This window comes from Euleptes europaea, chromosome 6 (assembly GCF_029931775.1).
Source record: "Euleptes europaea isolate rEulEur1 chromosome 6, rEulEur1.hap1, whole genome shotgun sequence".
NCBI classification, from domain to species: Eukaryota; Metazoa; Chordata; class Lepidosauria; order Squamata; family Sphaerodactylidae; genus Euleptes; species Euleptes europaea.
In genome coordinates, this window is record NC_079317.1 from 23,975,889 (window position 1) to 24,120,067 (window position 144,179).

Genomic DNA, 144,179 nt, shown 5'->3' on the forward strand with positions numbered 1-144,179 from the left:
TAGGGGAAGAATAAACATAATCACCTCTCTCTGTAACCTTAGGAAGATAATTCGGTATGAATGTTGTCATGCATGGGGAATAGTTTCACCAGAATTAATCTCCTCCAGCTGCTGGTTGCCGCTCAAAAGAAATACTACTCTTGTATTTGTAATTTTATTATTATCGTTTTATTCTACGTTGTTGCCACCCTGAGGCTACCAATCTTAAAATATAATCGTAAATAAAATGAATTCATGACTTTCAAAGATATACAGGGAATTTAGCTGGTAATAGCTTATATCTGTTCATGCATAGAGAGGAAAAACAGTCATATCTGTAAAAGCAGAAATGACTACAAGGAGTTATGAAAAGAAGATGCAGGAGAGGCAGAAAGGGGGGGGCATAGGAAATGTAGTATGACCCACTTGGGGTTTTGCAGTTGGCAAATATGGGATTGGGGAGGGGAGAGCCTTTCGCATTTGCTCACGACTAAGAATGCAGGGAGGAGGGGGTCATGCGCTCAGGACCAGCCACATCATGTCGGGCCACGGACCACAGGGAAGTGAAATGAGAGGCAAATCCATGAGTGGCGAGGTTTACTGTATAGCTAGGAATTCTCTTTACAGAACTACACAATTCTGCTGCAACTAAGATCTAACTTTAACCTGCCGCCCTTGAATTGGGAGTTGGATGGAAGACTGGCAACTTTTTTTTTTTTAACAGGACCTGCTCCTCAGCCTTTAATATAATCCTCAGGCATTACTAGGGCACTTAACACATGCCAAATAATGCACTTTCGATGCACTTTAATGATCGTTTGCAAGTGGATTTTGCCTTTTCACGCAGTAAAATCCAGCTTCAAAGTGGATTGAAAGTGCGTTATTCAGCATGTGCAAAAGTGCCCTTGGTGTTAATGTTCCACTGGCTCTCTCACTTGCTGATTTCTGCCAGTCAAGCAGCTGTTGGGCAGCCAGAGACGCTTTTTGTTCAGTCAGTTGGCAACTATTGCTGGGGAGATCAGCCAGGTTAAGGTGCGGCTGGGGATCTTCCAGGCTAAGTGAAGTTGGAAGAAAACATTTTATGCAGTTGCAAATATTTGCTTCTCTGGCAAAAAGCTGAATCCAGTAATGCCCCCAACCCAAGACTCTTAACTGAGACAGAGAGTGCCAACTGGACCCTGTCAAAAGTAGGAAGCACAATTTCCTTCAGGAAATCTCAGCCTTCCCAACCAACGCTATCTCTGTCTTGTTGGGATTTTGTTTCAGCTTGTTTGCCCATAGCCAGGGCCAGATTTAGGTTTGATGAGGCCCTAAGCTATTGAAGGCAATGGGGCCCTTTATATGTCCAGCTGTCCTTTGTCAACAACAAATTGTCGCTGTTTTTTGTGTTGAATATATGCTATATGGTAATTTATGGACCTAATAGGTATCTAAAGCCATTTGCACATAACAAAATATGTATTTTATCAAAGTAATTGTTGAACTGAGATACAAATAAGAAGAAGTATATTAATAGTGAAATAATTATTATTTCCTTTAAATTGTTTTGGGGCCCCCAAGAGAGTGGGGCCCTAAGCTATAGCTTGTTTAGTTTATACGTAAATCCGGCACTGCCCATAGCCATTTAAACACAGCGGTCAGGAACTGGTTCAGGACCTCTACAGCATCACCGTGATCTGGATCAAGACATATAGAGTGTGGTGTAGTGTCATCAACATATTGGAATCATGTAGAACATATCAGGGGCAACTAGGGAAATGGCTAAGATCAGGGATGACATCAAATTACTCAGGATGGTGAAAAGCAAGATAGGTTGTGAAGAGCTCCGAGAGGAGCCCTCCAAATTGGTTGAGGGAGCAACAGCGGAGCAACTGATATTCCTGCATTACAATGCTGCTTGGTGGTATCTACTCACTACTCCCAACTCCAATTCCTTTATATACAATCCAAACAGCATCAAGCGTGAAGAAGATCTTTAGAGAGGCAAATCCATTGATGCTTACTCTCTACTGCTTCTCCTCATTTAAACAGTCTTCTGCTATGCAGTCAGACTAAAGGATTTTGACAGATACCAAGAATCAGCACTAGATGACACTAAAGGATCACCATTTCTCAGACCCCAACATCCACAATTGTTAAGGCTTTGAGCTGTTAATTTGGAATTCTAATCCCAGAATGTCAAACTTTTGATTCCGTCCCCTTCCATGAAATTTCATACCATTATAGGTGAAAGAAATCCCAAATTTCCTCTCACATTATCATAGGAAGTGCTACACATTGGGGCCAAAATACACGAGTCAGGACATGGGTCCCTGAATGGACTCATGTTTATATGTTCAAGCGGGGACTCACCTTTTAAAAGCTTTCTGTTTCTCCATTTGGCTGCAAACAAGATGTGGAGGAGGGAAGGCTTTGGGCTTCCCTCCCATGGTATTTTTGCCGCCAGGAACAGTGCTAGAGGGACCCTGTTTGCCCCTTCCTCTGGCATCTCATGTCCCTCCCAGGGCATGTAAAGCCAGAGGAAGAGGCACACAGAGGGAGGGCTGGTTGCATTTCCAACATGGTGTAGTGGTTAAGAGTGGTGTTTTGGAGCGGCGGACTCTGACCTGGAGAACCAGGTTTGATTCCCCACTCCTCCACATGAGCGGCGGAGGCTAATCTGGTGAACCGATTGGTTTCCCCACTCCTACACATTATGTAAGAAGCACTGTGCATTGCTCCGGGCCAACCTGTTATGATGTAGCCCTGTTTCCTTTATAAAAATCCTCCACTGAACAATTCTGCTTTAGTGAAATGCTTTAGTGAAATGCCAGGAGCTTGAAAGCCTTCCTGACCTCCTCAGGCAGGCCATTCTACAAGGTGGGGACCACTACAGATAAGACACATGTAAGTGCACGTTGATAACCAATACCTTGAGCTGAGCTCAGTAACTGATGGGAAGTCAATGGGGTGACTGCAGAATGGGTGTCATATACTGTACATGCTCCACCTCACTCCCAGTAATAGCCAAGCTGAGGCATTCTGCACTAACTGGAGTCTCAGAGTTGGTTTTAAGGGGAGACCTACACTGAATGCATTTCAGTAGACTAGTCTCAGTGTGACCATGGCATGGATCCAGGTGACCAGGGTGGTTGAGTCCAGATAGGGGGGCATTTTATTTAACAGCTCCTGAGGCTGTATGTGTGGGAAGGGACTGTGAGTGTGTACATTTCAAACTGGGCCCAGAAGAATGACGTGGAGACTCTAGATACAAGCACCTTTGTGAAAAAGAAGTGAGCTGTGGCTCACGAAAGCTCATACCCTACCAGAAAATATTTTTGTTAGTCTTTAAGGTGCTACTGGACTCTTGCCCTTTTTGACTACTGCAAAGTGCAAACAGACTAACACGGCTACCCACTGTGAAGCACCTTTGTGGTTAGCCAGGAAAAGCTTCCACCACCCAACAGGAAGATCTTGGATTAATGAGCACTAAGCACTGTATTTATCCTGTGATAAAAATAGCCAAAAGAAAATGTAATTGGGTGCCTGATTTATGATCCAGATAATAAGCTTGGCTGACTTCTTCAATTTATTACTCAAGAATACAACATTAGCTTCCTCTGCCATCTAGTAATTAATGAGATTAGGTCAACACACCAAGGACCCTCGCTGCATTCGAAAAGTGCTTTGTCAGAGTCTATTTTGAATTTAATAAAGCCCGCGGTACTTTTAAAATAATATGAGGTGTTTCACGGCTCTGTTTATTTGATAAGTCTCAACAGCTAATCCTCTGGAGTCAGGCTTCTGTGTGAGAGCGGAATAAAGGTTTTGAATTTCTCAGTTGGCAAGAGTCCTACATGAGGGTGTTAAGATTAGGGCAGAGGGTGGTGGGTTTCAGGGCACCAGTCTAAATTAAATGTGTGTGTGGGGATCTGTCACATTCCTGATCAGACCATTGGTCTATCTAGCTCTGTATTTCTTGGTCTATCTAGCTCTGTATTTCTTTGCCATTTCTTTAGTCTGCCATTTCTTTAGTCTAGCTCAGTATTTCTTTGGTCTGCCATTTCTTTAGTCTTCCATTGGTCTATCTAGCTCTGTATTTCTTTAGTCTGCCTCTCCAGGGTCCTTAGGCATAGAAAGAGCTTCCCCAGTGTCTGCTTACCTGGGATCCTTTTAACTGGAGCAGGGGTCCCCAATGTGGTGCCCACGGGTCCCATGGTAACCGCCAACACCTTTTCGGGCACCCCCAAGTGTTTTTAGAAAGTGGGTGGGGCCAGGTAGAGCTTTTGCCCAGCAAGGCTTCTGATTGACTATTGGAGATTTGATGGGCTGTGCAGATTTTTTTAAATATTGCTTTGGCAGTAGCTGCCACCACAGCACCAGGATCTACACTGCGTTACTGAAATTAAGCTGTGGCAACCATTTTGTGGCAGCCATTTTGTTGCTGTGCTCACCATGCTGTTGTCAGAATTCCAAAACGTTTGAGGACCCCTGAACTGGAGAATGCACCTGGGACTTTGTGCTTGCGAGCATGCGCCCTACCACTGACCCATGGCTCCTTCCCACCTGCTGCACAAACTGCTCCTGTTGCCATGTTGGTTCATGAATATGATTCTTCCATGCTTAGGGTTGCCAGGTCCCTCTTCAACATTGGCGGGAGATTTTGGGGCGGAGCCTGATGAGGGCGGGGTTTGGGGAGGGATTTCAATACCATAGAGTCCAATTGCCAAAGCAGCCATTTTCTCCAGGTGAACTGATCTCTATCGGCTGGAGATCAGTTGTAATAGCAGGAGATCTGCTATCACCTGGAGGTTGGCAACCCTATCCATGCTGTCTTGAGCTGTCCTGTCCATGGCCTCCAGGAAACTTTGGTTTTTGCATACCCGCACAATGTATGTGTATCTGCATGTAAACTGCACGAACTTAAACCCATACGAAAGAACACATATAAATTCCTTGAATCCCTCTTTACCCATTCTGGTGTATCTTCTTCATATGTGGAAGAACAACATGGTCTGTTCATGGCAAAACGATCATATGAATGCATTCAAGGCATCTCCTACAGTGGAATTATTTCTGTATAAAGAAATAACCCTCAGGGAGCTGGCTAGCCTAGGCCATCCTGGGCACTTTACATTACAGCTATTGACTAAGTTTACCATTTATTCACTTCCTGCCATATAAATTAGTGGAATTTATTAAGCATGCCACCTTGGGGTACACACGAGGCCATTGATATAACCACAAAGTAATCAGCTCTCTTGCTGTGGCATTTCTCAGTAATTTGGGGGGCATTGCCCTTGAACATCTGGGAGAGACTTCTTTTCATTTCGGCATTGAGGCAGTATTGATTTTTCCATTAGCAGAGCAGTTCTGTTCATTTCTAATTAGCACTGATTAAAATCAGACATTTTTCATAATCTAATACATGATGAAAGAATGGATGGCAGCTTGCATTCTAAATGAGAATGGATCATACTTCCATACTATGTATAGACTTGGTCTAACTCTTACGTTACCTTTCTATATCATGCTAGTTATAACATCATTCACATGACCCCCTACAGTTTTCCCCTTTCAAGTATTTTGAATTCAATATGGAACCCAACTACCTGGTAGGAGCAATGAATGAATATTCCTGTGTTCAAATTGTAATTCTATTCCAAATTAGAAGCAGCACCCTCTAACACGTGAAAACATGTTCAATTTTTTTATTGAGCACCAAAATTGTTCTAAATTGCACTGCAAACATTTTGTGTATGCATATTCTTGAATTGCTTTTCTGCAGTTGTCGCAGTCCCCGTCCCCCATCTGTTCTACACACGACAACATAAAAATATTGGCTTGAATCTTATGAACGTGTCTCTGCCATGGAGTGTGCTTCTTCTACCAAAACTTGTTTGTGCAAGATGAGTGGTTTTCAAGGGACCCTTGCTCAGATGGACATTTTAGTGGAAGAAGTATACTCCATGGTAGAAATGATATCACATATGTGGAAGTCATTCTTAGGATCCAAGCCATAAACTTTCAAAAGTGATGCTTTCCTGGGGTTGTGTTGAGCATGTTCATTTGAAATGTGTTGATGGAGGAGAGTTTTATGGATTCTGTGGACCGTCAAAAAGACAAATAAGTAGGTTCTAGATCAAATCAAGCCTGAACTCTCCCTAAAAGCTAAAAAAGACCAAACTGAGGCTATCATTTGTTGGTCCCATTTTGAGAAGACCAGGGTCACTGGAAAAGACAACAATGCTAGCAAAAGTAGAAGGCAGCAGGAAAAGAGGAAGACCCAACATGAGATGGATGTACTCAATCTAGGAAGCCATGACACTCAGTTTGCGAGACCTGAGCAAGGCTGTTAATGACAGGATGTTTTGGAGGTCATTAATTCATAGTGTCGCCATAAGTCAGAAGCAACTTGACATCACTACACACACACACACAGAGCATGTAGGGAGAGGGGAGCTGTGTGGCTTATCTTCCTAGCATGCTAGCATTTCGACTACCAAACTGATCATGTTCACTGAGTGTTCTAAACTGATCACAAATGCTTTGCACATTCCCACATTAAAACCTGAGAACTGAATGATCCAGTAAGTTCTCAGCATGAATCAATATGATGAATGCTGATGACTTATGAATACAGAGGACTAGAGTTGCCAGCTCCAGGTTGGCAAATTTTTGGAGATTTGGGGGTGGATCCTGGCAAGGATGCGGTTTGGGGAAGGGAGGGACCTCACTGGGGTATAATGCCATACAGTTCACATTCCAAAGGAGCCATTTTCTCCAGGGGAACTGATCTCTGTAATCTGAAGATCACTTGTAATTTTGGGAGATCTTAAGGCCTCACTTGGAGGTTGGAAACCCTACTTCTCAGGCACAAAAGGCACATATACTCAAACTGCAGCTGATTTTATTTATTGATTTAAAACATTTTAAAGCCACATTTCCACCCAACTGACAGTCTCCAAGGCTGCAAAACATTAAACAAGATTAAAACATATAAATCTATATTAAGCAATTAAAATAATTAAAACAACACATGGAGGAAGAGCCAATGAGAATCAGTGAGGAAATGCCAGACAAAACAGAAAAGTCTGTACTTGTTGGTGGAAGACAATGAAAGAAGGGGGCACATGGATCTCCCTGGGGAGGGAATTCCATAATTTTGGTGCCACAACTAAGAAGGCCCTTTCTCGGGTTACCACCTGTCTAGCCTCAAGTGGTATGGGCACCCAAAGCAGGGCCTTTAAAGATTGTAAACAATGTAAGATCTGCCCATGATAACCCTGGGGCAAAGTATCATCAGGAACCCAGGATTCTTAGGAGGAAGCTATAGCAGTTGAACTGGTAAGTGCATAGCGTATATATGAATAGAGACCTTCCATTGATTTGTGGGGGGGAACAGGTACAGCCCTACAGGGGTGTCTACAACAAACTTAAAGTACAGCAGGACTTTTGCCACTCAGCCTCACAGTGGGGTCAGGGGACCTTCACAAACAGCACAGGGAGGAAAGTGAGGGTCTGAGTGGGCAAATCAGTGAAAACTGCCCCCTATGTAAACCGTAGTCCCCTTCTTCTAGAGGAAAACGGCAACACAACATAGGGAAGGGAGATTCTTTTGTGGTAACAATACATAAATAAAGTTATCACTGTTGGTCAAAAGTTTCAAATTGCCGCAAATAATATTTTGGGAATGACTCATGTACTTTTGTAGCCCTAGAGGCACAGACTGTGCCTTTGTAAAAGAATTAATTTTGAGCAGCAAAGCAATTAAGGTTACATCATTTATTTTACAACAGCAAAAAAAGATGATTATATAAATAAAGTTTATGCAACAGACCCACCAAAGCCTCATTTCACAATTGTAGTTGGAAGACATACAAGCATATTGATGTAAACGTTAAATGAGACCTCAAACAAAGAAAACAGGGAATGAAGGCTAATTCCTCCTGCAATCCAAATGGCAGGGGTTATATGTCAAAGTATACCTCTACAATACCAAAAAAATAAAATCACAGCAGAGTTGACGAATGCCTTGAACATAACGAAGAGTTTCCTGATACTAAGTCAGACCAATGCCCCTATTCAGTACTGTCACTAGGGTCACCAACCTCCTGGGTTTGTCCTGGAATTACAACTGATCTCCAGACTATAGGGATCAGTTCCCCTGGAGAAAATGACAGCATCAGAGGGTGGACTCCAGGGCATCACCTCTCTGCTGAGCTCCCTTCTCTCCCCAAACTCTACTGTTCCCAGGCTCCAACCCTGAATTGCCTGGAATTTCCCAACTCTTGAGTAGGCAATCCTACCTGTCACCCTGTTTGATGGTGGCCCTCACTGTTAGCTCTCTAGGGCCTAGTTTATTAGTACTGGTTTATTACTACACCAGTGTGGTGTAGTGATTAAGAGCACTGGTTTGGAGCGGTGGACTCTGATCTGAAGAACCGGGTTTGATTCCCCGCACCTCCACATGAGCGGCGGACGTTAATCTGGGGAACTGGATTTGTTTCCCCGCTCCTATATGTGAAGCCAGCTGGGTGACCTTGGGCAAGCCATTCTCTCTCAGCCTCACCTACTTCACAGGGTGTCTGTTGTGGGGAGGGGAAGGGAAGGTGATTGTAAGCCGGTTTGATTCTCCCTTAAGTGGCAGAGAAAGTCGGCATATAAAAACCAACTCTTCTTCTTCATCATAGTGGATTTATTAATAGTAGAATCCCACCATTCCATGTACAGAAGGGGTAGCTCTCCTGTATTCCAGATGGAAGTTCAATGATGATGCAATGTGATGCTGGAGAAAGGATATCTGGTGACGCATGAGGGCACAACATCTGGTGATGTCAAAGGGGGCAGGGTGATGGCGTGGTGTGTTTTTTTAAAATTAATATATGAGGTATACCCATCAGGTACAGTGAGGTAGCTGAGGATGTGAACTATTCATGTTACTTCCAGTGAAGTAGAAGGGGCTGAGCGTGCGACCTACTCATGTCAATTCTGGTGACACGCTGCTGGTGGCATATAGAAAGATTAGTGCAGTTCTTCTACATGCTGATAAACCTATTTTGCCCCTGCAAAAATTCCAGATGTGTGAAAGATGCCAGTTATTGAGAGCCAGCGCAATGTAATGTTTAAAAGTGTTGGACTCTAATCTGGAGAACCTGGTTTGATTCCCCACTCCTCCACATGAGCCGCAGACTCTAATCTGGAGAATTGGATTTGATTCCCCACTCCTCCACATGAGCAGCGGACTTTAATCTGGAGAACCGGGTTTGATTTCCCACTCCTCCACAGGAAGCCTGTGGGGTGACCCTGAGCCAGTCACAGTTCTTTCAGAACTCTCTCAGGGCCACCTACCTCACAAGGCACCTGTTGTGTGTGTGAGGGGAAGGGAAGGTGATTGTAAGCCACTTTGAGACTCCTTAAAGGTAGAGAAATAGCAGGGAATAAAAACCAACACTTCTTATTATTACTGAAAATGAGAGGAGCTCTGGAATTGTAGGCTAAACATCTCCCTAGGCTGCCATTTTGTTTCCAATATTAATCAATGGGTTGCGATGGAAAACTGAAGTTTGTTCCCTGTTCCATACATAAATATGTCAGAAGAAGAAAAAAATAATAAATAAAAATATATCCTTAAAGAACAGCAGTTTGGCTCAGAATGTCACGCAAACTATTGTTTAATTAAACCTAAGGTTAGCATGGTCATCTGAATGTGGGTTAGGGTGAGAGTGCGTGACTGGCCCAAGGTCACCCAGCGAGTCACAGCAAAGCAGGGGTTTGAACCTGCATCTCTCAGATTCTAGTCTGGCACTCTAACCACCACACTAGGGTGGCTCTCTATTTATGCTTAGTTAGGATGTACAAAACCAGAATATGAAATCATGTTTTGATTTGAAGTTGATTCCTTAACCACAGAGTCTTAATTATGGTGTCACATGGTATAGGACCATGGACACCCTGGCTTATTCCCATATACCCTCCTAGCCACAATGCAGATTGGGATATCAGCTGAATCACTGTGATGGGTAGGATTGCCAACCTCCAGGTAGTGGATAGAGATCTCCCGTTATTTCAACTGATCTGCAGGTGACAAAGATCAGTTCACCTGGAGGAAATTGCCGCTTTGGAAGGAGAACTCTGCAGCATTGTATCCCACTGAAGTCCCTCCTTTCCCCAAACCCCACCCTCCTCAGGCTCCACACCTAAAATCTCCAGGTATTTCCCAACCCGGAACTGGCAACCCTACTGGGAGGAGGGGAATGAAGGTGATTAAACTGGCATTTGTCAATCAAGGCAAATCAAGCCAAATTCTGGTTTCACAAACTAACCGCTGTTGAACTATCATTGTGCTTTATGTCTGAGCTGAGACAGTACTGATATCATGGATAATTCCAACTTACAGTACATGTCTGTGCAAAGGAAATTAGCACAAAAGTAGCAAAATCTAGCACTGATAGGTTTGGCAATGTACTGAGATCCATCTGTGCTAAGCTGCACATAAAAGAAGGTAAAAATATTGCACATTTCCATGCAGTGTGGCACTTCAAAACATATGGTATTTTCCAAGGCATGGGTCTTAACTTGTCCCACCTTTCAGAACTTCCTTTTATCACTTGTCCTGAATCGTCATCACTTTTTGCTTTTGTGAGGTCGTTCCTTAAGACTGCAGGATGATGTTTCAAGTTCATCTGATTGCATAGTTTGCTGTCTGATAGCCTGTTTTCGCAGAATGAACTCCTGGTCATAGAAAGAGAAAGATTGCTTAATATTGCTAAGACTATGTTCTAATTAGTTTCTAAAATGCATAGAGCTGGAGGCAAAGAACCCAATAATTGCCTTGCAAGGTGACAATGAAAATTATATCTGACCGGCAGTCTATCTCTACCAGCAGCCAGCCAGAGGACTGTGGGAAGATTTGAAGAAGAAGAGTTGGTTTTTATACCCCGATTTTCTCTACCTTTAAGGAGTCTCGAACTGGCTTACAATTGCCTTCCTCTCCCCACAACAGACACCTTGTGAGGTAGGTGAGGCTGAGACAGTTCTGAGAATGTGACTAGCCCAAGGTCACCCAGCAGGCTTCATATGTAGGAGTGGGGAATCAAACCCTGTGCTCCAGTTTAGAGTCCACCACTCTTAACCACTAAACCATACTGGCTCTTAACCACTACACCATGTTGGTAGGGATCGCTCTTAAACGCTACACCACATTGGTAGGGATCGCTCTTTTGGTTGTATCCTGCCATCTAACAGCAGAAAGAACTGATGGTTGTGGATCTTCTTTCATGTTCCCCTTCCCACCGCAGTCCTATCTGACCCCAGGAAACTTGATTCTTGAGGCCCCAGGGTCCTGCATAGACTAGTAGCCACATGAATTGGAGGCTGCACTGTGAAGTGGGAAGGGGATGAAGCTATCTTTCCTGCCTCTTCCATCAATAGAACTGTACAGACAGAAGGAGAAAAGAGTGGTCTTGTCCCCTTCCACCTCCTCAGCGCAGACCCCAAATCTGTATAGCTATCAGTCTATAATTTATGTTCCTAGGGTTGAAAACAACTAGGGGATGGGAATACACAGTCCTTGTGCCCATGGATCACTGAATCCAACCCAGTGGCTTGGAGTCAGCAAAGTATAAGCAGAAATACAAACAAATTTAGCACAGTTCCACTTTCACAGGATTTTGTGCAACACCTAGCGTTTTCCCTCCCAATATACTATAGTGACCAGAAATTGGTTGCACAAGATCTTCCGGAAGCATGAGTGGGCATACAATGAGTCTTAGAGACTTAGAGCAAGCAGTTACCACTGTCTGTTTTTTCTTTTTCTTTTTGCATTTCTGCTTGCTCAAGAGCTCTAACGAAAGTGGAAATTTAGCACTGGCTCCAACCCTTTGATTCCAGCATCTTGTCATTAGAGATATACTGCCTCCGCCTCCAACCAGATTCCTGTGGCAACCCATACTGGCCTTTGAAATCTTGTGAGGTCGTCCTGACTTTGGGTGCCATTTTGAATTACCATAGCAACCTGGGTGGAGGCTGAGGTTTGCGGGCACTGTTGCGCTGTGGGGCCTATCCACAGAGTACAGTGCTCTCAGCCAAACACTGAGGGTACCCCAACCAACGCCTGATGCTTGTTTGAGGGCACTGTAGTGTGAGGCAAGGACCCAAGCCACAATAGGCTACATATAATGCAGGCTTGCTAAGGAAACCCAAAATGGTACCTGAAGTCTATAAAAGCTCTGAATGTTATTTTTGTTGCCTTTGCAACATACTGCAGGAGCCCTCTTTTGAAGGTGTTCCTCAGTTTGGGATTAAGGAAGAAAGTTACATTTTTCTGCATAGTTGGAGGTTCCTTCAGATATGCTGAATCCTCTCCATCCTTCATGCCTGGAACTGCTCAATGAACGTCTAGCTACATAAGGGCCAACACCTCAAAATTAGATTCAATTAAAAATGGTGGGGACATTGACGGGGTGGCAATGCCATGATATGACTTCCGGTAAGAACCCAGAAGTGATGGCAGCACATCAGCACAGTGCTCTAGGATTCTACCAATAAAGCCATAGAGTTTGGCTGGAATCCTAGAGCATCACACAAACATGCTGACCTCACTTCCAGATTTGCAGCAGAAGTGAACTTGAATGTCCCCGTCCGCCAAAACACCCACTGGTTGCCAGAACATGGCTGGCAACCCAAGGTTCTTGCAATAATAATAGATAAGAAGTTGTAATTCATCTTGGACAATTCTGATTTCAAGAAAATCCCATCCACCAGTATTTGAATTTACTTGGATCATGTCCAGCTTGGAGAGCAATGGCATTTCCTTCAAAGGGCCGTAATGCCACACGTAGCACTGCTCGGCTAGGCTAGAGATTGCTAACAACATCCTGCCTAGTTCTTCTTTCTGCAAAGATATAAAGAAATGAAAAGATGGGGCAATTTTTACAACCAGATGTATTTGATGTGATCAAAGAACTCAACTATTTTCAAAGGCTGAGAACAGGCAACACATTTAAAGAGTAGATACAGCAGGCTCTTCATTTTTGCCTTTCTTCTATCCTTGCAATCACCTTTTTTGTGTGCTGTCAAGTCACAGCTGACTTATAGTGATCCTGCAGAGTTTTCATGGCAAGAGACATTCAAAGGTGGTTTGCCATTGCCTGCTTCCACATCATGACCCTTGTGTTCCTTGGAGGTTGCCCATCCAAATACTAACCAGGGCCGACCCTGCTTCTGAAATCTGACGGGATCAGTCTAGCCTGGGGCTATCCAGGTCAGGGATACCATACTTATTTTTTATTTATTTGTTTACAAGATTTGTACATAATTTAAAAACATAACTGAACCATCAACAAGCAGTCATGTAGCAGCCTAGCAAGATTTAAAACCTTCAACGATAAAACCAGTACAATATTATAATAACCTACAAGAAAACCAAGGTAAAAACCAGACAAAATTCTGTTTTTACTCTAAAAGTAATTAACTTGTGGAGTTCACTGTGTATGTACAGTGAACACATGTACTTAACACATCAAAGCTCTGGATCGGCCATTTCTTTTCTTTTTTGCTTTCATGTTAATCTCACTTAAAAAATATAAGAAACATTTTAAATACAGTTCTCTACTGATAGAATGTAATGACATAACCATTAGCCAATTGGTACTGTGTAAATACACAGACTGATTCCCCCCCCCCACACACACACACACACACAACTCAGCCCTTCGGAGGAAAAGGTACATTTAGGCTGGATGTGATGAATGCCATTCCAAGCCAGGCCCTGTGTGGTGTAGTGATTAAGAGTGGTGGTTTGGAGCAGTGGAGTCTGATCTGGAGAACCGGGTTTGATTCCCCACTCCTCCACATGAGCAGCGGAGGCTAATCTGGTGAACTGGATTTGTTTCCCCACTCCTACACCCAAAGCCAGCTGGGTGACCTTGGGCAAGTCATTCTCTCTCAGCTTCACCTACCTCACAAGGTGTCTGTTGTGGGGAGTGGGAGGGAAGGTGATTGTAAGCCGGTTTGATTCTCCCTTAAGTGGCAGAGAAAGTTGGCATATAAAAACCAACTCTTCTTCTTCTTCTTCTCGCTAGGGTTGCCAGGTCTCTCCTGGCCACTGGTGGGGGGATGGGGGTAAGGTTGCCAGATCCAGGTTGGGAAACCTCTGGAGATTTGGGGATGGAGCCTGGGGAGGACAGGGACCTTAGTGAGGTACAATGGCATAGGGTTCACTCTCCAAAGCATCAGTTTTCTCCAGGAGAATGGATCTCTGTAGTATGGAGATGAGCTGTAATTCTGAGTGTAATTCCAGGTCCCACCTGAAACTGACATCCCTACTTCCCTCAAAGGTTCTGAGAACGGTGATTCTGCTATTTAGTGCAATCTACATACCTTTACTATTTCTTTTATCTTAACTAAACTTTTCTCTTTGCTTTCACAATGCATGCAAATTTTCTGCAGCTGTTAACATCTATAATGCTAAATTCCGCAGGCTTCAAAGATGGTCAAATGTCAAATGTAGCTATAGATCACCATGATTATGTTTTGAATGACATTAGAACATAAGAAGAGCCCTACTTCATCAGACCACTGGTTCATCTAGTCCACTGGTTCCCAACCAGGGGTCCGTGGACCCCCAGGGGTCCTCGAGAACTAAATTAAGGTCCGCGAAACAAAGTTATAAACCCATAATAAATTAATATTTTCAATTAAAAGTTCTCTATTATAAAAATATATATATTCAAATATTATTCTAAGTTTAATGTTTAACTAACAGTTATGATTAAAGTTTATTTTCAAATTCTTGGAATTTTTATTTTGAACCTTGGGGTCCCTGCACCGAACAAAAAAATCCTAGTGGTCCCTGGTCAAAAAAAGGTTGGGAACCACTGATCTAGTCCATCATTAACCATGTATTTCCTTTTATTATGTATCTGTGATATCCTTGACATGTTTGCAATGGCCTATGGCTAAATGCAAATAAAACCATTCATTCATCTAGTCCAGCAACATGTTTCACATAGTGGTCACAACCACTTGCCATGGAGGGCCAATAAACAGTACATAGAGGCCGAGGTCTCTCTTGATATTGCCTACTAGCATGGGGTTTCAGAGGTTTACTGCCTTTGGATGTGAAGGTTCCCTTGAGTCATCTTGGCTAGTAGGCACTGATGGATAGGATTGCCATCCTCCAGGTGAGGTCTGGAGATCTTCCAGTATTACAAGTGATCTCCAGACTACAGAGATCAATTCCCCTGGAGAAAATGGCTGCTTTGGAGAGTGGACTCTATGGTATCAGATCCTTGCTGAGCTCCCTCCTGCCCCCCAAACCATGGTCTCCCCAGGCTCCACCCCCAAATCTACAGGTATTTCCCAACCTTGAGTTGGCAACCTTGCTGATGGACCTACTTTCCATGAATCTGTGTAACTCCCTTTTAAAAACAACTAATCTAGTGACCATCACTATATCTTCTGGCAGTTTACTCCACAGGTTAAGTACTCTTTGAGTGAACAATTATTCAGTGAACTTTAATTGAGAGAACTATTATTGAGTGAACAACTATTTTTCTCTTAGTTTTATTGTAAGTTTTTATAATATTGTTGAGGATTTTAAATCTTGTTAGAGTTATACATTACTGCTTGTACTGCCTCAGTTCCGTTGTAAAATTGTGCGTAGCGGGTATTGCTTATTTTTTTATTGCTTATTTTTTATATTGTAAACTGCTTTCAGAACCCTGGGTTGAAAGTCATGGCTTTCATTCTGCTACAGGGGATGTGCAATTTAAGCAGTTGTCTCAGGTCCCAACCTACTAGACCCTAACAAGAAGCTCACTTCTTCAACTTCATTCCATCACTCTTAGCAGAAGTAAGATTCCTTTAACACTCCCACCATGAGATTTCTTTAAAAAGATATGCCTGTTTAATGTTCCAGAAAGAGAAAGTCTTAAAGGACTTTTCTTCAGAGGAAGAAAAACTGGCTTTTTCAGGCCACCTACACCAAATTACCCTGGACATAGGGAAAAGCTTGGAAATCTTGCTAATTAGAGTAATTCAGATCCTGTCAGGCATCTGCCAACCTTTTCTTTGTACCTTGGTAAGCATGGGCCAAAATAGGCTTTTAGGTGGGTGCAGATAAGCCATGACAACACCAGTTTCGGAAAAGGAAAAAATTAATTTGCATTCATTCATTGATTAAAAAAAAAAGGGAAAGACATACCCATGGAGCATATAAAGCTAGTGCTTTACCATCTGCACTGGCTCCAGCTGGAGGATCGCATCAGGTTCAAATAGGGTTGCCAACCTCCAGGTACTGCCTGGTGATCTCCTGCTTTTACAATGGATCTCCAGCCGACAGAGATCAGTTCACCTGGAGAAAATGGGCGCTTTGGCAATTGGACTCCATGGCATTGAAGTCCCTCCCCTCCCCAAACCCCGCCCTCCTCAGGTTCCGCCCCCAAAACCTCCCGCCAGTGGTGAAGAGGGACCTGGCAACCCTATTTAGTCAGAAGTAAAAGAAATGGCTGTTTGCATTTGCCTTTAACAAATGACAAGGAAAAGAAGGAAATTGATTTATAGAATATCCTTCCATAATTAAAGGAGGTTGTCGAAATGCCAAGGTCACATCTTTAAGTGGAAAGCATTATTTGTTCTCCGCTCCATTTTGATTGAGACTCTGCTGGAAGCAACTGGTGGGGGGTGGGGGGCAAACGCAAGTAGACACCTACCTGATTTCTGAAGTGGCCTTTTTTACGGCTAATGTACTGCTCCAGCTGCGTATTTTCCCCTTGTAATGCACTGCATTTTGTCTGAAGCTCTGAAAGTTTGCTAATCAGCATCTAAGTAAAAACATAAAAAGCAACATTTACAGAGGCTAGCCTTTGTGTTGGATTCTTCCCCCCACCCCACCCCACCCACACACACACAACCAACCCAATCACACATATAACTTTTTTAATAATTATATTTATTCAATAAAATTAACAACAGCAACAACAAAACAAAAAAAATAGAAAAACATATAGCAGTCTTCATAATTTAAAATACAATATATATATTATACAATATGTATGTTATACTATATATATATATATATATATATATATAACACACCCTGAATTTCTATATTACAGCTTCACGGTTTAGTCCTCTATAAAATAGCTAGACTGTCATCACAGAAAGTTGTCCTTTCCCACCCTTGATTATAAGATTTTCCATTTTATTTACAGTTCGTAACCATAGCTAGGTTCATTGTATCACCATTTTTCTGATATGTTGTTAACTTAATTAATACATATATTTCTTTTACTTTACCCAACCATTCCTCTATCTTTGGAGTCGTTTGTTTGTTTCCAATGTCTGGCAAAAGTCATTCGAGCAGCAGTTATCATGTGTAACCCCATACATTGTTTATCTTTAGTTAGGTTAGGGGCAAAATTTAACAAAAGTATCTCAGGTTTATATGGGATATTAATTTCCATTCCAGCAGACAGATATTTCACTATTTCAGTCTAGAACGTTATAGCTCTCTCACACTTCCACCACATATGAATGAAGTCTGCTTGTTTTTTATCGCAGTACCAGCAACTATCGTTCATTGATTTGTAGATTTTACTTATTCTACTTGGAGTTAAATGCCACATATATACCGTCTTAATTAGATTTTCCCTTATTTGCAAGCTAACTGAGAAATCCAATCCCTTTGAAAAAATATATTCCCATTCTTGATCGCTCAATGGTTTATCTAAATAAATGTTCCATTTGTCCCTATAGCCTAATGTTGAATTTAAATTTTCTTTTACTAAAATTGGATATATTTTGAAGTTGAAACTTTATTTTGAAGCATTAATTTCTCAAACTCAGATTTTTCTCTAATTTCAGTTAATTCTTTTTTTTTTTAATTATTCCAATACTTTTTCATTTGTAAAAATTCTATAAAGGTAATATTAAGTTATTTCTTATCCAAAAAAAATTCTAGAGGTTCTAAATTATTATTATTATTAATCCAATAATGATAATCATTCTGTTTACCTGTCTTTCTTCTGCGAGGGAGTTGGAATTCTGGATTCTCAGCTAAGATGTTCCAAAGGAAGGAAGACAGTGGGGAAATATCTGGGGCTAGTTTCTCTCTTAATACATCCCATTGTTTTAGAATGGTATTAATGCAGTTATTATCTTTATTATAAAAAAATTTCCTATCATTTTTTTTACCCATGGCCATCTATTTAGCAGAAATTTAACAAAATCTTGTTCAATTTTAATATAAGGTTACTTTTCATCGTTTACTACCCATGATTTTAACCACTTTACCCTAGCTACCTGATAATATACTAGTAAATTTGGCATTCCTATCCCACCTTTGCCTTTAAGCTCATATAGATTGCTATTTCTGAATCTGTTTTTTTTTTATTCTGCCAAATAAATCTATTACAGATCTTTTGCCATTCTTCAGTCATTTTTTTTGTATATCTACAAATAAGTTATTGAAAATAAAATTTATTTTTGGTAAGATTATCATTTTAATTACATTGACTCGACCTAGAAATGTGACATTTAGAGGAAGCCATTTTTGGACATATTCTTTTAGTTCTTTAGCTATTTTCCCGCAATTTAAATTTAAACATTTAGTTTAAATTTACATAGCCAGATACCTAGATATTTAACATTTTCTGCTTTTCTTAGATCTTGTGCCTATATTTGTTTCTCCTTTTTGTTGTCAAAGTTAAAAAAAATTACTTCTGATTTATTTGCATTTAATTTGTATCCAGATATTTTACTAAACTCTGTGATAACTTTTCTAATCTCAGTTCCAGATGTATCTGTTTCTGTTAGAAAGAGCACTATGTCATCTGCATAAAGGCTTAATTTAAATTCCTCGCCTTTAATCCGTATGCCTAATTTGATTATTATCTCTTATTGAGATTGCTAAAGGTTCTAGAGATAGAGCATATAATAGAGCACACAGAGGGCAGCCTTGCCTAACCCCTCGCATGATGTCAAAACTTTCTGTTATTTCCCCATTAATTCTTATTTTAGCTTGACATTTATTATATATGATGTTAATCCATTTGTAAAAAAATTCTCCGAAACCAAAACTAAGTATGGTTTCTTTCAAATATTGGTGTTCCACTCTATCAAACGCTTTTTCAGCATCTAAGAATAAAAAAGCGGCTTTATCTGTTGTCTTCTTTATATATTCCTGCAGGTTAAACATTTTCCGGATGTTCGATGCTAAATATATTTCAGGGATGAAACCTGTTTGGTCTGGATTAACATATTTGTTTATTATTTGTCTTAATCTATTTGCTAAAATTGAAGTTAAGATTTTATAGTCAATATTTAGAAGACTAATGGGTCTATAGGAGCTAGTTAGAATTGGGTCTTTTTCTGGTTTGGGAATAACTATAATGTTACTTTCTGCCCACATATTTGGTAATTTTCAGTTTCTAAAAATATCATTTAATGCTTTAAATAATGGAATTTTAATTATGTGACTTAATTTTTTATAAAATTCAGCTATATAGCCATCCGGACCTGGGGCTTTATTAACTTTCAAATTTTGAATAGCTGTTTCTATTTCTTGTATGGTAATATCTTTTTCCATAAACTCCTTATCATCTAAATTTAGATTAGGTATATTGGTTTTTTGTAAAAGCGTTTTGATATTATCTCTTTCTACAGAACCTGCCTTATATAATTCCTGGTAATATTCTATAAAGAACTTTTTAAATTTATTAATGTCGTTGCTAATTTCTCCATCTTTTGTTTTAATACCAATAATTAACTTTTTGCTTCTTTCTTTTTTGACTTTCTGGGCTAATAGTTTCCCTACTTTTATCTCCTTTTTCAAAATACCTTTGTTTAGTAAAAAGTAAGTTTTTATGTATGGAAATTGTATCTATTCTTTCTAAGGTCTCTCTCTCTCTATTTCAGCTCCTTTGTTATTTTTTTACACTGATTAAGTTTGGCTTGTTTTTCCAATTCTGCAATTTTTTTAAAACATATTTTCCTTTCCTTATCTCTGTTCCTTTCTAGGAACAATGATTCACTTAGAGCAATCCCTCTAAAAAAGGCTTTAGCTTTTTCCCAAACCACTATATCTGAGCTGGTAGAGTCACTAATTTTAAAAAAGGATTCAAGTTCCTTCTCTAACTTCTCCTTACTTTTATTATTATTTAACAGTACGATTATTAAGGACCCATAATTTACTCCTTTTACCTTTTGTGTTTAACCATAGGGAAATGGGAGCGTGATCAGTGTATATTAAATTCCCAATTTCTGTTTCACATCCCATATTTACCATTGATTTTGAAATTAAAAACATATCAATTCTAGATGCTGACTTATGTGCCTTTGAATAGAAGGAATAATCTATTTCTAAACTATGTTTCAGTCTCCAAACATCAACTAATTGAAATTTATTAATGGTCTTTTTCATCAAATAGTTTAACAAGGTGTGCTTATTATTGTATTTTTCTATCTCCTTTTCGCTTCTGTCTACTTTCAAATCCATGACAGTATTGAAGTCTCCACCTAAGATAAGATCTCCTTCTACTTTTTCAAGGATAACATTTAACTTATTATAAAAAGTTTTTTTTTGTTGGTTAGGGGCATATATGTTTCCTATTGTTACTTTCTTCCCTAATAAATCTCCAACTAATAATAAGAATCTTTCTTCCTCATCTACTATCTGCCGATTAACTGTAAATATTGGAGAGTTTACATATATGGCCACTCCTTTTATTTTATTGTTGCTAGGGGCATAATACAGCTTCCCCAGCCTCTGTCTCGCCATTAAGTGTTGCTGTTTTTCTAATATATGAGTTTCTTGTCCAATCACACATATAACTACACATCCCAAAGCACTTCACGAATGTGGTCTTGTGGTAAGAGAAGCGGACCATTTGCACACCTGAGACAGAAAAGCCAAATAATGCCTCCCTCATGCTGGTAAGAATATTATAATTGTAAGGTGTTTTAGGTTGTCCATTGGGAGCAAAGCAAAATAAAAATACTTAAATATATAAAAAAATAAACACTTCCCCAGTACTTCATAAATATAGGTTTTAAACTGCTTCCTTACACTGTAAAAATGATCAGACTGAAAGACAGACCTCTCCCCTCACTGCCATATGCTCTTTGAAGTCTTTTGAAATCAGTGGTGATGCTGTCAACTGGGCCAAACCCAGCCGGACTGTCACAGTGTATGTTTCGCTACATGCTGTTGACATAGGGTTGCCAGTTCCGGGCTGGGAAACACCTGGCGATATTGGGGGTGGAGGCTGAAAAGGGCTGGGTTTGGGAAAAGGAAAGACATTAATGGGGTATAATGCCACAGAGTCAGCTTTCCAAATCAGCCATTTTCTCTGGGTGAACGGATCTCTGTTGGCTGGAGATCAGTTGTAAACCCAGGAGATCTCCAGCCGCCACCTGGAGGCTGGCAACCCTATGTTGATGCTACCTAACGTGTTGTAATTTTTAGCAGATATAATTGACTCTATGTAAGGTTGGGGTCCCCACTGTGGTATCTGTGCCCACCGACACCTTTCCTGGTGCCCACCAAGTGTTGTTATAAAGTGGGTAGGGTCAGATGGAGCTTTTAGTCAGCAGGGTGTCTGATCAGCCATTGGAGATCTGATTGGCTGTGCAGATTTTTTCAAACTTGCTTTGGCAACAGCTGCCCCACAGCACAAGGACCCTCACTGTATGATGAAGGTAAGCGGTGCATATGCAAAAAAAAATGTTTAAACAATATGTTCATTTTAAAAGACATCCTGTGAAACAGAGCTTATGCCTGAAATGTTGAATAGTTACTATCAGAGTTATGCATAGCCTCACTCCCTGAGATTTTATGGTTGGCTCCATCTCCTGAGGCCGCCATTTTGCAGTTGCACCCACCATCCCATATCAGAAATCTAAAGATGCCCTGAGGACTGAAAAGTTTGTGGACCCCTGATCTAAGGTTTCAGTGAAGAACAAGAGTGCTCAGTGTAATGTACATTCAGACCCATGAGGTTGGATGCGAGCTTCATAAAGCTACATGCTTGGTATCATTACAACTTTCGCTGTGTCATGTTCCTCTTGCAAGGTCCCAATTTCATGTTGGGTTTTCTCAAGATTATGTAGCAGGGAGGACAAATTCTTTGTCAAGTTCTGGTTTGCGGTCACCAACGTCTCGTGTCTTTTAATGAGGGCTGTAATCAAAGAATCTTCCCCACATTCCAGATAGTCTGCAATAGGAAACAGGGAAGATAGTTAAACATGTAGAACAATTACGTATAGGGGTTAAGGGTGTTTTTTGTAATGGCTTGTATTTTTAATGACTTGCGTTTTATACTGTGTTTTTTAATCGTGCCTTGAGCAGGACTCTAAACAGATTTCAAAGAAATATTCTCACTACCTAAATAATATTAGCATTGGCCAAAATGTAGATATCAGGTTCACATTAGAGCAGCGGTTCCGAACCTTTTTGAGTCATGGAGCACTTTTCAGGACAGAAAATTCGTCACAGAGCACTTATTTTCAGCTAGCACCTATATACTAAACCGAATGACAGTAGTATTTTTCTTTCCAATTTCTTCACGGAGAACTAGGAGATGTTTCACAGAGCACCAAGTGCTCCGTGGAGCACAGTTCAGGAACCGCTGCATTAGAAGATACTTATTCATGTGGTCCTAAAGGTCAGTCTTGGAAAGACCTGATCTAGATGGGGCGCTAGGCAATGCCACTGAGAGGGAGGCACCGGGGACATCGAGGGCGCAAAGAACCAGACAGTTGAAGTAATTAGTTTTTCTTTGATGCTTGGATTGGGCTTGAGTGGTATAAGGACTCCCCAAACAGAATCTGTGTGTGTGCGGGGCGGGGGGGACAGGTAGCTCACAACAGCCCTGGTGCTAGGAACTGGCAGAGGAGGGGAGTTATCTCAAGAATCAAAAGACCCTTGACTGCTTTTAGTCCTGGGGGGGGGAGGGGAATAGGCACACTATGGTGTTCCCTCCCCTATAGCAGGACAAAATAGCCCAGAAGGTAATTTCCAATAAGGGTTGTATTATGGTGGTGATTTGGGTGACACTCCAGCTCTCTCAGTTCTGGTGGCAAGATCAATGTTACATCCATTTAACCAAGTTTTTTGGTGTGTGCTCCCAAGTACTGCTCTCCAGATGCTGGACTGTGAATATCTGGAGAGGAAGTATTTGAGGAACAAAAGATATCCTGCCATAAAATATAGACCAATCTCAGTAGCTACACTCAGGAAATCTTCCTTCTCTCCATACTCTTCTCCATCTTGCCACCACAAGGGCAGGACATGAATTTCTATCCATCCTAGCTATTAGATTAGATTAGAATCCTTTCTCTATCCTGTCTAGAATGGAACTCCTTACAATGAAAGACTAATAAGTTTTGCAAAGATAAAGAAGCTCCGTGTGTAACTTTTTGTTTCTCAGCACTCTGCTAACCTAATACTCCTTCATTCCCAACGTTTCTTAAAGCAGAGATAGCAGCCACCTGGGGGACCTATTCAGACTGGGGCTCCACGTGGGAAGAGGAGACTTCACTCTTCCATCCCTAGCATGGCTTCTCCTACTGAAATTAACAACCTCCCTGGGGTGTAGTTTGATTCTAAAGGGGGAAAGACAGGTGTCACTCTTTTTCCCTTCCAAGACTAATAGAAGCATGTATGGGTGTGTAGGTTTGTTTCGAATGAGAAACTGTGTAGGAGTAGAATAGTTAAAGTACCCCAATGTGGCCATAACCCAAATGGAAGCCTAGTGGCTACAATTTCTATTTTAAAAAGACTGGGAAGATCCAACCACAGACCTACAAGCATCATGTCTAGTTATACTCCTTCTTTATTTTTGCCCTACAACAGATTGCCAGGCGAATACATTGAGATTAATTTATTTTAAAAGGTTTGGGGAAGGCAAAATGATTAATCAGATACTTTTACACAGCAATCCTAAGCAGAGTTACACCCTTCAAAGCCCATTGATTTCGATGGACTTAGAAGGGCGCATCTCTGCTTAGGACTGTGTTGTTTGTCGTGGATAAAAAAAGGCATGATAATCTCCCTTGCTGCCTCTTTGGACATTTGTTTTATGTCTGTCTCATTCTTCGTTTGCTGATTTTTAATTGCATTGAAAATAGTTTGCGATGGGAATATATGCCATTTGTGGATCCTTTTTGAAAGGCAGGCTAGAAAATCTAAATAATTAAATAAAGATCTGAGAAGCAGTTGAGAACCAAAATGAAACGTGGGTGATTGTTTAATGACCATACTCACTGGCAGGCAATGCTTCAATCAGTTTCAGCAAGAAATCTTCATACACTTTACATTTGGCCACCTTTTTCTGTAACTTCTGTTGCCTGAAAAATATCAAAAAACAATGGTGCAATAGAAAACATAATAGTTTTATTCCGTAGTACTACTACTAGTGGGGTGACGTTTCAGTCTCCCAGGATGTTCTGTTGCTATCTTTAGTAACAAAAAAACCTTCAAAGGAAGACTCCAGAGTGAAATGGCTGAGCTAGAATTTATCAAGACATTTGATCATATTAATCTAGGTCTGAACCAAGTTCAAGGATTTCTGATCCAATGTGTCTGTGTGTGTGTGTGTGTTAAGTGCCATCAAGTTGCTTCTGACTCATGCCAACGCTATGAATCAATGTCCTCCAAAACATCCTATTGTTAACAGCCTTGCTCAGGTCTTGCAAACTGAGGGCTGTGGCTCCCTTGATTGAGTCAATCCATCTCATGTTGAGTCTTCCTCTTTTCTTGCTGCCTTCAACTTTTCCTAGCATGATTGTCTTTACCAGTGACTCTTGTCTTTTCATAATGTGACCAAAGTATGATAGCCTCAGTTTAGTCATTTTACCTTCTAGGGACAGTTCAGGATTGATTTGATGTAGAACCCACTTATTTGTCTGTTTGGCGGTCCATGGTATCCATAACACTCTCTTCCAACACCACATTCCAAAGGAATCAACTTTCTTCCTGTCGGCTTTCTTCACTGTCCAACTTTCACACCCATACATAGTAAAGGGGAATACTCTGACATGAATTGACTTGATCTTGGTTGCCAGCAACACATCCTTACACTTATTTTCATCACCTTTTGCCCCTGCTTTTTATATTTTTCTAAATATCCATGTCTATATGTCTGCCAACTGAGCAAGCCATGCAATCCGATAAAGTAGGCTCTAATCCACAAAAGCCACAACACATTTCTTATTGTTTAAGATGCCACAAACTCATTGTTCTAGCATTCAGGGACACCTTATCACAAAATGTAATACCAAAAATCGCTGAAAGCACATGTGCTGCAATAGCTAGTTGCACAGATACTAAAAACCTCCACTGCCACACAATGGCATTCTAACAAACTGATCCTGAACACACAACATTTTTTAGTCAGACTGTTGATCTATTAAGGTCAGTACTGTGTACTCTTACAAGCAGCATCTATCCATGGTCTTGGACAGGGATCTCTCACACTGCCTGCTACCTCATCCTTCTAATTGGATTTTAATTGGAGATGCCAGGAGTTGAACCTGGGAACTTCTGCATGCAAAGCAGATGTTCTACCACTGAGCCACAGCCTTGCTCCTATATATATTACTGATAAATAAGATTTATGCCCATTCATGGGACCTACTGCCAAGGGAGTGCATAACAGAATGTCAATCTTGTGCCGAAAGTGCCTTCTATTTTTGCCCTTTGGCTTTGTAGCAAAGTAAGTTTCCTGTGTGAAAATATTGCATAACCCTGTATAGTATAGGAATAATTACTGTAGCTGTCAGTTTCAAAAATAGAGAAATGTTCTGGGAAAAGAAGACAACAATCGTTTCCCACAGGATAATGGCATAGAATTAGATCCATAGAGCTCTTCTCACATCAGGGAGACGACGAAGAATCCTACAGGGCAGAAGAAGAGGTTTTGAAATGGGGAATCCAGTCCCTGAAACATGTGAACTTTAAAGGTTCAAAAAGGAGGTGTTTTTTCTTTTTCTTTTAAAGGATAGGGGAATCTTCAATATATTGTTAAATGCTCCCCACGTCTCCAACTAGCAAGAAGTAGCAGGAGAAGCATTACATGTTAGATACCTTTGATTGAGAGACCACTGGAAATGTATGGCGGTTTTGTAACATATGCTTAATTTATAAACATACTAGCAGAGCACCTCAGGAGGTAAAGGGCCACATCTACAGGGAAGCTAATATACTACTCAATAACAAATCCCCAGAAAAGGAAGGTTCCACCCCCTCTAGGTGCTTCAGCCAACTCCCGCAGGCTGTCCGCTTCTTTCTCTCTGGCCTTTTATGCATGGCTGTTTCCCTCGCAGTCACCCCTCCAACGACTTCACGTCTTTGTTGTGATTGTGCATGCCATTTCTGACCGTCAGAGGTTGCCTCGCTCTCCCCCTGCTTTTCCCCACATTTTGCCTGCGTTTTCAAATTCGAGATAAAACAGGTCCCTGAAAACATTCTAAGTGAAGTGGTATTTTGATTAGCCCAAGATGATTCTTTCTTGCCATGGCAAGGACCTGCCCTAGATTGAGATTAGCAACACTACATGCTGCTTGTAGAATAACATGCCCAAAGACTCATGACCCATTTTTTTTAAAGCCAGTCGCATACCTAACTCTGAGTTCTTTAAGTTCTTCTTTCAGTTTATGAATCTCATTCTTCTTTGTCTGATTGAGCTTCCGTTCGTTCTGGTATTTCTTCATCGCACGTTCCTTCTTCTGCTCACACTCTTTAAGATATCTGTCAAATTTAAGAGCTTGAGCCCTGCTCTGTCCAAAGAAGGAGAAAGAAAGCGAATTGAACAGACCAACTTTACTGAAACTATAGTAAGAACTAACAACTGTGGCAGGCATCTTCAGAGTAGTAACACTGAAGGACAGTGTCTCTCAGTGTCAAGGGTGTAGAAAGAGTAATATATAGTCAGAAAGGGGTTGGGTTTGAGCTGAGTATTGTCCTGCAAAAGTATTGTCCTGTAAGTATCAAGATAATGTGCTAATGAGGGTATGGTATGTTAATATGGAACCATTGTATCCTGAAGTGATCTGTTAATGTGTGTAATCCAAAACTAATCTGTATGGCTATTGTTGAATGTTGTCTTTGTCTGGAGGTTTTTCAGGGCAGGAAGCCAAGCCTTATTCATTCTTAAACTCTCCTCTTTTCTGTTAAAGTTGTGCTGATGTTTGTGAATTTCAATGGCTTCTCTGTGCAATCTGACAAAATAGTTGGTAGAATTCTAGAATTCATTATCTTGATACTTACAGGACAATACTTTTGCAGGACAATACTCAGCTCAAACCCAACCCCTTTCTGACTATATATTACTCTTTCTACACCCTTGACACTGAGAGACACTGTCCTTCAGTGTTACTACTCTGAAGATGCCTGCCACAGTTGCTGGCGAAACGTCAGGAAAGAAAATTCCAAGACCACGGTTACACAGCCCGGATAACCTACAAGAACCAATGAACTCTGACCGTGAAAGCCTTCGACAATATATAGTAAGAACTAACATTCATATCTTGAATATAACGGGTGTGAGAACTAACAATGAGAAAAAAAGTACTGGAAGCAAATAAACTGAGAGGACATGTTTCTTTGCTTCCAGTACTGTTTTGGTTCTTACACCCATCATATTCAAAATATGAATTTTTGTTTTGTTCATTTTTTGCCAAATCCGGCTTGGTAAATTCCTGGAGATTTGGATTAGGTACCTGGGAGGGGGGATTTTGGGGAGAGGGAGGAGCTCAGTGGGAATGAGACACCATAGTCTGCCCTCCAAAACTGCCATTTCCTCCAGGACAGGACAATAGCCAACTTGCAAGTGGGGCCTGAGGTTCTCCAGACTACAGAGATTGGTTCTCCTGGAGGAAATGACAGCTTCAGAGGATGGACTTTATAGCACCACATACCTCTGAGCTCACTCCCCTCCACATACTTCGCCCTCCCCAGCATTGCCACTCCAGGAATTTCCCAAGCTGGAGTTGGCAACCCTACTTACAGAGGAACTGCTCTCTATAATCTGGAGATCAGTTGAAATTCTGGCAGAATTTCAGGTCCCACGTTGTGGTGGTAATCCTACAAACATGGGAGTAATCTAAATTTACTTATTCTACCCAGCAGAAAAGACAGATCCAGATGTGGTTGGAAAACATAATACCAGGACATTGCCAAAAAGATAGTCACGCTTCATTTTCTATCTGTTCTTGTATGCACACTGAACATGGAGTTCACTTTGCCAAGATGGGAGGAGTCATGATGGCCAAAACATAATGTCCACGATCAGCTCTGCCAACATTTTAATACTAATCAAAAATCCAACTAGAATGGCAAAGCGATTCTGAAGGGGGAAGAGTTTTACTATTTTCCTGATTGAAATCACATCTCCTTGACACTCCCGATGGGATAGAGTTGCCAACCTCCAGGTATTAGCTGGAGATCTCCTGCTATTACAACTGATCTCCATCCGATAGAGATCAGTTCACCTGGACAAAATGGCTGCTTTGGCAATTGGACTCTATGGCGTTGAAGTCACTCCCCTCCCCAAACCCTGCCCTCCTCAGGCTCCACCCAAAAAATATCCAGGTATTTCCCAACATGGAGCTGGCAACCCTACAATAGAGCCAACAACAACTGTGCTGTAGGCAATTTAAATCAGGAAGACTGTGGGGAGGAGACAAGTCAAACACTCCTCATGTCATTCTTCTACTCTAATACGTAGCTATCTGTGGACATCTAAAAATTAAAATTGAAACATTGGGAAATCAGCTCCCCTGCATCTCTCTTGGCCTTAAGTCCATACTAGAATTGCCATTCTCAGAAATGTGATGTGATACTTACAGCCTCTTCTTTCAATGCAAATTCTGCTCTTCGTTCAGCCAGCATTTCCATCTGTTTTTTGAATTCTTGCCTCTTAGCAATCAGTTCTGCAGTAACTTGGTCATGTTCAACTTCTTTTTGCAAAAGCAAAGTCTTCTGTAGTGTTTTTCCATGATGCCGAAGAATCTTGCTCGGGGCCTACACAATAAACTTGGTTATATTATTAGGTCATTGAAGGCCCATGCTAAGCAGGGGGCACCATTTAGGGAAAGTGGAGCGGTGCATATAAGCACTTATGTTTCTGGTTAGTGTGAATTATAAAATAGTAACCGCAGTAAATTAAATTCAAATGCATTGCTTCTTCTTTTTTGCAAATTCAACCCAGTTTCATCCAAGAGCAAGACTGCCCTGTTTCTGTCATTGAAACCTCCTTGCTCCCCCACCCCCCATCACTGAAACTTGAAATCTGCCATTCAGTTTTCCCAAAATAGGCCAAGAATATCATTATTATTTCCCTGGGAAAACCTGGTAGTCATATCATGCTAGACTAGATGACCCTTGTGGTCCATTCCAACTCTATGATTCTGTGAATTTGTCCCATATATATGCAGATAAAAACAAAAGTCTTTCTTCTAACCTTACTGGAACTTTTTAAAAGTTAAGAATAACTGGAAATGTACTAAAATCAATAAATGGAACTAAAACAGTATTACAGCAGGTGACAGCTTGAAACGTCAGTCCTACATGTTATACTATTTGCTTCAGTTACTGAGTAAATAGTTGAGTAGAGAGAGATACAATAGGCATCCCACCACCCAGCAAGTCCAGCTCCCCAGGAGACTGCCTGGGTCACCTGCCCTTGAATTTAGCCCTGCCCACAAGGTATAACAAGTGCAGCTAACCTCATGAATGATAGGGATGCAATGGACATCTTCGTCCTCTTCTTCCCTGTAAAATACGATGGCAGAATTATTATCATGCACAGAAGAAACAGCAGTTTCCAGCATTCTGTCACACTCTAGCATGACCAAGAAATGAATACAGGAGGATGCCTGGCTGTGGAGGCAGAGGCAGTCTTGACTCAGCAGCACATAAAGTCCCCTGTTGGGGCAAATTATGCCCCCATGGCCATTTTGGGTTAGTGTGGGGAGTTGGTGAGAGGCTGAAGCTCCTTCTCCCCTCATGCTGCGGTCCTGATCTTAGGGTTGCCAGCTCCAGGTTGGGAAATACCTGGAGATTTTTGGGGCGGAGCCTGAGGAGGGCGGGGTTTGGGGAGGGGAGGGACTTCAATGCCTTAGAGTCCAATTGCCAAAGCAGCCATTTTCTGGAGATCAGTTGTAATAGCAGGAGATCTCCAGCTAGTACCTGGAGGCTGGCAACCCTACTTGATCTGAATTGGGCTGGGGCAGCACCTGGGAAATTAGTTCCCAGCAACTGTTGTCTGACTGAGGGGAATGAGAGGCAGTGTTGGGCCAATTCGTTAAACAAATGCAATGTCTAGTTTAGCCTTCAGTTGTAGAGTAAATAAGGTCAGGGAGCAGGTTATGCTCATGAACATGTAAATCAACCAGAAGCATTTTGGAACAAAGTGGTGTTGACTAGCAGTAGGAACCAAAGTGTTTGGTCTTGAATGACTATGAGGGGAGCAATTCTTGGAAACGCCATGTAAAGAATAGAAAGCAAATGCAACCACCACTTTAGATAATATTGTGGGGCTACAATCCTACATGGAATAGACATTCTGAACCAGACATAGCTGCACTTCAAGTTGTGTGTGTGTAAGTGCCGTCAAGTCGTTTCCGACTCATGACGACCCTATGAATCAATGTCCTCCAAAGTGTTTTAAGCACTTCAAGTTAGTACAGCTAATACTTGCTAAGGGGTAAGAGTTACTCATTTATTTTAAGTAAAATTCCTGCCTTGCACCTTCCGGTCTCTTGTTTATATGATCCGAAGCGGGGGAGTTTGGACTTCGGCACGTCCCAAATTTAAAAGGGACTAATTTTGCCGAACCCAAACTTTACCGAATTTTTTTTCCCAACAGCCCTAGGGGCAGCCTTTTCCCTAGCCCAACCCTTTGCCCTGTGGCCACAAAGCAGCCCCAAGTGAGTCCTTAGCCAAAATTTGTGGTCCTAAGGGCAGGAAGAGATGTCTGAGAGGGGAAAAGGGGGACACAGAAGCACACTGAGAACCAAGTGGAGTGAAATGGACCAGAGCTTTATTGATTACAGCTGATGGACATTGGCACGGCATAGGGCACGGATCCAGTCACAGGGTGACCCACTTGTCAACCGATGGAACCCTTCCCCAACCTGCGCGCTGAGGTAAACCTGGAATGGCAAGCCAGTGGACCAAAATGAGTGTAAGCCTCTGCACGGTTCCCTTGCCACCTGAGAGTGGAGCTGGGCAATAGCCCCTGACCTGGGCATGCCACTGCTGGGCCTGACTCACAAGATCCCTTAAGGGAGTCCCCACCCAGGGAAGATGGGCATGCAGGCACAGCCTCCCCCACAAATGGATTGTCCTAATGCCTGAAACTGCCACCAGATTCCAAAGCTTATACCCCGAAAAACTTCCGCTCTACATAAACACTCTCATGGTACTGTGAAATTTGAAAACCATGGAGGAAAAGCAGAGAAACTGTCACAGACTCTACCGTGCGGGTAGAGAACTCCCCCCCCCCCGGCATCACCAGCTACAAATTATGAGTACAGATGACCATCCAACCATACTGGAAAGGCGAGGAAGGTTTGCTGCTTGGCAAAGACCACTACCATTGTCACCCATAGGAATGCATGGCGGAAAAAGAATTAAGGTAGATGGCTCACTTTTTCTGAAATGGCTGGGTAGCCAGGGAAACCAAAGAAGGATACATTACAGAACACGAGAAAACAAGATATATATGGAAAATAGACATCGCCGAGGTTTAGGGAGAGATATGTCAAGTTTAACACTAAAGCATAGTTTGGCAGTCTGATGGATACCTTATAGATAGTTATTTAAACAGACGCCCACATATAGCAGCTGCACATAGTTTTTCAAATCTCTCCTAGTCCTTCCAGAGCTGACTCTACCAGCTGGAATTATATGCTTCCTATTTTGCATGGTGGATTTGTAGACAGACCTCATATGTTCTGCCGTAAGATCAGTGTTTCTGTCCACATGTTCTTCTGCTTTTGGCAAACCACACTCTATACTTTCTCACGAGCGAGCGCTTAAATGATGCCAACTGCCATTTGCGCAGTCCAACGTGAAGGCATTCCAGCACACAGCTAAGCTTCATAGCATGAAAACTTTCTCTCCCTACGCAGAGTAAAGGTCAAACCAGGGGAGAGGGGGCTAAGTGTGAGATTGGTTTTGTACGCCGTTGTGGTCTGACTCCTACACTGTGGAAAGCAGCAGAGATGAAATCATCTCTGGACACATTCTGATGGGATCCATCAGTGCTTGCCAGCAACAAATTTGATCCAAGACCGAATGCTCGTTGTATGATGTCAGAAGCCTGGGGGGGGGGCGCTCAATTTCAAGCCACCATTGCCCTTGGCTAGATTTGACAAAAGAACTGCAAAATGATGGAAACGCAACAAATTGGGTGGAAGATAAACCCTCTCAATGGTGTGTCATTCTTCATGCTAAGGGGAAACAGATTAAAAGAGAGTGGAGGCAGTGACATGTTGTCATGGTATAATTATGGTATTTTGTGTACATGTGCAGAATTAATTCCATGTAGAGCTTGAACACAACATACAAACTGAACCACAAACTGCAGAGGTTTGTGTAATGAAAAGCCTGGCAACAGCTTGCAAAATGCAAATGTCCTTAGAACAGGCTGACAGAATTCTCTCAAGGTCTGAATTCTTTCAAGAGCTAACTAACTTACCCTGGTCTTGTCCTTGAAAGGAGAAGAACAGAGTCATTCTTCACTATCTGCCAGAAAGGTGTATCTGAAATTACCCTTCCTGATTCAGCTGCCAGCTGTCAGCTGCTCATATCTCAAGAGCAGAAAAGTCCTGCTATCCTCAAACCTTGAGAAGGTCTACTCAAAGACCTCAAGGCTATAAGTGCAGTAAGCTTCTTGCTTTCTATAACCTTGCTGAAGGCTATGTTTCCTACTGACCAGATGGTTACATGTTACAATGTGAGCAATAATTGCGTTTTATGATTTATATAGTTATATATTGTATTGTAGATTTCTAAATAGTCTCATTTAATGCGTATTGTACTGAAGATGAGAACTGTATGAAAATTGAGTATATGGAGTGATCATGGAGCTCAGAAATGATTGTTAATACTTTAAGCAAAATAGACTGAAAGGTAAGGAAGCCCATATTTGGTCATGGGGAGAAGCTAATAACCTGAACAGCTGTAACTAAGATATTATTGCACTGCTCATGTTATCTGAAAGTGGGAAGGAAGATATCCCTCCTGATGGTAAAATCAACACTCTTAATGAGTCTGAAACAGTATAAATACAGCCACAGTAAGCCCAGAGAATCAGAACCTTCCAAAGGCTCTCAAGAAAAGGCTGACTGGTATGTATGGCTTAAATACCTTAAGATTTAAACTTTATGAATTAGATACTTTGAGCTGAATCAGAATAATTTGACTGTTATATTTTAGAAGTTGGATTTTGAAACTGAATAGTATGTAAGACTTGCTTGCTTTTACTTCATACATTGTAAATACCTACATTGTACTTTGACAAGAGTTTTTATAGAAGTGTTAAAGACTTGATAATCTGCATTTACACATATTTTACTAGAAGTATATCAATAAAAAGACTTGCTTTTTAAAAGTAGGTAAAGTTGTTGAGTCCTGCTTACTCGATGACTGGCTGAATAAGATCACTTCTCAGTAAGTGATACATTCTAAGAGCCTGTCATCTGAACAGCACGACCCGCTTCAATGTAAGGTTTGTGGAATGTTTGTTTTCCGAGGGTAACTGCAATTACATATGCAGTAAGTGTAAGTTGGTGGCTGTACTGGAGGAGTAAGTCAGGGGACTTGAGGCACGCTTGTCTACACTCCAGAGTATAAAAGAAGGGGAGGAGTTAATGGACCAAACTCTTGAAAACCTCTTGGGAGGGCAAGAGGAGGAGGGTCAAATAACTCAGTGTAAGGAGTGGGACCCATTTCAGGAGGAGAACATGTAGAAGAATGTTACCCTCAGAAATAGGAAAGTCAGGAGACATTCCGTTCCTCTGCTGCTTAACAATCGGTTTCAGAACCTCCCTAAGGATGCTGAGCCTGAATCATTGGAACAAAGGGCCAGCGCCCAGTCCTCTCTGGTCTTTCAGGTCCCTGTGGAGGACAGGACTTAAACTTCTGCTCCCCAATGTAGGAATAGACGAGTGTTGGTTATTGGGGATTCCCTACTGAGAGGGGTAGAGGGTAAAGTGTGTCGACTGGACTTGTTGTCTAGAGAGGTGTGTTGTCTGCCGGGAGCGCGCATCCAGGATGTGACGGAAAGTCTGGCTAGAATTGTTAGACCCACGGATCATTATCCCTTCCTTCTTATTCATGTGGGAACAAACGATACTGCCCGGCACAGCCCAGAAAGTATTAAAAGGGACTATACAGCTTTGGGTAAAAAGGTGAAGGAACTGGGAGCACAGGTTGTGTTTTCATCGGTTCTTCCTGTAGTAGGCCGCGGATTGGGAAGAGAACGAAAAATTCTGAAAATAAATGAGTGGCTGCGACAATGGCTTCGCCAGGAAAGGTTTGGTTTTTTGGACCGTGGCTTACACTACCTGGATAATGCTCTTCTGTCAGGAGATGGCTTGCACCTCACAAAGGTAGGTAAAAATGAGTTTGGCCACAGCCTTGCAAGCCTGATAAGGAGGGCTTTAAACTAAATCTTCCGGGGGAGCGAGATGTAAATTTAAAGCCTCAAGTGAGGACAATAACTGCAAATATAGATATGAACGATCTGCAGAGGGTAGCACATACGCAAGGAAAGACAGTTCAAAAACGTAACAATGGCAGGGAAACAATCTTAAATAGGCTGCCAAGAAGAAGGACCTGTGGTCTAAGGTGTCTCTACACTAATGCACAGAGCATGGGAAATAAGCAAGATGAACTAGAACTTTTAATAGCAAAAAGCAAATATGATATAATAGGCATTACGGAAACCTGGTGGGACGAGTCTCATGATTGGAATGTATTAATTGAAGGGTATAACCTATTTCAGAGAAATAGACCAAATCGGAAGGGGGGAGGAGTAGCATTATACGTTAGGGATGATTACACCTGCGAGGAGATCCAGGACTTAAATGCTGGAACCCAGCTTGAAACCATCTGGATAAAAATTAAGGGGGAGAAAAATAGTGATGTCATTGTGGGGGTATATTATAGACCCCCAAGCCAGACTGAAGAGTTAGATAATGCTTTTCTGGAACAGATGTCCCAACATTCAAAAAAGAAAGATGTAGTAGTAATGGGTGATTTCAATTATCCTGACATCTGTTGGAAGGCTAACTCTGCCAAAACAACTAGGTCCGACAAATTCCTCCCTTCCCTTGCAGACAACTTCATAATCCAAAAACGTGGAAGAAGCAACAAGGGGAACAGCCATTTTGGATCTGATCTTAACCAATAATGATGACTTGGTTTATGGGATAGAAAGAGTGGGATCTTTGGTTGGGAGTGACCATGTTCTCCTGGAGTTTGTTATACAGCAGAAAGGAGAAGCAAGAAATAGTCAAACATGTATTCTAGATAATTCACAGTGTATTCTAGAATGTATTCTAGACTGGAGGAGGGAAAATGTGGTCCCCATCTTTAAAAGGGGGGGGGGAAAGAAACCCCAAACAATTATCGCTTAGTCAGCCTGACTTCAATACCAGGTAAAATACTAGAGCAGATAATTAAATTATCTGTAAGCAATTAGAAAGAAATGCCGTGATCACTGACAGTCAACATGGGTTTCTCAAAAACAGGTCATGCCAAACTAATCTCATATCTTTTTTTGAAAGAGTGACAAGTAGGGTAGATGAAGGGAATGCTGTAGATGTAGTGTACCTTGATATCAGTAAAGCCTTTGATAAAGCAATTCTGGACTGAATCAATAGGAGTATTGTGTCTAGATCAAGGGAAGTAATACTACCACTGTATTATGCATTGGTCAGACCTCACTTGGAATACTGTGTCCAATTTTGGGCTCCACAATTTAAGAAGGATGTTGACAATTTGGAGCGTGTCCAGAGGAGGGCGACCAGAATGGTCAGAGGTCTGGAATCCATGCCCTATGAGGAGAGACTTAGGGAGTTGGGTCTGTTTAGTTTGGAGAAGAGAAGGTTGAGGGGAGACTGTCAAGAAGTTGAGGCCTCTCAATTTCTTGGAGTGTGTTATTTCTTTGGTTCACCACTGGTAGGAGATTTTGTGGGTGGAACCTGAGGAGGGCGGGGTGTGGGGACGGGAAGGACTTCAATGCCATAGAGTCCAATTGCCAAAGCAGCCATTTTCTCCAGGTGAACTGATCTCTATCAGCTGGAGATCAGGTGTAATAGCAGGAGATCTCCAGCTAGTAATTGGAAGTTGGCAACCCTACTGGCACCCCATCCTAGACTTTTGCCAGGGCCCAAGAATTGCTAAAACTGCTCCTGCTGCTGACGCAGAGCTTGGGAAAGATGGGGGATTTATTCGTTTTGCCAACTGTTAAAGGGGCAGACGCCTGGCCAAGAAAAACTGCCAACTTTATCTCCAACAACCATGAGTGTTTCGGTCCTTGGGTTCCTGTGGGGTTTCTCCCTCCATGCACACACAATTTTAAATTGCAGTCTGCTGTAGGAAAGTAATACTTTTCTGCAAATAGGCACCAAACAGGAATGCATAGGAAATGATGCAGAACCCAGAAAAACAGAGGGGGCAGGAGCTGGGGTGTGTCGTATCAATTAGGGAATTGCAACTGGAGGAAGAATTAACCCCCCTCTCCCCACATTTGTGGCCTCAATCCATTCCCCTCCCACTGGTGACCTTTTAAGGCTAAATTATATGTGGGGAGGGGTCTAATCCTGGAATCCCCAGGTCACATGTATTTTAGCCCTCAACAGCTGCAGAAACTGTTCTCACACCCATGTCCCTATGTAGCTTCTTCATCCCATGTCAGAATGCAAGCCCCCTCCCCAATCTGCTAGCATCTGCCACCTGATCGAACAGAGAGCTTTTGCTCTTTCCCTCTGGAGCCTAGAAGGCTTCATCTCCTGCCCCACCCCATCCCCACTGAAATAAAAAAAAAAATTGGCTGCCCCACCATCAGCTCGCCAACCCTTTCTCCCACATAAAAAGCAGGTCTTTCTCAGTCTCGAAGCTTTCATGATTGAAGAAGCCAGGATCTTGTGTTGCTACTAAATTTTTACCAAAAGCAAAACCAGAAACAAATTTGGAGGCTCTTACCTATGTGAGCAAACACCTAAGGAGTGTTCAGATTTCTTGGAAGACACTGATACAACTTCGGGTTGCCATAATTCACACGTTTATCCTCATTGCTCGGGTGTTCTCTGGCTATATGTAAACCTGCCATGTGTTACATCAGTTTGGCACTGACCCCAACATATCACAATTGTAGACAAGCCCTAACTCCCCAATTCTCCTTTTGGCATTCAGAGATATTCACAACAAAGATCAGTAGTGTTCACCTTACCTGTGCTCTCCTAGTTGGGTCACAAAGACGTTTTTCCTCCTGTTTTCCACCTGCAAAATGTATTTGGGGTCACTGTCACTTGCCATCATCAGAGGACTTAAAAAAGAACCAAAGCAACTTTTCCTGCCTCCCAAGAGGCGCGCTGTATCTGGAACAATTTCCCCTGCAGAAATAAGCTGGAGAAATTTTCTTTTGTAAATAAATAAATAAATCCCCAGCCTCACTGTGTTGTTTTAATGCTGCACAACGGAGCCATGCGCACGAGCAGCAGCGCACCCAGATCTCGTTGCAAACTTTGAAGCACAGGCTTCAGTGTGCGAGGTGAGTTTTCAGGGTTGCTACAGTTACCTTTCTGCATTGGTCTGCTTTCCCTGTTTCCCCTAGCAACCCCAGCACACAGAGTGTGGATCAAGGCTTCGGGCACATGTTCTCAGGGAGCCATTGCGGCAGCATAGTGATACACAAACTGTGCTGACACTACCAACAAAACACCTTTTAAAAAGAATAAAACAAAAAAGTTGTGGTGTGGAATGCCTGCTATTTCCTGGTTAGAAAGGTTGCAGAGCAAGTTTGTTTTTTTTAAAAAGCAGCCCGAGAAACATTTAAGCAAAAACGACGTTTAAGTATGTTTAAGTATGTTTTGGGGAGGTTGTGTCACCTTTTCCCCCCTTTCAGCATCTCTTCATAAAACTAATGTGAGCGCCAGTGTGGTGTACTAGTCATAATATCAGACTAGGATCTGAGAGGCCCAGGTTCGAATTTCCACTCTGCCATGGAATCTTCTTCGGTGACCTTAGGCTTGTCACGCACTCTCAGCCTAGGGTTGCTAGGCAGAGCCAGGGAGATCACAGTGTGTGTGTGTGTGTGGGGGGGGTTGCTGCCCACTCAATGACTGATGGAACTTCCAGGTAGGGTTGCCAGCTCTGGGTTGGGAAACACCTGGAGATTTTGGGGGTGGAGCCTAAGGAGGGCAGGGTTTGGAGAGGGGGGACTTCAATACCATAGAGTCCAATTGCCAAATTGGCCATTTTCTCCAGGGGAAGTAATTTCTATAGCCTGGATATCAGCTGTAATTGTGGGAGATCTCCTGCCACCACCTGGAGGTTGGCAACTCTACTTCCTAGGAATATCCGGAAGTGATGGTGCTAGCTGTACCATAGTTTCCAGCAACAGCAAGAACTACCACGCGTGAAAAGGATCCTGGGGTCTTAGTAGATCAAACACTGAACATGAGTCAGCAGTGTGATGCGGTAGCTAAAAAGGCAAATGCAATCTTGGGCTGCATCAACAGAAGTATAGTGTCCAGATCACGCAAAGTGATGGTATTGCTTTACTCTGCTCTGGTTAGACCTCACCTAGAGTATTGTGTTCAGTTTTGGGCACCACAATTTAAGAAAGATGTAGATAAGCTGGAAAGTGTCCAGAGGAGGGCAACAAAGATGGTGAAGGGTCTGGAGACCAAGTCCTATGAGGAAAGGTTGAAGGAGCTGGGTATGTTTAGCCTGAAAAGGAGAAGGCTGAGAGGTGATATCATAACCATCTTTAAGTATTTGAAGGGCTGTCATATAGAGGATGGTGCCAAGTTGTTTTCTGTTGCCCCAGAAGGTCGGAACAGAACCAATGGGTTAAAATTAAATCAGAAGAATTACCATCTAGACATTAGGAAGAATTTTCTAAAGTTAGAGCAGTTCCTCAGTGAAACAGGCTTCCCCGGAAGGTGGTAAGCTCTCCTTCCCTGAAGGTTTTTAAGCAGAGGCTAGATGGCCATCTGTCAGCAATGCTGATTCTATTAACTTGGGCAGTTGATGGGAGGGGGGCATCTTGGCTATCTTCTGGGCACTGGGTGTGTGTGGGGGAGGTAGTTGTGAGTTTCCTGCATTGTGCAGGGGGTTGGACTAGATGACCTTGGTGGTCCCTTCCAACTCTATGATTCTGTCACTTCCAGGTATTCCCCAGAAGTGACATTATCACACGGGCAACACTGTTAGTTTTATTAAATGTTTAATTTTTTAACTTATTTTAGCATCAGTGTGGAATGGAAACTCGGAGCAAGGGATTCCCCACCCAATCAGGGACCTGGCAGTCCTATTTCCACCTGACCTCATAGGGTTGTTGTGAGGATAAAACAGGAGAGGAGAATGATGTAAGCCACTTTGGGTTCCCATTGGGGGAAAAGGCAGGGTATGAATAAATAATAAAACATTTCAAGAAGAGCATTTCTTGTTTCTGATCATATATGCTTATTCCTTGAGATAGGGTTGTCATAACTTCAGACCGAGGGCCAAACAAGAAATGATGGAGTCCTCGGGGCTACCATGGGGATACTGCTGCCATTTTAAAATCATCAAAAATGCTGCAAGGGCATTATTTTGATGGCGCCTACAATGTGGCGCTCTTGTGCCCCTCCCGGTGCGCCTTTTCAAGGTCCAAGACAGCCCCAGGAAGGAGGTCGTTTCTGCACCTGATAAGGCACGGGGGGGGGGGGGGGGACAAGAGCGCCTCAGCCTGCTGTGATTCAGGCCTGATCAGGAAAGAACGCTCAAGGCATTTTCAGACGACTTTAAAATGGTGGCAGTGTCCTTGTGAAGGCCTGAAGGATGCCGTCACGTCTACTTTGGCTCTCAGTCTGCAGAAACCAGCAACTGAATCTTCTTAGCGAGGCTGAGCCAGTCTACATGGAAGTGAGTCCCATTTTATTCAGTGGGTAGAGTTGCCAGCTCCAGGTTGGGAAATACTTGGAGATTTTTGGGGTGGAGCCAGAGGAGGGCAGGGTTTGGGGAGGGGAGGGACTTCAATGCCATGGAGTCCAATTGCCAAAGCGGTCATTTTCTCCAGGTGGACTGAGCTCTATTAGCTGGAGATCAGTTGTAACAGTGGGAGATCTCCAGCTACTAACTGGAGGTTGGCAACCCTTTCAATGGGGCTTTTACTCCCATGAAAGCATTCTTAGCATTGCAACCCACCACTTGTGAAAATGGGAGCCAAATATCCTGGATAAGAATGAGAGTTGTCCCTACACAAAGAATGCCATTTTCCTTCTGGGCAATAATTTTTAATCATACACAAAAAAAACTATGCATGTTCAATCAGTGAAAAACTCTCATGAGATAAGAATTCATTAATTGTTTGACAGACCTACTGAAGAGGTATTTTGTGTTCTCTAGAGTGAAGCCATAACATATACCTCATAATGCCTGTCAACTAGGGTGGCCAACCTCCAGGTAGTAGCTGGAGATCTGCTATTACAACTGATCTCCAGCCAATAGAGATCAGTTCATCTGGAGAAAATGGCCACTTTGGCAACTGGACTCTATGGCATTGAAGTCCCTTACTTCCCCAAACCCTGCCCTCCTCAGACTCCGCCCCAAATACCTCCCGCCGGTGGCGAAGGGGGACCTGGCAACCCTACTGTCAACAGCAATAAGATAACCCTAACATCTCAAAGCAGCCAGCCTATTGGCCCAATCAGACATGGTAAATGTTTGGGCAGGATCAGAACTGCTACAGTGCTGAAATATTTGCAGAATAATCACATCATCACTGAAGCAGCCTACATTAAAGATGGTGTCCTAGCAACAGCCAATGTTGATGCCAGCAGAGAGAAAGAGTAGAGGAAAATGGGAAAGAGAAAGAATCGGGGATGATTTGCAGGCCAACCCAAAGAACTTCTCAGCTTTCCCAGAAGGTGCCAGTCCCTGTATGCCCTATTACAGTGACATGTCTTCTCCAACAAGCTAACTAAGAAGGAAAAGTGATACTCACACTGACTCTCTTAGCTGTGCCCATCTCTAGGGGCCCCTTACCAGCCACATTCCACCCATTTGGTAGGCCTCTTGCTCAAATGAGATTGCAATTTCCCTCTTAAGCTGCACCACAACACACATGCAAACTGTACACACTGCAGCCCACACTATGCCTGAGGTTCCCTCAACTCCGCTGCTCATTGGTATGTGTGGGACGACAGAGATGGGAGGAGACAGGAAGGATCCATTTTGGACAGGAACACCGCTCATGGTTCTTCAGATCCATCCCTTAAACTTTTTGTGTGTGTGTGTTAAGTGCCGTCAAGTCGCTTCCGACTCATGGCGACCCTATGAATGAAAGTCCTTAAACTTTTTGCTTGTCTATAATTGTCAGAGCTATACGATAGCTTCTACAACATTATGAGTTGTTAGTTAAATTTTCTTTAACCAATTTTCTTTTTACTATTTTTAATAGGTACCTGTCTTTTTCCCTACTGCAGCTCATGCCAGCTTTGGAAGGTATGTATGATTTCTGTAAAGGAAACAGTTGCATGGGGAGGTTAACCCCTGAAGCATTATAGCCCTGATAGAAAGTGGTACCTCACATCTGCTTTCAGTGGAAAACACTGAGAGATGCATTCACAGCCCTCCAACATTTAAGCTTCCATTATACCTTCCTTTTCTAAAACGTGTGCGGTGATCTTTTGATCTTGTTCTTATTTAAAATTACATATGTTTATGTAATGCTATAATTATAAATATGTGATCAGTAAAGAGAACTTTTCTCCGCTAATCTGCCCTTCTCCACTTATATTTCTATTATTGCTGTACAGTGTGTTTATCCTGCTGATAGATATAATCCAGGAACCTGCCATGTTTGTTAAATAAATGGCTATTTTTAACTGAGTTAAATGCTACACGCTTCTGGGGTATGTTGTACAAGAGATATCCTTTAGTGTCATCTGACATTTTGTCCAGACACTTGCGCTAAATTTAACTTCTCAAGAGGGAGATAGGACAAACGACTCAATGTCAGTTTTTCAAAACAAGCTTGTGGCATGAACATTCAACAAGAACTTTTTAAAAACTAGAAGTACTTACAAAGCTGTCTCATACCAAATCAGACAGTTCAGCTACATAGCTCTAAATTGTCCTGTGGTTCTCCAGTGGTCCAGGCAGAAAAGAGTATTTCCACCTGCTACTTGAGATCCTGTAATTGGAGAAACCAGGGACTGAACTCACCAGGGCATTCCAGGACCTGGGGACGAAAATTCATTTACCCCAGAAGCACCATCCCCACCAGCAGCTGAGGAGCTGCAATAGAGCCACCCCCCACCCCCATAGGGTTTCCAGATCCCTCTTCGCCACCGGCAGGAGGTTTTGGGGGCAGAGCCTGAGGGGGGCAGGGTTTGGGGAGGGGAGGGACTTCAATGCCATAGAGTCCAATTGCCAAAGCAGTCATTTTCAGCTAGAGATCAGTTGTAATAGCAGGAGATCTCCACCTATTACCTGGAGGTTGGCAACCCTAGCCTCACATGATTCTCCTAGGGGGCAGAAAACCCCTAGGAACACCATTTTGAAAGCGGGATGCGGAGGAGGGGAGGGAAGTGAGAACGCCCTGCAAGTGGAAATCCTTTCATTCATGGAAATGCTCTGGTGGATCTGGGCCCTAGCTCTGAAAGTTAGTTCAGCGATGGAGTCCTTTGGAACCAAAGCTGACGCTCTCTCCCGCATATGGTAGGAGGACAGAGCCATCTTCTTATTTACGCCTTTCCCCCTCCGTCAATCCTGCAAGCCTGCCGTTAAGCGGAGGTGCTTTTACCATATTTCTCAACATTCGAGAAGAGTGCTTTAATTAAAATTTCCACACAGTGAAACATGAATGCTGTTTGCAAAGCCAACAATAGCTAGAGAGTAGTTTTTTCCCCATCAAGGGACGTTGTGCTCGTTTATATTCACGTTGTTTTTTTAATTGAGGTTTCTTCCTTCGTTTGGAAACTGTGTACATGACCTTCTCGTGATATTTACACAGAGTGAGGCTGAGACTGTAATAACAGTGAGTTCCCTTAAGGTTTGACTCGCCAGCCTGAGTCAGCAAGCGACTAAAATGGTGCTGAGAAGCTCAGATAACTTTGTTGTTTTGCTGGCGGGGGGGCATGACTCTGACAACCATAGATGAGGGACTATTCAGGCGAGGAATATTTTCAGGCAGAAACTTTCCACTGATCGAAGGGGACGGGGAGTGATTTCCAGTGATTTCTCCCTCCTGCTGCAGACCTCCAACTCCCCCCATGCTGTTTTTGGGGGTCTCAAGGGGGGCATTTGGGGCTGCAGCAGGAAGAGGGAGGCAAGGGAGACCTACACTGTTGACAGACATTTCTTCCGTCAGTGGAGATGTATCATGGCATCCAAAGTATTAGCTCTGTGCAGAGTGGGGGGGAAAAGTACAAATAGAAGACAATGATTTTGTGAAGGTGTCTGGATTTATGTTGCCATGTGTATTCTCCACAGAATACAGCAAAGTTCAGCAAGAAATGGAAGTAATGCTCAGAAGATAACCCAAACGATAACAAGAGTTCAAATTAAGGTACCCAAGTAGGGTTGCTAGGCAACCAGCAGGAGATGGGGATGGGGACATGGGGGCACCAGCAGCAATGTCATGATGTCACTTCTGGGGGAAATCTGGAAGTGATGTCATTTCTCTCTAGAAATTGCTGGAAAGTCTATGGTAAATTCATAGAGTTTCCAGCAATTTCTCAAGAGGACTGACATAACTTCCAAGTTTTCCCCGGAAGTGACATCATGATGTCGAGCTGATGGCTATCTGTTTGTTTATTTCTCTCCTGGCACTGCTGCAAGTGGCAGTGGGAAACAGGAGCTGTGGGTTGAGCATCCCCTGCTCCACAGAGGAATTGGCAGCCTTTCAATGAAGATATCCTAAAAGTTCATTGAAAAAGGGCTGTCTTGGCTTGGGTCCCACATGATACCCGGGAAAGCATGAAGTAGATAACCCTTGGAGGGTGGGAAGTCTACAGGGAGGGCTTCTGAAGAGAACTGTAGTTATTAATTACATTTTTTATTCTGCTCATCTTCTAAGGAGCTCCGGTAAATGTAAATGGTTCTCCTACCTACCATTTTATCTTTATGACATCTGTGAGGTACATTGAGAGAGAGTAATAGCGCATTCCTCAAATGCGCTGGCGGCTGCAGCGGAAGGCCTTAGGAGGCCGACGAAGACCTCCGCTGGCGCAGGGGCTCACACTGCAGGCGCCCGGACGGCGCATGCCGGCATGAGTGCCCCAGCTCCGGCATGCAGGCCTGGACGCCAGTCCCTGGCCGCTGCCGCAGCAGTGCTGGGCCCGCCCGCTTCCGTATCCTCCTGCCGGCCTCCAGCCACCGGCACAGGCTGCGTTGGCGAGCCAGGAGGCGTTCCGGACCCCCAGGACGAGCTCCCAGGGCGTAACGGCGCCGGGCGGGGGGCTGGGCCAACGTTAGTTGGCCTCCCGAGCTGTTTCACAACCCTATGAGGGTTGCATGGGTTTTTGGCGCCAGGTAGAGGTTTCGGCACTGTGCTTTGAGTTGTATCTGGGGTGGGGGGGTCGGCCTCAGAACTGAATGTTGGGAAATGCCCCATGGCCATTGACCTGTAAGGTGCCACAGGGTACAGCGTGGTATAGTGGTTAAGAGCAATAGACTCTAATCTGGAGAACCTGGTTAGTTTCCCCACTCCTACACATGAAGCCAGCTGGGTGACCTTGGGCTAGTCACAGTTCTCTTAGAGCTCTCTCAGCCTCACCTTCCTCACAGGTTGTCTGTTGGGGGGAGAGGAAGGGAAGGCAATTGTAAGCTGGTTTTAGTCTCCTTAAAAGGTAGAGGAAATCGGCATATGAAAACCAATTCTTCTTATCCCCCATGCTATTTAATATCATTATGAAGCCACTGGGAGAGGTCATCAGGAGGTACGGGATGTGATGTCACCAATATGCAGATGGTACCCAGCTCTTCATTTCTTTTCCACCTGATTCTAAGGATGCAGTTGATGTTCTGAATCAGTAATGGGCTGGATGAAGATAAACAAGCTAAAAGTTAATCCTGACAAGTCAAAGGTTCTCTGGGTTAGAAGAAAGGCAGACCAGGTGTAACCCATGTCATTTGAACTTTAACATATTATTTTATTTCTATTAAAAGACTTAGAATCACCTTCCCTTCCCCTCCCCACAACAGACACCCTGTGAGGTAGGTGGGGCTGAGAGAGCTGTGACTAGCCCAAGGTCACCCAGCAGGCTTCATGTGGAGGAGAGGGAAATCAAACCCGGTTCTCCAGATTAGAGTCCACCGCTCCAAACCACTGCTCTTAACCACTACATCACGCTGGCTCTCAATCTGCTGCAGAGCCCAATTCAAAGTGTTTGTTTTGTCCTTTAAAGCCCTACTCCAAAGACTGCCATTTCCTCCAGGGGAATGGATCTCTCTTTGAAGACCAGTTGTTATCCTGGGAGAACTCCAGGTCCTACCTAGAGGTTGGTAACCCTGAGTGTGAATGACGTTGAGCAATCTACCAGCATAATGTACCTCACAGAGTTGTTGGGATGATAAAATGGGGAGAAAGCATGTGCGGGCTGCCTGAGTCCTCGTAGGAAATATAGGATAAAAATTAGGTTGATGTTCTGAAAAGAAGAACCCTTGAAATTTTTCAGTCATCCATTTCTGGTCAATAGAGTGCCCCCCCCCCCTCCTGTCCCTTTAAATTTCAGCAATATGGCCATATATGGTTTACTTGTCCAGGACAATAAATAAATAATGATGTAACCAAAAAAAGGTCAGTTTTGTGTAATGTCGCAAAGGGATGTTGAATACAGTGAAGTTCTACAGATCACGCAGTAGAGAGAAACCTCCAGACCAGTAAAAGTCTCTTTGCCATACACTTCACACTGGAAATCTGAGATCCAGAGCAACTTATATTTTGGCTTGTAATCGGTGATCATGGGGTGATCCAGAAATAAACTCCAGACTTCAAAGAGCGAGAGGGTTCAGAGCTGCTCTGCAGTTTATCAACACACACAGATGGGAGAGAAATGCATCCAAGGGACTTTTCTGAATTAAGATTTCACCAAGCAAAATAACTCTGGGAAAACTTTCCTACAGAGACAATAAGGTAATGCATTTATGCTTGCTTTACATGTATTGATTTGGTCCTGAATCTGAAATATGTTTACAGTATACATAGCTGTTCCTCTCTCCAAATGTTGCATTGCATTGAATTAGGCACAGAAAGATATGACACATAACGCTCTCTTGGAACTCAGAGGACTTTGTAAGCAGAAGTTATTTTGATTGCTAAAATATAAACATACAGCTGGAAAGTTTTATGCCTTTTCTTTCAAAACATAATGTGTCGAATTGGTAGATGTTAACATGGGAAGCTTAACGATGCCCTCTGACGAACGCATTCCTCAGAGTAAGCCCCCCTGAATAGACCCGAGAAGGAGTCTGAGTTGATCTGCTTAGGTTTGCTCTCTTTTAGTGCCATCCTAAGCAAAGTTATATCCAGTGGGCTTAGAAGGATATAACTCTGTTTAGGACAGCAGCACAACTACAGTTTCTGGCACTGAACGGATTTTTGTGAGGAAATGGTCAAGAAATGTTACGTTACTGTTTCCTTTATTCAGTTGGTTTCAGCAGCTGTATCAACACGCTACCAGCGGCACAGATGGAAGCAATACAGAGTAAGGTGTTATAGAGTGCAAGCATGAAAACCGAGTGCATCAAATGTGTTTGGGCAGAATCAGGAACCAATGGTGGTGTGTGTGATGTGCCAAACTAATTTCATAAGCAGTCTGATGTATCCAGGCAGCTGTAGACTGACGGGGTTTGTTTACTCAGAAATGTTTCATCATCTGGACATTTCATTCGCTATCTTTACCAGTTTGCGGCAACCATTGCGGTGAAAACATATTTGTCTGCTCCTGATCTGTTACGTGAGGTTGATCTAAAAATATTAGCTTGGAAAGTATGCATGTTCATCTGTGTGTTTTGAAATCAGATGCCTGGAAATATCCAGGTCTTTAGTGACCAATCCTGGTCAATCAATAGCAGGTTTTTGCAAAGTAAAAAACTAGGAGCTGACCCAGGAAAAGGATTAAAAGAGATTAAATTCACGATTTACACAGAAGATGATTTTACAGCTATTTACTTCCTTCAGGCTCACTTCCGTTGAATCCAGAAATCCATATGACTCAGATGTATAGATGGACCTTGAATATGTGCAGATACTTCTCAACTATCTATTGCCAATTTGTACTCCCAAAGGATCATACGTGCATTTTATCCATGCGTGGATGTGTGTGTTTTTAATTCTTCTGAAGTGCTGTTCCAGATAGGAGCAGGTGCACTGGAGTTCCCTTGCCCGGAATACAACTGCTGGATCAAAGTGCCAAGCCTCCATTCTGTATTCTGGTAAAGAGATGCAAGTCCCATTGATATCAATGGGACTTGCATATGCCCAATGGGAACCATAATGTAGTCAGAGCAATTGCACATATGAGGCTGGAGGCAAACTATATACATTATAAAACTATAAATCTATAACACTTATAGCAAGCACATGGTTCTGTTGCTTCAAGGCCAATTCCCAGAAGGCCTTTAGCAAAAGAGACACATCACATTACTGGAAACTAACTGGGAGGGAACTCAGTGCAGGCTGACTCTAGCTTAGGCTTGTTATATTTGCCACTAAGTTATACTCTGCTCTAACTCAGATGGCTGAGTAGGATTGCCAATCTCCAGGTGGTGACTGGAGATCTCTTGGGATTACAACTGATTTCCAGGCAACAGAGATTGGTTCACCTGGAGAAAATGGCTGCTTTGGAAGTTGGACTCTATGGCATTATACCCCATTGAAGTCCCTACCCAAACTCCACCCTCCTCAGGCTTCACCCCCAAAATCTCTAGGTATTTCCCAACCTAGAGCTGGCAACCCTATGGCCCAGGCTAGCCTGATATCATCAGATCTCAGAAGCTAATCTGGCAGGGTCGCCATAAATTGGCTGTGACTTGACAGCACTTTCTACCACCAACAGTTGTACTCTACATTATCAGCCTGTTTTGGTTGCTGACCTACCAAGAAATATTAATAGCACCTTTTGAAGACTTGAAGCAAGGGATAGTCTTTAAGCTAAAAGGCAACTTTGATTCTTATTACTAAGCACCAAGGAAGCTTACAGTCACATAGTGGTTATATATAAGGTTCCCAACTCCAACTTGAGAAATTCCTGAATGTTTGGGAGCAGTGCCTAGGGAGGGCAAAATTTGGTGAGCCCATTACAGGGTTGTGGTGCCATACAGTCCACTCTTCGAAGCTGCCATTTCTTCCAGAAGAACTGTTCTTTGTACTCTGGAGATGAGTTTAAAATTCGAGGAGAACTCCAGGCCCCAACTGGAGGTTGGCACCCCTAGTGGCATATGACCTTAGCTGTGCAGCCTCTACAATTATATGGAAAGTTGGGTTTGTGTAGTGTCTAGTGGCAGGTGGCCATTCCCTCCTGGAACAGCCAGTTATTTCAAGGCTGGTCAACCATCCCATCACGAGTCACCCTGTGCCCCACTGAAGGGACGGTTCCTGCTTTGCAGTGCTCCTCACACAGTGACCTCCTGTAAGCTGTTTGTTTTTCTTTATGTCTTTATGTGTCATACCAAATACTTGGCAAATATCAGCTGCAACCTGACCCGAGTGGAGTATTTTTAAATAGTGACACAACTCAGAAAGGGGAGGGAGAGTTAACAGCTGACATGTGACAGCTCGAACAAGAGGCCCCTTTTTAATTTTGCAGAAAGTACAGCAACCTGAAACTTAATACAAACTATGGGGTATAATCTACTCGAGCCATTGTTGATTTTAAAAAAATGTGCTGGAATCTTCCACCATCACAAAAAAAAAAAAAAAAATCCCTCTAGGGTTTCTGTAGTTGTTCCTTCAACAAAAACTTAGTTCCTCAAATAAAGCTGCATTTATTAACAGCAACTTGGTGTGTGTGTCAGGCTGCTTCCACACGGAGGCAATTCTCTGGGTAGTTCTCATTGCTGCTGTGAAGGCGAAGGCAACAGTTTGTCCACACTAATGTTGCTGCAGAACACAGTTACAAAGAAATTGGAATGGCTACACAGGAATGGATTCTTTTGGTGATGTCAATTTAGTATTTATTTAATTAGAAAGTGTATATGCTGCCTCTCCACAGACCTGCTTAAGGCAGCTCACATATAAAACAATACAACAAAACCGAAACGAGCCATTAAGACAGGATAAAATAAACACTGAGCAACCTGAAGTGATATTCATAAAACAGTCCTCAGGCTAGAGCAGTGGTTCCCAAACTATTCGGGCTACCGCCCCTTGGTTCCACAAACTCAACTCCAGCGTCTCCTACCCTATCCAACAACACAGTTGAAGGGCCCATCTCTAGCCCACCCCCTGCTGTCCCTTGCCTCTTAGTGCCCCCCTAGGTAATCCCACTCACCCCCCACCCCAGGGGGTGGTACTGACCACTTTGGGAACCACTGGGCTACAGGCAGACTCCAAAAGCAACTAAAAAATATGGACCCCTTCCCCTCCCAAGCCTGCACAGAAAGAAATGTTTTGGCCTGCTGTCCAAATAAAATGATGGTTCTAGCTCAAACAGGTCCTGAGAATAATTTCTCTGGCCTAGTAAAAGGTAAAGGTCCCCTGTGCAAGCACTGGGACATTCCTGACCCATGGAGTGACGTCACATCCCGACTTTTACTAGACAGACTTTGTTTACAGGGTGGTTTGCCAGTGGCTTCCCCAGTCATCTTCCCTTTACCCCCAGCAAGCTGGGTACTCATTTGACCAACCTCGGAAGGATGGAAGGCTGAGTCAACCTTGAGCCGGCTACATGAAACTAACTTCTGTTGGGATCAAACTCAATTTTTATATTTGGCTGCACACACGATTCTATCCTGTAAATTCTGTCCTGTATATATCATCCTGTAAATCATGAAAGAAAAATTCAATTTTATTTCTGAATAAATAGATCTACATGGATTGCCTGGAGAGGATAGAGCTGTTCTTGTCTTTCCAAATTTCTCATTGACCAGAAACTGCAGAGTATGTCCTCAAATCCCACCTTGGTAGAAAGCATAATACCAATGGGACCATACACAAACTCATAAACAAGAAGTTTAAACTTCATTTGCATGTATTCTAGGTTTTCCTTTTCTACCGTCTTCTCTGACTCCTTGTGAACGGGACCGCAGAAGATGACGACGCAGGTCACAGTGGCAAGAAATTCACAGACAGGGACAATAAACCATGAGGACTACAGTCTCTACAGCAGTATGAGCGAAGAGGAGCTCATCGACATGGCCATAGAGCAGAGCCTAACGGAAGGATCAGCAGAACAAACCGCGGCAAAGACTGCAGCCAGAGAGCAGGCTGTGCCCAGTGAACCTCACTACAGCCAGAATTTTTACCTTTACCCTTGGCAACGGTAAGTAAGCATGTGAAGCCAGGGTGGTACAGTGGTTAGACTGTGGGAGTCAAGTTTGAATCCCCAATCTGTCATGGAAGCTCAATGGGTGACCTTAGGCCAATCACTCTCTTTCAGCCTAACCCACCTCACAGGGGTGTTCTTGTGAGGATAAAATGGAGCAGGGGTAGGGTTGCCAGGTCCCTCTTCAGCATCGGCAGGAGGTTTTTGGGGCGGATCCTGAGGAGGGCGGGGTTTGGGGAGGGACGTCAATGCCATAGAGTCCAATTGCCAAAGCGGCCATTTTCTCCAGGGGAACTGATCTCTATCGGCTGGAGATCAGTTGAATTAGCAGGAGATCTCCAACTAGTACCTGGAGGTTGGCAACCCTAAGCAGGGGAGAAAAACTATGTCGCATACTGATTGCGTCCCCAGTGGGAAGAAAAGCAGGGTATAAATATCTAAATATATGAGGAAAAATGGGGGGGGGGTCATTAACCCCTGGCAAGATTGTGGATTTGCAGTTTACTTCTCTTTCATTCTGGAATAAAGTGAAGAAGCATACAGTAGCAAGGTTATTTAGCAAGGAGGTATGACTGAAGGGTGGGTATTTAAGGATTCAAAGTAACAACAGTGCTATAATCTCCAGAGTTCCACTGGAGGAAATGGCTGCTTTGGAGGACAAACTCTATGACTTTACATCCTTGCTGAGATCCCTCCTTTCTTTAAGCTCCACCCTCCCCAGGCTCTGCTCTCAGATATCTGGGAACTTTCCTGTATGTTTAATATGGTTTGGTCTCTGAAGCTAAATTGGCGAGGAAATTTCCTGGGAACTGCAATTTTGAGATTACCTGGGAAATCATATGTGTTGCTTTGAGTTTCTTGAAAGAACAGTAAATAATGTTGTTGTTTTTTTAAAGATATGTGGATTAAATATTAGAGAGTTTAGGAATTAATCGCCATCCACTCAAATTACTATTTGAACTTCAGTTGAGAAATCTGACCAAATATTTTTGTTCTTGAATACCGGTACTGGAGCACGAGCTTGAGTCCCACTGAAAATTACCACTGACAGAACGATTTCCATCTGTGAAATACGACTTTCACACCTTCCGCTTCTGCTACAGCCCAAGATGCCCCACCCAATGTTGGGGGACGTGGGACCCCTAGGAAGAGCATGTGGGAGGGGGAATTTGACCAAAATATCACAATGGAAATGCTAGGCAGGATCTTACTCATGGATTCCAAAGTGGGCTGTTGCCAATTCAGGGGACTTCCGAATGCTAGCATTTCACTCACTCTCAGCTCTGCAGTGATTAATTAATTAATTTTTTTCATTGGTTTTCATTTTGTTTGGCTCTGGGTTTATTTAATGATGAAAAAGATGAAAACTACTCTCCAGTAACTCCCCCACCACCCAGTTAAACATTTGGTCCTGCCTCTGTGACGCAAATTAATATTTAGGTAGGTCTGAGACACTTTTTAGAATAGTTCTTCACACATGCATCTGAACATGTCTTGATTTCACTGAAGTTAGTTTTGCAAGAATTTTTTCACTGCCAAAAGATAAGTTCCACACAACTTTGGAAACCAGTTCTTGAAACATATTTTCAGCTTATTCAGGCCATAACAAGAAAGATGGCATTCTTATATCAAAAGCTGTTTAAATTTTCTTGCCCATTACTCTGAGGGAGTGTTAGGTTTATACAACCCTCCCCTATCCTGCCATCCCTGTTAAGTGGCAAACAGTATCCCATTACTCTGCATCATTGGCAACCGTGTTGTGGATGTCTGAAATCTCCTCGGGGGAAATCTCCACTGACCAGGGTAAACTTGATCACGTCAAAATTAGTTATTATGACTTAACCATTGCAAAAACGTGAGCGGCATGTGATCTAAGACATGGCGGCAAGTCACTGCATTTCCCTTTTTGTAGTTGTGGGGAGTCAACAGGGTTGCAAAACTCGTGGCAATGCTTCCAGTGCAATCTTAAACAGAGTCACACTCTTCTAAGGCCATTGCCTTCAATGGATTTAGAAGATGAAACTCTGTTTAGGATTGTACTATCAGTGGTCCTGGAGCAGAACTATATAGCACTGTTGATGCTGTCAAGGCCAAGGGGAAATCCATGCATTTTATAGGACTAAATCCTACAGAAACACCCAGAATATAGCTGTACTGCGCTTTTCTGCTTTTATAAAAGACTTCAAATACTGTAATAAATAAATGGGACCCAATGAAGAGTCACTAGAAAAGACAGTCATGCTAGGAAAAGTTGAGGGCAGCAGGAAAAGAGGAAGACCCAACGAGAGATGGATTGACTCAATAAAGGAAGCCACAGCCCTCAGTTTGCAAGACCTGAGCAAGGCTGTCAAAGATAGGACACTTTGGAGGACTTTCATTCATAGGGTCGCCATGAGTCGGAAGTGACTTGACGGCAGTTAACACACACACACACACTCACACAATGACAATCTTGCATCAGCTATGGTTGCCAGTTCTGGTTTCAGAAATTCCTGGAGATTTGGGGATGAAGCCTGGGGAGGGTGCGGTTTGGGTAAGGGAGGGTCCTCTGTGGGACATAATACCATACAGTCCACCCTCCAAAATAGAGATTTTCTCCAGGGGAACTAATCTCTGTAGTCTGGAGATCAGCTGTAATTCTGGGAGGTTTCTAGGCCCCACCTGGAGATTGGCAACCCTGTGCATCACTCTTTCATTTTCCCCCTGTTGTTGATATAAGAAAAGCTAGCTGACAGGTATCCTCCTGTCGGTGTATTTCCTTGGGGAATTTATGTGCTGCCTCTCCAGAGACCTTCTTGAGGTGGCTCAGAAAGGAGAAACAAATACAGTAAAGTAATAAACACAAAAAAAAACATAAAAATTATCAGTATTAAAATGAGCCATAAAAACAGAAACTATAAAATAGCACTCAGCCTGGAGAGGCAGGCCATAAAAACAGTTAATAGCATGCTGGGTGGGGGGCGGGGAGGCGGGAAGCATCAATAGTCTTTTTTCCCCAGTTGTATAAAAAAAGGAGAATCCCATCAAGTACAGCTTCTCCCATCATTGCAAAAATTGTGATGGAAATGGTATATCTGATGAAAGTCTAACTTCAATGCGAGCCTGAAAAGTTTTACCGGTTTAGAGCTGGTACCTTTACTGACCTCCTTATTCATACTTTTCCTCTGAAGACTCAGTTCCCTTAGCTGTTTCATAACAATACTCTCAAGCATTTCTTCTCCCGGAGGCGAAGGATGCCTTCAAACCCCTTTTCCTCTTTCTGGGTGGCGATGGTGGGACTACAATTGTCTTATTTGGTCATTTGAATCCCCTGACACTTCCTCAGAGGGCCAAAAATAATCCGGAGAGCAGCTGAGACCGGGGCCAGAGCGAGCCGTGGCCATCTGCTTTTGTCTTGAGCCCCAGAGGCTCTTGCTGTGTCTCTCCCTCAGGGTCTCCGGGACCTCCTCGAAAGGATCCTACGATGACTCGCTTCTCTTACTCGGAATATTTCTCTCTCTTTCATTCGTGTTGTCGTCACGTCAGGCACGCCGCGCAGTCCGGAGGCCAGACGTCCAGCTCAGGGTCACCTAGCGGGGTCTGGCGGAGATATGACGGCACCCTCTTCAAAAGACCCCAGCCAGAGTAAGTCCCCCTCCACATTACTCTCTTCACGTCTGTTGAAAATAAGTTTGGTTATCTGCTTGGCCTGACTTGGCAGCTGGTTGCCTTGATGTGCGGGGTGGGTGGAGGTACTGTGTACTTCACGAGGAATTCACATAACTGCCTGTGGGAAGCTGTACTACTTTCTCCCTCCCTTCTGCCGCTTTTAACTTCCCGTTCTCCTTACTTCCTTTTGCCCTAAGGACTCTTGAACCTTAAAGCACCCTCCCTAATCACATGAAAAATAGTGGTGTTCATTGAAGAGTTGAGATTGGGCTGAAGTTACTTTAGGGGGCGCAGGAAACCGGATGCATGTCTAATTATTTATTTAGAAGACCAGTCCCTGTTTCAGAACAGGATACAGACCCGACCCGATTAATGTTATTTTGAGGCATGGGCATTAGTTGTTGTAGTTGTTTTTAAATCTCACAAATTCCCAGAACTTGAACGCTGAGGGGTCATTAAAGTAGCTCTTTGGAGCCTGGCCTCTGTCTAGGGTTGCCAGGTCGATCTTTGCCACCGGCGGGAGGTTTTGGGGGCAGAGCTGGGGAGGGCGGGATTGGGGAGGGGACGGGTTTCAATGCCATAGAGTCCAATTGCCAAAGCAGCCATTGTGTCCAGGTGAACTGATCTCTATCGGCTAGAGATCAGCTGTAATAGCAGGAGATCTCCAGCTAGTACCTGGAGGTTGCAATCCAAAAAGAAGGCACCTCCGTGCTAGTACCGTAGGTTAGGAAAAATTGCACGGGAGTCTCCAAGTACAAAAGTATCAAAATGCTTACTGGTGTTTAAACATATAACATCTACAGAACACAGTGGGATACATAAACATAAATCTTAGAGAATATATACAATATATACACGTGTAAGTTTGATGCCGTCTCTATGCAATTCAAATTGGTGTTGAAATCTTCTGGGTATATATCTCTTAATTGATCTTCAACAAGTATATTCGGCTACACTTTGAAGTATCCTACGTGGAACTGAATACTGTGTGTGATATATAATTGATTATTTCATAACTGAAAATGGAACTTTAAATGGGGCTGAAGAAAAGAATTTGAAACGGCCGTCCCCATCTTTTCCCCAAGGAAAAAAAGGCATCTTTTGGGGAATACTGTACCATTCATGGACTTGTTGAAGATCAATTAAGAGATATATACCCAGAAGATTTCAACACCAATTTGAATTGCATAGAGACTGCATCAAACTTACATGTGTATATATTGTATATATTCTCTAAGATTTATGTTTATGTATCCCACTGTGTTCTGTAGATGTTATATGTTTAAACACCAATAAGCATTTTGATACTTTTGTACTTGGAGACTCCAGTACCTGGAGGTTGGCAACCCTACCTCTGTCCCATGATGGGTATGACTACTTCAGAGTAAATTGACAAGACTGTTGAATTTTTGTAAAGACTACATGCCTTTTGAGGCTGCTCAGTTTTTATTTATTTTATTTACTTTTTTATTATAATTATTTTCCATTTTAATTCAGTCTAGGTATCTTAAGGCCCAATTTCAACCCTTGCTTCTTATTAAGTAAACCAACTTCTTTGCAATAAAAAGTTTTTATGTGAAATTTCTGCCGTTTCCTGCTTTCCCTATAATTTGGCAAGAAATTCTGCTTGCACGTCTTAGGTATGAGTTTGGGAGGCAAATGTCAAAAGCTTCCACAAGTGACTGACGAGCTGTCAGGCAAAAGTAACCCAATAGGTTGAACCGCCATGCTGAACTCCGTTGCAGTCAGGGCACACTAAACAATAAATACACGGGTCTGCAACCTATGGTGTCTTTAGAACCAAATGTGGCTCAGTGTGGAAACAAATATGGCTCTTAAAAAAAGAAAGTCAAAAGTTGCTATAATGGAGCAGTGGATGGGATGCTAAAATAACCAGTATGTGAAAGGAATGGTATTTGGGTTGACAGCATAAGGTTGGCAACTGTTGGGAGATCCATGGCTGGGGGTGGGGCCTCACAGATGATGTTATTGCATTACTGACAATGTGCTGATATTACTTCCAGCACAATCAGAAGTGACATCAGCATGTTGCTAGCAGTGCTCTACTGTTTGCCCCAAACTCGATGGTTTAACCATAACGTTTTGACAGAATGATAGACCTTCTCCGGTGACATGTTGACATCACTTCTGGTTGCATTGGAAGTAACATCAGCATGTCTGGATTCTGGCTGTCAATCCCCCCCCCCCATTTCTCTCTCATTCTGTCACCCAGCTGAGTGGTGGCGTGAAGGGACCCGGAGGTCCCCTCCCCCAGAGTAAACTTGGCAACCCCAAATGGCAAAGCTGTTTGTGGGATTACAGGGCTTCTTTTAGATGCTTTTCAGAAAGGAAAATGATAGTGGTGAACAGTTGCCAGTTAACCAAGATGCGAACCATGTGCAGATTTGTGCTAGTGCCCTAAAACCAGTGCCATTGTTCCTGTATATCTTTATTACTTATTGTGAGAACTCGTGTGTGCCAGTTTCTGATAAAGTACTTGCAGCTACCATTGTTTGGGCTGCAGAAATTTAATCAGCCTGTCAATTATCAGTAATGTTCAGTGGTATGTTTTCAGTTATGCAAACAGTTTTTCTTATACCAGCTCGTTGTTGCTCTCTTGCTCTGAATGTTGACATTGGTTGGCTCTTTAACTGTCAAAGGTTGCTGACCCCTGATTTAATGTGACTGCCCCCTCTCCTGGTTATTTCTGGAGAAATGTTATGATATTATTGCAAGTATCAGAGGCAATTCTGCAAAAAGTAACCCATCTGCAACTTTGTTTTAAAGAGCGCCGGATCCTGTTGAATCGGCAATTAAGGGAGGAGATGAAAATGCCCTGCTTGCCATGATAAAGTCAGGAAAAAACCTTGCACAACCTAACAAAGATGGATGGTTACCGCTCCACGAAGCTGCTTATTATGGACAAGAAGGCTGCATGAAACTGCTCCAGAAATGCAAGTACCCAAAAAGGAACTGATTGTGCATAGGGTAAAAAACGCCATGTCCTCTCTGGATACAGATTAACGCATTAGGTCTTATTACACTGTGAAACATTTGTTTGTTTGTTTGTTTATTGATTGATTGATTTCATCTGTTTTTTGTAAATGAACATTTCAGCTATAGTGCCCGGAAACTACTTTTTCAAGGCTCAAGGACAGATTGAAATATTACTCACATGTAATGTTTTCAGTGCTTCTTACATTTTCTCTCTGGTAAACCACACATTGTAAACCAGAGAAAAGCTAGACCAAAAATCTCAGGATTAAAAAGTATGGTAGATACTTTATGAGGAGGTTTAGGGAACCTTATAGTTTTTTTCCCAAAAAAATTCCTGGGCTGCTTCCACAGTTGTATACAGCTCAGTCATACCTTTTCTGCAATTAGCTGCAAGCATAACTGAAACTCTGGCACTTAGTATAATCTCTGGCACTGAATATAATCCTGTGTTCCCCATATGCCCTGACCAGTAGTAGTAGTAGCCCAGAGTAGCCCAGGCCAGCCCAATCTCGTCAGACCTCAGAATCTAAACAGGGTTGGCCCTCATCTGTATTTGGATGGGAGACCACCAAGGGTTGCTATGCAGAGGCAGGCAATGGCAAACCACCTCTGAACCCCTCTTGCCTTGACGACCCTATGGGATCACCCTAAATCAGATGTGGCTTGATGGCAACAACGAAAAAGTTCCCCATAAAAACAAAATCCAGTCTGTCACCATGGATAAAATCTCGTGTGTTAAGTGCCGTCAGGTTGCTTCCAACTCATGGCGACCCTATGAATCAATGTCCTCCAATCATCCTATCATTAACAGCCTTGCTCAGGTCTTGCAAACTGAGGGTCGTTGCTTCCTTTATAGTCTGTCCATCTCATGTTGGGTCTTCCTTGGACAAGATCTTACTATATGTTTATTTGGAAGTAAGCCCTGTTTAGCAAAAGTTTTGCTTCTTCTAGCAATTTTCTTTTAACTTCTTTGTCTTAAAGCCTAATCAGTTAATTCCAGGGCATTAGGGCTGCCAGGATTCCTGCTATGGCAGGTGGCTTCCCACTGGCAGCCCTTGTTGTCTGCAGCCAAGGGGGGGAAAGGTGATGTCAGCTGTGTTGTTAGGTCACTTCCAGGGAAAACCTGGAAGCAACATAGGGTGATAACGCATGGCTTGCAATTCTCCTGTGAATGTAGCGAATTTCAGTTGTCCAAATGCATGGATGTCTCCCTCCTGCTGGACCGACCCACTTCTGTCATGAAACTTTACTTGGTTTTCCCATCCCAGTTTTATCCCGACTTAAAATAAAGAAGCGCTGAAATTGCGAGTGCTTGCTGGTGTGTTTCAGCGCATGGGTCGACTCCGCATCCTTCCTTCCTTCCTTCCTTCCTTCCTTCCTTCCTTCCTTCCTTCCTTCCTTCCTTCCTTCCTTCCTTCCTTCCTTCCTTCCTTTGTCCCTTCTTCGCTGCCCCCTTGGCAGGCTCTCCACCCTCCTTCGAGAACCTTTCCAAGCTGGGGGAAGGCAGGGTGGAGGAGTGCACGAGGCCTTCACACACACCCCTCGAGCCCCCCAGGACATGCAGCCAATGCAGAGGGAGCCCCGCTGGACATGGGCACCATGCGTTCAATTTTTTGAATGCAGGATCGAAGAGCGTGAGACATAACAGGGATTGACCCAGGGTTGCCAGAAACCAATGACATCCCAGCCATGCGTTACCATCCATAGAATGAAACTGACATTGCGCCTCACCAGGCTCCTGCCCCCAACCTTCCTGCCAGTTGCTGGGCTTGGCCTGGCAAACCTACTGGGAATAAGCCTCACTGAATCAGCCTGAATAGGATTAAGCCTCACTGAAGCAGCCTGAGTAGGATTCTGAGTAAACCTTTATCTCTTAGGTGCTCTTGTATAGTAGAAACTCAGGTGGCACCTTATTGTGTAAGGATTTGAATTTGTAACACCATTTATCACAGATAACTGGCAAATAATCTGCCACTGGAGCTGTCTGTGTGCCTTGCTAATGTGTCCCAATCCTTTCTCTAGCATACCCTGGGACGATCGACCAGCGTACACTTCAGGAAGAAACACCTCTTTACTTAGCAACAAACAAAGGGCACCTGGAGTGTGTGATTTCTTTGCTGCAGGCTGGAGCAGAACCTGATATTGCAAACAAGGTTAGAGAGACCCCACTCTATAAAGGTAAGTCTTTTTTATTTTATTTTATTTTATTTCTACCCTGCCCTTTTGTGGCCAAGGCCAGGCTTAGGGCAGCTGACAGCAATATAATTGCATTTGTTAAAACATCATCCTAAAACCCATATGTATATAATTTGGTTGGCATCAACAATAATTAGACTTTAAAATTTAATAGTTAAAAATGGCGTCCTAGTAGTAGTCCCTCGTTTTGATTTAAGCAAGTTACGTAAGGGAATCTCTCTCAATCAGGGAGTGAGACTTGTCCCAAAAAGGATAACAGGGAGACCTAAGAGACAACAAGGAAGCATGAGGTCTAATCTGGGTCCATCAAAAGAACTAGAGAGGAACCATAAAGGAGAAGGAATGGTGGAAAACAGGGAAGAAGAGGAAGAGAAGGAGAGGAAAGGAGGGAGGGAGGGAAGAAAGAGAGGAAGGAAAAGAGGGAAGGAGAGAAAGGGAGACCAGCTGATGTAAACAGTCGCTGCTTTTGGAGACCATAGGTTGTGAGACAACCTCAGACAACCATTGACTTCATTGGATTTAGAATGGTGCAACTTGGCTTCAGGTTGCGTTCATCTGTCCAAACAGGGAACAAGCCTCAGAAATCCTTAGGTTCATATATTCCTTCTTCATTTGTTCCCTCCTGTGCAACTTGTAGATTGAAGACTTCCTGTTTCTCTCTTTTTAAAAAAAAAAAAAAACACTATAATTTGTGCAGCATCCAAAGTGGATGCAAGAAGAAAAATTGTGTCTGTTTCTTGCTTACAAATCACGATTCAACAGTACTTGTTCAAAATTTTCTTTGTAAGCAAGAAACAAACAAAAATTTGTCATTTCCTCATCAAATGCATTAAAAATCAGTTGTCGTTTCCTAACAATCTTCATAGGCAGCCCCAAAAAAACATGTTACAGTAACCTACCCTGTATATGACCAAAGCATGGGTAACTGGGGTCAGGTCACATTATCCCAGAAACGGCAGCAGCTGGCAAACCAGTCAAAGTTTGTTTATACAATATTATGCTGTACTATGCTATAGCATTATATTATGTAATATATGAAGTCACTCCATATGTTTGTGCATTTGTTTTGCATGAGCTTTTTTACACAACAAACTCTCAATGAGATCCATGGATTTTGTGTTAGCTGCCTCATCTTGAGGCCACACTAGATGAGAATGCACCCCTGACTTCACCCCAGGGATACAACTTTATTTTACAGAGTAAGATCCAATTAAGGAACTTCAACAGTGCCGTGGGAGCCTAATACTGATCAGGACCAACATGGTGCAGGGGAGGAGTGGTCCCTGCATCCCCCCTCCCATTTTTTGACCCCCAAATGGCACCAGGGGTACATTATTTGCCAACACCATTTTAGGTTGGAAAAACAGCGCTATGGAAGGCAGGAGACTCTTTTCCCAACCAGGTCCCAAACAGAATAGGAGCTCCGCAGCACTGTGAAAAGGAGTTCCCTGGCAGGAACTCACTCTGCCAAATGGAGGTGTGTCCCTGGGGCAATTTTGATCCCCCATATCATCTAGTTTGGACCTTTCTCTTACAGAGTAAGAATGACATGCATGGTTCTCCTCATTTCATCGTCACAACCACCTTTTGAGGTAGGCTAGGCTAAGAAAACATGACTGACCCAAGTTTGCCCAGAAAGCTTCATAGCAAAGTGGGGTTTTGAACCCAGGTTGCCCCAATCCTAGTCCAGCATTCTAGCCCCTATACTGCACGGACTATTAACTCTTTGAAAGTAATACTCTAAGGTAAGGCCTGTCTGATCACATGGTCCATATATAGGGTTGCCAGGTCCCTCTTCATCATCGGCGGGGTTTGAGGAGGGGAGGGACTTCAATGCCATAGAGTCCAATTGCCAAAGCAGCCATTTTCTCCAGGTGAACTGATCTCTATCAGCTGGAGATCAGTTGTAATAGCAGGAGATCGCCAGCTAGTACCTGGAGACTGGCAACCCTATCCATACTATACCCAATGGGCAACTTCTCAGTGAAATCATCCCACCTAAAATGTTTTCAAGATGCATCCTAACCTCCACCTCCACTCCCTTTTTGTCATTAAAGCCTGCGAACGCAAAAATGTTGAAGCTGTACGGATATTGCTGCAGTACAATGCCGATGCAAACCACCGATGCAATCGGGGATGGACTGCTCTTCATGAAGCCGTTGGCCAGAACGATTTAGAAGTAATAGACCTTTTGGTGAAAGGAGGTGCCAAGGTTGAATCTGCAAATTGCTATGGGATCACCTCTTTATTTGTGGCAGCTGAGAGCGGCCACTTGGAATCCTTGAGATACCTGGCCAAGTGTGGTAGGTAGAACAGCTTAAAGGGGCATTTCATGCACATGGCTTAAATGTGCAAGAAAGGGAACCGTTTATTCAGAGTAAATTGAGTTTTCCAGTCATCTTTTCTGTTTGCCGATTACTGATTATATTTGTGGTTCTTTCCAGAGGAAGACTGTTCAAATACTCGTCTTGGTAAGATGCACATGTAAAGTAACAATATGAATAATTTCCCCCACATTCTAACAGGCTATTTGTACCCCCTAAAAGACAGGGAGCCTTTACAGGTTTTTGTAGGGAGTGTGCAAATTCTTAGGAAGGTCTTGGGTCCGTTTAAGAATAAAGTGAAGAAAACATTGCATTTCAGTGTATTTGACATGATTATTATTCCACCCTTCTTCCAAAGGGCTCAGAAAAATCAAACTTGTGCTTTATTCCATGAATATCCATGAAGAGAAAAATGACAGGAGCAATCTTTGGTATGATCTGTATCCAAGGGAAATAAAGGGACTGTACCAGCAACAGGAGATAAAAATAAGGCCAAGATCAATGGTGCAAAATAGGTTAAAAGATTTTTTATTAGAATAGAAATTTCCTATGCATTTTGCCCAAGGGGCTTCTTCAGGGGAACCTGTAGTTACTGCAGTAGTTCTTTTAATGCTAATTTGAAGGACTACTGCAATAACTAGATTCCCCTGAAGAAGCCCCTTGGGCGAAATGCATAGGGAATTTCTATTCTGAGTAATAAAGAAATATTTTAACCTATTTTGCACCATTGGCCTTGGCCTTATTTTTATCTCATGATCTATAGCCATGGCACATAGAAAATGAGAGGTACTGCTTAGAAGTGACAGTATTTGCCCTGCAAGCTTTTGCCCCTGGGGCCAAACTAAATGAGAGCTTTTTCAATGAGTTGGATCTGTGATCCCTGAGCCAACTCTCAAAATGCCACAGTCAGATGGCAGCTGCTGACAACTAAGGTCCCAAGCACCTAGAGTTGCCAACACTGAGTTGGGAAATTCCTGGATATTTGTGGGTGGAGCCTTGGGAGGGTGGGGTTTGGGGAGGGACCTTAATGGGGCATAACTCTTCACCCTCCAAAACAGCCATTTTCTCCAGGGGAAGTGATCTCTGTAATCTGGAGATCAGTTGTAATTCCATCAGATCTCCAGCTCCCCCCTAAAGGTTGGCAACCCTATTTTTAAAACATTTAGATTCTCCTTTTCTCCCATTGTGCAAGATATAATTAGGGTGGGGGAATATGCACTTGACTGTATAATATTACAAGTTTTGTTTTAGAAAATGTTGAGGCCTAACCACTTCCATCCAATTATTTAACTGTATAATGCTATATACATTGCATTTTGCAGTTTGGTTTAATTATCGTCAAGCTCTATATCTAAAACACTAAAGGTAAATTAAAAGTGTAACTGAAATTGCGTTTTAATTTCCAAAGTCCAATTATGCACAACAACAAAAAACACAAGAGAAAAATCCAATAAAACTTTCCAACCATTCCAAGCTTTAAAAGCTCCTTTGAGAACCTCTATAATTTTATTGCATATATACAATGCACCAGGTTTTGTCATAAAATAAAGATTCCATTTCTTTCTCATTAAGAAGAACCTCGGTGTTATTCCTTTGTAATTGCGTCCCCAGTTATAGCTTTGTTAAAATTGCCAACCACAATAAAGAGATTTCAGATGTGCAAAGGGAGCGTATTCTCTTTGGCACAGAAGAGGGCATCCCAATCCTTTGAATATTTGCTAGAAAGTAGCTCTGTTCAATGGGAGTTGTTCCCAAATTAGCACAGTCTTTGTAACCAAGATAATTTAACTGGTTTGTTAGAATTGCATAGAGCAAGATTTAATGAATTATGACTTTCGTTTAGGTGCTGTTCTGGTGTTCTCCTAGCTGGCAAGGAGAGACACTTATCGGTATATAGCTTCTGCACATTTGGGAGAATGTTTAAATGGCCCTCCCAGCTAGTGTGGTGAGAGCCAGCGTGGTGTAGTGGTTAAGAGCGGTGGTTTGGAGCAGTGGACTGTAATCTGGAGAACTGGGTTTGATTCCCCACTCCTCCACGAGTGGCGGATGCTAGTCTGGTGAACCGGGTTGGTTTCCTCACTCCTCCACAAGAAGGCTGCTGGGTTACCTTGGGCTACTCACAGCTCACTTAGAGCTCTCTCAGCCCCACCTACTTCACGGGGTGTCTGTTGTGGGAGTGGAAGGGAAGGTGATTGTAAGCCGGTTTGATTCTCCCTTAAGTGGTAGAGAAAGTCGGCATATGAAAACTAACTCTTCTTCTTCTTCAACTAGTGTTACCAGGCCCCTCTTTGCCACCGGCTGGAGGTTTCTGGGGCAGAGCCTGAGGAGAGTGGGGTTTGGGGAGGGGAGGGACTTCAGTGCCATAGAGTCCAATTGCCAAAGTGGCCATTTTCTCCAGCTGAACTGATCTCTGTCAGCTGGAGATCAATTGTAATAGCAGGAGATCTCCAGCTAGTACCTTCAGGTTGGCAACCCTACTCCCATCTACCTGGGCAGGGCCAATCCTTCATTGTGAATCAGCACCCATTAGCATTAGTTCTCTGATACAACCAACTTCCACTCATGTGGGGAGGACATTTAAATGTTATCTTTAAATGGCACCTAAAAGGGAATACTTCCAGACCTATTTTATAATCTGATCCAGTGATTTGCTGAAGCAGAAATATTCTTTTGAGCATGTGAAGCCCTACCCACAAGGACTGCTTTGTTCACCTAAGTAGCGGGGGTATGGGGGGACCTCTCCTTTTAAGATAAGTTCTCATTCACCTCCATTAGACCGCCAGTGTATGCAAGAATTCTGTGTAAGCTGTTGGAGCCCATGTGGCGTTATAGTGTATACTAATTTATGAACAGCGTATATCAGTTTCCCCTTTGTTACTGATAGATCTGGAAGGCTGACTCTTGCACATCTTTTCTTTTCCCCCAGGTGCTGAAATCAATACCCAAGCCAGTGACAAGGCTTCTGCTCTCTATGAAGCTTCTAAAAATGGGCATGAGAATATTGTAGAGTTTCTCTTGTCCCAAGGGGCAGATGCTAACAAAACAAACAAGGATGGACTGTTACCAATTCATATAGCCTCCAAAAAAGGCTATTTAGAGTAAGTTGTTTATTCTTCAGTCCTATAGGTGGATTTGGGGTGTATGTGAGAATTATTTTTGTGTGAGTTTATTAACAATCAACTTATTTTTAAAAATTGGTTTCTTTTTGCCTCTGAATCTCAAGCAGCGGAATACACATATTGAAGTCCTGCAGTGTTTCCACTGCAGGATATCTGAAAGATTGCATCATATTTTGTGTGGCCTGCATTTGTGCTGCGAGTATGTGACCTGCTTAGATCAAATTTCCTTGACTACCATCTTCTCCTTCCTGTATTTCTGTATTTTCGTACCTAAAATGTGTTTTCTCTGTGTCTGGAACGACGATGAGCCAGCGTGGTATAGTGGTTAAAAGCGGTTGGATTCTAATCTGGAGAACCAGATTTGATTCCCCACTCCTCCACATGAGTGGCAGACTTTAATCTGGTGAACTGGGTTGGTTTCCCCACTCCTCCACATGAAGCCTGCTGGGTGACCTTAAGCTAGTCAAAGTTCTCTCCGAATTCTCTCAGCCCCACCAACCTCACAAGGTATCTGTTGTGGGGAGAGGAAGGGAAGGTGATTGTAAGCCGGTTTGAGTCTCCTTTAAAAAGGTAGAGAAAATCAGCGTATAAAAACCAACTCTTCTTCTTTATTGCTATTTATATAAGCAAAAGAAAAACGACTATGCCCCCAAGAAGCCTGCAATCTAAAGTCTGACTGTGGAAAGAATAAAGGAAAGGTGAGAAGAAGGTAGGGTAATAAGAGATGGGTATAAGCAAATTGAGTTGCCCATGCTTAGACTTCATGGTATTAACTGGGAACTGAAATAAGGACTTCATGGAGAAGGCTGGGTTACAGTTTTATAACCATGCTACTGAGATGAGGATTGTTCATCTAGAACAGCCCACAATGTATGGGTTGCTTGAGTATCAGGAGCAATTAAGAACATAACAACATAAGAAGAGCCCTGCTGGATCAGACCAGTGGTCCATCTAGTCCAGCATTCTGTTTCACACAGTGGCCAACCAGTTCCTCTGGAGGTCCAACAACAGGGCATAGAGGCCAAGGCCCTTCCACGATGTTGCCTCCTGGCACTGGTGTTCAGAGGTTGACGGTCTCTGAACGTGGAGATTCCCTTTAATCACCATAGCTCGTAGCCATTGATAGACCTATCCTCCATGAATCTGTCTAATCCCCTTTTAAAGCTGTCCATGCATGTGGCCATCAATACATACTCTGGCAGCAAATTCCACATTTTAATCACTCTCTGTGTAAAGAGGTATTTCTGTTTGTCCTGGATGCCCTCGAGTTCTAGCATTTTGGGACAGGAAGAAAAAGTTCTCTTTCCACCCCATGTATAATGTTATAAACCTCTATCATGTCCCCTCTTAGTCATCTCTTTTCTGAACTGAGAAATCCCATACTCTTCAGCTTTTCCTCATAGGGAAGGTGCTCCAACCCCCTAATCATCTTGGTCACCCTCTCCTGTGCTTTTTTCCAGCTGTGCAATATCATTTCTTGAGATATAGTGGCCAGAACATCACACAGAATTCCAAATGAGGCATTATAATATTGGCTGTTTTATTTTCAATCCCTTTTCTAATAATCCCTTCCCCAATGTAGAGTTTGCCTTTTTCACTGATGCAGCACAGTGGGTTGACACTTTCATTGAGTTGTCTTCTACAACCCCAAGATCTTTCCCCCTCTCAGTCTCAGCAAGTACAGACCTCCTTAGCATATATTTGAAGTTGGGATTTTTCCCCAGTGTGCATCACCTTACATTCAACTTAATTTGCCATATTTTCACCCTCTCACCCAATTTTTGGAGATCCTTCTGGAGGTCTCCGCAATTAGCCTTGGTTTTCACTGTCCTGAATGATTTTGTGTCATCTGCAAGCTTGGCCACTACACTACACACCACAGATCATTTATGAACACATTAGATCATACTGGCCCCAATACCAATCTTTGTGGGACCCCACTGCTTACTTACCTCCACTGTGAGAACTGTCCATTTATTTGTACAGACTGATAGAAATTTTGTAAGTAAAAAAAGGTGTTAGCAGAGCTGTACTTGGTTTTTTTTAAAAAAGCCCAGATTTTTACTGTTCACAGCTTGCTTAGAAAGGACTTTCATCAATATATGAAATCAGAATTAGTTCAGATTCTGGTTTCATGGATTGCTGGGAATCAATTTTAACCATTCTGTGCAAAACTGAAAAATCTGGGTTGTTGGGTTTTTTAAAAACATGATTGTTAAGAAATGTTGGACCTAACTCTTCTTTGAACTCGGTCCAATACTACTTAATATCTCATTATCAAGATTTTAATAAGTTGTGAGGTTGAAAGCATTAACCCCCCCTTCTCCCCTTCTTTAGCAAGCTAGAACAGAACATTTATCCAAACTACAAACTTTGCCCCCATGTGGCTGTTCACTTTTTAATCCCCTTGGTATTCTGCATAACAATATTCTTCATGATGACCTCTCTCAGTAAGCTTGTGGATTTAATACGTAATTCTGCAGGAATTCCACACTCAGACTTTCTGCCAGGACACGAAGGCTCCACAACATCAATAAAAGCCAAGAAGATGGTTTCTTTCTTTCTTTCTTTCTTTCTTTCTTTCTTTCTTTCTTTCTTTCTTTCTTTCTTTCTTTCTTTCTTTCTTTCTTTCTTTCTTTCTTTCTTTCTTTCTTTCTTTCTTTCTTTCTTTCTTTCTTTCTCTCTCTCTCTCTCTCTCTTCCTTCCTTCCTTCCTTCCTTCCTTCCTTCCTTCCTTCCTTCCTTCCGTTACTTGGGGTCTGTTTGTTTTATAAGGTGCTCTCTTCCTTTTTGGGAAGGTTTATGTTGACACTGTGTCTTGTCAACTCCATGAGCCTTGTGAAATATTATTTAACTCCCACAATCCTGAATATCTGTAGCTGTGGCTGGATTTAGTTTCCTGTTGTGCATTCATTTGTGGATGCCTTCAAATGCCTTCATATGAACTTCATGCAGCAGCAGCTCCTTTTATGTTTTTAGCAATGTTGATATGAGGGCTAGCAGTAGGGTTGCCATCCTCCAGGTACTAACCAAAGAAAAACTCACTATCACTGTTAATCTGTAGTGGCAAAAAGGAAACAGTGAAGGCAGCTATATCCAAAACATATATTTATTTTTTATTTACAAATATCAGGGATAGCGTTTCATCTGTTACCTTTCACTTGTCTACAAGCTTTTGGAGCAGCAAGCTTTGTTCCCACAGACGTTGGCTTATGAAACTATTGGCATTGGACTTTCTTACATTGAACTCTCTTAATCTCGTTGGAGATAGCCACTGTGCCTTATTTATTGTTGCTGTCACATTGTGAATAGCCTTTGTACTTGTATGTATATATTTTGTATTCCTTTGGTAAGGTGTTTATTGTGTTAGCACTTGTTGTGTTTTGATGTTTTGCACTCTTTCATGAATATATGTTTTTGGATATAGCTGCCTGCACTGTTTCCTTTTTGCCATCCTCCAGGTACTAGCTGGAGATCTCCCGCTATTACAACTACTCTCCAGACAACCGAGACCAGTTCACCTGGGGAAAATGGCCACTTTGGCAATTGGACTCTATGGCATTGAAGTCCCTCCCCTCCCAAACCCCATGAAAGGGGGACCTAGCAACCCTAGCTGGCAGACTGGGAGCCAGGATATGACCGAGATAGCAGTACGATGAAGAGAGAGCTCTAGCGTGGTGTAGCAGTTAACAGCAGTGGACTCTAATCCGGAGAACCGGATTCAATTCCCCACTCCTCCACATGCAGCCTGCTGGGTCACCTTGGGCCATTCACAGTTCTTACAGAACTCTCTCAGCCTCACCTACCTCACAAGGTGCCTGTTTTTTTTGGGGGGGAGGTGTTTGTAAGCCACTTTGTGACTTCCTGTGGTAGAGAAAAGTCGGCATATAAAAACCAACTCTTCTTCTTTTTCTTCTTGTGCATTTTTGAACTGCAGAAGTTCCCTCTCTAATTGGAAGCAAAGCTTGCAATGTCTCTTTAACTCTGCTACAGGCAGACTTTTGGAGAAGAAAAATAAGCCCAACCCTTTATTTTGAATAAACCCCAGTAGATCAGGGGATGACTAATGGTGGAGTTTGGTATACTGTCCTCTCAGCAGTGAGGATGACATCTCAGCTGTTATGGATAGCACAAAGTATTTGTTTGTGGTAGACAGCCGCCAGCTCAATAGTACCCAGGTCTCCTGCCTTCCAGGGAATGTCTTTACTGGATGAGGTCAGAATCTCCGCTTTGAGAAAGGATCTGCGTGTGAATTTCCTCTCAAGGCTTTGATTATTTCCTTGTGATGAGGACGAAACATATCAAGATAATGCCAGGCAAAATGGTAGCTTAGACCGTTCTCCTATTGGAATAGTTCCCAGCTGAGCTACTATATGGTATAGGCCTGTCTTGAGCCAAATTCTTCCAAAAATATGCCCTCTTAAGTGCTTTTCGGTACATTAGATGTGCTCGGCCAGCACATCCAGTCTGTGCAGTCCACAAACCAGTTATTAGGCTATGCTGGTTTCCTGCCTGTCTGCATCATAGGGGGTCATGATGCAGTTCCACCATGTATGATATTCATACAATCCAAGTAGCAGTGCCAGGGAAGGGTTTAGGACAGGGGTCCCCAACATGATGCCTGTGAGTGACATGGTGCCTGCTGACACCTTACCTGGCGCCCACCAAGTGTTTTCAGGAAGTAGGTCGGTCTATTTCTGTGCTATTAAAATAATGTTGCCTTGATGGCAGCTACTACTATGGTTTTGGTTTTATTCTGTTTAATTCCTCTTTCCCAGTGTATTTTTTTCAAATTACCCTCTTTCCCCCTGCATTAAAGGGACTAGGCAAGTAGGTGATGTGAAAGACCTCTGCCTGAGACCCTGGCGAGCCGCTGCTGGTCTGAGTAGACAATACTGACTTTTTGGTTTCATCTTCCACCTTGTGTCAGAACTCCAAAGGTGCCTACAGGTTAAAAAAGGTTGGGAATTCCAGATTTAGGAAGCGTGCCTGTCACTTTCAAGGAATGAAGCTCAATCACAGAAAGACAGAACAGGAAGAGCAAGGAACAGGGAGATGGAAGCTCTGATGGATGAATGTCTAGCTTTCTTCAATAAAGTTATGTTGCTTGAAGCAACTAGAGGTTTGAGCAGTGCTTCATGAGTTAGCCATAGTTTATATTCCTCAGCATAATTTTTTTGGTTTTGCACAGCAGAGATTTCTCCTAAATTTCTCTCTAGTACAACGATGAAATGAACAACTACGCTGTAAGAAAGAGATGCTACCATCTTTATGATTTGGTGGTGGAAAGTGCTGTCAAGTTGTAGCTGACTTGTAATGACCGCGTAGGGTTTTCAAGGCAAGAGGCAAACAGAAGTGGTTTGCCATTGCTTGCCTCCGCAAAGCCACCCTGGACTTCCTTGGTGGTCTCCCATCAAAGTACTTACCAGGGCCTACCCTGCTTAGCTTCCAAGATCAGGCTAACCTGAGTTGTCCAGGTCAGGGCTGTTATTAATTACTATGTATTAAATTATTTGCTGTTGACTGAATCTATAGAAATTATGAATTCTATGGGATTGTGTGGTATCAGTGGAAAGTAGACTTAGAGTTCTTAGAGTAAGATAAAGATGCCAGTCCAAAGGCTTTTCATGAGCGGAATATATTCTTGAATCAGCATTGATGCTAGGGGGGCTTAGGGCCAACTCATACATTATGAAGTCCTCCCATCTCTTAGATGCTGTGAAGACAATAGTAATTCTGCTAAGGAAAGAAACTAAAAGCCATGCCTGTGCTTTGGTTCCTTTCTGCTAGGATTGTCAAAATGCTGCTCCCAGTAACCAGCCGCACTCGAATCAAGCGCAGCGGCATCAGCCCTTTGCATTTGGCGGCTGAACACAACCGCGATGACGTCTTGGAAGAGCTGATGGACGCCGGCTTTGATGTGAATGCCTTCCTTTCTGAGGAGCGCGCCCGCCTCTATGAGGACCGGCGCACCACCGTTCTCTACTTTGCCATTGCTAACAACAACATCTATGCTGCTGAGCTGCTGCTTGAGGCTGGGGCGAATCCCAATGTTGACCTCATCAACCCACTGCTCATCTCCATCCGCCATGGCAATGTGAAGATAATGAAGCTGCTTCTGGATTATGGCGCCAATATTAATGCTTACATTGCTTCCCACCCGACCACTTTCCCTGCCACCATCATGTTCTCCATGAAGTACCTTGTTCTGCTGAAATTCCTGATGGATATGGGCTGTGATGCCAACTCCTGTTTTCAGTGTAACTATGGGTGTGGCCCCCATCCTGCTGCAGAAGTTAGGAGGGACAGGTATAACGATCCCCTGGTGAAGAAACAGTCAAATCCAGTACAGGTGTGTATGTTTCTAAAATACAAATGCAATACAAAATGAGGGAGGGGCTGTGGCTGAGTGGTAGAGCATCTGCTTGGTTTGCAGAAGGTCCCAGGTTCAATCCCCGGCATCTCCAGTTAAAGGGACTAGGCAACTAGGTGATGTGAAAGACCTCTGCCTGAGACCCTGGAGAGCCGCTGCCTGTCTGAGTAGACAATATTGACTTAGATGGACCAAGGGTCTGATTCAGTATAAGGCAGCTTCATGTGCTCATGTGGGCCTGTTTGAGTTTTCCAGAGGTCTGCCGACCCCCAAGAGCAGGAGGAATGTGTGCGGTGCAGGGTCAAAACTTAGCTGTAACATGGTGTTTCCTTAGAAAAGTTTCCAGATGCAGTATGTGACTCCTGTAGTTTAAAGTATATAGAGTAATGGGACTGGGGAAAGTATCAACTTGATCTCCCAGGGAACCACTAACAGTTAGGGGGACAGCAGATGAAACTTTGGAATGGCTTAGCTCAATCTTACGGGAAGAGGGATCCAAGTCGACAATAACTTATCATACTCCAGTGATGTCCAAAGTTTTATTGATATTTACAATTGGATCACTTCTTGCTGCAGTTTCTTATATATGTGTTGACAGCATCCCATACTTACTCTTGGGTAAAAAAAAAAATCCTTCTCAGCCATGAAGCAAACTGTGCTTTCTTGGGTAACCCACAACTCTCAATACATCATAAGACAGTCATGAAGATATGTGAAGTTCTACGCAGTGTAAAGAGCTTCATACATTGATAAGTACTAAAGGAATTATGAATAATCATTCAGTCCTTCGTGCCAATGTGAAAGGCTGGGACAAAAGTTTCATAAAATGCTTAATGAATTCGAAATAAGCATATAAGGAATGTAACCTCAATAGGAATTTATCCACAGGCCACTAGAGGGCATTTAAACCATTTCAGAGAGCAAAAGAGAGAACTGTTAAGTGCGGTTTTTTGACATGCTCTTGCTTTCTTCAGACATCTTGTTTCATCTCATTTAGTACATTAGGAATGGGACACAGGTTTCTAACATACAAATGCAATACAAAATGGGCCTGTTTGAGTTTTCCAAAGGTCTGCCAAACCCCCAAAGCAGGATTTCGGGAGCACAGAAGACTGTGGGAGCAGAGGGAAGGGGTGGGGTGGGGTGGGGGGAGCTCCATTCTGCAACAACTGCTGAGATTATAGTGCATAGGATCTAGCCCATAATATGCATGATAGCAGATATTTTGCCTGATGTTGTATCATAGTTATTAGATTCTGGTATACATCAGCAACTGGCACACACCATAATAAAATAAATAGTATCTAGGATATAGATGCGGTTGAAAAATATGCTTATATCATGCCTGTTACTTTTCCTTTATATGCATGCAAAGCCAGTAGTCATTCTTCAAGAATGAGGTTTGACTCCCTAACAGTATATCTGAAGTGTATCTCATTTCCCTGTTCTAGTTTTGCGAAATGGTTTCTACCCCAGAGATGAGTCGTTGGGCAGGGCCAATCATTGACGTCCTTCTGGATTACGTGGGCAATGTGCAACTTTGTTCCCAGCTGAAGGAGCATATTGACAGCTATGAAGGCTGGGTTAATATTAAAAAGAAAGCAGGTAGGTGACTATGATCGGCTGCTTAACACAGCCAGCCAAGAGTTCTCATTTACCCTGTAAATTCACTGGCAAGTCGGTACAGGCAATCCTCCCTGGACCAAAAAAAGTCCTCTGTTGTCTGATGTCCGTCATAGGAATTTGGTTTAAGGACAAAGAAAATATTAGAAATCAACTGTGCCTATTAGATTAATGCATTTTGGTGGCTTTATTGGAGGCAAAAGATTCTTGATTCAGACAAGCTGCAAAATTCTGGTTTACTTCTGGTTTATTTTAACGATGATTAATTTATGAATCTAGAATTCTGCTAGCAGATGACCACTCAAATCCTGATTTGCCTCAACAAAAACTGGTTTCATTGCCTTTACTCTGTAGCCAGCGAGGGTGGCACAGGGGAAGAAGCTAGGATTAAACCAGGTTCGCATACTGTGAAACCATAGCTAAGACTAACTGTGGTTAATAAACCACGGTTCCAACCACGGTTTCAGATCCTGGTTTGAGGGATTCTAATGAACCATTGTTAGTGGAGTGGCCGGAGTTAAGATGATCACACAAACTATAGTTAGTTAATTAAAGAGGTCACACCTTGCCTACTTAATCTTTTGCACTGAGGCTTTGAGGGGAGGTCTTATTTGGAGATTCAGCCTGAACCTTGGTTTGACCACTGTCTACTCAAGGCAAGGGTGAATATGGCACCAACACCTCACAAAAGGGGGAGCAGTTTTAGAAAGGTCTACCCATGGAGACTCATGGATCCCACTGAATTCCAGAATGCTCTGAGGGATTTTAGGATTCCAAACACATGCTCTGTTGAGGGTGTGGTGGGAGTGTGGAACATGAAGCTCCTGGAAGCTATTGACTAGATTGCCTCTTGTTGTCCTGCCCTTGGGAAAGAAGCCAACCCTGTGGTTTCCCATGGAGCTGGGTGACCTAAAGCGGGCTGGAAGACATCTAGAAAGACACTAGCAGAAAACTCACACTGCATCCAACAGAATTGCTGTAGAGCCCACTAGATGAACTATGAAGCAGCAGTTACAGCAGCAAAGATATAAGAACATAAGAAAAGCCATGCTGGATCAGACCATGGCCCATCAAGTCCAGTAGTCTGTTCACACAGTGGCCAACCAGGTGCCTCTAGGAAGCCCCCAAACAAGAGGACTGCAGCAGCACCATCCTGCCTGTGTTCCACAGGCAATGTTATTTCTCTGTAATTATTGCACCAGTTAGTTCACAACCATCCCAGTTGTTTAAGGTATCATGACATCTGCTGACTCCTGAATCTGAGCCTTTACTGTCTCAGGAAGAGACAATTAGCTGCGACACTTTTGCAAAGTTTTTGCTGATAAAAATAACAAGAATATGCTCTGATCTGGCTGCTGGCTGTACTATCGGCCAGGCAGAAGGAATGCCTAATGCTTGCCCTAATACTTTTGACCCAGTTATTATAATGGGTGTTAACAAGATCCTGGGATCTGTGAGGGCCAGCTCTTGTGCAGTAGGTCCTTGCCCATTCTGGCTGCTAAAATCAAATGAGTTTAGGGAGGCATCCACTCTCCTAGCTTTCCACAAACTATGCAAAGCTGAATGAATCAGGATTTTTTTTTAACACAGATAACAGGGCTCTAATGTAATGAAATGGTTCAGAAAGGTGCTTTGGTAAAAGGATAGGGACTGCGTATAGTATGTATTGGCTGTTGCTGTAGTCTGCTCCTATTATGTAATTTCCGCATCGTGTTAATGCTTACACTTTATTTCAGCTTTGTTTCAACTGTTTCAGATTTCTGCTTGTTTTCAGATTTCTGCAGTTCAACCCCTACTGCATTGTTTATTGAATGGCCCATCCTGTTGATTGTTTATTTACTCAATTTATACCCCGTCTTTCTCCCCAATGAGGACCCCAAGTGGCTTACATCATTTTCCTTTCCTCCATTGTATCCTCACAACAACCCTATGAGGTAGATTAGGCTGAGAGAGAGTGACTGGTCCAAGATTACTCAGTGAGCTTCCTTAGTAGAGCGGGGATTCGAACCTGAGTCTGCCAGCGCTCTAATTACTACACTACCCAGGCTATTGACTTACACTGTGTAATCCGCCTTGAATCTCAGTGAGAAAGGTGGGATATAAATAACATAAATGAAAAAACACTATGTTTTCATGTGAAGTTTGAACGGAGCCTGTCTAAATTTTGCAATTGAAAACAGACACAGAAAAAAGAAAACTTTAAATATTCAGTTCCCTCACTACTTAAGTGTGGAAAACAGTAATATCATCTCATTGCCCCCACCCAAAAGCCTTCCTAGGTCATCTGTGAGGTGTACCGAATGATACTCTTAACAAATGTATTCAGCTCTGAGTAGAACCTAGTGCAATTCTTTGCTCCCACAGTGATGCCAAAAACAGTGTACTAAAATGTCAGATTTCTGATAATCAGAGATAAAACTAAACTATCAACAAAATCAGAGAGCAGCTTTTGATTAACTGCATCATGTCATACTGTTGGTTGGAATCTCTTATTTGAATGCTCATACATTCATCATCATAAATTTATTACGGTCATTCACCAGTATTAATGCTCATACATTGAATGTTTGAATGTTTCATATTTTAATGTTTCCTGCAAACAGAAGTAGAGCATATTAGGGAAACATGTTCTAGCAAAAAGGAATTGCTGAGGGTGAAGTTCTCAAAAATCCCAAGGCATAGAAGAAAAACCCAGCGTTGTTGTCAGCATGACACAATATGTGAAATGTTCACTCTCAGAATAGGCGCATCTATGAAAAGGCTTGGAAGGCTTTAAGAGGGGAGTGGACATGTTCATGGAGGATAGGGCTATCCATGGCTACTCGTCAGAATGAATAATAGTCATGATGCATAACTATTCTCTCCAGTATCAGAGGAGCATGCCCATTACATTAGGTGCTGTGAAACACAGGCAGGATGTTTGTGTGCTTCCTAGAGGCACCTGGTTGGCCTCTGTGTAAACAGACTGCTAGACTTGATGGGCCTTGGTCTGATCCAGCATGGGTTTCCTTATGTTCTTATGTTCTTCTAAAGTGCTCTGATGACTCACATATACTTTGGTGTTGGTGTTGTTCCCAGAGCTTCCAAGGCCACTTGCACACCTTTGCCGGATCAAAGTTCGAACTGTGATTGGAAAGGACCGTATACCTCTTATTGATAGTTTGCCTTTGCCGGGAAGACTGATCCGCTATTTACAATATGACTTTACTCACTGACCTGAGATGAATCTGGCTATCAAAAATATCCTGGAGGGACATCCATGTTTATGACAGGACAGTGACACATCATGGAAATGGACTCACAGGAGACAAGGAAAGACTGGCTTTGCTATGTAAGAAGGAAAAAAAGATGCCTGGTAATCAGAATCACAGAAAAAGCTTATCTAACACTGTTTAGAGAATGGGAAACAAGCGAAGGAATTAGGGTAAAATACACTGACAGCAAACAACAGAAAAACGACTATACCATTTTACAAACAAAAACACACACACACACAAATGAGAACTAGGTCTGTAAGGAGATGGTAAAAGAGAGAACAGACCAGTTCAGGAAATACATTTTTTGTACATTATGACTTTCTCTAGGCACACTTGTATGGAAAAATGTAATGTGAATGGGTTGATTTTGCTAATTGTATTATTATAATGGCACTTTCCCCAGCTTTACAGTTATGAAAATTGCTACCAACCAGAACTGTACTAATCCAGTTTCCACATAATTATGTGCTTGACTGTGTATCAAGAAATAACCAGGATAGCTCCTGTGGGCATCTCATGTATTTTGGGAATTGCTCCGTAGCTAAAAGCATCTTGATCTTACAAAAAGATCTTTAAAAATCCTAGTTGCATTTAAAATTCAGCATCATGTTTCAGTTTAGTTTGCTAGGCTCTCAGCTTTCAAGCTGCTAATTCTGTCTCATTTGACGCCATCTTATTCATATTTTTTCTTAATGTATTTGGCCTTTCTTCTTGAATATGTACTGATTTTACTTCTGAGTGATGAAAGGCCGAGTCTTTAAAAATATTTTTTCTTCCAACACAAGAAACATGGTTAATAATAGATCTAATGAAGAATTAATGACTCCAATAACATAAAGACCTTACCAAAGATTTAATTAGGGTTGCCAACCTCCAGGTGGTGGCTGGAGATCTCCTGCTATTATAACTGATCTCCAGGCAACAGAGTTCAGTTCACCTGGAGAAAATGGCCCCTTTGGAAGGTGGACTTTATGGCATTATACCCCATTGAAGTCCCTCCCCTCCCCAAACCCCACTCTCTTAGCCCCCCCCACCAAAAATCTCCAGGTATTTCCCAACCTGGAGTTGGCAAGCCTAGATTTAATCCATAAGAAATGAATGTACATATATTAAGTAAGCCCAAGAAACAGGGCTGGTAATGTACTGTAGTTCATCTGCTTGAAGTTCTATGTCACCAAAGCCAATGACTGGTGTAGCTCACGGCTAGATGCTTCAGCTTTTAGAAGATGGATTTTATTTTTAATTTTACTTTTAGAATATTGGTGATACCAATAAGCCCAGTGTCACTAAAGGCAGTCTAAAATCATAATACAACAACAACAACAAGAGTTGGTTTTTATATGCCGACTTTCTCTACCTCTTAAGGGAGAATCAAACCGGCTTACAATCGCCTTTCCTTTCCCTCCCCACAACAGACACCCTGTGAGGTAGGTGGGGCTGAGAGTGTGTGACTACTCCAAGGTCACCCAGCTGGCTTCATGTATAGGCATGGGGAATCAAACCCAGTTCTCCAGATCAGAGTTCACTGCTCCAAACCACCGCTCTTAACCACTACACCACGCTGGCATGAGGTGTAATAATTACTACTGAGTAAAACAAAATTCCTTTGTACAGTAATGTTAAGGTTGCAGTTTTATTTGTCGCCTTTTTAAAAAAATAACATGGAAATGTTTTAACTGGTTATGGGTGGAGCAAAGAGGTACTAATTCTTGAATTTAAGAGTCCAATGTTCATATGATGCAGGCACTGAAGAAGTAAGTCAGCTTGTGCACATTAGGGAAAACTTGTTTATTCAGGGTATTGGAGAAAAACAAGCTGAGAAAGGCCCTCCTAGTTCTTCTCATATCGTGCATGCACTAGTAACCTGTAGATTTGTCCATAAATCAGGAAAAATCCCAGTGAATCAGATCTGCAATGTTGAAAAAGTTAGTGCAAACCTCAGGAGGTTCAAGTGCAGCTGCCAGCATAAACTGGAGGGGGGGTCATAACACTTCTGTAAAAATGCTACTTTTTAATATAAAACCTTGATTGTAAATTTGAAAAAAAAGCCGGACTTTATACACTTCTTGCTGTTCCAGTGCATAAAACATTGGCATGAATTGTGATGACAGAAAAACTTTTGTTATCATATTAGATATTCTAGGGATATTCTAGAGATTGTAGTAGCTAATTAATGAATTATTTCTATAGGCATGTGTGCAGTTTGCTTTGTGTTATAATGCACTTTTACATTTTTGGTTTTGTTACAACAGCTTTTATAAATTGGGGGCATGGGCATGTGCAGTATTTATCAAAGTATTGTTTTCAGGTTCCACTGTTTGCATTAAATGTGAGTAAAAATTATCTTTCAGATACTATGTGGCTGTTTTGTAAGATAATTATTTATCATAACTGGAGCAATTTTATGAAGTTGCTTGGTACAGATGTACAATGGTGACCTATATTAAGCTGGGAAAGTTTAAACCAGCCTAAATTGTAATAACCACTGCAGAAAATTTCATTTCCAAAGGCAGTTTTCCCTCATACCTTAAACATATAACACTGTGCACGAATCTGGAGTTCTACATGCACCTTATGTGTACACAGAGGGTTGGATGTAGCACAAAATTTTTGCTTGTGCTTAGGGTTGCCAGGTCCCTCTTCGCCACTGGCGGGAGGTTTTGGGGGCAGAGCCTGAGGAGGGCGGGGTTTGGGGAGGGACCTCAATGCCATAGAATCCAATTGGTAAAGTGGCCATTTTCTCCAGGGGAACTAATCTCTATCGGCTGGAGATGAGTTGTAATAGCAGATCTCCAGCTAGTACCTGGAGGTTGGCAGCCCTACTTGTGCTACAGCTCTTGCACGAGTGGAAATGCAAGGAAAAGATTGAAGAAGCCTCTTGCACTGAATCAAACTTTATATCCTCAATCGCATATCCTCAAGATGTTGTGCAACCAATTTCTGGGCATTATAATACACAAGGATGAATGCACTAGCTGTTATACAAGATATTGCACATGTGGAACTATGCTAAGTCCATTTAGGTTTCTACTTCTGTATCACTGGATTCATGCCATAACTCTGTCAATGGAGAGGGCAGGCCCACATGCACATGTATAATTGGTGGATCAAAATATTACCAGAGGGCTCAGACTAAACTTCATGCAGTTGCTTATGGGAGCCTGAACCACAATGGTTACGGAAAGATACATACCTGCCTGTGGTTTTTGGAACTTCTCACATGGCCCCTTCCTATATATCAGTCCCATACCCAGTCAATCCTAATCATGTAAAGTACTGGAAAGCCAACATAAAATGACACTGCCATGAAGTTCTCCATTCACTCTAAGACAACTTTGTGAGTAAATTCACAGAAGTTACTAGCCCACCATTTTTCCCCATTTGCCCACAAACATTCTTGTTAGCCATTTGTGGCTATTTATAAACCTGTTCTGGGCTACTGTTTTAATAACGTTTTGGCCATGTCTTCAGCATCACAAAGGGGTCAGGCAGTAGCATAAAAGACATTTCTGTACCTGCTGCAGTTGGAGGGAATGTTTAACATCTGTGAGGTCGACACATGGAGCAATGATGAATGATGATCTGGATGATGAATGGCTGGCTGCATTGACAGATCAAGTAGCTGAAACAAAGTTCTATATTCTCTGTATTTGTAAAAGTCTCTCTCTCTCTCTGTAGGGAGGGTATTATACACCTTGATTCTTAATATTTATTTTTTCCATAATCCATGGGTGGGGGATCACAATGCATTATTTAAAATAAACAAAAGCCAAAGACATGAATCCCCTCCCAGACAGATGCAATCTGACTTTATAGAAAAGCATCCTAAGCCTCTGAACCAGAAGTAGATACGATGGGTAGCTGTGTTAGTCTGCACTAGCAGTAGAAAAGAGCAAGAATCCAGTAGCACCTTAAAGACTAACACAATTTCTGGCAGGGTATGAGATTTTGTGAGCCACAGCTCACGAAAGCTCATACCCTGCCAAAAATCTTTTTAGTCTTTAAGGTGCTACTGGACTCTTGCTCTTTTCTACTGAACCAGAAATGTCTACTAAGATCACCATTTCAGGATTGGGGGGGGGGAGTCACACAAGGTTCAAAAGATATTTTCTTTGATATATTAAACTGTAAAACAGCAGTGTGTTTTATGATTATTTGTTGTTGTTCCTTTTTATACCATATAAACTGGCTGCCCCTCACCCACCCTAAACAGCCCTCATGCTTCTTCTGTTAATCCCTTTCTATATTAGAATAAAAGAATCCAGAGGTAGAATGTGCAGGGTGGTCAGTATGGAAAACACCCCTGAGTTCTAGGGGCCTTTAATTCCTGCAGAACACCTGCAAATTCTTTGCAGCTCACCCACACCTCATCTGTTTCAAGACTCCCCCAATCTTCTCAAGCCGGTCTACTTTTGATAAGATCTTGTTCGTATCACCAAGTATGCAGCAGGCCAAACCAAGGCCACCTTGTATGTACTCAGAGGTCTCCTTTGCTAGTGGTTTACTCCACTATTGCTCTTTTACAAGTACACAGGCGTCCTGTTTTCAGAAGGGATTCAGAACATTGCATCTGAATGATCAGCAACATAACTGAACACTTTTGCATGTGACACCTTTCATTATAACAGAGATCTCTTCTGCTGTGGAATACTGCATATATCACTGCCACTCTCCCAACCACCCCCATTTACACGGCCTCTGCATGCATATTTGATGCTGCTTTATACCATCAGACCTTCCGGCCTTTCTTGCCCTATATTGTCTAATGGGGAGTGGCTCTCCAGTTTTTGCCAGCCCTGCTACCTGAGAAGAGGTGGGGATTGACGCAAGCAAAACATGCTCTGTGCCACTGACCCTTCCCGTAACGGGAAACTTTAGCCGTCCGCCCCAACAGCAAATATGTTACTTAAATAAACCCAATGTATCGCCTGCGCCATTATAGATGTACGCCAAATCAAAGCGAAGTAAAAACTACTTTCTTCAAATGGAGAAAAAAAAGTTTTTAAAAGCATCCAACGGCTTAGCTGATCCCTTTGACCAGCTACTCTTGAGGTTAAAAAGCAGGATCTGCAGCAAGATTAAACAGGAGCCTAGACTGAGGCATCTTAAAAGACTAATCAAAACTGTTAAGTCTTTAAGGTGCCACTGAACTGCTGTTTAATTTTCACAAAAGGGAGCTCTTCTTTTCGCTATGAACGGCAGTCGCTTTAGCAACCGAAGGTAAATCTGAACTGTGGAGACTGAACTGCGGGAACACCTTTTTTTTTAATTTCATTGTTTTGTTCGTTTTAGCCCTTTTTACATGCCAGGAAGAGCAGAGTTCTTGTCGACGGGGGGGGGGGGAAAAGGGTCTCTTTCGCCTCCTTTCTAGCGCTGCCCACGCCAAGGGCAGCCTTGTTGGCGCTCGCTGCCTCGGTGCGCTCCTGCTGCCCACCTGTATCTTTGCTCCAGGGCCGGGATGCTCCCGAGAGGGGCCCGGATCCCCCGGATCCCTTCTCCGGGCGCCTCCAAGAACGGAGGAGGAGGCGGTTCCCAAAAAAAACCCCCCGCCTAAATGTACCCGAAGACGCCGAAGACGGGGGGCGGCTTGGTGGGGATGGGTTTCCACACGACGGGCCGGTGCACCTTCTGGGCCTCCCCGCCGCCCGTGGAGCAGGCCGCGCTTTTCCGCCACAGGCCCAAGGCCGGGAAAGGGGCGGCGGCGGCGAGGGGCGGCGGGTAGACGCCGTTGGAGGCCTGCGGTCCGTGGTACTGGAAAGGGCAGCAGCCCCAGGCGCTCAGCCCCTTGGCGGCCTCCGCCTCGGGCCCGCTGGGGGCTGCGGCCTGGTCGCCGCCGCCGCCGCCGGGCGCTTTCGTCCTCTTCTTCCCCTCGTACAGGGGCAGGTCCTCGGAGGAGGAGGCCGCGGGGAAGGCCGGCCGGGGCTCTTCCCAGAAGGAGGCGGGCAGCTGCCTTTTCCTCATGGGCACTTGGTCGGGCCTGGCGGGGGCGTCGGGAGCGCTGCGGCCGGCGGGCTCCTCGGCGGCCTTGCAGGCCTGGCGGCTCGGGCCGGCGGGCGGGGGCGCGCTGGGGGCGGCCGGGCCTCGCGGCCTCTCCTCAGGCGGCCTGGCGGGCGTCGGCGGGGGGTGGTGGTGGTGGTGGTGGTGGTGGCGGCCGCGGGGCAGGCGGGCCCCGCACCGCTGCGAGAAGCGCTTGAGCTGCTTCTGCAGGTACTTGCGGTGGTCGACGGAGCGGCGGCAGGGCGCCGACTTGTCCAGGGCGGCCTTGATGTCGCTCGAGGCCAGGTTGACGAAGTTGAGGAGGGTCTTCACCTCGCTGTCCGCCGAGGCCATCGCTCACCAGGGGGGCCGGGGCGGGGGGCGAAGGGCCGTCCATGAAGGAGAGCCGGGCCGCTGGGCAGAGCCTGCAAGGAGCACGACAGGTTGGAGTCAGGCACGGGCAGGGACAAGGAAACACCCTGCCAGAAAACAGGTTTTGGTTCGTCTTTCAGGTGCGACTGGGCTCTGGCCCTTCTCTGCTACTCTAGGGAACTCAACAAGGGCAGGAGTCCAGGAGCACCTTAAAGACTAACAAAAATATTTTCTGGTAGGGTATGAGCTTTCGTGAGCCACAGCTCACTTCTTCAGATACAGCTAGAAAGTGAATCCATCTGTCTTTAAGTAGAGGAGAGTGAATTCAGACAAGCATTAGTATGTAAATGTTAACAGTATGTAAATGTGAATAGCAGGCGTGATGGGATTAGGTGTGATATGCAGAAGAGTCTGTGATGTCCAGGGGAGAGATGGGTGTGGAGAAATCAGCATTGGTAATGAGCCACGAATGCAAGGTCTTTATTCAGCCCAGGTAAATGCATTGACTTTAGTTTGAATATCAACTGTAATTCAGCAGTTTCTCTTTCCAATCGCCCTTTGAAATTCCTTTGTAAGAGAACTGCTACTCTTAAATCTGCAACAGAATGACCTGGAAGGTTGAAATGTTCACCCACTGGTTTTTGAATATTGTGGTTTCTGATGTCAGACTTATTTCAGACATTTCAACCTTCCAGGACATTCTGTTGCAGATTTAGGAGTAGCAGTTCTCTTACAAAGGAATTTTAAAGGGAGATTGGAAAGAGAAACTGCTGAATTACAGTTGATATTCAAACTAAAGTCAATGCATTTACCTGGGCTGAATAAAGACCTTGCATTCATGGCCCATTACCAATGCTGATTTCTCCTCACCCATCTCTCCCCTGGACATCACAGACTCTTTTGCATATCACACCTAATCCAATCAAGCCTGCTATTCACATTTACATACTGTTCCTCTACTTAAAGACCAATGGATTCACATTCTAGCTGTATCTGAAGAAGTGAGCTGTGGCTCACGAAAGCTCATACCCTACCAGAAAATATTTTTGTTAGTCTTTAAGGTACTACTGGACTCTTGCCCTTTTTGACTACTGCAAACAGACTAACACGGCTACCCACTGTGAATACTCTAGTGAACTGGCAGAAATGTGTGGCTCCCCCATCTATTAGTGTTTTCTCCTGCCTGCTTTCCCATTCATAATGCCTCCTATGCCCCCTAAGGGAAAGCAGGCAGGAGAAAACACTAATAGATGGGGGAGCCACACATTTCTGCCAGTTCACTAGAGTAGTAGAAAAGGGCAAGAGTCCAGTAGCACCTTAAAGACTAACCAAAATATTTTCTGGTAGGGTATGAGCTTTGTGGCTCACGAGAGCTCATAGACTACCAGAAAATATTTTGGTTAGTCTTTAAGGTGCTACTGGGCTCTTGCCCTTTTCTACTACTGCAAACAGACTAACACGGCTCACGCTGTGGCTCACGAAAGCTCATACCCTGCCAGAAAATATTGTGGTTAGTCTTTAAGGTGCTACTGGGCTCTTGCCCTTTTCTACTACTGCAAACAGACTAACAGGGCTCACGCTGTGGCTCACGAAAGCTCATACCCTGCCAGAAAATATTTTGGTTAGTCTTTAAGGTGCTGTTGGGCTCTTGCCCTTTTCTACTACTGCAGACAGACTAACACGGCTCACGCTGTGGCTCACGAAAGCTCATACCCTGCCAGAAAATATTTTGGTTAGTCTTTAAGGTGCTACTGGGCTCTTGCCCTTTTCTACTACTGCAGACAGACTAACACGGCTACCCACTGTGAGTTCACTAGAGAGTGCTTGCACCCTTAACATGGTAGGAGGTCTTTCTTTCCTTCCATATGCTCAAGACAAAAGCACAGAAGAGTATAACATATGAGTGGAAAAGCATCCAACAAAACCACCTTGGTCACACAAAAACATGCCTGCCGTCTCATAAACGTTATTTGCCGTTCTTAGTGTGGCATGACTCTTGCGAATGGATTAAACTGTAATATTTGGAGAGTCCTTATGCCTTCTAAAAAAAGGAGTATGCAATGCACACCTGACTTGCTTTGCATGTTGCTGTTTTATTAGTGGAATTATGCTGCAGCTCTGTAACACATACCTGTGAAGAAGGTTGTGAGTGAAGCATCTCTAAGAACGAGTGTGACATTGCCATGCCTGTACATAATACCTATTAGTTAAAATGTGAATTCATTGTAAAAATTGCTCTTTTCTGCATTTTATCGTAATTTCTGTCATCCACGTGGGCACACAAATAGGGTAGCAGCAACTCAAAGATTCTTTAACTCTCACCTGTGAAACTTTGGAAAGAAACAACACATCGCTTCTCACATCTGCTGTCACGTTATACACATATTGAATGTGTATACTAACATGCATTCTTAACACTGTTGAGAACTTTCATGTAATTATCCATCACTCTTACAGCTTCACGAATGTGCTCACATACTTGCACAGTTACATCATACACACAGTCTCTTGTGCTTGCATATCATTATGCACAAAGAAAAAGTCCCAGAGAGACAACTTTAGTTGGATGAACAAGCAGTAGGTATAGATAACCAGTAGATCCAAACACGATTGCATGCTGCTCTTTCGTCTGCAAAGACTCCTTACTACACACACACTTCCTTACAGCTGTCTACAAATTGCAAGCTAGACAGTGCGCCCCGCACCATGCGTACGCTCTCATATCCACATCCCTCCCTCCCAAATACCCCCCCCCCAAGTCTTACATGCATCACTTGCTACCACTATGGACCTACTAGTTAATCTTGTTAGACAGGTAGTGTTTAACTTCAGTAGAAATCTACGCATTGCTTTCATGACCTGCAGTTCGACACATACACCCCTCCCAGCTAGATTGTCTGTCAAATATTGAGTGTTACTGTAACTCTGGGGTAGAGAAGAAGCTCACCAGCTAATCTTGTTACATAGGTTAGACTCTACCAACCTTTAGAGAAGCAGCCGGACCCTGTGAGTGTTTTGCAGCACTTGAACAAGCTGAATGAATATCAAGTCCTTCTAGTTAGGAGGCTTTCTCAGGCCAATCAGAAGCCACTTTGTCAAATACAAAGCATCCCAATCAGGCATTAGGCTCCCCGTTCTCACATTCTTTGCCATCACAAATTGTCACCATGGGGACAGCCACAGAAAGACAGCTAATAAATACGATCATTTTCCTGTTATTCCGGCCATTCTTCCCCTTCCAGCCTCCTCCTCCCTTTCCCCTAAATACAATCAAACATGATATGCTGAGGATGAGTAAAGAAAGTTTAGAGGCCCTTTTCTCTAAACTACTCCAAAGCTGTCTGAAGGCTGGCAGTAACCATGCTTGAGTAACACTGGACAATGCTAGTTTGGAAGACCAGGCTAGCCTGCTTTTTAAAAACTGTTCTTGATCAGGGCATTTTTTGCCTCCTTAAAGGGAGGGTGATGTCAGAAAAAGGTAGGAAAGGAACAAATCTCTAAAGAGATGTGCAGATATCCATGGAAAAGGAGCTTGAGCGCTCAAGAATCTTGTCTTTATGTTTGCCCCCTCAATTGAGCCACACAAAAGCTGAATTACCCATTCAAACCACCCGGACAAAGGGATGGAGTTGGATAGTACTCTTGCATCTGTAGTCAAACAGTTAGAGACTTAAATCGAGTCGTCATGATGGAGAAAGAGTTAGACAAAGCCCATAGAATTGCCATCAGCAAACATTTTCCTGTGTCATATTAGTGGGTCTCCATGACTCCCCCTGGCCTGGGGACAATAGCACAAGTTTGCACACTCGACTACTGTCACCCTGCCAACGCTGGCAAGGAGCAGAAACAGGACAATCCTTTAAGGGGAAAGCATGCCCACTGCAGGGAAGGTAAGAAGAGAGGGAAGAAAAGCATGTGAAATGCTAATTGAGCTGCTTCCTTTATTGATCCAGAGTTATGTGAGTCCTCATCCTCCTTACAGGGTTGCCCTTAGGGGTGGCAGTCGCTTAATAGCATGCTAAAGCCAGGAGTTCCACACTGCGGTGTTATCCACGCAGAGATCTTTCAGGACAAGAATTGATGGAAAAGTTGCTTTGAGTGATTTTGAGAATTGTTAGACATTCAGGATTAAAGACAGTTTGTAAAACAGTAGCTCTGGTCAAAACTTGGCTGGAGCAGACACAATCATAACTGTTTCCAATCTTAAACACTGTCTAGTGTCCTCATGGTACATAAAGTGCAGTGTAAGCGTTGTCATACTATGATCAAACCAATGAGAGTACATATCAGAAGACTGTCAGAAGTGGAAAAAAACAATATTAAGAACCCGATCCTTCCCAGTACTTGTTGCCAAGTAAGTGTACACAAGATTGCACAAACCACTTTTTAAAAAGATAAATCGTATGCCAGTAGATGGGATCCTGAAGGCATACATTTTGGAAGTTTAAAATCTACCATATACTTCCTTTTAAATCACAGTTAATTTTATCATTCGATATCTGACATCTTAGAGGATGGCGAAACAAAATTTGAGTCCAGTAGCACTTTTAAGACCAACAGAATGTTGCAGGATAGAAGCTGTCCTTCCTTCCTTTCCCATGGGCTATTCATCTGCCATTTCACACTTTACAAAAGGAGGAAATGAAGATTAATTTTTTTGGTGTAGTATAAGCGTTCGTATAAGTTCACTTCATCAGACACAAAAAAATTGTCATATTTTGAGTATGGTATTACTGTAATGTATATTTTCTTTCTAATCCTTGATGTATGGAAATTGTTCAGGTCCAAAAATTGAAAGTTTACAAACAGACACATGATTGGCTTTTTAAATTATTTCTTTTCCCCCACCCCACCAAGTTGTTTGTCTTAAGGTTATGTGTAAGCACTTGTAAATATGATCTAGTGAATGCTAAAGAATGAAAAACAAAATGTTTCAAAAATAGATTAGTTTGGTTTCAGTCAGGTGCTTTTGCGAGATCACTTCAGATATTCACTAGTCTCGTTAGTGTAATTCAGGTGCCTTCACAGAATTCTGCTAAGCACTGTGGCTCAGTGGTAGAGCATCTGCTTGGCATGCAGAAGGTCCCAGGTTCAATCCCCGGCATCTCCAGTTAAAGGGACTTGGTGATGTGCTGCCAGTCAGAGTAGACAGTACTGACTTTGATGGACCAAGGGTCTGATTCAGGATAAGGCTGCTTCATATGTTCAACCCCAGAGTTTGTTAAAAGGAATCAGAAACTTCCTTCAGAAATGTTATGATCCGGCTTGTACAAAAGAGGGCCCTTTCACACATCCTGAATAATGCACTTTCAATCCACTTTCAATGCACTTTGCATCTGGATTTTACTGTGTGAAATGGCAAAATCCATTTGCAAACTATCGTTACAGACCATTTATGCATGGGAGGTTTTGCCTTGGATTTGCCATGTTGGCATCAAGTTTAACTGCAGGGGTGTGTAGTTGCCAGAAGGTTCATTTTGCTTACAAGAACTTCTCAGCTTTGTCCTGTAATTTGAATCTGGCTTTTTCACCTGAATTGGATGGAGAAGAGCTAAGATGCTACAAAAGATACTTGAAATAAATAATCTATCATGTCAAAAATCTGATTTTTTGTAATCTTTCCAGCACTTCAGCAGCAGTGACCCTTCATAGGGATATGTAGACTATTTTTGCTGATTTCATTTGAGCAGGCCTTCTCAACACAATAGCTGGAAGATAAGTCTACAATTGTGAACAGGAATAGAGATTTAGGAAGAACCCTTCCTCTAAGTACCTCGACTTCTCACTGTGGATTAGCTTCTGTAAGGTAGTAAGTAACTGAGATACATAAAGAAGGGGAGGGATTTGCTAAAGCCTCGGTTGCTTTAATGAGTCCTTTTCATCTGCCAGCTTTGAAAATTGAGTTGAAGTATGTATGTGTGAGTTCCATGTCACTATGTGCAAGACCATGAAGTACACTGGGGGCAGAGAGAGAAAGAGCCATTGGTGGCACCAATTTTAGCACCTATGACTGCATTCCTAATATTACCTGCAAAAATTCAGATAAATAGACCACATTTAGGAGAGTTTCTCTGGACTGAAAAGGAGAATAGCAGCCTCTCTCCCAGTGGTATAGTTTAACAATTGCCCACTGCTTAGCCCATTGACACTTCTACTAATTAACCTAAAATAGCCCCATGATGGCTGCCAGCTTATAGGTGGCTGGTGCTAAAGAACACCTGTTAGAAACAACAACAACAAAAACCTTGTATTTTTCTGAGTTTCCCCCTGCACTTTCTAGGCCTTTTCCTATTGTCCAAACTGAAGCCATTTTAGATCCTAAGCCTTCTCCGCCTTCCAAGAAGCAAATGCCTGCCTGCCTTTCTAAGAAACAGTGTATCCACAACACCAGCTGGGAGACAGTAGGGAGGACAGGCTCATCACCCCTGAAGGTCAGTTCTTTGTTAGGAGAACAAGGATCCTAAAGATATATACGATGAGGACATACAATTTCTGAAGTTCATATAAGAACCCTAGGAGATTCCAGCCTGTCTGATCACCCCAAAGACACTTGCAGCATGTACAGGACATATAATTTTGTATGATCATTCGGATGCACAAAAGCCCCATAGAACAGTTGTTTGTAAGAAGAAGAAGAGTTGGTTTTTATATGCTGACTTTCTCTACCACTTAAGGAAGAATAAAACTGGCTTACAATCACCTTCCCTTCCCCTCCCCACAACAGACACCCTGTGAAATAGGTGGGGCTGAAAGTGTGTGACTAGCCCAAGGTCACTCAGCTGGCTTCATGTGTAGGAGTGGGGAAACAAATCCAGTTCACCAGATTAGCGTCTGCCGCTCATGTGGAGGAGTGGGGAATCAAACCCAGTTCTTCAGATCAGAGTCCACCGCTCCAAACCACCGCTCTTAACCACTATTCCATGCTGGACCTTGAGTAACCACAAGGTCGGCATTTCTGTATAGGAAGATCCAGCTTGTTCTGGAGCAGAACCTCTTCTTCATCTTCAGCAACTGAGCTCTACTGGGTAATTATACTGACTGTGACTTTGTCTTTCTCTGTGGCACAATCTGGGAGCCTATATCAGGTATAGCATGACAGAAGACTTAAGCAAGCACATATCTCCCATTGAAGTCCAAATTCCTTGCTTGGGCTGGGTTGTGGCATTGATTGTGAGCATCTTTGTTGTACCAAAAATGTGCTGAGATATGGAGTCCCAATTACAGCATAGTATAGGCGCTGAGATAGAAATAACCAGCTACTCTGAATGAATTCAAGTCTCCGGGGCCGGACAAACTGCATCCAGTGTTAAAAGAACTGGCTGAAGTGATTTCAGAACCCCTGGCAATAATCTTTGAAAATTCATGGAGAACAGGAGAAGTTCCAGCAGACTGGAGGAGGAAAAATATGGTCCCCATCTTTAAAAAAGGTAAAAAAGAAATCCCAAACAATTATCACCCAGTCAGCCTGACATCAATACCAGGAAAAATGCTAGAGCAGATAATTAAACAGATGGTCTGTAACCACTTAGAAAGAAATGTACGGCTGTCAACAACAAAAAAATTCGGTACAGTTCGGATTCAGCCGAATTTGGCCCTTGTGGGTTCGGTACGTGCTGAAGTCTGAACTCCCCCACTTCGGATCCGTTCAATTCGGCGGGAATTCAAAGTTCGGAAAAAAATTCGGCCGAATAAAGCCATTAAAAACACAACCGCACCTTTCCGCGGCTCTGGGGGGGGGCATTTTTGGGGTTAGAGGTCCCAAACTTTTGGCAGAGCTTCAAAGGACGTTTATTGAAAGACTCCCCAAGTTTTGTAAAGATTGGGTCAGGGGGGGCTGAGGTATGGGCCCTGAAAGGGGTCCCCCCACCCTTAATGTGCATCTCTCAGCAGAGCTTGCCGCCCACGCACAAAGCTCCCAGCCCCGACAACAACTGAGAAATTAGCAAAACAACTGCAAACACAACCTTGTTAAACAACACCTTTGCAACACACAACTGAAACCTCCCCCCTCAAACCAGGGAGCGAGAGACTCGAGGGGGAACACACACCCCAGGCAGAACCGACAAAAGTCCCAGAACCGACGAAAGCCCCCTTTGGCTTCCCCCCCACCCACAGAAACTGCTCCCTCCCCACACACACACAGACTCTGCTTTCCCCCCCACACACACATACACAGGAGAAAAATTATAGATTAAAGCCCCCAAAGGGGTCTTACTGTGGCTGTCTTCTGTTCCATCAAGAGGGGCTGAAGAGAGGACTTGTAAATAATCCAAGATGATTCCAATTAGGCACGGAACGTTTTGCTCTGGAGAAGATGCACATTCATCCCAATAGGGGAAAGGGGAAAGGGGAAAGCCCATATCTCGAGACCCCCTGACCCAATGTTTACAAAACTTGGGGGGTATCTTAAGAACACTGGTCTGAAACTCCGCTCAAAGTTTGGGATCTGTACCCCCAAAAATGCGCCCCCTGCAGCCATGGAAAGAAAAAGGGGGGAGCCTATATCTCGGGACCCCCTGACCCAATGTTCACAAAACTTGGGGGGTATCTTAAGAACACTGGTCTGAAACTCTGCTCAAAGTTTGGGATCTGCACCCCCAAAAATGCGCCCCCTGCAGCCATGGAAAGAGAAAAGGGGGGAGGCGATATTTCTGCCCCCACTGAACCCCATCTTTACAAAACTTGGGTAGTATCTTAAGAATAATTCACTGAAGCTATGCTAAAAGTTTGGGGGCTATATCCCCAAAAAAGCGCCCCCTGCAGCCACATAAATGGAAAAGGGGGGGAGGGAAAAGGGGGAGACCCCCTGACCCAATGTTCACAAAACTTGGGGGGTATCTTAAGAACACTGGTCTGAAACTCCGCTCAAAGTTTGGGATCTGTACCCCCAAAAATGCGCCCCCTGCAGCCATGGAAAGAAAAAGGGGGGGAGCCCATATCTCGGGACCCCCTGACCCAATGTTTACAAAACATGGGGGGTACCTTAAGAAGCTTCATCTGAAGCTCCAGTGGAAGTTTTGTGTCTGTACCCCAAAAAATACGCCCCCTGCAGCCACAGAAAGGAGCGAATGTGCACAAGCACCCCACACACACACACACGCTCTCTCTCTCTCTCTCCCTGGCCGGGCCACACATCAGCTGATTCCTCCAGTACTCAATCCTGACTGATTGGCCAGAAGAAGACCCAGCTTGCCCACCGATTGGCCGGGGGAGGAGAATGCTGCTTACTGACGGTTATGCTGCTTACTGACGGCCGAATTTGCCGAATTTATTCGCGAACTCCCGGACTCGCTGAATTCGGGCCCCCCGGTTGCCCGTCAGTTTTGAGTTCGGTTCCTCCCGAACTAAAACCCACCGAATCAGGGGAAATTCGGCTGATTTTCAGTTCGGGCCGAACCGAATTGACAGCCCTAAAGAAATGCTGTGATCACTGACAGTCAACATGGGTTTCTCAAAAACAGGTCATGCCAAACTGATCTCATATCTTTTTTTGAAGGAGTGACAAGTATGGTAGATGAAGGGAATGCTGTAGATGTAGTGAACCTTGATTTCAGTAAAGCCTTTCATAAAGTCCCCCATGATCTTCTTGAAACAAAGCTAGTAAAAAGTGGGCTGGACACCGCTACTGTTAGGTGGATTGGTAATTGGTTGACCAACCGAACCCAAAGGGTGCTCATTAATGGCACAACTTCAATCTGGAGAGGAGTGACCAGTGGGGTACCACAGGGGTCTGTCCTGGCACCGGTACTATTTAATATTTTTATAAATGACTTGGATGATGGAATAGAGAGCATGCTAATCAAATTTGCAGATGACACCAAGTTAGGAGGGGTAGTTAATACCCCGGAGGGTAGGGTCAGAGTACAGAATGACCTCAATAGACTGGAGAGCTGGGCCATATGCAATAAAATGGATTTCAATAGGGAGAAGTGTAAAGTACTTCACCTAGGCAGAAACAACATAAGGCACAGGTACAGGATGGGAGATAGTTGGCTTGACAACAGTACATGTGAAAGAGATCTGGGAGTCTTAGTGGACCACAAACTGAACATGAGTCAACAGTGTGATATGGCGGCTAAGAAGGCCAATGCAATTCTGGGCTGCAACAATAGGAGTATTGTGTCAATAGGGAAGTAATACTACCACTGTATTCTGCATTGGTCAGACCTCACTTGGAATACTGTGTCCAGTTTTGGGCTCCACAATTTAAGAAGGATGTTGACAAGTTGGAGCGTGTCCAGAGGAGGGCGACCAGAATGGTCAAAGGTCTGGAATCCATGCCCTATGAGGAGAGACTTAGGGAGTTGGGTTTGTTTAGTTTGGAGAAGAGAAGGTTGAGGGGAGACATGATAGCCAAGTTTAAATATTTGAAGGGATGTCATGTTGATGAGGGAGCTAGCTTGTTCTCTTCTGCTCCAGAGACTAATGTAACCTGGCAGTGGCCCCATGTTATCTGGCCACCTCTACTACACGTGTCGCCACCATTCCAGACATGCAACAAGCCCTAGATGCAAAGGGAAAGACTCATGCATCATCCTGCAATACTGGCACCAAGGATCCACAGGCAGGACGGCCCCTCAAAGTGAACCAGAGGGAATCCATTTTCCTGCAAACCCGCTTGAGTGTCCATCAGATGCCATTTCACAAGGAACAACTCTATTGTGACCACTGAAGAAGTCCTTCTAGGCCAAAACATGTATGGTCTTGGTGGTTTTTATTGTGCAACCAATTTAGCTCATGTGATTCCTCATATGTATGAAATTTACCTTTTGAGGTTTATTTTTTTAGCTCTTTTAAGTGCAATTGCACTTAATAATGAATATATATTTGTAATACTTTTAATTATTGTGGCGCAACCTTCCAGGTTCCTAGCCTGTTTCATGAGTTGGGTATAGCCTTTGTTTTGTTAGTTTTAACCTGTTCTTATACAGAAGATAATACAATCAATAATTTTGGCTGACCTTAGTTGCAAGTTTTCCATGATAAAACAAGATAATGTTGATTATTTTAGTTTCCATTCCTTTTTTAATTATCTCTAACATGACATTTCTTTTTCAGTGTTGCTGCACAATGAGTCAGTGTTTTTGTTGAGCTGTCCACCACAATGCCATGCACTCTTCTCTAATTGGTCAAAGTTAGTTCATATCCTATGGGCCCTGGTCAGTATTTGGATGGGAGACCACCAAGGAAGTCCTCTTGCTACACAGAGGCAGGCAATGTCAGACCACCTCTGACTATTTCTTGCCTTGAAAACCCCAAGAGGTTGCCATAAGTTGACTGCAACTTGAAGGCATTTTCCATCACCAGTTGTTATCTCATAAGTAGATGTATGAAATTAAGGATTCTACTTTTACTTATGCTGAATCTCTTTTGCTCATTTTATTACCCAGTTTAGAAAGAACCTTCTTGAGTTCATCATCCTCAGTATTCATCCTGAACTCCAGATAATTTATGAGTAAGTACATAAGCACATAAGAAAAGCCATGCTGGATCAGACCGAGGTCCATCAAGTCCAGCAGTCTGTTCACACAGTGGCCAACCAGGTGCCTCTACGAAGCCCACAAACAAGACGACTGCAGCAGCATTATCCTCAGGGGCTCAGTTTAGCTCAGGACTATATCATTGGGTAAGGAGGGGTTCTTGTCTTACCCCCTGTGATGTTTTCCCAAGCAGACACCACCCCGGGAGGGTGTTTTTTGCCCCATTAGAGGTGTCGGTGCAGTGTCCTGTGCACACAGCAGATATAGTGTGGCTACAGGGAGAGCAAGTTGGGTCTGGAGAAGCCAGACTCAACTCATTACAAAATGTAACTTGTAATTCAGCTCTGACTCTATAGTTGCAGGGGCAGCTCAGTAGGCAGAGCTGTGGAGTCCCAGAGCTTGAATGAGGCATTGTTATTGGGAGCAAACACTTTTATTTGTTAGGCACTGGGAAACACTTGGGGAGAAGACAGCCCTGTATAAAAGAGATGCACTCTCCTAGAAGCACAATGAAAATAGACTGGTGACACTTGACATTAAAAGAAGACAAACAGGGTCTGAGGAGCATCTGGCTGATCATGACATATAATTCAAAGATATATTAAATAGGTGGAGCTGGAATATATCAGGATCCCGGTGTTCCATTTAGAAATATTCCTTTTTGCATGCTCAAAGGCCAAAAGTGTATTTCTAGCAACTTTCCCCCCACATTTCATTTAATGCATTTTGTCCCAGTATCGATCTTTACATCCACTTTAACTTTCTCTTCCTAGAATTTTGGCCAGATTTTCATTTTTTTTAAAATCCTTCCTGTGGCAGACAGGAGGCTGTCCTGCTCTTGAAGGGGAAATAGCCACTCAGGTGAGCTCATAGGAATGCTGCTGCAGCATCCCGTCACCTTTCAGAAGATGGATGGAATGGTGGAGGGAAGCACAGGAGAAGGGAGTTCTGCCTGAGACAGAGAAGGGGGTGACAGCTCAGGTCTGTCTCAGGAAAAAGAGCAGACAGAGTGATGGGTAGCTCTGCCTGGTAGTGTTGCAGAGCGGTTTAACTCTGTCTCTGGGAGAGAACAGAGTACCCCGTTTTATTAGGCCTGTCTCTGGGGTGAGCAGACCTTGTCTGACTCTTGGGAAAGGCAGGCTGGTGTGGGTGGAATCCTGAATATGTGTGAGAGGATCCAACCTAGCGGCTAATCAGTAACAGCCTGTTTGTGTCTGAAAGCATCCCAAAAAAATTCTAACTACTCTCTAAAGTCATAAGGGGTTTAAATTTATACGCCTCAGCCAGGTTTCTGCCTTTATCTGCCTGGAGACCTGTGCTGCTGATCTATTCCTTGAGACTAACCTGTAAATAAATAAATCTTAGTTGTTTCTATTCAAATCCTGCCTCAGTGATCTCCATAAACTACTGGCACACTACATATACTTGCCTCACAGCAGCGAACCCAAAGCCTATACGCTCACTATCTTTAGAACACCTGGTAACTGAGGGGAACGTTTCTAGGTTAAAACAAACCTAGATCCAAAAAAAAATCTTAGGAGGCTGTATGTGTCCCCTCAGTAGGGAAAAAGGTTCGTCACACTTCCCCTAAAGTAACATCTGTACAATTAAACCTATTTATACAGTAAATATGATGTATGCTGAAAACAGGAATGGCTTGGGAGATATTGCAAATGTATTTGTGTTCCAGGAATATGAAGGCACTCGACAAAAACCATGGGGAAGGGAATGATTTGAGAAAGGGGGTTAACTTCTCTCAATGTCGTTTTCCCCTGATCGATCCCCTGAACAACTGTTTTCTCTGAAGCTATTAGCCCCAGTGGTGGTGGGGAGATCAGGGTGATTTTCTAAGGGAAATTGGGGCGGGGGTGGATCAGTGTGATGTAGGAGACCAAGGTTTGAATCCCCATTCTGCCATGGAAGCTCACTGGGTGACCTTGGACCAGGCACACACACTGAGCCTAACCTACTCCACAGAGTTGTTGTGGGGATAAAATGGAGGAGAGGAGAAATGTTGTAGCCCTCTTTGGGTCCCCACTTGGGAGAAGGGGGAAGTTAATTAAGTCTCCCTCCCCTCATGCTACAGCACTGATCCAAATAAAACCCTCATGATCACTGCTAAAGAAAAAAAAAAGCCGAATGATCTGATTTTTGAGTCCCCAGCACTTTGTCTCATTGGAGTACAAGATTAAATGTGTTTATACTCTGCTAAAAGAAATTATAGAAAGTAGCAAATTAACAATGGGTGGCTAAATGAAATGGGACAAATTTGTTGGGGAAACAGTTTTTTGTTTTTTTTTTAAGATAGAAGAAGGAGGTCTAGGTCAATAGCTGGGAAGAGGCACAATGTAGAATATATTTGTCCAGACTAGGTCTGCGCTAAATATTCCCCCATTTTAATTTTGGGTCAAAAATAGCACTTTTTCATCATGGTCCTAACAGTCCTCTGCATTGTTCAGTGCTGTCCATTGTGATGCCAATTATTTCCCTAATTATGCTGTATTCTTTGCATGTGTGGCTCTAGCCAATTAGGCCTAACCTAGCACATGATGTCAGGGTGCTCCCTGGCCAATCTGATTTGACTTTGTGTCATGGTTACTGAGGGCAAAGCCAGTTCAGAGTAAGGGCAACACTTTCTGAATAGCTGAATACTTCTGATTCAATTACTCAAAACTCCCTTAAGGTGAACGCCTCTTTCACCCTCGCAGAAACTTCGAAAAAGGACCGAGTAGTCATTTTGGTTCAGCCCCAGTCCAAAGCAATTACAGGAAAGTTTAATGAGGTACAAGCTTTTGTACCACCCACCCTCTGAAAGTGCAGAGCTAAAGAGGAATGCTGAATGACAGGTCGCAGTAAGTGATTTGCCTGTGCCAACTTCTTGAGTGGTTATTTGTAGTGGATAACGTGGAGAGAAAAACCCACCAAAATAGTTGCCTCCCAAATGACATTTTTTCATCCTGTATTCCTGCTTGCATTTTTTATTCTGGCTGCAGGATATTCGCTTTGACACTTTAAAACCACCAGCAAAATGTTCCATGCTGCTGCAGAAAGTGGTTCGGGATGTTGCCCTGACATCCCCTCCTTTGGTGTCTCCGTCCCCCTGCCGCTGGATGACAATAGGGCAATGGAGTGAGGGCACAGTTTCCCGAATAAAGGAAACCCTCTCAAGGTCAGATTCAGGTTGGGCTGCACAAGGGTTTCCCCAAAGAGGCCACCGGAACCCTTTTGTTCCTCTCTGCTTTAGCTGTGTTTATCTCAGTGTACATCTGAAAGGAACAATTAACAATAGGGCACTCCTCTTGGGGCTTCTAATGCACTTTGAAGAGTCCACTGGGGGGAAGGCATAAGAATGATACATCATTTTAACTGTGGGACTGTCAAAGTCATACACCAATGGAGGAAAAATGTCTCCACATGCCTTCCCAGCATGCGGACAGGGACCAGCTGTAGAGCCGCTTCATATCTGACATGTCACTCCTCTGACAGCTGGCTTTTCGAGAGTTTTGGTATGCAAAGGTTTGAAGGGAGGTGACTGCTACACAAGAGCAAATGCATTTAATGCTTTAAAAATGCAGCAGTCCTTTCTTTCAAAACTCCATACTGGGCAGGGGAGAAAGCAGAGAGAAATTAAAGGGCCTCTTGTGTGGATGGATAGAAGTTGCTTTTAAAATACCTGTTTTAAATGCAATCTGGTTTTAGTCATCTCTGCACAAAATACAGAAACTTTCCTACGAGTAAGGAGAAATCAGTAGTATATTATTTGCTAAAATGTGAATGGTAGGGGACATTTCCACACTTTCTAATTTTAACTTTGAGGAGTATTCCTGAAAGATTCTCATAATTTACTGCCTAGGAAGATGTCCTCCTAACTGTCCCACCAATTTAAGATGCTCATTTGGTGCGTACATGAAAGAGGGCCTTTTCTGTGGCAGCTCCATAATTATGGAAGAACCTCCCCAGGGAGATGCGCCTGGCCCCCTCACTTTGTAAATTAACCAAAGAAAAAGAAAATGGTTTAATGAGGCACCAAATTCTGAGAGCAGTTGAGTGTTAATTAAAAGAAAGGGAGGACTATCCACTTTCAATGCACTTTGCAACTGGATTTTACTGGGTGAAATGGCAAAATCCGCTTGCAGTGAGAGTGGATTAAAAGTGAATCATTCAGCATGTGTTGAAAGTGCCTCCTGAGAGTTAAGAAAATCCTGGAGGAGGAGATCTTGGCAGGTGTTTTTCCCCCTCCAAATTATTGCTTCCTGTTGCAGTTTCTCCTAAACCCTCAGTTTGTATATCCAATTTCCCATGATTCCATCATCCAGAGTGGGGGTACTCATATGAGCGGGCTTTGCTATGCAGTTAGGGGTGGTTCAGGTGTCATGACTTTCCTTGGGCTGATGTACTGTCAATGGGTTGCCTTCTGGGTTGTAGGCTGGGCAAAACAAAGATGCTGGCGTTATCATGGGATGGTTTAGCTCCACGCTAGTGGTGTTTCCAAGTTGGGGTTGCCAACCTCCAGGTAGTAGCTGGAGATCTCCTGCTATTACAACTGATCTCCAGCCAATAGAGATCAGTTCACCTGAAGGAAATGGCTGCTTTGGCAATTGGACTCTATGGCATTGAAGTCCCTCCCCACCCTAAACCCTGTCCTCCTCAGGCTTCGCCCCAAAAACCTCCCGCCGGTGGTGGAGAGGGACCTGGCAACCTTATCCCAAGTACATTCCTTTACTTTTCCCCTTTCTATTGTGTTATTGACATTAGCTCCTCCTGGAGAAACAATGCTTGTTGTTAGGAACAGCACTGCAGTTGGTGTAAAACGTTTCCACCTCCCCTGACAGTGGAGTCCTATCATAGGCTAAAGTCTGTAGATATTTAGGTGGTCAAACTCCCAACTTCCTTATTTCTTCTGATTAAGCACCAATTAAAGGGTGGATGGCTCAGGCTAGCCCAATCTCATCAGATTTTGGAAGCTAAACAGAGTTAGCCCTGGTTAGTATTTGGGTGGGAGACCACCAGGGAATACCAGGGTTGCTATGCAGGGGAAAGCAATGGCAAACCACCTCTGTTAGTCTCTTGCCTTGAAAATTCCATAAGGAGTCACCATAAGTCAGCTGCGACTTGACAACACACACACACAAAGAGTGTAGAGAGTGTCCTGTGAAAGAACACAAACTGTTCCTGACATGTCAGGAAGATACATCCTACATGGCTGTGGGGTGGAGGGGGGGGATCGTCGGGGAACTGACATAATAAGGTTTTCATAGAATCGGTTGTTCCAGTGGCTGGAAAAACTTAGTTTCAAATCCCTGCTCAGCTATGACTCTCACTGGCAGATCTTGGGTCAGTTACTGTCTGTCAGCCTTGCCTACCCCATAGGGTCGTTTTGAGGATAAAATGAAGGGAGGGAGCTCTGTGTACCCCACCCTATCCTCTTTGGAGAAAGAGTATGATAAAAATAGATAAATGTAGATACTTCAGGGGTTTGATGGGCATCCAATCTATTTACATACAGATGCTGTAGGATAGGAAATGAGTGTGTTGTCTTTTTTAAAAAAAATCCAAATTCCACACTTGGAAAGGTGTAATTCTGTATTATATATAAACTCTTCAAATTAAGCCAATATGCATATATTTGCTTGAGATATTTTGCTGAATTGCTTGGTCTTAGCTTAAATGTTTGTAATGTTGGAAATAGTAATGCAAAATACTGAACCCACATATCCTGAACGTTGAAAATTCTGTTTAAATATGTCCCTGCCCTCCCACGTTCTTTCTGAGATTATACTAGAAACCACCTGCACACTTTCAAACCCTTCTGTATAGTCATAAGAGCTAATATTTTCAGGGTGGGGGGGATCCATTTTAGTCAAAATCACTTGAGGAATTCAGATGACAGAATTGGGGGGAGGAGTTGTAAGAGGAAGGTTCTGCCAATCTCTGGGTTGACGCTGAATCTCTTTTAAAGTGAAAAGTTAATATGGACGCATCTTTTCAGGTGGAGTTGAGAATTTTGTGGAAAACCAAAGGCAAGATTCGAGAAATTTCTCAATGGGGGTATCACATATTCCTAGACAGATCAGATCCAAAAGTCTCCTTTCCCCATAAAACGAGGTATACATATGCCCAATAATAACTCAACTGTAACCTGGATTTCTGGAACAAAAACCTTCTATTGCAGTTTCGGCTCCTCTCCTTCCCTTTGGCTTGTTCTCTGTGCTGGGCTTCACGTTATGAGCTAAATTTTGAGACCGGTATGGGTGACGTGCAGGGGGAGGGGGGCATTTGCTACCCAGAAGCCTGCCATTCAGACAGATGGTGGAATGATTTGATATGAATAGCCTCTGTCAGTCTCATACAGCGAACTTTTCAATTGTGCTACGTGTTGGACGGCATGTGACTAATGCCATTCTTTTGCAGGCGGCAGGCAGGACACAGCTGTTTCTTTAAGAAAGGAACTGGTTTTTCCTAATGGACAGAAAATTTATGGTTAAATCATTTGAGGAAATGTGCAAGGGCCAACACTACCCCACATAATGAGATCCAACCAAATCCCATCATCGTGGCTATAGCCAATTCTTTTGCTTCTGTAAAGCAATGTGGGGAGGGGGTGGATTTGGGTGCAGGGGCGAAGCTTGAACTTACTTTAGCTTTGCAGGTTTAAGGTGCCTGTTCACCCACCTATGGCAACAATAACCCCAAAATATGCAGTTTTGTTTGTCAGCAATGATACAGTGTATATAGACCACTTAGGATAATTTTATGAGGGTTGTTTCCCCCCCCATCCCCAGTCTGTTCAATTCTGGAAGTGCTAGGTTTTCTCCAAAACATCAGCCCAACCCTAGAAATGAAAATCACATTGTGCTGTGAAACAGCCACCTATCTGTTTTTCCTGGCAGAGCATTTGCCAAAAGACAGGGGTTTGGAATTGGTGTGGGCACGTTGCTGCAGACAGCTTCCTCAAAACTGGCAGCCACAGCTGCTAAAAGTATAGGGACACCCAGGCTTCCTTTCCATCTGGCTTAGCTAGATTGTCGCAGGCATCTTCCTTTCTCTGATCAGTTTGCTTGTGACGCATTGTGGAATGGATTGCATGGGCTTATGGATGACGATGGGAGCACATGAAAGGATCATCCTTGCCTTGTGACTCTGCACTAGACCAACACTAACCTCTTATGGAATTCAGCAGCTCATTGGGATTTACATAATAAACTCAACAGTACAACACAGCTGCCCTCCTAGAAGAAATGGTAAGCTTAATGCTGGCTGGTTTGAAAACGTTTCCTTGTGCCATTTGTAAGGCTGCTCACATTTATATAGTGCTTTCAGTTTTGTAAATCACTTACACTACCTTACAGCAGCCCTTACAGCAGCCCTGTAAGGTAGGCCAGTATTGTTATCATGCTGTAGAGGGCGATGAGAGAGAAGGGTGTTCCTAAGTCCACCTAGTGAGTTCACAGCAAAGACAAAATTTGAAGCAGGGACATTGCGAATAATAGCATAAGAAGAGCTCTGCTGGATCTCAGCAGTGGTCCGTCTAGTTCAGCATCCTGCTTTACACAGTGGCCAACCAGTTGCTCTGGAAGATCAATAAAACAGGGCATGGAGGATGGGTCCTTTTCCTGATGTCTTCTGCTAGCACTGCCATTCAGAGATTTACTACCTCTGGGTGTGGAGGTTCCTTTTAGTTATCCTAGTAGTTATTGATGGACTTATATTTCACGAATCAGTCTAATCCCCTTTTAAAGCTATCTGTTCTAGTGGCCACCACAATATCCAATGAATTGCACAATATAATTACTCCTTAAGTGAAGAAGGACTTAGAGCATTTTTATTCACTGCTTTTCTTCCTGAAAGGAACCAAAGCTTACAACGATAAAAACCCAATGAAAGAAAAATACATTTTAAATATAGAAATGAATAATGTTGGGCTTGTCCTGAGTCCACTGGTCTAGCTTTTCCAAGGTCACAGGCAAAGAGCCAAGAGCCCTTTGGGTCTGGCCCTTCAGCTTGTGTCCAAGGGCTCATGACTTTGGCCATGCCCAAGGTTTACATCTGAGACAGGAAGAGCAAGCAAAATAATAGCTTAGATGTTGCAGATGGCAGCAGTGCCTTCGAATCCTCTCAATCTGCCCTCCCTTTCCTTTTGTCTGTCCAGAATCAGCTTCATTAGACGAAGTGCTGCTCACACTTCCTTAATATTTGCTTTACTCGTGTTCTAGCTGTTGCCCTGTGTGTGAGAGCAAATATCATATAGCTGGCCTTAACCCACTACCACCTGTGAAGTATGGAACATTATCATCAAATTTCCCCTCAAATCACAAGTAAAAAGGTAACTCTTTGGACCAGGCAACTTTATAGTTATTTTTTGTGCGACTTTTGTATGATGCACAGATCTCAGACATTCATTCACTGAGACCCTCGTTCCCAATAGCCATCAGCCAACTCTTTAATGTTATGGTGGGTTCCTGTTTGCTGTATGCAAACTTAAGAACCTAAGAAAAAAGTCTAGGATGTGGGATTTTATCATCAGGGTGAGGTGAGCAGTATAAAACAACTCTCTTCCATAATCTGTCAGAAACTGTTACAAGTGAGGAGATGGAGGTATCTAAAATCCTGAATGTCCACATCTGTTCCCCAAGAATGCTGAATGTCCCCCTCAAGATTTGTAGATCACCCCCCCCCCCGGGCCAATATTACCACTGTTAAGAATCACTGGACTAGTTGGACTCCTCTAGACATGTTCAACGTCTTATATTAACCACAGGTCTTTGTTGCTGATTTAGCTGTAAGGTGGCTGAAGGTTTTCTTGTCTGTTTTGCAGCCTTAAGGCAGGAATCTATGCTCATTAGTTCTCACCCCCACCATAGATAATTCACCACCCCTACAGGTTAACCTCCATCAGGAAATGATGCAGAAAAGACTATGCCTGACCTGTATCATGCTCTGCATCAGACCAAGGCAAAGCCCATTGTAATGATATTGCTTTCTGTTGACCTGATATACAAGGGCCAACCAGAATCCTTTGTGCTGGGTTGCCTGATGTGGTGAAAGGCTGCCACGTCCACACATATATTGAGGGCCTACCGACACAGGACATTGTCCTCATGTCTGCTCCGTGTCCTGTCGACCTTAGGTGTGGGGAGAATTCCATGCTCAGAACTCATTTCCCATTTATGTGGGGATCCAATTCAGATCAGGACCATGGCAGCTGGGAAGTGGAAGCTTAATCCTTCATTACAACAGGAATCCTTTGTGCTCGGTTGCCTGATGTGGTGAAAGGCTGCCATGTCTACACATATATTCAGGGTAGGGTTTCCAGGCCCCTCTTTGCCACCGGCGGGAGGTTTTTGGGGCAGAGCCTGAGGAGGGCAGAGTTTGGGGAGGGGAGGGACTTCAATGCCATAGAGTTCAATTGCCAAAGCAGTCATTTTCTCCAGGGGAACAGATCTCTATTGGCTGGAGATCAGTTGTAATAGTGGCAGATCTCCAGCTAGTACCTGGAGGCTACAACAATAATATGAAACCTGTGCCGTGTTTAATGTCGTTATGGAAATTGGTGACACGAAAGGCTCAAATTGAAACCAAACTGGAAATTCACCAAAAACATATATTCAAAATAAAGCATTATATCATGCAAAAGTCAACAAAATAAGGCATTACATCATGCGAAAGTCAACAAAATTCAAACATATGCGACTCAAACAATAACCCACAGCGCAAAAGGCTAATAAAGTGGGGCGGGACAGGTTGTCAAAATGTCTCAAATGATGAAAGTAGAAAGTCCGTGGAGACCAACAAAAATAATAGCCACGCGTTCTCCCTTTCCCCACCCTTGGACTTCGGTTCACCGTCTATTATTTTTGACTTTCGCCTGATGTAATGCCTTATTTTGTTGACTTTTGCATGATATACGGTAATGCTTTATTTTGAATATATGTTTTTGGTGAATTTCCAGTTTGGTTTCAATTTGAGCCTTTCGTGTCGCCAAGTACCTGGAGGCTGGCAACCCTAATTCAGAGCCTACCTACACAAGACATTGTCCTCATGTCTGCTCCGTGACCTTAGGAGTGGGGAGAATTCCATGCTCGGAACTCAATTCCCATGTATGTGGGGATCCAATTCAGATCAGGACCAATGCAGCTGGGAAGTGAAAGCTTACTCCTTCCTTCCATGCTGTTCTCCTCACCCACAATGGCCCCGGTATGCTGTTTGCGCCACTGAAGAAATTTATGTGTCTTGATGTGCTACATATAAGTTTCCTCAACAGTTGATGCTCTGGACTGTGAACAGGAATCTGTTCCTAGCTGTGCTGTTGGAGGGTTTTACAAGGATGTTTTGTGTAAAGCACATGCGTGGTGTAGTGGTTAAGAGCCAGCGTGGTGTAGTGTTTAAGAGCGGTGCACTGTGATCTGGAGAACCGGGTTTGATTCCCCACTCCTCCACATGAGTGGCGGAGGATAATTTGGTGAACTGGATTTGTTTCCCCACGCCTATATACAAAGCCAGCTGGGTAACCTTGAGCTAGTCACAGCTCTGACAGAGCTCTCTCAGCCCCATCTACCTCACAGGATGTCTGTTGTGGGGAGGGGAAGGTAAGGTGATTGTGAGCCGGTTTGATTCTGCCTTAAGTGGTAGAGAAAGCATATGAAAACCAACTCTTCTTCCTTCCTTCCTTCCTTCCTTCCTTCCTTCCTTCCTTCCTTCCTTCCTTCCTTCCTTCCTTCCTTCCTTCCTTCCTTCCTTCCTTCCTTCCTTCCTTCCTTCCTTCCTTCCTTCTGGCAGGGGTGAGACGTGATGGCTTTCCCACAACATTCCCTTGCACTCTCCCATTTGCCCATTACCCTTCAGTGTGACCAACCAAAGAAAGCAGCACACAAAATTCCACCTGTTTGTGCACCACAAGGTTATTACAGACCTAACAGATACTTTTTAGAGAAGGACATCTTTTTGTTGGAACTTGAACTTGTACATAATTCAGCAGCTGAGGACCAGCGCTTCTGGTTAAAAAAATAAAAAGTACTAATTGCTTGCATATCTATATTTGGGACTCCCTCTAGTGTCTAACCCTTGTAATAACCCAACCCTCACAGTCACAGTATTTAAATGGTTTTAAATGGTTTTATTGATCAAATGGGTTATTATTCCCCTGTAAGTAGCTCTGAGCCCGGTCTCGGCCGGGGAGAGCGGGGTATTAAATTGAAACAACAACAACAACAATTATATCCCTTCTCTCATTTTTCACCTTCTAACACAAAGGATAACAAATGAAGTTGATGCTGATACAAAAGACAAGAAGGAACTTTGCAAAGCAAATGGTTCATACTCACAAATACTCACAGCCAGAGTGAAATGGTGGTTAGAGTGTGTCAGACTAGCGCTTGGGAGACCCAGGATCCAATCCCCACTGCCATGGAAGCTTGCTTGATGATTTTAGGCCAGTCACGCCCTCTCAAAATCTAACCTACCTCACAGGGCTGAGGACACAGTGGAAGGGGTTAAATGATGGACACCTCCCTGAGATCCCTGCAGAAAGGGTGGGGTACAAAATATACTTCCTAAATGAATACGGACTCTTATATTCAATGTGTTCAATTGTATATAATGTATCCAGATTTAATGTGAACAGAGCCATGCTCTAACCACTTTGCAACCCTAGCCTGCAACAGCGTGGTGTAATGGTAAAGAGCGGTGGTTTGGAGTGGTGGACTCTGATCTGGAGAATCGGGTTTGATTCCCCACTCCTGCACATGAAGCCAGCTTGGTGACCTTGGGCTAGTCACAGTTCTCTTAGAGCTCTTTCAGCCCCATCTACCTCACAGGGTGACTGTTGTGGGGAGGGGAAGGGAAGGTGATTGTAAGCCGGTCTGAGTCTCCCTTATGTGCTAGAAGTGCCATCTACACTTCCCTATGGTTTGGGAGACCCAGGATTGAAACCCCACTCTCCCATGGAAGCTTACTAGTTGACCTTGGGTCAGTCACTAGCGAAGCCTACCTCACAAGGTTGTTGTGAGGATAAAAATGAGGAACAGAGATCAATGTAAGCTGCTTTGGGTTCCCACTGGGAGGAAAGGAGATATAGAACGGAAGTAAATAAATAAATAAGCTCCTTGGAAGAAGGAATGGATAAAAAATGGATAGAGGTTCATAATCCTGAAAATGATTTAGACAAATTTCTTAGTTTAGAGTGAGTCTCACTCTGTTGACCTCTGTACAGCCTCTGAACCTGGTGACCCGTTTCTCCATCTATGAATTTGTCTAAGCCAGTAGTTCTGAACCTTTAATCCATTACTGTCCACTAAGTATACCACTTTATCGTCAAATGCTTCCCAAGCCACAAATGATAAATGAGATATTAAATAGGATATATATTTTATTATACATACATACAACGCTTAGATCTCAGGAATCCATTCAATGCCACTTTTGTGTCTGATAGACATCAGTCAACTCCTTAATGCTAGATTGGATTCCTATTTTCTATATTCCACTTTTATTAAAGATCTGGGGAAGAAATCTAGAATCTGGGATTTTATCCTGAGGGGGTGAGCAGGATACAACAGCTGTCCTCCACTGGTTGTCAGAAGCCATTCCAAGTGAGGAGAAGGGGCTGCCTAAAATGTCACATCCCCCAATTTGTCCCCAAAGTTCTAAATGCCCCCCAAAATTTATAGATTACACACAGTTGGTGATTTAAAATCACAGGTCGAAACCCCTTTTTAAAGCCATCTATGTCATCTGGATACGTCATGGCCATCTGATTTTGCATCTATGGATCCATCACCTCATCTTGTTCAATGAATGCTGTAAATTAATAATTTCTTTTGTCTGTTTTGAATTTATTACCAGCCAGTTTTTAAGAAATATAAAACTACCTAAAAAACATATAGGGAGTGTTGTAGTGTTGTTACGTTATGCAGAGGTAGAGTAAATGAATGTATGAAAGTAACTATAATATTTTAGGTTAAACGTATGTTTTGCAGCAAAATTAGGTTATTAATATTTGATATTTGTATGTTATTATTCTGTATCTTTTTGTTTGTATTATTGTTTCTATTCTGTATTTTCAATATCTCTGTTCTGTTTTTATTATTAAATAATAAAAATAACTTTAAAAAAAGAAACTGTGTTTATAAAGGAAATGTAAGTAATTGTGCTTATTTATCTTATCTTATTTACCTTTATCATACTTTAGGGCCAGGAAAGTGTGAGGGACCTTAGCAAATGCAGTGGGGGCTTCGATCACTGCATCTCTGCTATATATGGGCTGCTAGGCTGTTCCCATGTAGAGAATGACTTTAATAAATTCTGTGTTTTTGATCAAGGATATTTCAGCAGGAACAGAGAAAATATGTTTGTCCCCTCATTCTGACATTCTGAGATGTTCTTGGGGCATCGTGCTCCCTAAATCCTGATATTTTAAAGTCCAGAGATCAGGAATAGGATACTGCTCCAAGCCTTTGTTTGTTTTTTGTTTGTTTTATATGCCAAAGAATCCTTTTTGGGGTTACCTACCTTTGGGCTAGGTAATGTAGAATACCTTATAAACTCTACCACATTTATCATATGTTCTTTTCAGACAAGAAGGACCATGTCTTCATATATAGCAGAATGAATTTAGGAATTCAGCAGCCACAAGATGTGGCTTTAAAACAGGGGGGCCAATCTGTGACTTGATTGCAACGTAGGAATCTCCAGGTTTAGATGGAGCATAGAGACCCAGGGTCCCAGCATACATGCAATATTTCCAGATTGTGTGAACTAGTCCCTAGAGAGCCTCTGTATAGCACCCACCTTAAGAGGGACAGTTATTTTCTTCCATTAAAAAAGAACAAGAGTGAGATTTCTGTTTTCTGCCTGGTACAGTTCTATTTAGCTTGAAAATCATACTGCTGATTCTTTGACAAACTGATAATGATACACCACTAGAGTGCACTGTAAGAACCATATTGAGTTTGTTTGTTCTACTTCTATTTATCTGTCTATTTACTTGTACCCCTTCCTCTGAGCAGCTTGGAACTGCATACATGGTTCTCATCTCCTCTCATTTATCCTCACAACAACCCTGTGAGATGGGTTAGGCTGAGAGATAGTGGCTTGGCCCACTCTAACAGTGTCCTCAGAGATATAACTAGCTCTAGGAAGAGGCACAAACCAACTTGAAATTCATCCAAACAATGCCCACCCATCACTATGCCTAACTGCGATCCCTGCTCTGACCACTCCATACAACAGATTAAAATTTGTATTCTGCTTTATAATCAGGTTGTAACTGTAACCACCCTAAACTGGATAGCTTGAGAAGGTACAGAAAAGAGCAACCAAAATGATCAGGGGGCTAGAGCAACTGCCCTATGAAGAGTGGTTAAAACGCTTAGGGCTGTTTAGCTTGGAACGAAGGCGGTTAAGGGGAGAAATGATAGAGGCCTATAAAATTATGCATGGTATGCAGTGAGTGGACAGGGAGAAGCTTTTCTCCCTCTCTCATAATACTAGAATGCGGGGTCATATGCTGAAACTGGAGGGTGACAGATTCAAAACATAAAAGGAAGTATTTCTTCACACAGTGCATAGTTAAATTGTGGAACTCCCTGCTCCAGGATGTGGTGATGGCTGCCAACTTGGAAGGCTTTAAGAGGAGAGTGGACATGTTCATGGAGGAAAGGGCTATTCATGGCTGCAAGTTAAAATGGCTACTAGTCATGCTGCATACCTATTCTCTACAGTATCAGAGGAACATATCTATTATATTAGGTGCTGTGGAGCACAGGCAGGATGGTGCTGCTGCAGTTGTCTTGATTGTGGGCTTCCTAGAGGCACCTGGTTGGCCACTGTGTGAACAGACTGCTGGACTCGATGGGCCTTGGTCTGATCCAGCATGGCTTTTCTTATGTTCTTATGTACCTCCACACACGTGGTTATCATCTCCTTTGTAGTGCTCCTAGGCTGTTCCAGGTGAGGTTTTCTGCCTATGTGGTTCAAGCAAATAGATGATCACATGTTGGTGGACATTGCCAACATGGTACATAATTGCACAGCAAAAACAACAACAACAACAACAACATATAATCTGTTACATTGTGGGAGCACCCATAAAGTTAGCGTCATCTGCGTAGCTGAATCTCATGAGATGTCTAGTGCTGTATGTGGGGAAAGGCACACCTACAATGAATCACTCTTTCCACATTTCATTGGAAATGTCACAGACCAATTCAGTGTACACTTTGAGCATTTTTGCAGGACAAAATATATTGATTTTATACTACTTTAGCTATCGTGGCTCTCTCAAAGAAGTGAAAGTCATACTTTAGTGAGGAGTGCTTGAGAATACTCTGTTAGAAACCCCACCCACACCTTCAAAGAAAACAGTGTTGCACTTACCTGTAAGTGTTATTTGTTGAGTTGTCTTCTGTGCAGGCACGCATTGGGGACTGTGCATGCTGAGGGCCTACCTTGGAGAGATTTTCTAGCTTCTAGCAGTTAGAAGGGTCGCCGGTGCATCGTGGGTGTGCACGTTTCCCCTCCAAAACCTTCATGCCTCTGTGATGCGGCGCCCCCCCCCCCTTCCGTCAGTCCTTTATTCTGCCCACCAATATGCAAGAGAGAACGCAAGAGCTCACAGCAGGGTAGGAAGGAGGGAATGTGTGCCTGCACAGAAGACAACTCGACGAATAACAGTTACAGGTAAGTGCAACACTGTTTTCGTTTTCGGTCTTCTGTGCAGTCTCACATTGGGAGATTGTATAGCTCTTCACCAGGAGGAGGGTGATGAGCTCTTAATCAAACGAGTGTATGACCACTCTCCCAACTGCTGTCTCCTTTCTTGTCTCCACATCCATAGCATGTTGGCGAATAAAGGTGTCAGGTGATGACCATGTTGCAGCCCTGCAAACGTCTTGAAGGGAAACTCCACCTCGGAAAGCTGCTGGCGAAGACCGTGATCTGGTGGAATGAGCTCAGAGTGAGCATGGATACCTTGTACCCGACTGCTGATAACAGAACCTGGTAGTCTGCACTATCCACCTGGATAAAGTCTGAGAGGAGGCAGTTTGACCCATCTTAGGTCCCCAAAAAACAGATAAAAAGTGAACAAGACCTCCTGGATTCCCTAGCATGGTGTAGGTAATACAGTAAAGCCCTCTTCACTGCTGGAACGGATGGGCCTTGGTCTGATCCTGATCCACCATGGCTTTTGTTATGTTCTAATGTCTTTTCTGCTGGAATCTGAGGATCAGGGGAAAATACTGGCAAAGACACTGTGCCAGATGAAACCTCGATACCACCTTAGGTAAAAATTGGCAACTAGGCCAGAGCACAACCCTGTTGGGGGAAAACTGAATAAAGAGGGAATCCTCACTAAGGGCTGCCATCTTCCCAGCCCTCCAAGTGGAAGTATAAGGTTGCCAACCTCCAGGTAGTTCAAAAAAAATAATTCACCAGTGCTGTATGTAGGCTATGCAACAAAAATAAACCAACACTAGACTAAACCTCTCAACATGTATTGTATATCTTCAATTACAATGTGCAAACACAACATACAACCTAAAACATACTATACACATAAGAAAAAACACTCTTACAACAGTACAAAACCAAAGAAATATTGTGTATTGTTGTAAGAGTGGGTTTTTCTTATGTGTATAGTATGTTTTTAGGTTGTATGTTTTAAGTGTTTGCACATTGTAATTGAAGATATACAGTACATGTTGAGAGGTTTAGTCTAGTGCTGGCTTATTTTTGTTGCATAACCTCCAAGTAGTAGCAGGAGATCTCCTGCTATTACAACTGATCTCCAGCCGATAGAGATCAGTTCACCTGCAGAAAATGGCCACTTTGGCAAATGGACTCTATGGCATTGAAGGCCTTCCCCTCCACAAACCCCACCCTCCTCAGGCTCCACCTCAAAAACCCCCCACCGGTTGTAAAAAGGGACCTGGCAACCCTACGGAAGTAACAGCAACCAAGAGGCAAACCTTTGGAATAAAGGAACCGCACATGGTGAAGAGTGAAGCTAGAATGCACCTCTCTCTAAGGCGGCAGAGAAAGAACTGAGGGAAAGGGGGTGCCACGTCATGTAGGTGAGAAGGTTTCGGCGAGAAAACACGGGCATGCGCGATGCAGCCGGTGCCCCCTTTCTAACTACTAGAAGCTAGAAAAGTTCTCCGAGGTAAGCCCTGCACATGCACAGTCCCCAATGTGGGACTGCACAGAAGACGAACTACAGTTCCCAGAGTTCCCTGGGCAGAGGGTGTGCCTATTAAACTGGTTTAAATTTGGCAGCTTCCACGTGGGGTGGAAAGCATATGGAAAACTGAAAGGACCTTATTAAAAGTGTCCGCATGACACTGGTCACGATTCATACAGTAGGGAAAAGGTAAGTGATGGGAATGGGGAGGAAGTTCTGGGCTGCAGGAGGTACTGGTGGGACCACCATCATGCCTACACTTCTGCGCAGGCATGATGGGAAAAGGGGGAGGAGCCAGGTTGGGGGCAGCGGCAGCGGTGAGCAGCATGGAAATATAGATATGTGAATGCTGTTCCCACCCATTCCTACACTGCTCATTGTGGCTACCATGTCGAGAACACGTATTGTTTCCCCCTTCCAGAAGCGGCCTTTGTGAGAAACATACGCCCTTAAAAGATCCTCATTAACTATATGAAGTAAATGATTAATCATATCTGCTACCAGTAGAGGGAGTTTCTGGCTTTGTTTTATTTATTTTATTTCAGCACCTTCCAATAAGGAGCCAGGATGTGAAGAGTCTCTGTGGGAGATCTTCCAAATGCAAACTTCTGGTTCTAAAACCAAGACCTATGGAGCCTGTAGCAATTTTTAAATTAAAGTTATTCCTTATGGAAATTCTCATAGAATGGGTGTTTGTTCCAATGCCCTTAATGGCGTTGTGCATTTTGTTCCTTGTTTCAGCCAGGGTGAGACAAGGGGATCAAAATACAGGCACCCCTGAAAATGTGGGGGATAGTCTGTGGCTTAGCAGGGCAGCACATACTTTGAATGCAGAAGATCCCCGGTTCAGTCCTTACCGTCTACGGCAGGGGTGTCAAACGAAAGGCCCGCGGGCCAGATCCGGCCCCTTGAGAGCTCTTATCCGGCCCATGAGCCAGCCGAGGCAGCCCCACCCCCTCTCAATCTGGGCTGGCGAGGCCTGGTCCGGCCCGACCAAGTGACATTTATGTCATATCTGGCCCTCGTAACAATTGAGTTTGACACCTCTGGTCTACAGTAAAGGATCTCTGCTAGCAGGCGCTAGGAAAGCCATTTCTCTGCTTGAAAATTTTGAATATCACCTGGCAGTCAGAGCAGAGAGTATTGAACTAGGTGTATCAATGGTCTTTTAGCATAAGGAGACTTCACATGTGTCTTTTCAAGGAGAGTCTACCCACCCCCCAAAAAGCACCCTCGCACAGGACAGTGTAAATATTCAAGTGTATTAAAGCACAAAAAATAGGCAACACACCAGAAAACTTCAAATGTTTTCTACCTGTTTTTCAACAGGAAAACGGGAACTGGACCATGCAGTGTCTACCCGTGTAGTCTGCTTGCCCTGTCTGTTAGTTCTGCATAAATATGAGTTCTCTGTGAGGAATGCTGTGCCAGGCAATGCAGAAAGTAGAAAGAACATGCAGGAGAAAAACACGATCATATGCACGGCTGGCTCCATGAATCACAGAGCTGCATCTGAGGTCTTTTTTAGTTTATGATCTGACTCACATTGGATGATGATCACGTTTAACCTCAATTATAAAATGTCCTTCATGGTCTTGGGAATCTTATCTTGCCCTTTCTAGAAAGTGCCTAATTGTCAGAGGAAATAGCCGAATTATTTAAATGGCAATATCTTTCTTGTCTTGTTTTGCTGTGTTTGAGTGTGAGAGAGGTTTCTAGTCTGTTTTATGAATTAATTCCATCTATGTTAGAGGGCAAAGAAACGAGATCCTAACCTAACTTTAGGACTCCCACCATGAAATGGAAACCTTTCATTTATAAACAGATGACATTCTGTTGGATCCCTTCCATAAGCACACACATTCTACTCTTAAATCTAGAGGAGCGGAAAGAGTACTCAGAAGTCAAAAAGGTGTCAAACTGATGGAAATTTTTTTTTTTTAAATCATAGCCACAAGCAGCTGAAGAGGAGCAGAGGAATCAGTAAGTAGATTTACATGAGAAAACTATCCTTCAAGTGCTTTTGCATTTCCAGAAGCCTTATTTAAAAAGTTGGGCTTTACTTTCAGCAGGAAGAGAATGCAAATGGGCATTTGCCTCTCTGCCTGCTTGCCAGTTCATAGCATTTTACATAAATTAAAATTAATGCCCCCACCCAAAAAAACTAGGTCAGCGGAATGTGAATGTTCTGTTCCCTGGAGGATTAGACATCATCACTCCACCAAGGGACAAGCAGCACAAATCAATCCCACACTACTGATGCCAAAGCAGATCCATTCGGATTGAGATTGACTTTCCCAACAATGGGCTTTCCCCCATGCTCAATTTACTTCTGATTTTCTTAGCAGTCAATCCACAAGCATCGGAATTGGCTGGGTAAGGTTGTTCCGCACGTCTGCCTTTTCTCTGAATTATTTCTGCTGTAGGGCTGTTTAATTTCTTCCACATATGGCCGAACAATCAGAAATACCCAGCAAGGATGCTGTTGTCACTGGTGGTGTAACTGGTGCCATTGCAGCACCAACCCCCCCTTTTTTAATTCTTTGCGCATGTAGTCTAGCGATATAGTGACGTAACACTAAAAGAACAGTCCTCTCCTCCAGCAAGAGTGTCATCACTGGTGTCATCATAGAACCTCCCCCTCTTTTTACAGATTTTCTGTGTACACACTCTAGTGATGCAATGATGTAACATTAAAGAAACCCCCCCTTTAAAATGATTGGTCAGTTTTTTTTAAAAAAAGGGGGGGATTCTTTGATTTGTACTCTTTTTCTGGCAGCTGTTTTGAGACCAGAGAATCTCCATTGGGATTCTGGGTTTGGGGAGTGGTTGACACAGTGTGATGGAGCTGGAGGAATTTTGTTATTGTTATTGCTATTTTATTTCAAAAAAGGGATACAAAAGGGAAAAAAGGAAGGAATAGGGGACCGTCTACGGATAAGATATATATGTAGGGGGAAAAAAGAACATTTCAGCATTAAAAAAAATTACAACGTAATTACCACATCTATTTCTCCAATTAATTGAAGTATCTTGTTCTAATAGAAAATAACTCCATTTTACTATAACCAATTATTATAACTTTATTCTTGTTCTACTAGAAAATAGCTTCACTATACTTTAGCCAATATTTATACCATTTATTTATTTATTTATTTATTTATTTATTTATTTATTATTTCCATTTAATCTGGTGTTATTATTATAGAGTTTCAACTATTGGTTTCTATTTATCTATATATTCCATATATCTATAAAACAAACTCCATTTTTCGTTAAACTGTTCAAGAGTTTCCTCATCAGTTATGCTAATCATGTGGGTCATTTTATCTTTCCAGTCGTCTATATCTGGCAAATTTAGTTGTCTCCACCTCCTTGCAAGAACTACTCTTGCCACTGTTGTGGCATATTTAAATAAATCTTTTAGTTGCAGGTTATCATTCCGTGCCTGAGAATTGCCTTTGTTGCCTTTCTGTGTACCTGTGTACCTGTGTCTGCTGTATGTGAATCAATTATCCTTATACCTAGTGATCCAGAGGCAATCAACAAGATGGAGAGCAGCACTCAGCAACACAGTTTGGTACCCATATGAGGCATGAATACATTGGTATGCCCTGGCTGGTGTGCCTATGCCCCCTTGTTATTGGGTGTACCCAAGGAGCATGGACTGGTAGGAGGATTTTGTGCTTGGATTCTGGAGTGACGAGCAGTGGTTTTACAATTTCTGGAATGACCCAGCAAACATTTTCTCAAATTGTATCAGCATTAAAAGGATTGTACCACCATGTGTGAGCCCATTCCATTGGAGAAGGGCATAACAATTGCCATCTGGTACCTAGCCAACACAGATAGCTACAGAGAAGTTCAGAAGCAGTTCAGTGTTGGACTGTTTATGGTTGGGGAGATAGTCCTGGAAGTCTATTTTGCAACGGAGATAAAGCTGCTGCGTAGGACTGTTTCCCTGGATCTTGAGGTTGCTAAGGTTATCCCACCTTTTTAAAAATGATACATTTTTATTAATATTACAAGCCAGCACTAGCATGATTCACCTCTAGGTACAATGCTAAGATAATCATTTGTATGGCTGTGGGGGGGGGATTATTGTGGGGGGGGGAAGGGGAAGGGAAGGTGATTGTAAGCCAGTTTGATTCTTCCTTAAGTGGCAGAGAAAGTTGGCATATAAAAACCAACTCTTCTTCTAATTCTGAATAAAAATGTTATTTACATCCATTTGGTTTCTTCTCAGCAAGTTCCCCACATTACCCATTAATGATAGCACAGAGCAGGCTATAAAAGAAGGCAGTATCTTTTATTGAGAGAAAACCATTACAAAACCATTTCTGATCATGTGAAAGCTGCACAAGCTCCACAGCCGCTATTAGCCTTGTTTGTTCCTGCCGTTCTCTAAAAACCAAACGAGCGCCGTAGAAAACAGCAGGGAGAAGCAAAATTGGAAAATGGCACTTCTCGGCAGCTTGTAAAGCATTGCCCCCCCCCGTGTTCAAAGTCACCACCCACCACCAGAGTTGTTTATATTGGATAGTCAACTTAGCACCCCTCCAAGGACTGGCTGAATGGTGGCCATGAAGCAATTCTCTGCTCAGTGATAGGCCAATCTACGCACATGTGCAAAAGTCGCCATTTCCCTCCATTGGAGAACAGAATGCTGGAGAAGTGTTTCAGAAACAAAATAGCTCCTGAACATGGCCATTTTAAGCAATAACATGTGAATAAAAATCTTTCCACATAATAGCGTGTGTGGAGGAAAGCTGCTCAATACACACAGTATTAAGAAACACTGCAATACGGAGCAGTTACGCTAGATTGATGGAATGTAAAAAATTGGAGTGGGGAGTAGAAAAGGCATGATAGTCTTCTCATCTGTCTTTACTGTTGAAGATATAGGGCGGATACCTTTTCCTGAACAGATGTTTTGGGGAGAGGAGAATGGGGAGCTGGGGCAAATAGCGGTAACAAGGCAGAAAGTCCTAGAACGTCTAGACGAACTGCAAACTAACAAGTCACCGGGACCAGATGGTATTCATCCTAGAATTCTTCAGGAACTCAAATGGGAAATTGCTGACCTCCTAACGATGATATGTAACATGTCCCTTCGATCAGCCTCTGTACCAGAGGACTGGAGAATGGCCAATGTAACACCCATTTATAAAAAGGGTTTGGGGGGACCCAGAAAATTACAGGCCAGGTATCTTGATGTCTGTTCCAGGTAAATTGAAGGAAAGCATTATTAAAGATAGAATTGTCAAGCATATAGAAGGGCAGGGGCTGCTGAGCAAAACCCAACATGGCTTCTGTAAATGTAGGTCCTGTCTCACTAACCTTTTAGAGATTTTTGAAAGTGCCAATAAGCATGTGGACAGGAATGAGCCTGTGGACATTGTGTATTTGGATTTCCAAAAGGCTTTTGACAAAGTCCCCCACCAAAGACTGCTAAGCAAACTTCAGAGTCATGGGATAAGAGGACAAATCCTCTTCTGGATTGAGAGCTGGCTGAAAAATTCAGCTTCTCTGCAATCAGCTTGTCTTCCTTAGCAATTGTTTCAATCTGTTAGTGTCCAACAACCCAACTGCCTCACTGAATAGTTTCCTGCTTCTCAGATCTATTTAGACTTTTTAATTGCTTGTTTAATGTTTTCCATTGTATTTGCGTGTATGGGTGAGCAAGGCCCCGTAGTCTCTTAGCTGGGTCCAAATTCACTCTGGGGGAGCCAAGAGCAAGAAAAAATAAAGCACTCTTCCAACATTTCTCGCTCCTAAAGGAGCAGAAACTTTCCATTTTAACACCTGGCATAAAAAGTGTGATGCACGTACGATTCTATGGGGTCATTTAAATGAGGGGATGATGTTCCTGGGCAAGTATAGAAGAAGCAGCACTAAGATAAAATCTCTAAGGCAAATCACGTTGGGACGAGGCTGGGCGGGGGGCGGCTGAGGGTCGGCTTCGAGTTGTCTCGGACACGTGGTGTTGGGGGGGAGGGAGGGAAGATAGAGAAAGAGGGTCTTGTGAAAGGGAGAAGGAGGCGTGGGCGATGCCATTTGTTGCAACTTGTACGAGCAGGGTCCAAAAGCAGTTTTGAGGATGCTGCGAGGGAGTCTGCGGAGGTCGAATGGATGCCTCTGCGATTTATGCTGGGTTTTGGTGGTATTTGGGCAGGGCGGCCAGTGTGGCAAGGGGGATTGCGCTCTGGGTCTCTTGGAGTGATTTTAAACAAGAGAGTGCATGAGCATGTGCAGAATGAGGCAGATCATGAGAAGGAGGGCATCTTGGCCATCTTCTGGGCATGGAGTAGGGGGTCGCTGGGGGTGTGGGGGGGAGGTACTTGTGAATTTCCTGCATTGTGTAGGGGGCTGGACTAGATGACCCTGGTGGTCCCTTCCAACTCTATGATTGTATGTATGATTGTATGTATGATATGGAGCATTTGTTAACCCAGAGTAGTTTATTTGAGCAGGATATAAAATATGTTTGTATACAGTCAGAATAATACCAAACATACACTTAGCACCAAACAATTCCTGCAAAACACATAGATATTCAGAATGCCCATATACGCATCATACAATGCGGGAACTCAAGAGAAAGAGGAGGAGGAGGAGGAGGAGAGTTGGTTTTTATATGCCGACTTTCTCTACCACTTAAGGAAGAATCAAACCGGCTTACAATCACCTTTCCTTCCCCTCCCCCACAACAGACACCTTGTGAGGTAGGTGGGGCTGAGAGAGTTCAGAGAGAACTGTGACTAGCCCAAGGTCACCCAGCTGGCTTCATGTGTAGGAGTGGGGAATCAAACCTGGTTCTCCGGATCAGAGTCCACCACTCCAAACCACCACTCTTAACCACTATACCATGCTGGGAGACAGAAAGCAGCAAAAAAAGGCAGAGGTTTATATTACTTACCCTGAATGGGGGTCAGGTTCATGTCAAGCATTTGAGGACAGACCAGCCTTTGGAACTACACAAACTGGGAGGCTCAGAGTTCCCCAATGACATCTGGCCAGGGCCAAGTAGGGAGCCCAGCAAGAGATCCAGTAGATCCCAGGAGAAAAGATCCCAGAGGGAGTCCATGCAAAAGTATGTGAATCAGCCATGGAGGGAGGAAACGTCTCCAAATAAGACTAGGAGGGAAAACCTGGAGTAGGGAAGGGGTATGTTAGAGGAAATCTCAGTTCCATAACCACAAATAAGGTGAAGGCTGTGGTGATCCACTCAGTTTTGTTTACCACTATTGCAGAAATCATTGTGTTTGACAAAAGGACACGGATCACTCCAGCCTATATTATTAAACAATAATGTGGGTACATGAAGCCATTGACTATGAGGGTAAAGAAGAGGAAAGGAGTGTTATGTACTAGCTAGCTCCATTCTGGGTTTTTTTTGGGGGGGGGGCAAGGCCTTCTATCAGTCTGTTCTTCCTGTTTAATAAGGAACAAAGTATGGATCTTGTAAATTCTTACCCTGTGGCTAAGAGCGGTGGTTTGGAGCGGTGGAGTCTGATCTGCAGAACTGGGTTTGATTCCCCACTCCTCCACATGAGCAGTGGAGGCTAATGGTGAACTGGATTTGTTTCCCCATTCCTACACACGAAGCCAGCTGGGTGACTTTAGGCTAGTCATGCTCTCTCAACCTCACCTATCTCACAGGGTGTCTCTTGTGGGGAGGGGAAGGGAAGGCGATTTTGCCTTAAGTGGTAGAGAAAGTTGGCATATAAAAAACCAGCTCCTCCTCCTCCTCCTCCTCCTCCTCCTCCTCCTCCTCCTCCTCCTCCTCCTCCTCCTCCTCCTCTTCTTCTTCTTCTTCTTCTTCTTCTTCTTCTTCTTCTTCTTCTTCTTCTTCTTATTATTATTATTATTATTATTATTATTATTATTATTATTATGTGCTTTTTAGCAGCTGTGCAGCTTTACTGAAGAAGATGCAGACGCGCAGTGAACATGAACAGTACTGCAGCTCTTTGAGGATATATCACCCTGACAAACTCCAGGGGTGATTTGTGACAGAGGAGAAATGTTTCTTGTCTCCAGCCAAAAGGCTGTCCTACCTGCATGATACAGATGGCTCTTGCACAACATGAAAAAGCTATTATAGCAAACAACCGTTCTCTCCCCCCCCCCCCCAATAAATGCATCTCGGCAATAGAAGGGGGACAGAATAAATAACGCAAATCGGGGTGGATGGGAGGTGGGGAGATTGCCCACGGAAAGAACGTCTCCCACTAACATTTCCAAAGATTTATGTGGCAATGAAACTGAGACTATATTCATTGCAAATATTAAAAACCAATCTTCAGCTTCTCATGCACTAACAACTTGTGGGCTGTCAGAGACCCATCCAAATAAACTCAGATACCAACACCCAGAAAAGTGCTGGCATCTGCAATTGGAATCAAAAAAGGCTTAGGGAAAGGAGGGAGGACTTGAGAGAGTGTTTCTGCAGTGATGCAGCTTTTCCTAAAAAGGAAGGAGATGTGCAAGTGAGCAAGAGTAATGTGCTAGTGGAGAGGCAAATACGTAGACCATGCGGGACTAAGCAAGGAACACTTTTAGAAGAGGGAGGGAGTCGTTTAGCAAAATTGGCGGATAATCTACAAGATAGCAATAAAGACTAATCATACTGGGCATAAACTAGGTTGTATTCACTCTGCACTGGTAAAATTAAAAATTCTGCAGCCAGAACCTCAGCAGGCTTCCTTAGTAACTTGGGGGCTTTGGTGCTGGAATTGTTGGCATTTGTTTCAACTCAGGTCTTATCCAAATGGCATCCAGAGCCTTCAACCACAACCCTAAAATTACTTCTTTATTTCTTTATTTCACGTCTACCCCACCTTTCTCCCCAATAAGGAGCCCCGTGGCACAGAGTGGTAAACTGCAGTACTGCAGTCCAAGCTCTGCCCACGACCTGAGTTCGATCCTGACGGAAGTTGGTTTCAGGTAGCCAGCTCAAGGTTGACTCAGCCTTCCATCCTTCCGAGGTTGGTAAAATGAGTACCCAGCTTGCTGAGGGTAAAGGGAAGATGACTGGGGAAGGCACTGGCAAACCACCCCGCAAACAAAGTCTGCCTAGTAAACGTCGGGATGTGATGTCACCCCATGGGTCAGGAATGACCTGGTGCTTGCACAGGGGACCTGTACCTCCCCCCCTCCCCAATGGGGATCCAAAGCAGCTTGCACCTCTCCTCCATTTTATCCTCACAACAACCCTATGAGGTATATTGAGCTGATAGTATGTGATTGGCCCAAGGTCACCCAGAATCTTCCAAGTCAGAGCAGGAGTTTGTTATTGATGATTTGTTTAGTTCACATTTAAGTGTGTTCACTAGGGCTGTTGATTCAGTTCGGCCCGAACCAAAAAACAGCTGAATTTCTCTCAATTCGGCAGTTTTTCAGTTCGGACGAACCGAACTCAAAAAGGGGGGGGAACCGGGAAGCCGAATTGGCCGAGTTCGGGGTGTTCCCGAACAAATTCGGCCGATTCGGCCCCTTTCCCCCACCCCACGAGCCTTCAGGGAGCTTCCCTGGAGAGGCGCGGGGTGCCCTTTAAACAGATCCCCCCCCTGAAGGCGCGCGGGGCCCCAAGTTTTTCCACAAACTCCGGTTCCCCCCGAATTTCCAGGGATCCGAAGCGGGGTAGTTCGGACTTCAGCACGGCCCGAATAAAAACGGGCTGAATTTTGCCGAAGCCGAACTATACCGAATTTTTTTTCCCAACAGCCCTAGTGTTCACACTTGATCACTTGTTTGTATTCTATCAATTTTGTATAATACAGAATTGCCTTTGAATAGTATCGAGCTTGTGCTGTTCATTTTTGCTAACCTCCAGGCACTAGCTGGAGATCTCCTGCTATTACAACTGATTCCAGCCAGTAGAGATCTGTTCACTTGGAGAAAATGGCCGCTTTGGCCATTGGACTCTATGGCATTGAAGTCTTTCCCCTCCCCAAACCCCGCCCTAATCAGGCTCCACCCAAAAAACCTCCCACCAGTGGCAAAAAGGGACCTGGCAACCCTAGATGTAATCGTGTTGCTCACAGCCGTGAACATAGGGTTGCCAGATCCCTCTTCAACACCAGACTGAGGTTATGGGGGCGGAGCCTGATTAGGGAGGGGTCTGGGGAGGGACTTTAATGCCATACAGTCCAATGGCCAAAGCGGCCATTTTCTCCAGGTGAACTGATCTCTATCAGCTGGAGATCAGTTGTAATACCAGGAGATCTCCAGCTAGTACCTGGAGGTTGGCGATCCTACGTACGCACGATCTCCATCCCAGCTCCACCCAGAAAACCTCCTGCCAGAGGAGAAGGGGGACCTGACAACCCGATTGATCAGAGATCCCTAAGAGCAACACTAGCTGCAGTCCTCACAACTAGGCTGCGTAACAGTTTTCAGCCACATCCAGCCCAATCTCTCTCTCTCTTTCTCTGTCTAAAATTCAAAATTCCCCAATCACCTTATTGCCTATTACAGCGGCAGAGAAGGAGAATACTGATCTCAGACCCCACCCTACAGGAAGACAGCCCATTAATGAAATCCTCTCAAAACCATTAGCTCCTGGGCGATCATCCCTGACCATTAGCAGGCAATTGGCTTAATAACAATAGTCACCCAATGGTCATTAAAATGTGACAGAGTTTTCAGTAAAAGCTCTGTGAAACCATGAATTCTTCACTCATTACCCTTGTATTCATAGTTTGGCACCAGATGGGTAAATAATATTTCTACATGCTGGTTCTTTTCAGACTCTTTGGACAGGTTGTTTTCTTTGTATTTGTGAGAGGCAGTTCAAGAACTGTCAGATTAGTTGCAGGCCAGATTTCATTTTTCCCCCTATGAAAGATGGAAACGTCGTGAGGAGGAATGTTATGGTTCAGGGTTCTGCCATTGTTCTTTTCAGTATTCAAAAATAACTCATTAATGCTGGATGAACAGTACATGGAGAATCTGTCCTCCACATTTCCTTATTAGGCCTTGAATAGTAGGTTACAGAATTACAGGTTTAAACCTTTTGGTGCTGTTACTTTTGGGTTGGTTTATTTTTACTACCTACCTGTCTTCCCCCCCGTTCCCCGCTCAGATTCCAAGTTAGGAAATTTACTATTTTGCATTTGCATTTATGTAAATGAAGTGAGACATCCATGAGCAATAGTTCGTGTTCCTCCTGGAAAGAGGTGGTACCGGGGGAGGGGGGGACCACCTTTAGTCAAGCAGAATTTGCTGTGGCGAAATGTATTGTGTATGTGTGTTTAATTAAATAGTATATTCTAGAACAGCATCGGCAAAATTTCCATTGAGGAAAAGTTTAAAAAATGCTTGTTTAAAAAATTAGACAAGAACATGAATCACAGTATTCAGCGGTTCTTGTAGGTTATCCGGGCTGTGTAACCGTGGTCTTGGAATTTTCTTTCCTGACGTTTCGCCAGCAACTGTGGCAGGCATCTTCAGAGTAGTAACACTGAAGGACAGTGTCTCTCAGTGTCAAGGGTGTAGGAAGAGTAATATATAGTCAGAAAGGGGTTGGGTTTGAGCTGAGTATTGTCCTGCAAAAGTATTGTCCTGTAAGTATCAAGATAATGTGCTAATGAGGGTATGGTATGTTAATATGGAACCATTGTATCCTGAAGTGATCTGTTAATGTGTGTAATCCAAAGCTAATCTGTATGGCTATTGTTGAATGTTGTCTTTGTCTGGAGGTTTTTCAGGGCAGGAAGCCAAGCCTTATTCATTCTTAAACTCTCCTCTTTTCTGTTAAAGTTGTGCTGATGTTTATGAATTTCAATGGCTTCTCTGTGCAATCTGACAAAATAGTTGGTAGAATTGTCCAGTCTTTCAGTGTCTTGGAATAAGACCCTGTGTCCTGTTTGTGTCAGTCCATGTTCAGCCACTGCTGATTTCTCAGGTTGGCCAAGTCTGCAGTATCTTTCATGTTCTTTTATCCTTGTTTGTATGCTGCGTTTTGTGGTCCCGATGTAAACTTCTCCACAGCTGCAAGGTATACGATATACTCCTGCAGAGGTGAGGGGGTCTCTTTTGTCTTTTGCTGATCGTAGCATTTGTTGTATTTTCTTGGTGGGTTTAAACACTGTTTGTAGGTTATGTTTTTTCAAAAGTTTCTCCATCCTATCAGTGACTCCTTTAATAAATGGCAAGAATACCTTTCCTATGGGAGACTGTTTTTCTTGAGTTTTCTGATTTTTGTTTGGTTTAATGGCCCTTCTGATTTCATTCTTGGAGTAGCCGTTTGCTAGCAGTGCGTGATTTAGATGATTAGTTTCTTCCTTGAGAAACTGTGGTTCACAGATCCGTCTTGCACGGTCCATTAATGTTTTGATTATTCCTCTTTTTTGTCGGGGGTGGTGGTTGGAGTTTTTGTGTAAGTAGCGATCTGTGTGAGTTGGTTTCCGGTAGACCTTGTGACCTAACTGAAGGTTTGTTTTACGGATGACAAGGGTATCAAGAAATGGGAGTTTACCCTCAATTTCCTTTTCCATGGTAAACTGAATGTTTGGATGGATATTATTAAGATGGTTTAGAAAGTCCATTAATTTTTCTTCACCATGGCTCCAAATGGTAAATGTATCATCTACGAACCTGAACCAGACTGTAGGTTTGTAAGGTGCTGATTCTAATGCTGTCTTTTCAAAATATTCCATGTAAAAGTTTGCTATTACTGGACTGAGTGGACTTCCCATAGCTACTCCATCAATCTGTTCATAAAATTCTTGATCCCATAGGAAATAACTTGTTGTCAAACAATGGTGAAATAAGGCTGTTATATCTTCTGGAAAAATCTGGTTAATCAATGAGATTGTGTCTTTTACTGGAACCTTGGTAAAGAGGGATACAACATCAAAACTGATTAAAATATCCTTTGGATTGAGTCTTAACGGACTGATTTTGTTGATGAAGTGAGTTGAATCTTTGATGTAAGAAGTGGTTTTTCCAATGTGGTCCTGTAGGAGGGTGGTCAAATATTTAGCTAATTCATATGTTGGGGAACCAATGGCACTCACGATGGGTCGGAGTGGAACGGAATCCTTATGAATTTTAGGTAGTCCATATAATCGTGGTGGTTGTGCTTCAGTCTTGCATAGTTTTCTGTGTGTGTCGGGATGAAGAGTGGAATTCTTGATCAGAATGCTAGTTTTCCTGGTAATTTTGCAAGTTGGATCTCGTTTTAGTTTTTTGTATGTGGCAGGGTCCAGAAGTTCCTCAATCTTCTTTTTGTATTCTTCTGTTTTCATGATCACTGTGGCATTGCCTTTGTCAGCTGGTAGAATAATGATTTCTGGATCTGCATTGAGGGTCTTGATGGCGTTTCTCTCCTTGCATGTTATATTGCTAGCAGGGGGCTTTGCTTTTTGTAGAATTCTTGCTGTCTCTCCTCTTATTTCCTCAGCATCTTCTTCAGGTAGATTACGAATGGCAGATTCTACATTTGCAATGATGTCTTCCACTGGAATTTGGGTGGGAGTGACTGCAAAGTTTCCTCCCTTAGCTAAGATGGAAGTTTCTTCAGGTGAGAGTTGTCGGTCTGTCAGATTGAAGATAATCCGTTTGTTGTCAAGTTTTGGACTGTTCTGTCTTCTTTCCTGTAATTTGTTAAACTTTTGCTTCTGTCTGGAAGTATGGCTGGTTAACCCCTGTTCCATTTTTCTGTAGGTGAGATTATCAATCTTGTCCCAATCATGGCTTCTCATTTTGTGGCTAGTATTGATATGTAAGGAAAACAACTCCTTGTCTGTGGCAGCAAGTTCTCTGCGGGTAGTGTGAATTCTCTCTCGTAAGAGAGCCCGTTCTAGATGGTCATAAATGCGGTTAGCTCGTGAAGTTTTAAAGATTCTTTTACTTGTGAGAAAAGATGGAATGGTTCCAGTGTCTCTGCATCGCAGTAGAAAAGTTAAAGAACAAAGTAGATGTGCTTTCTTGTTCCGAAGTGTTTCCAATCTCCGGGTCTGTTGAAATATTTCCTCCCCGTAGAGGCGTTCAAAATATTGTCGAAGGCTTTCACGGTCAGAGTTCATTGGTTCTTGTAGGTTATCCGGGCTGTGTAACCGTGGTCTTGGAATTTTCTTTCCTGACGTTTCGCCAGCAACTGTGGCAGGCATCTTCAGAGTAGTAACACTGAAGGACAGTGTCTCTCAGTGTCAAGGGTGTAGGAAGAGTAATATATAGTCAGAAAGGGGTTGGGTTTGAGCTGAGTATTGTCCTGCAAAAGTATTGTCCTGTAAGTATCAAGATAATGTGCTAATGAGGGTATGGTATGTTAATATGGAACCATTGTATCCTGAAGTGATCTGTTAATGTGTGTAATCCAAAGCTAATCTGTATGGCTATTGTTGAATGTTGTCTTTGTCTGGAGGTTTTTCAGGGCAGGAAGCCAAGCCTTATTCATTCTTAAACTCTCCTCTTTTCTGTTAAAGTTGTGCTGATGTTTATGAATTTCAATGGCTTCTCTGTGCAATCTGACAAAATAGTTGGTAGAATTGTCCAGTCTTTCAGTGTCTTGGAATAAGACCCTGTGTCCTGTTTGTGTCAGTCCATGTTCAGCCACTGCTGATTTCTCAGGTTGGCCAAGTCTGCAGTATCTTTCATGTTCTTTTATCCTTGTTTGTATGCTGCGTTTTGTGGTCCCGATGTAAACTTCTCCACAGCTGCAAGGTATACGATATACTCCTGCAGAGGTGAGGGGGTCTCTTTTGTCTTTTGCTGATCGTAGCATTTGTTGTATTTTCTTGGTGGGTTTAAACACTGTTTGTAGGTTATGTTTTTTCAAAAGTTTCTCCATCCTATCAGTGACTCCTTTAATAAATGGCAAGAATACCTTTCCTATGGGAGACTGTTTTTCTTGAGTTTTCTGATTTTTGTTTGGTTTAATGGCCCTTCTGATTTCATTCTTGGAGTAGCCGTTTGCTAGCAGTGCGTGATTTAGATGATTAGTTTCTTCCTTGAGAAACTGTGGTTCACAGATCCGTCTTGCACGGTCCATTAATGTTTAAACCCACCAAGAAAATACAACAAATGCTATGATCAGCAAAAGACAAAAGAGACCCCCTCACCTCTGCAGGAGTATATCGTATACCTTGCAGCTGTGGAGAAGTTTACATCGGGACCACAAAACGCAGCATACAAACAAGGATAAAAGAACATGAAAGATACTGCAGACTTGGCCAACCTGAGAAATCAGCAGTGGCTGAACATGGACTGACACAAACAGGACACAGGGTCTTATTCCAAGACACTGAAAGACTGGACAATTCTACCAACTATTTTGTCAGATTGCACAGAGAAGCCATTGAAATTCATAAACATCAGCACAACTTTAACAGAAAAGAGGAGAGTTTAAGAATGAATAAGGCTTGGCTTCCTGCCCTGAAAAACCTCCAGACAAAGACAACATTCAACAATAGCCATACAGATTAGCTTTGGATTACACACATTAACAGATCACTTCAGGATACAATGGTTCCATATTAACATACCATACCCTCATTAGCACATTATCTTGATACTTACAGGACAATACTTTTGCAGGACAATACTCAGCTCAAACCCAACCCCTTTCTGACTATATATTACTCTTCCTACACCCTTGACACTGAGAGACACTGTCCTTCAGTGTTACTACTCTGAAGATGCCTGCCACAGTTGCTGGCGAAACGTCAGGAAAGAAAATTCCAAGACCACGGTTACACAGCCCGGATAACCTACAAGAACCAATGAACTCTGACCGTGAAAGCCTTCGACAATATTTATACAGTATTCAGCATCTGAATACTTGCTTTTCCCAAGCTGGAATATTGATTTGTATACAGAAGACATTGACAGTCTTATTCTCCGCAAGTTGTTCTGAACACTTTACATGAAAAAGGATATTTGTTGCATGTGTATTTTTACATGTCAGATACTGACTCTTAACAACTGCCATTGATTTACGGTGTGTTTTGGAACAGCCTGTCTCCTGCAGAAGAGAAGATCGGCCTAGATTAGCATAACTCCATGGAAGCCTTTTAAGTCAAATTGCTTCATACCAGTTGAGGATCTGACCTGCCAAATATAGTAGCTGCCGATGATTTAGTCAGTGTGATTATGTTGTTTGCTGTGCTTCTAAAGCTTTCCTGTTCCATCAGAACAAACCATGCTGAACGAAAGGGCATGGGAAAGTAACTTTGTTTTTTTAGAACCTCGGTCCTAAATACATGACCGGCCCATTTGAACAAGACTGTTTGGCCTATGAATGCACCAGTCTATACATGGAGCCCTTCGGGCATAGGAGTTTCATTGCTTCTTTTTAGTATTAAGGAATCATGCCCCTATACTTGTTCCCTCAGGAATGTTTACCACCTCACCGGGTAAGTGGCCTTTTGCATCCTATGCCAATCTTATGTTTACAATAGGAAATACTGGACAAGAAATAACCACGTATACACGAAACCCATTATGAATAATTTATTGCAGGATACACGAAACCGGCCGAAAATAATTCTATTTGAAAACGAGCCGGACTACCGCAGAACTATTAACGTTATCGAGCTGATGAAGCCATCGGAACGTGTTCTGACTGGTTACACGTCCTCATCTTTCTTATGATGCAACTTGGACCCGATCCTTTCATAAGACAGTCCACCAGTCTTCCTAACATTCTGAAGAATTTTCTCTTGAACTGGGTCCATTCATGGAATTCTGAAATTCTGCCGTTCTCACACCTTCGCTATTTGGAGACCATGGTCTCTTTTGACCACCTTGAGTCAAGCAAAACATTCTAGCTGTTAAAAAATATTTTTAAAGTATTTTTTATATTTACTTGTCTGTTATTCCTACATTTTGGACTGAGAAATGATCAGCAGCATTTTTGCTGTTTTTTATGTTATTATTTCTGTTGTTATTTATTTCTACACATTGGACTGAGAAATGATCAGTAATATATGTGTATATCCCATTTCTGCTTATTTTTGATTAAGATTGTAACTAAAATCTTAAGGAGTCATAGCATTATATTTATATTAATATATTGATGTTGCACCTGAGTGCATCTTTCTGTTTTTGAATGCTGGCTTATTTCCTTATTAAATGTCAACTAAACTCTTACTCATTGAAGGTTGGTCAATTTCAGAATAGTGTTTAATTTCAACACTGCATAAATACAGAGCCCACGTGCTGCTTATTCTCTCAGTCTCTACTATTTACAGCACAGGTTACCTTTTTTTCTAACCTCCAGGTACTAGCTGGAGATCTCCTGCTATTACAACTGATCTCCAGCCAACAGAGATCAGTTCACCTGGAGAGAATGGCTGCTTTGGCCATTGGACTCCATAGCATTGAAGTCCCTCCCCTCCTCAAACCCTGCCCTTCTCAGGCTCTGCCCTAAAAAACCTCCCGCTGGTTGCGAAGAGGGACCTGGCTACCCTTCAGGCAGCCCTTAGGATTCAACTACCCGTTTTCTAAGCAGAGACAATCCTTTTGGTAGGGAATATTCATTCCATCATGTGACACATACCCAGGTCAGTGTAGTTGTACAGAATTCAGTGCTATGTAATGTGGTGATGGCCAGTAGATCAGATGGCTTTAAGTGTTAGGATGCAAGAAATTCATGGAGGACAGTGCCATCAGAACTCAGTGGGACCTCCGTATTCAAAGCCAATGTATGTCTTAATACCAGAGGTGGCAACAAGGTGACCTGGGCCTATTACATGCCCTGTCTGTGGGCCTTTCAGAAGCTGTTGTAGAAAACAGGCTACTGGATTAGAGTGGCTCTTGCTCTGCTACAGAAGGAGGGTTGCCAGGTCCTACCTTGCCTCTGGCAGGAGCCTCATGCTTGCAACCATGAGGGGCAGCTTCTCACACGTGCACAGTGCAATTCTATCACTTCCAGGTTTACCCTGGAAGCGCCACACGAGCGCAGGATGGTCTAGCAATTCTCCTCTGAAAACTATGGAACCAAAGAGTTTTGGGGGAGATTGCTGGAAGTGTCAGTGATGTGGCATGTGCACACAGTGTGCACGGATCACCACCACACCTCTCAGCTGGTCTACATCCACCCGCCAGCCAGCATAGTGGTGATGGGCAGCCTGGTGAGTTGGTGGGCAATTTCCTGCCCTCACCGCTCAATTGGGAACTCTATCCAGAAGGGTTCTCCTTATGTCCTTAGGTACGATAGTGGGACTGGGAAAGAACATATCTGTGTCATTGTCCTGAAAAGAACTGCTGATAGAATCTGTCATATTCGGGTCTGACTGCAAAGTAGTAAGCCCCACATGCACAAAACAATGTGGCCAGAGCTGGTGTTGTGTTAATTTTCATCTTTTGTGCTTGGGAGACTGCCAATTTATGCCATGACTTTGGCACCAAAAACTGTCCACTAAGAACAAACACTACATGACAGTCCATAGCAGGTGTTTCAAACATTTCAGCTGGTTCCCGCCCCCCTTAATAAAGAGCCACATTCGTCAGATTATGTAACCTCCTATGTTCAGCCTGCTAATTTCTCCAAGGTTCCCTTCACGTTTCTGCTCATTGCCTCCAGTTTTGCAGCATAATGTCATTTTCCATGGCATCCAGTTAACGGCAGTCATTTAGAGGGAGAGAAAAGTAAGATATTTCACCCATATGTTTATTTTACTAATGGGAATTAGCTGAATGGAAAATGAGCACAAGCAGAATTCATTTGCCAAGGGCTGGGGTGGGGGGCGGGGAGACACGGCTGGAAGTGATCAAGGAGAGGCAATGAATGAACATCTCTCGCTAATGGCTGACTGGGCTTGTTATTAATACATATAATGATGTTAAGCTTCTCTATTAAGTCAGCAGACCTGGAGTATTGGTTACATTTCATTTCTTAGGCACAGACCCATTTTTCAATTATATCTTAATCCACAGTGTCTTCAGAGGCCTGAAGAGTTCAAGTAGTGCAGGAACATGCATTAGTACAAAATGCTCCAAAAGGTTAGCAAGGTGAAGATTTTGATGAGAGGAGGAAATGTTTTGACCTTTAGATAGGCTTTCTTCATTTCTTCATTAGGCTTTCTTCATTGCCAGAAGAATGGTTCCATGTGGATTCTGGTAATTTATAGAATTGACACAAAAAAGTGCCTAGGAATATTATATATCTGCCTGTCTGATGATACAGTATAGCCTGGGAATAAAGTTTTATAGTTTTTTTAAATTATCATATCCTTTGTTAGTTGAGATAAACTCCATTGGGGTAAAGAATCACATGGGAATTAGTTTAATTCCCAAGTAAGGTTGCCAACAGGACTGGAGAAAGAGTGTCACTTCCAAATAAACCAATATCTAAAAAGTGCTAGAGCTAGAAGGAATTTACACAACTAACAGAGTATTGTGGTAGAGTTCCTAAGATCCTAACAGCCCGATTATCCCAGTTTGGCTTGAGTCTGTTAGGGCTTTGGAGCTAAGCGAGATTGGGCACAGTCAGTACTTGGATGGGAGACCACCAAGGAAGACAAGGGTTGCTATGCAGAGGAAGGCAATGGCAAACCACCTCTCATGCCTGGAACGCCCCATGGAAGGGGTTGCCATGAGTTGGTTGTGACTAGAGGGCGCCTTTCTCCTGAGATAGTGAGATAAGCTGTAACATTTCACCCAGCAAGAACAGGATTGTATTTTTGAATACTTGCCTAAATTAAATAGGGGGGGGGGGATATAGACCCCTGCAAGTGGAAAGCTAGGACTGCAAACAGAGGACTGAACTGAGAACTTCTCTCACCCGTGTGTAGTTAGTTTTCTGCTTGCAGGGAGTTGTTATCAAGCATTAAATAGAGCTTTCATTCACCTGGAAGTGGTACAGCTCAGTGCTACTACCTTGTTCCGCTGCATATGTAGTTCCAGCCTTATTTCAAGTTAAAGAGATACAAAATCAATCTCAAATGTGGAGAAGGGATAGAAAAGGACACCGGGAGAAATTCAAAAGCTGGGCCCATGAAGCCCAGCAAGCCCAAAATACAATTTTGAAGGAAACCCCCCGGAACTCTCCATAGAGTTCCACGGAACTACCCATGCCTTTTTGCAGACATAACTCGGTGCCAGAAAAAAGGGGCATTCCTGGGCCAAAAGGGCTTAGGGAGCTGCCGCCCCCATGAACACTCCCTTTGACACCAACGGAGCTCTTGTGCTGGAAAAATGCCGCTGGTGAGGCTGTGCCAGTACTCGAGGCTCGCATTTCCACGTGGCTCCCCAAACCCAGCGTAAGTAAACCCCGTGCTGGCGTTAGTGCCACTTTAACCAGCGCAAGGGGAACTAATGCCAGCATGGCGGTCACACCAACTCCTACACCCCTCCAGCCCATTAGGATTGCACAGTAAATTTACTAACAGTTTCCTCTGTGTGTGCTCTTGCTGCATTCTGAAAGCAGTAATGATTTTTGGTGTGTTAAATTAATGGGGAGAGCATACAGTGTAAACAAAGGAATTTAATATTTAATTTACTAAGCACTACATGAATCTATAGTCAATGCTGGTTTTGTAGAGGATATTTGGATTTTCTGCCTCAAGCATAAAAATATCTCAGAACTACATTGTTTTACTTTACCTTTGCTCTGAACCTCTAGAACTGATAAAGACAAACTTTGTCTACCCAGGAAGCACAGAGTAGTAGAAATGTGGTAGTGAAGTGCTGAGGTGATAGAATGGATTGTACAACTTCAGAATGTGGGGGGTGGGATTCACATTTTGGAATGCTTCTCTGTGTAAAAAAAAAATGGTGCAAGCAGAAAACTAGCCCCACAGGAAACAGTTTGGCTAAACCTTATATTCTTGGTGTGCTCGTTTTTATAATAATAAGTTGTTAAATTGTGGTACAGCATTCAGAAATGTTATCCCACACCTATGGTTGCCAGCTCCAGGTTGGAAAATACCTGGAGATTTTGGGGGTGGGGCCTGGGGAGGGCAGGGTTTGGGGAGGGGAGGGACTTCAATGTAGGGTTGCCAACAGCCAGGTAGTTAGCAAACTAAAGAACAGCAACAACTGCAAGTAATAAACAAAACAGCAACTCTTTATGCTGCAATAAACACATAAGAAAACAACCAGTATCTGGTAAAGTGATGGACAATGCCAAAACTTCTTAATTGGCCACAAGAAAAAGTCCCAGAAAGTAGCTAGGAATGTTTTCTTTCTCTTCCAAGAGGTAAGGTGATGGAATAGTCCAACAGAAGCCCGGTTCTCTTTCTGTTTTGGCTTGAAACATAGCCTTCCTCAGGGGCCACTACATGAATAAATTAAGCATAATGCAGTACATCGGCATGAAGAATAATCACAAAGAATTAAAGAAAAAGACAATGTTACAAATACTCACACGCTAGCTGTAAATTACAATGCTTCCGCGTTGGCAAAGTTGCCTTGTTACCGCCCCACTTAAGTATACAAAAATCACATGAAAAGGTGTGACTCAGCTAGAATGATTTAAAGTGACAACACACCAATATGTTAGAGCAAGCATACATTGCATCAATTCTTTGTGAAAGAAAACATTCCTAGCTACTTTCTGGGACTTTTTCTTGTGGCCAATTAAGAAGTTTTGGCATTGTCCATCACTTTACCAGATACTGGTTGTTTTCTTATGTGTTTATTGCAGCATAAAGAGTTGCTGTTTTGTTTATTACTTGCAGTTGTTGCTGTTCTTTAGTTTGCTAACCACCCACAGCACGCTAATTTTGGTTTACCTAACAGCCAGGTAGTGGCAGGAGATCTCCTGCTAATTCAACTGATCTCCAGCCGATAGAGATCAGATCACCTGGAGAAAAATGGCCACTTTGGCAATTGAACTCTATGGCATTGAAGTCCCTCCCCTCCCCAAACCGCGCCCTCTTCAGGCTCCGCCCCCAAAATCTCCCGCCGGTTGCGAAGAGGGACCTGGCAACCCTACTTCAATGCCATAGAGTCCAATAACCAAAGTGGCCACTTTCTCCAGGTGAACTGATCTCTATCGGCTGGAGATCAGTTGTAATAGCAGGAGATCTCCACCCACCGCTTGGAGGCTGGCAACCCTACCCACACCTGCATCTTTGAGTGGTACAGTCCATTCTACTAGCTCAGGCTTCTGTAGGATTGCCAGCTCCGGGTTGGGAAATACCAGGAGATTTTGAGGGTGAAGCCTGAGGAGGGGTGGGGTTTGGGGAGAAGAGGGACTTCAATGAGGCCTAATGTCATAGAGTCCACCTTCCAAAGCAGCCATTTTCTCTAGGGGAACTGATCTCTGTCACCTGGCGATCAGTTGTAATAGCGGGAGATCTCCAGCCACCACCTGGAGGCTGGCAACCCTAGGCTTCTACCACTTCATTCAGATGCATGAGTAGAGAAGGCTCAAGAGTTGTTTGAAAGCAGACCTGCACATCTAATTAAGGCCGTTTGCCTCGTTTCATAATAACGAAAGACTCCTGCTTGTTCCAGTGCATCACTGTGCTCATGTCATGGAAAGTAAATCACTGAAGGTTTTGTAGCACCACGGAGGCGGCCACCGGTGCTTCGTATGTAGGGAGAAATTGTTCCAGCGCCGTTCATCCATAAGGAATTCTGTTTCTACTAACACCGCTAAGGTCAATGAGACCAACTGAGCTCTGTCCTGCTGAGTAAGCAATGAGTGCGCAAGGGAGAGCTGCCTGGGGGCACTTTTAACTTCTACATCCACAGATATTGGCAAATTTAGTAAACAACCTTGGGGCGAAAAACTAAAGGGGAAAAGTGCTCCGTACAGCTGAGGGTCACCGCCTTTCAACATGGCAAATTAAGGATTGTTTGGCCATTCAGTGCACGTGCAGGGATCAGTTATGTAACTATGATTCTTGTTGCTGGGGCACCGCCTGTTGGGGGGGTTAATATGATGTCATGGTTAATATGTCATTGTGTTTGGGAGATATGTGGGTTCAGATCCCCACTCAGCCACAAAGCTGGCTCAGTGACCAGCCTAACCTATAGGGTTGCCAGGCAACTGGCGGGGGAGGGTGCTTGTGCATGTGTGTGGGTGGTCTTACCAGTAGGGTTGCCAACCTCCAGGTACTGAAAAAAACACCTATGCTATAAAGTCAGTTAATACAAATAAATAGCACAAGGCTCATAGATATATGCAAGTTACAAATTTATATAAACACAAATTACAAATTATATGTCCTAATACTACAGTGATTACTACCACCCATGTGACTACTGAAACGACACAATAAATTTACAAGAATTTATACTGCACATACGGCTTGCTGTATTTCTTCAATCTTGAATCAACAAGTAAGCAAAAATGTTTTATGCCTGTAAGGCTAATTGTACAAAAATAGTTTGTTGAGATTAAAATCTTCTCAGCCAGAAAGAATAGAAAGGAACGGTTTCCAGATTGTACTTCCGCGTTTTTGCCCCTAGGCCCATGGCCACATGCGACACGATTACGTCACTTCCGGGTTTACCCCTGGAAGCACCACAATGCCACAGCTGCTTTAGGTAAACCCAGAAGTGACGTAATCACGTCACATGCAATCCCTACTCTGGAGCAGCCCAGTGGATTGGCGGGCAATTGCCCGCTGAAACCACCCACCTGGCAACCCTACTAAAGCCATGGCAGAGTGAAAGAGAGAGCACGTTGAAATGGCTGTGGCTTAGGGTTGCCAACCTCCTGCCGGTGGTGAAGAGGGACCTGGCAACCCTACTTACCAGGCACAAACTGTGGCCTAGACCTTGAAGTCATCAGCACATTGGTGTCACTTCTGGAACTGATGTCATCATGTTGCCGACAATGTGGGAGATGCTTGGTATTGGGCAAAAACTGTATGGCAGAAGCTGTTTTTGCCAGAGTTTTGCCCAAATACCAGATCATCTCCCACCTCGTCAGTGACATGATGACATCACTTCCAGAAGTGACATCAATGCACTGACGATGTCGAGGCCTAGGCCTTAATTTGGGCCTGGTAAGACCCCCCCCCCCCGGTAAGTGCCAAAGCAGGACTACAGCTGAACATCAAGAAAACAAAAGTAATGACTACAGGAGAATTACACAACTTTAAGGTTGACAATGAGGAAATTGAAATTGTTCAAGACTTTCTATTCCTTGGCTCCACCATCAACCAAAAGGGAGACTGCAGCCAAGAAATCAGAAGTAGATTGAGACTGGGAAGGGCAGCCATGAAGGAGCTAGAAAAGATTTTGAAGTGTATGGATGTGTCACTGGCCACCAAGACTACATTAATTCATGCCATCGTATTCCCTATTACTATGTACGGGTGTGAAAGCTGGACAGTGAAGAAAGCTGATAGGAAGAAAATAGATTCCTTTGAAATGTGGTGTTGGAGGAGAGTGTTACAGATTCCGTGGACTGCCAAAAAACAAATCAGTGGGTTATAATCAAATCAAGCCTGAACTGACCCTAGAAGCTAAAATGAGTAAACTGAGGCTATCGTATTTTGGTCACGTCATGAGACGACAAGAGTCACTGGAAAAGACCGTCATGATAGGAAAAGTTGAGGGCAGCAGGAAAATAGGAAGACCCAACAAGAGATGGACTGACTCAATAAAGGACGCCACAGCCCTCAGTTTGCAAGATCTGAGCAAGGCTGTCAAAGATAGGACATTTTGGAGGACTTTCATTCATAGGGTCGCCATGAGTCGGAAGCGACTTGACAGCACTTAACACACACACACACAACCCCCCACTGGCCTGCTGGACAGCACTGGGGGGAGGGGGCCCAAAGCAGGGGATACCCTGTCCCCAGTTGGGATCTGACAACCCCACTAACCTATCTTGCAGGTTTGCTGTCAGGATAACATGGAGGAGAGGAGAACCGTCACGTGCATGTTGCCCTGACCTCCTCAGAAGATAAGCAAAATATAATATATAAATTATTCTCCCGTTTGCCCATTTATACATGCAAAGCTAATGCTTAAGTGCATAGAAACATATTAGTCACATGAATGCTAGTTTTGTCACAGCAGACTGATGTGGCTACTCCTCTGGGGGAAGCTGGTGCTGGAAATTGCCGTCAAGTTGCAGCTGATTTAATGGCAACTCTGTGGGTTTTCCAGGCAAGAGATGGACAGAGGTGGTTTGGCTGTTGCTTGCCTCTGCGTAGCAATCCTGGACTTCCTTGGAGGTCTCCCATCCAAGTACTAACCAGGGCCGACCCCACTTCGCTTCCAAGTTCTGATGAGATTGGGCTAGCCTGGGCCATCTAGATCAAGGCTGGGGGAAATTTGAAGATCAAAAATGTCTTAATCCAGATGCTGATTGGCTTATGATTAGTTTATCTTTAAGCTAAAGGGTAAAGGTCCCCTGTGCAAGCACCGGGTCATTCCTGACCCATGGGGTGACATCACATCCCGACGTTTTCTAGGCAGACTTTGTTTACGGGGTGATCAGCCATTGCCTTCCCCAGTCGTCTATGCTTTACCCCCAGCAAGCTGGGTACTCATTTCACCGACCTCGGAAGGATGGAAGGCTGAGTCAACCTTGAACCGGCTACCTGAAACTGACTTCCGTTGGGATCGAACTCAGGTCATGAGCAAGAGCTTGGACTGCAGTACTGCAGCTTACCACTCTGCACCACGGGGCTCCTACAGTTTATCTTTACTATGCGCTTATCTTCCAGTTAATAGTATAGTTAGGTTTCCCCCTCCTTTCATGGAACCATTTATCTCTGATCTGTCCATTCCCTCCTTTCAAACACCATTTCCCCACCATTCCCCTTACAAAATAACAACTGGAGGGGAGGGGGGAGGGAAACACTTTCTAATACTGCTGTGTTTTTGTTGATCACAAGGCAGAGTCTGCCAGGCACAAAGCAAGACCCTAGTTAGAGAATGATTGGAACCAGCAATGGGTTGAGAACTGAAAATCCCAGTCTTGCAACTTCACATGCAAGAACAACGTAGGGTCGGTTCTGATCAAACTGGGACAACTTGTTAAATAAATGAGATGGAAACAGAAACTGTCATACCAAATGAGCTCCCTTGAACAAAAAGAACCAGTTCAGCCACAGCTTCTGTAAACAATCACAGTCATTTAAAAAGCCTCTGCTATTCTCGGCATGCATATACACAAGTATTATACACACATAAAGAATCCGTCAGAACAAGAACTGTGAACTGTGGAACTCCCTGCTCCAGGATGTAGTGATGGCTGCCAACTTGGAAGGCTTTAAGAGAGGAGTGGACATGTTCACAAAGGATAGGACTATCCATGGCTACTAGTCAAAATGAATACTAGTCATGATGCATGCCAATTATATTAGGTGCAGTGGAACACAGGAAGGACAATGATGCTGCAGTTATCTTGTTTGTGGGCTTCCTAGAGGCACCTGGTAGGCCACTGTGTGAACAGACTGCTGGAATCGATGGACGTTGGTCTGATCCAGCAGGGCTTTTCTTACGTTCTTAAGTTCTTCTGAAATGAAATCTGTGCTTAATGCACACGGTTGCCAACCTACCTGGGGAACAAAATGTCCTGACTCTTTAATAGAGGCTTAATATGTGGAAATGGGCAGCAGAAGCTTTTCGTGGCATAGAAGTAAATAACATCACTGGGTAAATAACATCCTGTTAAGCCTCTGTCAAAGAGGAAGGACATTTTTTCCTTCTAGGCCAGTTGGCAACGCTAGGTGACTGACTTCCAATACACAGCAGGGCATTAGATGATGACCTAAGCATATGGTTAGGCTCATAACCATGCAGGTACCCTGGTCCCAGATTGTTTAAGGTTTTAGTAACCTGCACCTTGAATTGCTCCTGGAATCTAATGGAAGCCACCAAGAACAGTTCATAGAATCATAGAGTTGGAAGGGACCACCAGGGTCATCTAGTCCAACCTCCTGCACAATGCAGGAAACCCACAACTACCTCCCCCCCACACACACAGTGCCCAGAAGACAGACAAGATGCCCTCCCCCTCATGAACTGTCTAAGTTCATAGAATCAGCATAGCTGACAGATGGCCATCTAGCCTCTGCTTACCACCTCCTGAGGAAGCCTGTTCCACTGAGGAACCACTCTAACTGTTAGAAAGTTCTTCCTGATGTCTAGATGGAAACTCTTCTGATTTATATGTTGTTATATGGCTCACATTTCTCATGGAAAACTGCACCATTCACATTTACAGGGTTACCCAATGTGGTGCCCATAGCTGCCATGGCACCCACTGGTACTTCCCTTGGCACCTGCCAAGCTTTTCAGAAAAAGGGAGGGGTCATTGTACATCAGGGCTTGTTTTCCACTGGTGGATCAGGAGGACTGGTATGTACCTGTGCTTTCCTTAGTCAGAGTATGGTTCCATTCCCCCTTGAGCCTATCCTCCTTCCTAGAAAGTGTGAAGAAAAAGGTATTCTGTTTAGTTCCACCTCATGCAACCGCCATTTTGAGTTTGGCCCTGTATCCTGTGGCAGCCATTTTGGGGTGGCATTTACCACACCCTCTCAAAATCCCAAAGGTGCCCTCAGGCTCAAGAAAAGTTGGGGATCCCTGTAGGAGCTGTCCAAAGCCATGGTAATAACAGCTTGGGGAAAAAAGACTTCCTGGTGCATTCTGCCCCCATGGTAGGGTTGCCAACCACCAGGTACTGAGCAACCAAAAAAGACCTATGTCGTAAAATAGGTAACCTGAAGATAATGGTCAGAACGATGGCTCTGTTTTATCTATAGTCTAATCCCTCAGAAAAAAAGGGAAGACATAAAATTTACAAATCAATGAAACATAGGCATTAACATTCATGCCGTGTTTTACTTCTATTATGGAAATACACCAACTACTAGCATCAACCTAATCATCTGCTTCTGATATCCAAAGGTAACAGCAGTTCCTATACAATGTATTAATTCATACAATATCAAATCACAGATACAAAAGCAATAGACAATATTAAACAATGTTAAACACCCTTGTGTCCATAGGCAAATTGCCTGCACAATTTCCAAAGTCTATTTGTATCCCAGTAGGGTCATATCAGCTCTCCATGATGGATGCAAAACCTGGCTGGTATTATGAAGGACCATAATCCAACGGGTGTAGGTTCACCAAGGCGATAATCAAGGCAATACCACCAGGTACTAGCTGGAGATCTGCTATTACAACTGATCTCCAGCCAATGGAGAACAGTTCACCTGGAGAAAAATGGTCGCTTTGGCCATTGGACTCTATGGCATTGAAGTCCCTCCCCTCCCTAAACCCCACCCTCCTCAGGCTCTGCCCCCAAAACCTCCCGCCGGTGGAGAGGGGGGACCTGGCATTCCTATTCTGCCCCCATGGTCACATCTCTGTGACTCCTACTTGGTTGCCTTCTCCTTCCCTACCATGTTTCATAGTAAGGCTGCCTATGGATTTAGTTCTAAAGTATCAATTTGGAGTTTTCGGCCTCGACGGTGATTTTGTTCGGTTTATTTATATGGAAACAACCGCCAGATTTTAAAATAACACAGACTTCTCCTCAGAAGTGGCGACTGCTGTTCATTCCCCTGCAGGGGCCTGAACAAGTCATCTGCGCCTCGCACTTCATATCCCTACAGGAGGGTGATTATCTCTTAACGGCAACATCCTTTGCTGTGGATTTGAAAGCAGCAGACTGGTTGGGGGGAATTAAAATGGGCAAAGCTTCAAATGGACCAAACAAGGGAGGGGAGTTAAATGACCAAATCATTAAATAAAAGAGCGAACAGTACGAAACGTCTTCTGGGCCTTGATGCGGGTGCCTGACCAGTGTGATTTAGGGGCAATCTGTTTATTGCGCATTAATTCTAGCTGCACTGTAATGCTTTTTTGAAAACGGTAGGATTGGTAAGATGCAACTGGAGGCAATTACAAAAATATATCTGGTTTCCTAATTGCAGCGGCAAACCACTTTGCGACAGGCAGCACAACCAATTCAGAAAGGTTTCAAATGCCTATAAAACTGTCTTCCTTACCCATTCCCCATGAAATATTGTCCACCAGTTCAAAGATGATTCTAGTGAATCAAATCCTGCATCCTAAAAAAAAAAAAAACCTTAACTGCATTCTGCAGTTGATTATAATGTAACCCATGTAGCATTTGCTTTCTTTACATCTTCATTAAGCAGACCTGCAAATGTAATGCCATTTTTATGAACTGCACTGCAGGAGTTTCTTAGTTTTGCCCTTGTAAAGGTTGTGGCACATGAGGAATTAGAATCATAGAATCATAGAGTTGGAAGGGGCCATATAGGCCATCTAGTCCAACCCCCTGCTCAATGCAGGATCAGCCTAGAGCATCCCTGACAGGTGTTTGTCCAGCCTCTTTTTTTCTAATCTTTGGTCAGGGAGGGCAGTTTTTTTCTGAAGTGATCTTCCATAGCTGGTGGCTACAAGGAGGTGGGAGGAAAGAGTTAGGAGAAATATCTTCCTATGAGGCAGAAATCCCCAATAGCCAACCGCCAAATCCTCTTTTTTTCTAATCTTTGGTCAGGGAGGGCAGTTTTTTCTGTTTTTTTCCCCCTCTGTTCTTTTTCAGGTCTTCACATCTCTGTCCATGCCGATGTGGTGTAGTGGTTAAGAGCGGTAATTTGGAGCAGTGGAGTCTGATCTGGAGAACCAGGTTTGATTCCCCACTCCTCCACATGAGCGGCGGAGGCTGATCTGGTGAACGGGATTTGTTTCCCCACTCCTACACACGAAGCCAGCTGGGTGCCCTTGGGCTAGTTAGTTACACTTAAAGTTGCCAGGTCCCTCTTCGCCACCAGCGGGAGGTTTGGGGGCGGAGCTTGAGGAGGGCGGGGTTTGGGGAAGGGAGGGACTTCAATGCCATAGAGTCCAATTGCCAAAGCGGCCATTTTCTCCAGGTGAACTGATCTCCATCTGCTGGAGATTAGTTGTAATAGCAGGAGATCTCCTGCTAATACCTGGCGGTTGGCAACCCTAGTTACACTCTCGCAGCCTCACCTACCTCATAGGGTGTCTGTTGTGGGGAGGGGAAGGGTAAGTGATTGTAAGCTGGTTTGATTCCCCCTTAAGTGGTAGAGAAAGTTGGCATATAAAAACCAACTCTTCTTCTTCTTCTTCTTCTTCTTCTTCTTCTTCTTCTTCTTCTTCTTCTTCTTCTTCTTCTTCTTCTTCTTCTTCTATTAAAGGAGACCACCAAAAAAGTGCTGCCTGGTACTCAACAACGGACAAATTTGCATTATTTTCCCAATTTTTGAGGAAACTCTGGAAGGGAGGGGGAGAAAAGCTTGAGCAATCAAAGGAGGAGGATGGATGCGACTCATTTTGCACTGGAAGGTCAAGCCAGTGATGTTTTCCCCAAGGTTATGGGGTTGTACTTGGCACGTTGTCCTTTACCAAATTGGGAAAGGTGTACAAAGGCAACAGTTTGTGTAATCAATGACTGATAAGCCCATTGTCACTAGACAACTAGCCCATTAAGAACAACCGTCTGGGAGATTCATATACTCTACCTGAAAAGGGATCGATTTGTCAGAACAGCAAACAATTAAGTAGCAAACAATTTAGCCATAGCAGAAAAAAGACGGGCTCCTCTCTATTACCGCTGCACCCCTTCAAGAAATAACTGAACGGGGTTTGCATTTGTAAGTGCTCATACATTCGCATGTCTTCTCTGGCTTAGCCTATATTAAACCATCAGAGGGATTGAGCTCTTGTATGGAATTTGGCTGTGACAATACCAACTCAGCTCAGCATGGGATGGGGGAGGGAGGGAGAAGAGCTCCCCAGGGAAGCTCACAGCAGACTCCTCCTTAACCCAACATTGCCGCCTTCCTCAAATTGATATTCCAGCTGGAATTAACAGCCTTAGATCAAATTTGGATGCATTGTGGAGCAGTGATTAGATGAGCGTTGGGCTAGGATCTGGAAGACCTGTATTCAGATCTCCCTAAGCTTGTTGGAGCCTGACGTCAGTCACTTGCTCTCAGCCTTGCCTGCCTTGAAGGGTTGTTGTGAGGATGAAATGAGGAAGGGACAACCGTGTATGCCGCCCTGAGGTGCTTAGAGGAAGGGCAGGATAAAAAGGTACTAGACAGAATTCTCATGTCGCTTAAAAAGCATCCGCATGGTGTTGTGGTTAGAGCGTCAGACTAGGATCTGGGAGAGACTGGTTTTAGTCCCCACCCTGCCATGGAAACTCTCTGGATGGCAATGGGCTAGTCGTGCTGTCCCAACCTAACCTACCTCACAGGGTTGTTGTGTGATGGTGAAATGGGACAGGGGAGAACATTGTTGTAAGCTGCTTTGGGTTCCCACTGGGGAGAGCAGCAGTGTATAAATATCTAAAATAAATGTTAAAATAATGAGTTTTCAGCCTCTCTCCTGCTGTTGGACTTCACATATGAGAAACAGAAAGTCAGCTCTAAATAATCAGGTTTCTGACCTGATTGTGGCCCACTAAAGGAGTTCATTCACAGTCCTCCTGTGTTTACCTCACGCAACCAATTTGGGTCTATGGGCTTGAAGGGGTTTGTTCACCACATCAAAGATGTTCAAGTCAGCACTTTGTGCTCCAGACCACTGGCTCCTCCTTCTGTATGCTTTATTCCAAGCAAGGCTGTTACAAGCTGACACCCATTTGAGAGATCCTGCTTTATATTTGGTCACCTTAGGCTACTGATGGAAATACGAGCTGGCTTCCATTTTGACAGCCGCTTGCATTACTGTTGTCTCATGGTTGCAGAGCAAAGAGGTGACGGAATAAAAACCTCTGAGCTGACAGGCAATGTTTTAGTGCAGTCAGCACTGACTAAGCATGACAGGAATCCTTTATTTACAACACAGTGTAATTTTATGGAGAAGCAGGGGAAAAACACTAAATATAGTGCACGTTGCAAAGAAGCAGGCCTCCTAGAAGCAGCTAGCAATGGGAAGCAAGCCAAGGGAATGAGGAATAAAAACACGCACAAACCTTCTAACACTGGAAAACAGAAGTAGGTACATTTGAGCTAAGGAGGGAAGGCTGCTAAGCAGGGTCAGCCCTGGTTAGTGTTTGGATGGGAGACCACCAAGGGTTGATTTGCAGAGGAAGGCACTGGCAAACCACCTCTGTTAGTCTCTTGCCTTGAAAACCCCATAAGGGGTCGGCTGCAACTTGACGGCACTTTACACACACACACACATACACACACACACACTTGAGGTAAGGAAGCAAGCAAATCTTAAAAGCTGGAATTTCATGCCCCTCTAGGGTTGCCAACCTCCAGGTACTAGCTGGAGATCTCCTGCTATTACAACTGATCTTGAGCCGATAGAGATCAGTTCACCTGAAGAAAATGGCCACTTTAGCAATTGGACTCTATGGCATTGAACTCCCTCCCCTCTAGGGTTGCCAGGCCCCTCATTGCCACTGGCTGGCGGGAGATTTTTGGGGTGGAGCCTGAGGAGGGCAGGGTTTGTGGAGGGGAGGGACTTCAATACCATAGAGTTCAATTGCCAAAGTGGCCATTTTTCTCCAGGTGATCTGATCCTCTATCGGCTGGAGATCAGTTGAATTAGCAGGAGATCTCCTGCTACTACCTGGCAGTTGGCAACCCTACTCCCTCCCCAAACCCCACCCTCCTCAGGCTCTGCCCCAAAAATCTCTTGCCGGTGGCAAAGAGGGACCTGGCAACCCTATGCCCCTCCTTCCTCCATTCCAAAATGTGCACTGTTAGTGCTGTTGCACCCTCCCCTCATATACAAGACATTTCTGGTGTCTGAAATTATCCTGGATGTAGAAGGAAAGCAGGGTATATTTTATGCGCAGCCCAGATATTTCTGCACATTCACCAGCAGGGAGATGAAGAGGTTTAGCCATTCTACCCATAAAACCAAGGGAAATCAGTAATAAGGACTTTGCCTTCTGTTTAGGGAATGCGGATTGTTGCGCTTGGCCATGTTACCACTGGGCCATTTTCATTGCAAAGAGGTGCAGTTGTGGGGAGGGGGGACCAGACCAGATGAACGTCAAATTTATAGCATTATGTCACATCTGGGTTTTTTTTTAATGCCAAATCTTAATTTAGTGAATGTTAACAGTG

General features: G+C 43.4%; 3 protein-coding genes across 3 annotated transcripts; 1 reads left to right on the plus strand and 2 right to left on the minus strand.

Moving 5' to 3' along the window:
* Positions 1–10,584: 10,584 nt before the first annotated feature.
* On the minus strand, positions 10,585–37,521 carry CCDC197 (coiled-coil domain containing 197). Its single transcript, XM_056851832.1, has 9 exons — positions 37,428–37,521; positions 29,689–29,734; positions 28,808–28,984; positions 26,582–26,739; positions 24,227–24,309; positions 22,003–22,175; positions 16,674–16,784; positions 12,737–12,853; positions 10,585–10,692 (listed from the first exon to the last, which is right to left on the minus strand). The coding sequence occupies exons 1-9, from the start codon at positions 37,514–37,516 to the stop codon at positions 10,585–10,587; spliced, it is 1,062 nt and encodes a 353-aa protein (XP_056707810.1). The 5' UTR covers positions 37,517–37,521.
* An 8,573-nt stretch (positions 37,522–46,094) lies between these two features.
* On the plus strand, positions 46,095–76,258 carry ASB2 (ankyrin repeat and SOCS box containing 2). The gene is made up of 10 exons (XM_056850766.1): positions 46,095–46,325; positions 50,392–50,673; positions 54,202–54,300; positions 57,112–57,278; positions 59,344–59,499; positions 61,575–61,820; positions 64,768–64,939; positions 70,750–71,311; positions 72,784–72,937; positions 76,034–76,258. Exons 2-10 carry the CDS (start codon positions 50,444–50,446, stop codon positions 76,168–76,170), a joined length of 1,923 nt encoding a protein of 640 aa, XP_056706744.1. The 5' UTR covers positions 46,095–46,325; positions 50,392–50,443; the 3' UTR covers positions 76,171–76,258.
* A 5,504-nt stretch (positions 76,259–81,762) lies between these two features.
* Positions 81,763–82,548, minus strand: FAM181A (family with sequence similarity 181 member A). The gene has a single exon (XM_056850763.1). The coding sequence runs from the start codon at positions 82,540–82,542 to the stop codon at positions 81,763–81,765; it is 780 nt and encodes a 259-aa protein (XP_056706741.1). The 5' UTR covers positions 82,543–82,548.
* Between the last annotated feature and the right edge of the window lie 61,631 nt (positions 82,549–144,179).

What these genes read in the sequence shown, in the direction of transcription:
- CCDC197 (XM_056851832.1), bottom strand. Translation starts at nt 37,516, where the DNA reads ATGATGGCAAGTGACAGTGACCCCAAATACATTTTGCAGGTGGAAAAC. An exon ending in GCATCCCTATCATTCATGAG is followed by an intron (nt 28,985 to 29,688) that starts GTTAGCTGCACT and finishes TTTATTGTGTAG; the next exon opens with GCCCCGAGCAAGATTCTTCG. An exon ending in GATTGAAGCATTGCCTGCCA is followed by an intron (nt 22,176 to 24,226) that starts GTGAGTATGGTC and finishes TTCCTATTGCAG; the next exon opens with ACTATCTGGAATGTGGGGAA.
- ASB2 (XM_056850766.1), top strand. Translation starts at nt 50,444, where the DNA reads ATGACGACGCAGGTCACAGTGGCAAGAAATTCACAGACAGGGACAATA. An exon ending in TTCAAAAGACCCCAGCCAGA is followed by an intron (nt 54,301 to 57,111) that starts GTAAGTCCCCCT and finishes TTTGTTTTAAAG; the next exon opens with AGCGCCGGATCCTGTTGAAT. An exon ending in CATGAAACTGCTCCAGAAAT is followed by an intron (nt 57,279 to 59,343) that starts GCAAGTACCCAA and finishes TCCTTTCTCTAG; the next exon opens with CATACCCTGGGACGATCGAC.
- FAM181A (XM_056850763.1), bottom strand. Translation starts at nt 82,542, where the DNA reads ATGGCCTCGGCGGACAGCGAGGTGAAGACCCTCCTCAACTTCGTCAAC.